This window comes from Phocoena sinus, chromosome 12, assembly GCF_008692025.1.
Source record: "Phocoena sinus isolate mPhoSin1 chromosome 12, mPhoSin1.pri, whole genome shotgun sequence".
NCBI classification, from domain to species: domain Eukaryota; kingdom Metazoa; phylum Chordata; class Mammalia; order Artiodactyla; family Phocoenidae; genus Phocoena; species Phocoena sinus.
Window position 1 is genome coordinate 71,859,865 of NC_045774.1, and position 144,179 is coordinate 72,004,043.

General features: G+C 42.1%; 1 pseudogene; it reads right to left on the reverse strand.

The window, feature by feature from the left end:
- Positions 1-16,189: 16,189 nt before the first annotated feature.
- Positions 16,190-99,343, reverse strand: LOC116763322 (annotated as a pseudogene).
- Between the last annotated feature and the right edge of the window lie 44,836 nt (positions 99,344-144,179).

Consider the following 144,179-nt stretch of genomic DNA (forward strand, 5'->3'; position numbering starts at 1 on the left):
CCCAAGGCCGCAGCTGTGGTTAAGGAGAGGAGCGTGGGCTGAGTCTAAAGACCTGGGTGTGAGTCCTGAATGCTCCACTCACCAGCTTGGTTAGTTATGTAACTTCCCCCAGCACCTCTTCCCCATGTGCAAAGTGAGCATTATTGATACAGTGCAATGTGCAGGGCGCAGGGTTTGGTGAGGAATAGATGAGATGCAGCTCATGAAAATGCTCTGCAACATTTGCTACAGATCTCAGTTATTCCCTTGATTGGGGGTCATCACAGCCCCTCTGCCCTGGAAACACTTTGGATCAGGGACTTACCCCAATTTACCACCCTTTCATGTGGGGTCATGTGGGAGGACAGAGGGAAGGAAAAATGCTCACTGAATTGAGAAGACCTCTTAAGACAGAAAAGCGAGGGGAAGAAAATGATCTGGAAGAATGTGGCATTTGCAGCTGCATTCTGCACCGCCAAGGGGCCATTGGGACAATTTTATAGTTAACCTAGGGTATGGGGGAGCGGGGGTAGGTGCTTAGAAACAGGAAGTACATTCTTAAGTCAAGATTCATGAATGGGTAACAAGTTTCATGGGCGCTGGGAATACGTCACCAAAGCTTTTCATCATTGTTTGGGGACTAACTCAGCATACAGGTTACCTGGTCCTAATGACTATTAAATAATACCTATTAATTACAAAGCTCTTGATGACAGAGAAGTGATTTACTGCACAGTATAGTCCTGGGTAGGGTCAGCAGAAGGACAAGCAAAACAGGAAGGGCCCAAGATAGTGTCAGTTATGTGCATTCCACCCCTAACAACTTGATGGCCCCTACAGTCTTATCTGACATTCTTCCACATAGACCCAAGAGCTGGATATAAAGATTAAGATCTTTATGTCAACTGATGTAAGTGTAAGAAATTCGAACACAATTTTCTTATGTTTCTTATGGCAATAACTTTGAAGTTATTTTTGAAACAGAACATTCTCTAAGAATGTTTAGGTCCCCTATTTGCTGCCCCTTCCCACATGGTGGGGTAAGCCTACTGGTCAACCAGCATGGTCTTCATCCAGCTTTCATGTCCTAAGGCATGGCTTTTACTGCCTGGATCAAGCTGTGCCCCAATTCCTGACCACCCTTGGCTGGCTTAGCTGATACTCTCTTCTAGAAATGACAAGGTAGGAGAAAAGGTCAGCAAGTGGCAGGGTCTAGTCATCTGAGGGCACATGCAGGTGGCAGACCAGCCAGGTGAGATGGGAGCCCATAGCTCAGCCTTGGAGGGGCTCTAGTTGAGTGAGTGGCACCGTCCTCCTTTAGGTGAAACCGGAGAGTTGGTACCCATCTTCTGTGCTGGACAGCACCACCACCGATCCAATAAGAAAGGGATGCTCCACCACTCCCTCCTCCACTCCTCCCTCCTTTCTTATTCCTGGAGCGTTTCAGAAGATGCGACACTGGCTCCTCTGTGGCCTAGCCTCACTGCCTTTATACGGTCCACCAATCCCTTCATCCCTCTGGCCTTAACTGCTCTCACCCCTCCATGCCCATTCTGAAAGGGATTCCACCAGCCTTCCTCCAGGAAACCTGTTATGATTCCTTAAGACTAGGGAAGGATTCTGTCTCTAGCTCTCGTGGTACCCTTTGCATATTTCTAATGCAGCATTTATTGTAACGCACCACAGTTGTTTGTTTACTTATTTGTACCCAATAAATTAGGAGCATCTGGATTTAAAAAAAAATTCTGTTATATTGAGAGATGGAAGTGTCTGCCCAAAGTGGACTCAGAGGACATCAGAAATTCTGAGTTAACAAAGGGACAGGATGGGTGGGTGACAATAATGCTCTAGACGAACAAACTTCCTAACAATTGCGTATCACTTGGGTACTTGCAGATGCTGGGAGTATAGGGAAACTCCTGCCGTTTGTGTGGGCCTTGGTTCCATGTGGGTAGGCATGCATCAGCAAGGCAAAATGCCAGAGCTTAGCCTGGGAACTCTGACTTAGAAATAAATTATATAGATAGTCATCGCTTTCTTATATTCTCCTCCCTTGCCTACCATGCTGTAACATATCATTTATGAGCTCTGCAATGAATCACAACAAGAAAGAAAATAGTGATCCTTTTCAGTTTGCCTCTAAGATTGCATAGAAATTTGTTATGCAATAAAAAGAGCACTAACATTCTCTGAAAATATTCCCCTAGAACATACCTTCTAGGGCTTTCCAAATAGCTCAGAAGAAGGGTTTCAAAACTTTTCCTGTAAAGAACAGCTTGAGGCTAGCACATTTCAGAAGAAATGCCAGCCTCAGTTTTTCTCGGCTTAATTTCATTTCAAGAATAGTACATTTTCTTCTTCCTCCAATTAAGCTCCACTGCCTAGTCCCAGGAAGAAAAGAAGTCATGGTAAAGCAGCCACAGTTAATAGATGAAGAAAGGAAGAGCAAAGCAATGAGACTGACAACAAAAATACATTTGGGAGGATGGACAAAACCAGAAATTCATTATTTAAAAACACTAATAAAATAGCTAAAGCTTTGAAAAGATTGGTGAGAGAGATAACTAGCAAATAACAGGAATGAAGAAAATGCCTTTAACTACAAATGAATATTCAATACCCAAAACAAGAAAATACTATGAACAATTTTCCCCAGTGAATTAGAAAAGTTAGATAAAACAAACCATTTTCTAGATGAATATGTTAGCAAACTGACTGAAAGGGGAAAAAAAGCACAGAATCCCAGCTGTAGTCTAAATGTTTATGTCCCCTCAAACTCATATATTGAAATCCTAACCCCTAAAGGTGATGGTATTAGTAGGTGGGGACTTTGGGGGATGCTTAAGCCATGGGAGTGGAGCCCTCATGAATAACATTAGTGCCCTAAAAGAAAGATCTCTAGCCCCTGGCACTATGTGATGACGTGGAAAGAAAGTGCCAGCTATGAAGCAGGAAGAGGCCTTTCACCAGAACAGCACCATGCTGGCACCTTGATCTTGGGCTTTTCAGTCCCCAAGACTGTGGGAAATAAATTTCTGTTTGTTTGTTTGTTTTTTCTTTTTCTTTTCTTTTTTTTGCCGTACGCGGGCCTCTCACTGTTGTGGCCTCTCCCGTTGCGGAGCACAGGCTCCGGACGCACAGGCTCAGCGGCCATGGCCCACGGGCCCAGCCGCTCCGCGGCATGTGGGATCTTCCCGGACCGGGGCACGAACCCGTGTCCCCTGCATCAGCAGGCGGACTCCCAACCACTGCACCACCAGGGAAGCCCTGGAAGCCCTCTGTTGTTTATAAGCTACCCAGTCTGTGGCATTTTGTTACAGCAACTCAAACTGACTAAGACAACTCCAAATAGACTTTAAAATATTAAAGACGATCAAGAATATAAAAATCTGCCCATGGGATCAGGGGGAAAGTGATGAAACAGTTTTACAAATGAGATCTACCAACTATTGAAGGAACAGATCCCTGCCATGTAGGAATTTTACCATAAAATAGAAAAAGAGGAAGAATTGTCCACCCCAAAACACACATTACATGACCAGTATTACTCCAATATCAAAACCAGGTTAGAATGATTTAAAGAATGAAAATAACAACACTAATCTCACTCACAAACACTGATAAAATCCTCCTTAATAAAATATTAGCAAAGAAGATTCAGTGATTAGAAAACAACAAAAATTATGACTCAAATGGGTAACTGGTTTTATCCCAAGAATATGAGTTAAGTTTAGAAAAACCTATTGTTTTTTAAATCTATATTTTATCTATTATCACATTAGCTGAATAAAAGAGAAAAACAAAATCATCTCAGTAGATGGAGAAAAACTTTTTTTTAATTTATGATTTTAAAAACAGCATATTTGTTTGCAAAATTAGAAGGAAATTTCCTCAACTTAATAAAAATTTTAACACAACAAAAGATTGTACTTAATATAGAAAATAGAATAAGAAAAACATTTGATAAAATTAACACCATTAAAAATTAAAAACACAAATTCACAGATATAGAGAACAAACTAGTGGTTACCAGTGGGGAGAGGGAAGCGGGGAGGGGCAAGAGAGAAGTAGAGGATTAAAAGATACAAACTATTAGGTATAAAATAAGTTACAAGGATATATCATACAACACAGGGAATATAGCCAATATTGTATAATAACTATGAATGGAGTATAACCTTTAAAAGTTGTGAATCACTATATTGTACACCCGTAACTTATATAATATTGTACAGAAACTATACTTCAATTAAAAAAAATTAAAAACAAATGCCATGCACATATATTTGGAGAAAACTGTAATTCGAAAAGATATACACACCCCAGTGTTCACTGCAGCACAGTTCACAATAGCCAAGACATGGAAACAACCTGTGTCCATCAACAGATGAATGGATAAAGAAGATGTGGTGTGTATATATATATATATATATATATATATATATACACACACACACACACACACACACACACACACAATGAAATACTACTCAGCCATAAAAAAGAATGAAATGCCATTTGCAGCAACATGGATGCAATTAGAGATTATCATATTGAAGTAAGTCCAAAAAAGGAAGACAAATACCATATGCTATCACTGACATGTGGAATCTAAAATATGACACAAATGAACTTATCTATGAAACAGAAGCAGAATCACAGACATAGAGAACAGACTTGTGGTTGCCAAGGAGGAGGGTGGGTGGGGGAGAAATGGATTGGGAGGTTGGGGTTAGCAGATGCAAACTATTATATAGAGAATGGATAAACAACAAGGTCCTACCGTAGAGCACAGGGAACTATATTCAATATCCTGTGATAAACCACAATGGAAAAGAATATGAAAAAGAGTGTGTGTATATATATATATATATATATATATATATACACACACACGTATATAACTGAATCACTTTGCTGTACAGCAGAAATTAACACAACATTGTAAATCAACTATAATTCAATAAATTAAAAGAAACAACAAAACAAAAGTGCTGTGCAAACTAGGAATAAAAAGGCACTTCCTTAACCTGGTAAAATTTGTAAAACTATAGCAAATATCCTACTTAATGGTGAAATATTAGTTTTAAATAATTTAAAAATTATTTTAAAGGAAGAAATAAAACAATTGTTCACAGATAGTGTTCATTATCTAACTCAAACTTGAGAAAACTCAAGAGAAAAACAGACCAATTATTAGAATTACAAATTGAGATCAGAATAAGAAAAAAATATATAAATAGATTGCATTCCTACACACAAAAGTATACATATGCATACAATTTTAAAGCATATCGTATATGATAGCAACAAAATGTAAGGTACTAGAAGTAAATCTAATGAAAATGTGCATATCTTTGTGAAGGAAATTATAAACATTTATTGAAAGACATTAAAGAAGTTCTATGTCAGTGGAGATATATCCCCTTCAATGATGAGAGTGAATATGATAAGGTTGTTAATCTCCCGCAAATAAGCTATAAAGCTTCAGTTATAATCCCAACAGTATTGTTCATGGACTTTGACAACTTTGTCTTAAAATTTATGTAGAAGAGCAAAGAACCAAGAACAGACATGACAATTCTGAAGAACTTCAAGGTGGGTGAAGACCCTCATCCTGGCAGCTATGAAGATCTCCCTAAAGCTTGAAGAATGAAGCAACATGGTACAGGGAAGGGCCAAAGAAACCTACGAACAGATGGGAAACTCAGGCATTGACATATTCATAGACAAAAACCTGACACATGACAGAAGTGGCTTTGGAAACCAGAAAGGAAAGGACAGAATAGTCCAGTGTTTTTCACGTTTTGTTTTACCAATTACCCACAGTGAGAAATGCATTTAACACTGCAACCCAAACCATACAGTCATGTAGGTAAATATATACATAAAACGAAAACAGAAGATTCAAGGAAAATAGTTACAATTACTATGTGCAATGCATTCTGGTATTTTTCTATTCAGCCGTGTTTTATTTAAAACACACACACACACACACAAAATTGTTGCAACCCATACAGTTGATTCCATAAGCGCTACAGAGTTGCAACCTTCAATTTGAAAAACTGCACTGTGCAACAGGTTCTTGATAGAGAGTTCTGTGCAGTGGGCATGCTAGTATTGTCCCCCAGGAGTTGGAGAGGGAGTTGATTTGTAGCGTTTGCCCATAACTGTGGTATAAAAATTCCTGCCGTGGCCCATATGAGCTAGCAATGTGTTTAACAACCAGCTAATGCGATGCCTGAGAATTAATAATGAACTTTCATGAGCTGGTACGAGGTAGCTGCAGCACGCTGCTGATTCTAGGATAACTGGTTACCCATATGAAAGAAATAAATAATCAGACCTGTACACCACACCATATATGAACATTAACTTCAGGTGAACTAAATACCTGACACATGAAGAACAAAGATGTGAATGTGAAATGTGAAAAGCAAAAGTTAGAAAAGTGCAAAACAAAACACAGTAGTATGTCTTTTTAACTCCTGGGTAGGAAAGGATTCTTAAATGTTATGAAAATCACAAGCCACAAAGGGAAACTTGATACATCTGATTACATTTAAAATAGACATTCCTGTGCATTAAAATTCATCATTTAAAAAGTGAAAAAACAAGCCACAGCCCAGGATACATTTGCAACTCATATACATTCAGAATTTTATAGGAATTCTTATAAATCAATAAGAAAAAAAACTTATAGAAAAATACACAAAGACACGTGCAAATAATTTACAGCAGAGATGATCTAAATGGCAGAAGAAAAAGGAAGAGAGGGAAAGAGGAATGGAGGGAAAGAAGAAAGAAAAAGAAAAGCTCAACACCATTGTAAAGCAATTATACTCCAATAAACATGTTAAAAAAAATTCTCACTTGGGTTAGATGTATCAGCTGGGTTCAGACTGGAAAACAACATTCACACCCAGTCTTTCAATTCAGAGGAAATTTAATTCAGAGACTTTGGAAACCCAAAAGTTGAGGCAACCAAGAGATATAACTGCAGGAACACCTAGGCTGGGAAGGAAAGACAAGACATGGTGTTTTCAGAATCCAGGACCTGGGGCTGCCCAGCAGGCCCTGAGTGGAGAAGGGGCCATCAAGCTGAGCCATGGCAGGAGCTGGCCAAGGTGAGCTGGGGCCATGGAGACCCCATTGGAGGCAGAGTGGATGGGGAAAAAGACCTTGGCCTCTCCTGTTTAACCTTCCACCAGTGCTTCACATTAGCTGAATGAAAATGGAAGCCAGCAGGCAAGGGACGCTGGGAACTGTCCTTTTAGAGATGGGCTCCCTCCAGGATAGGAGAAAGGAAAGATCTGAGAGAAAACTTGTAAATGCCCAACACATCAGGGGATGCACTGAGACCACTCCGTATCCATCAGATCTGGAATATTTCTAAAGTCAAACAATAAAAAGCATTTTAAGGATATGAATGTATGAGAAATCTAATACACTGGTAATGAACGAGGAAACTGACACAACAATTTTGAAAATAGAGGGTTTTTTCTCTAGTAAAATGGAAGGTACACACATCTGTGACTTAAAAATTCTACTCCTAGATAAAAATTCCAGAGAAAATTCTCACATGTATGTACAAGGTGACATGTACAAGAATATTAACCATTTGGGGATGGTTTAGAAAGTGGAAATAATTTCAATGTCCATCAATAGGATAATTAATTTTTTAATGTTATATATTCATATAATAATGGAATACTATACCACAGTTAAAATGAAGGAACTAGTGCTACATGTTTAACATGGATTTATCCCTCAAACAATGCCATTAAAACAAAGCAAGGAACAGAAGACCATATACAATATCATTCATATAAAGTTTAAAAACATAAAAGACAATTCTGTATTTTGCACGGGGATATTGCTTAGGACCACATACAGAGGATAAAGTATAAGAAACATGCAAGAGAAAGATAAACACAAAATGCAGGACAATGGTAACCCTGGGAGTGATCTTGAGGAAAATGGCATCATGGAAGGGTCCCTAGGAGGCTTCATCAATATATAAGTGCTTTGCTCCTCAGGTTAGGTGGGCAATACTTGCCTGTTCCTGACAGTTTCTCTCCACCTTTTTATATGTCTGAAATATTTGATTTTTATTAAAAAGATATGGAAGGACTGGCATCAAATTACTTTATTACTCACCTATATATATCAATCCTCATATTGGTCAAAACTCTGAAATGTGTTTATAAGAATTCATAACACAAAGCTGGTGTGAGAAATAGAAATGGTTGGTAAATTGCCCATTAATTACTCCCTATGTTTTTGGACTTACAAAGAACTTGTGATCTTTCCTCCAAAAAACTAAGCTCCTTCATTCCATCAAATATATAAAAACCCAGAACATTTGGAGATAGTATCAGTGGCTAATATGTATTAAGTATGTCCTCTGCTTCAGGCACCTATCATCCCCACTGTATGTATGAGAAAAACAGGGCACCAAGAGAGGAAGTTGATTTCCCAAAGCCACCTAGCTAATCGGGGATAGAGCCGTTTCCACACTCACTCTTCTGCCCCACCCAGGTCAGCCCTTGTTTTTCTGTCTTACCTCGGAGTAATTTTTAAACCAGGGTAGATGAAATAAGGGTGCTTCTGGCAATGTCTAGACCTGACCATAACGTGGAGCTTTCTAATGTCACGGAATAGAAAACAAAACTCAGAGGGCTCTCTGGGGAGAAGCAAGCACGCCCTATTGGCACCCCTGGTTCTGAGGCCATGCGACAGCTCCCACCAGCATGTGACTTTGGGCAAGTTAATCAAACCAACTGCATTCCAGTCCTGGTTCTACCACTTTCTGACCCATCACTTAGCTTCTTTAAGCCTCATCCAGAAAACAGAGTATTTAATACCTTCCTCGTTGAGTTTGTCTGAGGATGCTAAGCGAAAGCACGTCAGAAGTTCTTGCACCCTGCCTGCCCCGTAACCTGAGATGGTTACCCACGGGACAGAGCCAACAGTGCCCATCCCTTCCCAACTCCACATTCAGTCACCTCATGTTGACATTGGCCATAGTGAGACAGGCTGGGACCTGGGACCCTTTGCTGCAGTGCTTGCAGCTGGGCAAACATCGCCCCAAGCAACAAAATACAAAGAAACTCTAAGGGACTAAAAACAACTGTGTGCATGTGCGGTTGAGGCACATTATGGACAAGATACCAAAAGACCAAAAAAAAATCAACTGCCACTTCTGAAGAGCCAGGAACAAAAGCAGGACACTGCGCATGCCCCCTGCACACAGCACCACCAAAGAAGTGGGTAAAGCATCTAAGCCGCTCCTCCAGCCAGACCCCTGGACACAGCCCTACCCTCGCCCCATAGAAGGAAGCAGCTCAGCCCCTGCCTCGGGGCTCAAGCCAGCGAAACTGTGGCTTGTTCTCGCTCTTCGCTGCTGCAGCAGCAACCCCAGTAAAACTTTGCCTGAATTTCTCGTCTGGCCTCTTATCAATTTCTATTGATTAAGGAGGCTAAGAGTCCTGGTCGATAACAGCAGCAAAAGGACTTAAACCACAAAAATGGACAAATTCTACAAATCAGGGCTTTATGTATTTATTTTTCTAAGAGCTGGTTGTTAAACGTTTTACCAGCAACCCCTGCAGCACTGTTGGAATTGGTTTGTCAACTATATAAATATTAGCTATTATTGTTTAAGATTTCATGACCAAGAGGACAAAATGGAGAATGTTTAGGGGTGAAAACAGCTCCCACAAGAACATGGTCCTCCATCTCACAGAACATCTGTGCAGCACACACAGGTAAGGCCTTCCTCTGTGCCCAAGCTGGGATGGTGGGGTGCCAGGGAAACAGCAGTTTTTCCACAGCTGGTCCAGCACAAAGGGGCCGAGCTCCGTGGCTTCATTACTGAGTGAGCAGGTGGTATCTTCACGTGTCACTTTCTAATCTGACCAGCATTGTGCTTTTCCTGAAACCCCAGTAAGTACCGGGAACCCTGTATTTGGTTGCCTTTGCCACTTCCTAACTGGGTGACAGGGAGAATGCCCCTTCTTCTAATGGTTTACTGCACAGAACTCCCATCTCACTGAAGGTTTAGAACAATTAATTCAAGATTTTAAAATATGAAAGTATATATATTAAAATACACCAGACAATATGTGAAAGGCAATGAGGAAAATCTAGAGGTATAATGATTCCTGTGATTTTTTTTCTCTAGACTGTGCAAGAATGTGGCTATCCTGAGAATTGCCTTGTGACAATTCTTATATTAGTAAAACATTAACTTGCTCAAAAAGTGAGAAATCCTCAGCATAACAAACACCTGAATGTATTTTACTAAGAATTTCAGTAGCTTCTCCCTTAGACATGTTTACAAGCCAGGGTTATTTGTACCAAACACAAATAACTGCGTTTCTCAGCATGTTCGAAATGAGAGGAAATAAGAATTGTAATGAAGTCAACACAGGCCACCTCAGCAAACACTACAATAAAAACACTTCCCTCACTATTCTGATCACCACAGGTTAGGATGATGGCTAATTAGAAAATCCTGAGTCAGAACATAAGCTCTTCAAATTCAAGGAAGAGAGTTGCCAGCATCATTTTCAGATTTACCTCCAAGTGTCCAGTTGCTAAGAGACATATGGACAAAATGTACTATAACGTGGAAATGGTTGTTCCTCCCAAAGAGCCAAGCTTACACAAAGCCTGTGTGGTTTGTATTTGCTTCCATGGCTACAGTGATGATTTGCATTATTGAATGTGTTTGCCATTGTACCAGAATTAAAGATGTCTCATCATGGCCCTATTTGTCATTAGCTGCCTGCTTCTCAGACCTGTCCCTTCCAGAATGTTCTCCCCACGCTATCACCAGAGTTCTCTTCCTAGAATGTTAGTCATTCATTTATCAACTTCACAGCTGCCTTCTGCACTGTTATTTAGTTTACACTCTTAATTTAAATTGATTTATACCCAAGCTTATTCTTGCCCTAAGCACTCCATATGATTTGCTGTCACACAATGGAAGAAAATATTCGTGAAACATCTGAAAAAGGACTTGTATCTAGATGTATAAAGAATGCTTCCAATTTAACAATAAGAAAAACAATCCAATTAAAAATGGGCAAAAGATTAAAACCCTACAAAAGACAATATACCAGTGGTAGTTAAGCACATGATAAGTTCAACATCAACAGACATCAGACAAATGCAAATTAAAATCACAATAAGATACCACTACACACTAACTTTTAAAAGATTAATAATTCAAGGTTGTTGAGGATGTGGAAGGATTGAAATTCTGATACAGTGCTTGCTGGTAGGAGTGTAAAATGGTGCAACCAATTTGGCAAAAAAAACCAACTTGGCATTTTCTTAAAAGTTTGAAACTGTACATTCAAAAGCATGATTATCTAACTAGTATATGTCTCAGCACTAGACCTAGAAATATACACAGAATAAAGTAGGGTTTAAAAAAAAGTTAAATGTACAGTTACCACATGACTCAGCAATTTCACTTGTAGGTATCCATCCAAGAGAAATGAAAAAATACGTCCACAGAAAGACTCGGGCATGAATGTTCTGGGGACAATAGAAGCTTCTCTCAGGGTGACACCCTTCCTAAGAGCTGAGCACTTGCTGGAGGGCTGGGGGCAGTGGCCTGAAGTCCCCTCGGCTTGCTCTCCGGGTGTGGAACCCATGCCGCATTACCAGGGCCCCGAGCTCAGTGTGCTGCCCCCCAGGATGGAGCCTCCATTCCATGAGTACGGACCCAGCAGCAGAAGAGAACTTTAACCAGGAAATAAAACATGTTTTTTGTATTTTAGATAGGTGACTCTGGCATTCTGGCAGACAGAGAGAACAGAATTGGGATTGCCAAGGGGGAGGGAGGGTGTGGGAGGGAAGGATTGGGAGTTTGGGATTAGCAGACGCAAACTAGTATATATAGAATGGATAAACAACAAGGTCCTACTGTAGAGCACAGGGAACTATATTCAATATCCTGTGATAAACCATAATGGAAAAGAATATGAAAAGGAATGTATATATAACTGAATCACTCTGCTGGACAGCAGAAATTAACACAACACTGTAAATCAACTATACTTCAATTAAAAACACACAAAAAACCCCAAAAAAACCAAAGCAGAAAGACACCAAGAGACTGGGGCTGGCTGAGGTTTCACTTTTCCTTTTTAACCAATTAGCCACCATTCTAAATATCGTAGACCAGAGACTGGGTCATCTGCCCAAAGGTGGGAGTCTGCAGCTATCAACAGACACAGCCCCAAACTAGTTTAGGACAAGTTTATGTGGCAGAGAAGGTAGACCACAGAGGAAGCTGGAGTCAAGCCTTCGCCAGCATGATGGAGTTAAGTATTCTGGAGTGGAAAGCATCTCTCACTCCTCCATCACATTAAGGTGAAAATTGAGGGCCCATAGCGAGCTCTAGACAAAATACAATTATCTTACCTTGGGCAAGTTTCTCTGTCTTCTTCAGACTGTGGTAGGAAGAATGGTCGCCCAAAGACGTCGACACCCTAATGCCTGAAGACTTTGAATATGCTATATTAAATGGCAAAAGGGACTCTGCAGCTGTCGCGCTACAGATTTTTAAGGTCAGAAGGTTATCCAGGACTATCTGGGGGGGCCCTGTCTAATTGCATGAGCCAATAAAAGCAGTGAACTTTCTCCAGCAGGGGGAAGAAAGACTGTAGCAGAAGGGAAATGCAGAGAGATCTAAAGCATGAGACGCGCTGGATCTACCAGTGCTGGGGGGAGCCACATAGATAGCATGAGAAGGGACATGGGCAGCTATACAAACAAAGACTGGCCCCCAGCTGACTGCTAGCAAGGAAATGGGGAACTCCAACCTCAAGGAACTGAATTCTACGAACAACCTGAAGGAGCCTGGAAGCTAAACATTCTCCAGCACCTCCCGAGAAGAGTCCAGCCCAGCTGACAACCAGATTTCAGCCTTAGGAGGTCTTCAGCAGAGGACCCAGCTGAGCCCCATTGGGCCCAGACCCCTGAGCTATGGAATAAATGGGTGTTTTAAGCCTCGAGGTTCACAGTAATTTGTCCTTGCGGAAATAGAAAACTGATACAAAACTGACACATTTTAAAAAAGGAAGTAAGCAAGCAGAATTCTCAAGGAAAAGTGACTTTGAGTATAATTCCAATTTTCTTATTGCAAATACAGGACGTAGGAGCCTTGGAGCTCTTTGCTCAAGAATAATAATTACAATCCATACTCCCTTCTGCGCTCCTCAGTATACGACTGTATTAAATGGGAAACTGAGGCTCTATTTAGGGGAGTTTCTAGGGCCCTCTAGCAACACTGGAGTGGAGAATGGATTTCAATGAGGTCAAGACTGCAATAGGGGGCTTCCCTGGTGGCGCAGTGGTTGGGAGTCCGCCTGCTGATTCAGGGGACACGGGTTCGTGCCCCGGTCCGGGAAGATCCCACATGCTGCGGAACGGCTGGGCCCGTGAGCCATGGCCGCTGAGCCTGCGCGTCCGGAGCAATGGGAGAGGCCCCAACAGTGAGAGACCCGCATACTGCAAAAAAAAAAAAAAAAAAAAAAAAAAAAAAGACTGCAATAGGAATAATAATAATAATAAAAAAAAGCCTGCAATAGGAAGACCAGTTGTTGGGCTATTGTACTGAGGTGATTGAGGGACCACAGGGCAGGACTAGCTGGTATGGAGGAATCAGATTGGAGAGGGAGACACTGATCCCGAAAAATTCTAGAAGGGTTGGCTAGGTGGAAGGTAGCACCAGTAAATCAGAGAATTCAAGAGGAGGAATAGACCTGGGAGAGACTGAAACCATGGGTTTGCTTAAATCCACTTCCGCTGCCTTCACTAATCAAGGTGGTTTTAAGACTTGCATGTCCTCCATGCAGCATGTAGCCTAAACAATAAGGTATCTATCTGCCCGAGTTGTTTTCCAGGAACTTGGAGTCAGCTGTGTCTAGTTGGAGCTCAGCTGGTTAACACTGGATAGGACCACTGACCCTCCAAATGGGCACACATGAGTGGCCACGCAGGGACCTTCTGACGCCAGAAGGTCGAAAATTACACCCTCAGCTAGGGCTAAGCGCCTCCACTCTTGAACATGCAGAAGCCTGTAGCCTTGTTATCCCTGCGCAGAACAACAATCACTCCCACCTTTTCCCGGTCACCTCTCCCCACGCTCCCCACGCCTAAGACGGCCCTGCTTCTTTGTTCATTATCCCATAATTCCCCTGAGCCCCTTGAGGATCTGAGACTTGTTTTCCTGGCTTCTCACCTGGCTGCCTTTTTAAATAAACCCTCTCTTTGCTGCAATCCTTGGCGTCTTAGAGTTTCGGCTTGCTGAGCATCAGCCAAACATTACCCTGGTTTGGTTACAAGATGGTCACGGCAAAAGCTTAGTTTGGGATCTGTTGAATTTGAGGGGCTTGTGGAACACCCAGGTGGTAACTGGATAATGAAAACTGAAGCTCAGCTGATTCTCAAAGATGCCAATTTGGGAATTATTAACATATACGTTCAGAAGATGCTCATGGGTTTTCTTTTGCTTTAAAATACAGTAAGAAGACTGAGGAAGAGAAACAAACAGGGAGTAACCTAGAGGTAATTAGAAAAGGGTTTGGAGGAGAGAGGAAAAAGGAGGGTAGAAAAGATGAGAGAGCTGGCTAAGGTAGAATTAACAGATATATTACTAATAAACTACAAAAAAAGGTGTGCCTGAAAAGTTCATGATCTTAGGGGAGAAAAAAAGAGGTGGTAGGAAGGCAGAGGTAGAAAATGTTCCTGTTAGCCACAGGGAGCATTGCCACCTCCGGCCTGAGTGAATGATGATGCATGGAGGAGGGAGACGCAGGGAAAGAAGAAAGTGTTGATCCAGCCACTTGCACCTGGGGAGCTTCCTGGGCTGGGGGTTTGTAATTTGAGGAATGTTAATATTGTGTTCCTCCTGACTACACCATTCATTCAGTGAAGACTTAGCTATTTACCAAATGTTTACAGGGGAGCTGGAGACTGACTCCCCACACCCCGATTTCTGTAAAAGCAATGCTGCCATCCTGAATACGGCTGTAAAATCTAAGTTAGCTTACGCATAGCCACCTATGCATCCAACACAGTTTCCTCATGAAAAGCTCACAATGGCTTTTCTTTTTTTTTTTTAACATCTTGATTGGAGTATAATTGCTTTACAATGGCGTGTCACTTTCTGCTTTATACCAAAGTGAATCAGTTATACATATACATATGTCCCCATATCCCCTCCCTCTTGCATCTCCCTCCCACCCTCCCTATCCCACCCCTCTAGGTGGTCACAAAGCACCTGTGCCATGCGGCTGCTTCCCACTAGCTATCTGTTTTACATTTGGTAGTATATACAATAGCTTTTCTTGATACCCTTTGCAGAATCCCAATCTGTGAAAGCTTTGGAAGGCTGCACACAGCAGCAGGGAGAGAGAATAAGATGCCCACACAGCAGAGCTTAGGAGGGCTCCCTGCTGAACCGCCAGCTGTGGGGCAAGCAGCCAGCCAGGGAAGGTACCATTTAGGATGGAGTGTCCCTCATTTGCCCAGCTGGTCTAGATGGGCTCAAAAAGAATTTAAATTTAACCTATTCCAAAGCACCAAATGATTATTTTGGACCATGAGACCAGATGCTATACTTTCATTATCTTTCCTGATGCCTCTAGTTTTGGCTAAGAATCAAAATAGTTGTCAAGGCTGTCTTAAACTTTCTAAACACATATAATCCAAAGCTGCGTGTGTGAAGTGTCTCCAGAATCTTTTATTGCTGCTTTTAAAATTCCCCGTAGACACTAACTCATACTGTTACACTCAAACACATTTCTACCACAAAGATTAAAAAGTACTTAAGAATATTTTTTTATTCTACTCTGTATCAAGGCCATAGGCACACAAAATGTTTGGATCACTTAATAAGTTATAACATTCCGTGTTTTCATAGTAAGAACAAGGACATAAATGATCATTTCCTGAGTTTACAGTGCAATGTAAAATTTAATCTGTATTGCTAATCAGACATCTTACAGCATAGAAATGTGATCAAAATGATCATTTGCTTTATCATGTCATAAAACACAAGAGCTTATTGTAGATCAGTGATACAGTTTAAATGGTAAGGAACTTTGTGATTCATAACAAAGAATCCTGTATATACTTGTTGCCATGATTGACCTTTCAGGACAAATATCAGTAGTAAAATAAGTTATGGTACAAAATAAAGTCAACAAGGTATCTATAGTGAAGAAACATTTGATTTCATTTAAGAAACTAAAACCTGGATTCTAGTTAACCTATATACAAAAATGTTCTTTTAAAAAACCCTAAGTAATCACAAATTTAGCTAAAACAGTTGAATGACGGCTCTTCTCTATGCTGTAAAACTATGGATCTCATCTTTGGAAAAGTTCAAATCATGCAGCAACTTGAAAAACAAATAAAAAGCACATGTTTCTTAGGGAAGATGTTTAAAAATAAAGAAGTAAGATCAAAGTTTACCATCGTAACCATAGTATTTCTTCATTTTCCCCATTTAGCATGTGTTTTCTAAAAAACTCCACAATTATCACTTCTAAAAAATTAACAATAATTCCTTAATATCATCTAATATCTAGTAAGTGTTCACATTTTCAATTGTCTCATAAATGCCATAATTTTTTAAAGTTTGTTTGAATCAAGAGCCAATTAAATTCTACTCACTGTGATTGGTTTATATGTCTTTTGGGTATTTTTTGATCTATAACATCCCCTCCATCTCTCTCTCTCCCTCTCACTCTCTCTCTCTCTGTCCTGCAATTTATTTGTTGACAAAATCAGATACTTAAGTGTTGAGTCTCCCACAGTTCTCATTTTGCTGCATCCCTGTGGTTTACTTTAATAATATGTTCCTTCTTCCTTTGATCTCCCCAAATTTAATAATTGGATCGAGAGGCTTAATCAGTTACAGGTTCAATTCTTTTTGACAAGACTACTTCATAGTGCTCTTTCATCACAAGGCACATAATACCGGGTTGCCTCTCTTTTTGGTTGCTAACCACCACTGGTGATCTATGTACAGATCTACTAGTTTCATTAGGGACCGAAGTTGGTGATATTCTACTCCTATCATTCTTTATTCGTTTATCAGCCGAGGAATTCTATAAAGAATAACTTCTGCTCATCTATTATGTGGTTGTCCAGTAGTATAACTCATACAGAAAAGGCAGAATAAATGCTAGTTTTCTTCCTCTTCATTCACCAGTTTTTGAAGTAAGGACTTGATCCCCTAGCATTGTATCATGACTTTCCCCCACTGAACAGGAGAAGCAGAAATACTGCTTAAGTATAATTCAACTTGGAAAATACTGTAAATGGAGACAAATCTTAAAAGTAGCTCTGTTTAAAATACTGCTGAAGGGAACTTCCCTGGAGGTCCAGTGGTTAGGACTCCACTTTTCCACTGCAGGGAGCATGGGTTCGACCCCTGGTTGGGGAACTAAGATCCTGCAAGCCATGTGGCATGGCCAAAAAAAAAGGAGGTAAAAAAAATATAAAATGCTGCTGAATATAATAAACATTTACTTCGTACTCACTCCTTGTAGTCACTATGCTAGGCATTTCACATACATCAATATTATCATTTATTCCCTCGGATAGGTGAGTGCACTAAAGCTTAGAAGGTTTTGGCCCTAGGACACTTAGCTGATGATTGTAGCATGACCTTAAGTGGTGGAGCTGGGATTCCAACCCAAAGTGACAGCTTCCAGAGCTGACACACACATTCAGACAAAGGGCACAGGAGTTACGAGGGCCAACGTGGTGTGGCAGGCAAGCCTCTCACTATCTGAACCCAACTTACCTTTCCGGACATACCGCCTGTCTTTTTCATAATTAAAATTAAAAATAAGATAGCAAGAGAGAAAATTACTTAGCAAATGTTAGGTTCAGTCATATACCAAACAAGGAAATGCAGGGCATTTAAGGCAGTCATATTTTAAAATCATCTAGAAACCCAACAGTGGCTATATCTAACCAAATATTTTAAAGTGTCATTTTAGAGTTAAATAAGATCAAGGTGATTTTTAAATAAGATGGTCACTACCACTGGTTGTTCTTTGTGTGGAGTTCAACTCTTGGTCTTGGCTTATTTATGTTCTAGTCTCTGGTTTTTTTCTTGCTGTTTGGCTTTCTCTCACTGTGTTATTGATTAATGCTCACCCAGTTGCAGAGAATGATGGAAGATCAAAAGCTACAATGAGATGAACACTGCTTATTATGATATATTTTTTAAAAATTATGATATATTATGAAGCTTTGGTGGAAGAGGAGGTTGAATCTAGTGTCCCCAAAACTATCTGGCACCAATCTTGTGAAAGCGTCCACACTACCAGACACTACCAGAGACCATCAAGAGCTGGCTGTGTCTGGCTTTTGTGCTCACGTCTAACTCTGTGCATAATCCGGGCCTCCGACGCTTCACCTGCATGCAGATTAAACACTTTGTTATTATTTTCTTATGCTGTGACATACTACTGAAGTGCAGATTCATATGAATAGGAAGAAATGAGAGCCACGTCAACTGCTCTTTATAGGAGGTCATAATTTCACGGTGCTGGGATTCTCTCTCCTACCACGTTGCTACTCACTTCATTCCTTGTTCTGTAAATGGCATTGGTCCACAAATGCAGATGAGGCTTTGGACGTGTCTAAACTTCTTTCCAAAAATTCAGAAAGCAGAGCTGGTGAAATGTTTCCCCGTTTGTCATTCCATTCAGAAGTAGGTGCTGAGAGAAAAAATTCAAGGTCAAATCTGGAGAAAAGAAACATTTTTAAAAAATCTACTACATTAAATATATTATGAACATGTTTCCAGTTCAATAACTCATCTTTTTCTCCCCTGGAGAACAAATGAATATATGAAGGTTGACACGCTTGCTAGAAAAGCACTAGAACAAAATGTAAACAAACATTTTGCAAAAACATACAGGTAAATCCACATTTACTAAAGATAAACTTTTGCTACAGATAAGAGAATAATTTGACATTTTCTATTGAACTCATTAGAAAGAGAGCTCCAAAGGATCTCAGAGAACTCCACATTTTTATTAATAATTCACTTGTATAAAGCACAGTAAAAAGCGACAACCAGTGACATGTGCATTTTCATCTGACTCAAACCCCTCCAATGAGTCCTTGACCCCGATAACCAACGGCCTATCTGACTTCTTACTGTTACTGTCTTCATGGCTTCAACCTTGACTTACAGTATCCCTGTGCCACACCCGATGTCACTGCTGTGAATGGCACCACAGTCCATTTGGTTGCACAAACCAGAAACCCAGGATTGATCTGCCTCACCCTCCACGTCCAAATTCTTCCCAATCCTAGCTCCTAACTCTGTGCTCTGCTTCTCTCAGCCTTCACTGCCACACCCTGCCTGTTCTCTTTCTCCTTCTGTAATGTTTCTACCATACCCCACTGTTCAGTTTCTTAGCTCAAGCATCATTTCCAGGAAGCCCCACCAGTCTGGAGTCCTTTCATAATTACATGTGTTGTAGAAATGTTTCCCTTTTCCTCTTCTTTATAGCCTTTCTATCAGGCTGTAAATATGTGGCCACCAAGGTGATTATTCTAGTAATGTCTACCTTCCCCATTAGACCAGAAACTCCGTGAGAGCAGGGACCATGTTTGCTTGGGTTATCACTGAACCCCTAGTGGCCATCACACAGGAGGCACTCAAACACTATGGAGTGAAACATTTCAAAGAAAAGAAAGGGTACAGAATTACGATCAGAAAGAAGCACATCAAACCAAGCCTCACAAGGGAACAACAGACCATTTCTTCCCACAGCTCTGCAATCTGTTAAGTGAACTGCTGATGAACAGCCATAGCAAATTCAAAATTCTAAGCTCTACCTGCTCCCCTGCTCCCTTTGCTACATTTCTGCAAACACAATTAGTTCTTATCATTTTCAGTAGCATCAGATCGAATGTGTTTCTACATTTTCCACTTGAGTAATATGTTAATCTCAATCTTAAGAAAACGCTGAAGCGAATAATTTCTCCCGTGAGGTGGCCCTGGGAGCCAAACATCAGAACAGAAGCAAGACATGGCTGGAGCTGTGGTCCTCGCCTGGCTGGGCTGCAGCTGGGTGAATGCTCCCAAGAGCGGACGGCCCAGCACAAGCATACAGACCAGCTCAGGGCGCCAGCCGGGGCTACAGAACCCGTCCCAGCTCTCACCAGACCCAGCCTCTAGGGCTTATAGGTCCATCTGTGGAACAAGGTGGGAAAACTATATGCTCTCTTACAATCCTAATATTCTGATTTTGTATTTAAAAACCCAACAGAGATGTGTTTTATTTCTTGCCTTCAAGGTTCCCATTTCACTTTAGCAGCAATAGGAATCCACCCTATACAAAACAGTACCCCAAATACTATCTTTCACTAGCATTTTCTCCTTCCCAGCACTTATAATTAAGATAGCGTTACGTAATTCTGGAATGTGATGTTTGTTTGCTGCTCCATGAGGCCAGAGTCCTGGCCTGTCTTGTTCATACTGTATCCAGGCCTGGCTTGAGGCAAGTGTGCAAAAAATACTTGATGAATGAATAAAGGAATTTATTTAGCAAGAAGCCATATTGGTTAAAAATAAACACTATACTCAGAAGAACAAAGCCATATGCTGGCATCTATGAAATTACATATAAAAATGTATGTGAATTTGTAAGGGCATTTTTCTGGGAAGAAGGTCTATAATGTTTCATCAGATTATCAAAGGGGATGCAAAAGCAGCTGTGGAACCACTATCTTAAGACATTTCTAATTATACATAGACAACGCAATAAAATATAGCAACTGCCTTGTTAAATTACAAATAAAAGGTAGTCTCCTCTGCCTCTATTTCCAATCAGTCTGTCACTGGAATAAAACTGCTAAGATATATAAATCAATACTGGCGTCCTTTGTCATCTGAATAAAAATCTTAATTTTCCTTTAGTGAGATGCTTTAAAAAGAAAAAAAAGCATAATCAGTGGCATGCTCTCTGCAGGCATCTACTAAAGGGTGAAAAATAACTGTGATCCTTACATAAATGGTATAAATTCCTCATGTATTTTGTATTTATTCACATATTGATCCCCTGGGTATACCTTTGGGTCTCTCGATGGAAAACGTGACCAGGTGGCATGAATGCAATTTTCAGGGGGTTGTAAGGAGGCTGACAACCTGTTTCTCTTCTCCTTCACAGCCCTGGAAAAGAGCTTTCACTGGAGCGGGAGCAATCCCAAGGTAAGACTCAAGAATACATGAATGAAGGACTTCTTATACCATATCAGGATACAGATGGTTACTGTGGATGGTTGCTTCTGAATTTTCCTGAAGGGCAACTTACTGTCTGAAGCATTTATAGCCTTCAGGCATGAGGGGATGCACTGGCAAATGTCCTGAAACTCCTTTCTGCCCTATGATTTCAGAAGTGCCAGAAAGGACTGGGACTTTTGAAAAGGTTACTTGAAAGTAAGTTTCGAGAATCCATAAAGTGCAAACCAACATGAGAGAGAGAGACAGAGAGAGAGAGAGAGAGAGACAGAGAGAGAGACAGAGAGGCCTGCTTCTGATGAATGTCGAAGTCTACATGTCAATGGAAGTAAACAGGCTTGTCCAAAAAACATTACTTTAAAGTAGGCTGATAAATGACCTGAGATGAAAAAAAATCTTGAAATATAAACGTGTGCATTCAGTCTAAACCATACGCAGAACCTGAAGTCATTCAACAACGTATTCCCTCCTCCTCCAGGCAATCAGCTTCCCAGACCCACTCCTTCCTATTTCTTACACATACATAGCCCTGCCTTCCCAATTTTACTGCCACAACTCCAGGTCCGGCCCTTCTATCTCTTGTCTAAGATGCTGCTCTAATAAGCTTACCCTCACCTATCTGGCATATCCTTGTTATACTAGTTCTCCTAAAAACCCAGATCCAATCTCACAACTTCTTTGCTAAAGCTTCAGTGGCTTGTCACTGCCCACAAAGTAGTATTTCAGAGTACTTGGGGTCCCAGCTTTTCCTGGTTTCTCTAGCTAAAGAAAAATACTAGAATCTGCAGAAAAACTTGCTATTTGCTCATGGGAAAAACAGCTCACAAAATAAACAGCTAGGGGTTAAAAATATTTCTCAAAACGAATCTGATTAAACACTTGTGCTCCTCCAAATGTTAGTGGTTGCCCATGAAAACAAGAGACTAACCTGGCAAATAAGTTTGGGACTACTGGGTTAAGAGAAGTTAAATAGATTTGTTTAGAATTTCTCAAAGCCTTGAATATGCTAAGTTTATATTAAACTTCAAGAAGATAACAAAGTATACATTATTTCTCAAACTTATTTAATCATAGAGCCCTTTAGGGGGAACACATGAGTATTTCAAGGAATACACTCCAAGAAACACACCCCTGGCTCTTCCCTGATGGAGCAGTGGTTAAGAATCTGCCTGCCAATGCAGGGACATGGGTTCAATCCCTGGTCCGGGAAGATCCCACATGCCACGGAGCAACTAAGCCCATGCACCACAACTACTGAGCCTGCGCTGTAGAGCCCGCGAACCACAAGTGCTGAAGCCCACGTGCCCTAGGGCCTGTGTGCCGCAACTACTGAGCCTGAGTGCTGCAACTACCGAAGCCCAAGTACCTACAGCCCATGCTCCTCAACAAGAGAAGCCACTGCAATGAGAAGCCCAAGTACCACAATGAAGAGCTGCCTCCGCTCGCCACAACTAGAGAAAGGTCACACGCAGCAACGAAGACCCAATGCAGCCAAAACATAAATATATTAAAAAAAAACCCAAAAAACATTGGGAACTGTATTCAATACCTTGTAATAACCTATAATGGAAAATAATCTAAAAAATATATATCTGAATCAATTTGCTGTTCATCTGAAACTAACACAATATTGTAAATCAACTATACTTCAATAAAAAAACCCCAAAAAACACCACCCCTGGAGGACCATCTGGGAGGAACAGAGAGTGGTATAGGGCCCAGATTAGGGGCCCACATATCTGAGTTGCCTCACAGGCTGGGGAAAAAGAAAGGCGTTCAAGCACCTTGTTTAACTTACTTGTGCTTCTGGAATCACTGGATTTTGCTGTCTTAAATGGGACTTAACACATTGCTGGTCCCCAAACTGACACCAGAATATAGAAAAACATTTACCTTCGAGAGGCTATTGTCAAAATGGATCAATAGGCCTTGGTACACTTTGACTTAGTGATTCTTTTGGCGAATCTTTATCCTGCATAGTTAGAGAGGTACAGAAAAATTTGTACTCACTATGTCAAACAGTAGAGGGTTGGTTAAACAAATTATGGTATGAACTCAATGGCCAAATACAATGCAGCTATTAAAAATCATGGTGTAGTGTGAGTTTTCCCAACTAGCGCTACTGGCAGTTTGGGCAGGATAATTCTTTGCTGTCCTGTGCTGTCTTGTGCACTGGAGGCTCTTAACAGCATTCTTGTAGGCTCTTAACAGTCTCTACCCACTAGGTGCCAGGGAACCCCTTCCATCAGTTGTTACGATCAAAAACGTTTTGAGACATAAATGTCCCCTAGGGTGTCAGGGTGTCGGGAGGGGAGAAACAGAATCACTCCAGGTCGAGAGCCACAGGTTGAAAGTATTCTATACATAGAATACACACAATTCACTAAAAATGTAGTTATAAAAAGTATAGTCTGTATGGCTACATTATTTAAAAATACAAAAAAATAATGTGTGCATTTAAGTGTATAAGTGCGTGCATGTGTGTATGTATGTGTGTATCTGTGAGAGAGAGAGGGAGAGGAAGAGAGAGAAGGAGAATGGAAAGATACAAACCATAATGTTGTTCCTTGGATGGTAAGATTATGGGTGATCTTTTCCCTTATATATTTTTCTATACAAATATGTATTAATTTTATAAACGGGGGAAAATCAGCAAATCATCAAATTCTACTATTTATAGAAAACAATATGCTACTAACTTTACTAAAATAAGGTTATTATCTTCAAACATGACTGCTTTGAAAGGGAAGGAAAATACTTTTTCTATTTATATATTACAAAATGCCATCCAGAAGTTAATCTCACTGTCAAACTGTCCTGCACCTCAAAAAGAATTCTGCAAAAGCAGAGAACTCAGAGCAGGCGCATTCTACTGGGGGAGGGGGGAGTACCAGCGTGTAAGACTAAGTCAACCAGGCCTCATAACACTGCTCAGTAGTCGAGACGGAGATAAGTGAAATTTAATTTGGATTTCCGTTTACATAGTAATTAGCTACACCTGCTGCTGTACATATTTACCTTCTACTGGAGTTAACAGTCAAGTGTAATAAAATATCTGGATAAAATTCAGGCAAGCCAACTTTTTTTTTTCCGTTGAAATTTTAAGCTTAATGACATGAAAAGTGAATTGAAACAGAAACATCCTAAAAGAGTACAAATGCTCTACCTATTTTCAGCAATTCTGTTAAGTTTAGCAACATGGGAAAATGAAGAAATCCATTCCCTGGATTGCATGAGAAGATAAGCCAACACAATATCCTGTTCCCTGTTATACCCCCATACAGGCACCTGGGAGCCGCTCACAGGAAATTGATGAGTAAATGAATGTTACAAATATGCTAATTCTGGGCGAGGCACCCACGTCTGCTATCTCATGGCCCCCACTCCCAAACAACCCTATGATGGAGATATTGATGTCCCTGTTCTACAGATGGAAAAACTGAAACTCCCTCAGATCAAGTGACTTGCCCGAGGTCACAGGTTAATAAGTTTCCATCATACAACAATGTTTCAAAGAATTTCCTTTGGCAACTGTATTATTTGGATAAACTCTGAGGACAAGCACAGCATGCTTGCTGAAAATGAAAATATTATATAATACATCAGTCTCAGTATACATTTTTCCTATCTCTCCTTGTTCCCCAAAGGATTGAATGGAAAGCTGTGTCCTAATCCTACAGAGAGTAAGGTATTTCATTTGTTTTAACTATAGAGCTTATTTTTTTAATAGTCACAATCCAATAATAATTTAACCAAGGAGATATGTTCAAGTTTCACATTCTGCCATCAGAAACTTTATTACTAAAACGAGCAGTGACATAGGAGAGTCAAGATGTAGGAAAGGGTGGTTTAACAGATTAAAAAAATTAAGCCTTAAATGTTAACTAAATGACAGATGTGACAAATTAAAACTACCTTATATTAAATTTGAACTTTCACTTTCCTTCTATGTATGGGACTCAACAATTATGCTCTGAATGAATAGTACTACCGAGAGCCAACAGTAAACCTTTAAGGCTAGGTTTCTCCTCTATCTGCATAAAACCTGAGAATATGGAAGGTTCCTGACAAATGTTCCAAAGCCATGTACATACACAAGGCCTCTGTGTTTCCCACTGAGGGTCTGACCCCAAAGCCTTTGCGTTTTCCAGGGAGGGTCTGACCCTGAGTCTCCAGGGGGGCACAGATTATCTGACGCTGGAAGTCAGTGCCAGTAGAGGGCCCCCAGCAAGGAGAGTGTACCTCCAGAAAGTGGAAGGAAAGGGAGGGAGCAGAGAGCACACAGTAGCAGGAGCAGGCAGGTGAGAGCAGGGAGAGCGCGAGCGAGCAGAAGAGAGAGGATAAAGGCAGGCCAGAGGCAAAACGCTCACTCCTCCCAGCACACTGGAGCGTCTCACTCACTTAGAGCCAGTCATCCAGAAGTGAAAAAGAAGGGGCCTTTCCTCATCCTCAGTCCTGCAGCCTATGCAATTCCAGCAACCCAAATTATGTGGACCAAGCAAGACAAAACAAAACACACAGGGGACGTTGTTAAAGGGCACTTCGTGTTCAGAAGCTGTCAACACGTGCCTTTTTACCAATTCTTTCTTTTTAAAAAATTTTTTTTTAACTTTTTATTTTATATTGGAGTATAGTTGATTAACAACGTTGTGTTAGTTTCAGGTGTAAAACAAAGTGATTCAGTTATACATATACACGTTACTTCTTATGTCAAGTTTAACATCAATGGATAGACTAAGAGTACAATGTCTGTTTGCTGAAATACTAGTAAATGAATTTTTCTTGTACAAGCAAACTATCTTGAAGAATACCATGTCCCAAAACTGTCAGAAATACGTTTTTTAAAAAAACCTAGCTAAAAAAGCGTAGCTATGTCTGCTTAAAGTCTTTTAAATGCTTGTTTAGGAAACAGGAGCTCAAACAGTCAAAAGAACACATGTATACAGAGGTCCTTCATAACAGCAATCCAAATATCTAAGGCAGGGCTTCACAATTTTTAAGCATTTACACTATCTTCTCTAGTCCTCACAACAGGCTTATGAAGTAAATAGGAAAGATGTCATTATTCTATTTTGAAAATAAAGGGACAGGCCCACAGAGCTACGTAATTTTTGAATACAGTTTCAAGCTAGTAAAGGGTAGACTGAAAACCAGAATTTAGGTCTTTAGGCTTTTTGATAAATGCTGCTTCCGATTTTCCACTTTGAAAATTAGTGAAAAAGACACTTGAAAAACCCAGGTATTTGTATTTCTTTAAATTATGCTCTAAATTGCCATGCAACTACTTAAGTATAGTACATATTCTTAGGTTTATGTTTTAAGTATGTAAGAAAACACTTCGATAATTAAATTCAGGTCGTCCTTCATTTGTGCAAATTATTTACTAAAAGAGAAAGAGGGAGGGCTTCCCTGGTGGCGCAGTGGTTGAGAGTCCGCCTGCCTATGCAGCGGACGCGGGTTCGTGCCCCGGTCCGGGAAGATCCCACATGCCGCGGAGCGGCTGGGCCCGTGAGCCACGGCCGCTGAGGCTGCGCGTCCGGAGCCTGAGCTCCGCAACGGGAGAGGCCACAACAGTGAGAGGCCCGCGTACCGCAAAAAAAAAAGAGAAAGAGGGAGAGGTTGGGAGACAACAGAGAGGAAAAGACTAGAAGGAACCACAGCATCACCTTAGTGAGGATGTTCAGAAAATAATCAGAAGAACCTGGAGCCCCTGGGACAGCTGGATTTCTGAGGTCTTTAACTTTTAAAATATCTAGAACTTTATCTCCACCATACTGTCATAAACATAAATACTTACGTCAGATATTTTGTATGACTTATGAAGTTCTGCAATTCTTAGAAATAGTTTTTAATGATTACAAAAATGCTTCAGAAATGTGACAGCTTGTCCAATTCATTCTTCTTCTGAAAATTTTGTTTTGAATTTCCAACTGCTTTCATACCTCTTTAGGGGAGATGGGGTGTATGCATGGTTAAATTATCTCACTTCCTTGGACTGTGCTAGGGCTCTTTTTTCAATGAAACAAATTGCCACCTTGCTGTCCTTGCTGCCTCATTTTACCACTGAATTCAGCCTGACTCAGACTTTTTTCTATTACCTATACCAGCATTTCCCAAAGTGTGTATTGAGGACCACTAATGATATTTAATACGTGTTAATGTAAATGAACAAAAATGAAGAGAATCTTGCTAAACAATGCAGAATGAATCCCCTTATTGGAAAGTCACAATGGACATTGACATAGTAAAGGCTCTAAGAAATCCTGTAGTAAAAAAACATGTTTATTTTTGCTTAACCTATCTCACCAGATTTATTTGATCTGTTCCCACTATAACAAGAAAATCTTGAATTACCAAATTGGCTACACTGGATCATTTTTAATGAAACCTAACTCAGTATAAATAATATAACATAAACATAAAGCCCAGTATTTATTTTATTGATACATATTTGATGTCACATTGACCTTATCAAACTATTTCTTTGGGGGAGGTATACTAATATTACTTAACATTACTTACATTTAGTTTTTTTTTTTTTTTAAAGAATTAGTGATTATTTTTGTTCAAAGGAGTTTCCTGGTCAGTTAAAAACTCCAACCAAAGGAGGCAGGGTATCAACTGACTAAACCTGTATGAATATTTAAAAACAGAGCTAATACCACTTTTATACCTTTTATCCTTAAATGCTAATTTCTCCAATTGGCTTCTCCAAATTATGTCATCCTCTGTTTTATTGAAGAACATCAGCTTCACTTTCCTTAAAAGAAAAAACAACTCAAAAAGTACTATTTCAATTATAGAATTTAAAATATGCATGAATGGAAAGTCTAAAATTGAACTAGCATGAATGCTTTTTAGTGCCAATTAGGTAACCAAAAATATCAAAAATAAAGGAATCAAGTAAACAAAACAGCTTGGAGTGGAGGAAGCAGAGTGAGAAATGACGACTGAGGGATAATATGTCTGTTGAGGTCCACTCAGTATTTAATCGATTTAGAATACCTTCTACTAATCTAGCAGTCTTACAAGGGGTAGTAATTAAAGACAAAATGACATACCTGAGACTGGGTATATTAGTCAAAGCATAACTCAGTACTTTAACCATTGGTGTGAAGCCTGTTCCTGCTGCCAATAAAAAGAGATCTTCCAATTCTCGGAACTGGGATATTTTAAAATTGCCCTCGGGATTGTTTACAGAAACATAATCTCCTAAACAATGAAATATATGTAAAATCAGGAAAAAAAAAACTGAGACCATTAACCTAGCTGAATTAAGAACACGAGGAGAAACAGTTGGCTAATTATCAGACTACATCTCAGTTTTTAAGGAATGTAAGGGGTTTTGAGAATACTCATTAGGCTCCCAAGTATGTCATTATACTCAAATTATCATTATAAGTAAATTAATAATGAGATTTCATTATACTCATTTCCCAATATTATTTTCCCAAATCAACTGGAGTCTCTAACATACAAACCACTGCCAAATATTTAACTACAAATTATCAATAAAGGCTTGATTGCTAAACTAAAAGTAGGCACTTCAAAAGCAGAGTCCGAGTATACCTGTCTTGCACAGTATAAAATGGAAAATACATATTCACTACTTACATACTGATTTTTTTTTTTTTTTTTTTACGGTACACGGGCCTGTCACTGTTGTGACCTCTCCCGCTGCGGAGCCCAGGCTCCGGACGCGCAGGCTCAACAGCCAGGGCTCACGAGCCCAGCCGCTCCGCTGCATGTGGGATCTTCACGGACCGGGGCATGAACCCATGTCCTCTGCACTGGCAGGCGAACTCCCAACCACTGCGCCACCAGGGAAGCCCTACATACTGATTCTTAACCACAGTAATAAGCGTAGTAGGAGAGAAAATTGAAATAGAAATGTATTCTAATATCTTATGTTGTTAGTAAATGTGCTAACTTTGCCTCCATCAAATCTCTGAAAATACCTATCAATTAAAACAAGAGCTGTTCTGCATTTAATTCCCATAAAGACAAAGCACGATCAGAAACCGTACTTGGGGCATGCTACTTCCAAATTTTCAATCAAAACAGTTGAATAAACCCATTTCTGCTATGCAATTGATATAATCGCTATGTACCACTCATATAAGAGAACTGTCTTTAGGACATTTCAGAAATTTTCAATGTAACTTTAAAAATACAAAATAAAGCTGACCATATTTTAAAAACAATTTCAGATGCTCTGGTTTATTTTTAAATGTTTGGATGCTCATAATTTTTCCCTTTTTTGTCCATGGCAGGATAGTAAGAATGTTGTAGTAATTGATGAGTTAAACATTAGAAAGTAACAGAAGCTCCTTGTTTTACTTTGAAAGGGACCATAAGATCAGAACATCCTCAGGAAGAAGTCAGCTGGTTGTTTACTAAAGCAGCCTCACAGAATGATATTAACTTGATAACTTTTGTCCACCGTCCAGTCCTTCCAATGTCATAAAATTGATTAGACTCAGGCAAAGACTTGATTGCTAATGAAGTTCACAAGAGATTAAAGCACACATGCCAGAGTGGCAATGGATTTTCAGCCTGACTACCTGCATCTAGTGACCTGAGCATTACATGCTCCATCCAGGGCATCTCATTCCCAGGATTGGAAGACCAAATATTTGGAACATTTGGAAGGGCAAAATAATCTTTTAAAAGTTACTTGATGAACATGGAATTGAAACAAAGAAGTGGATAATTTTATAGGGTAGCTCACATAGGCCATAATGAGGCTTCATGAGTTATCACTGCTCTAATGAAGGCATCTCATTCCCAGTATTGGAAGACCAAACATTTGGAACATTTGGAAGGGCAAAATCATCGTTTAAAAGTTGCTTGATGAACATGGAATTGAAACAAAGAAGTGGATAATTTTATAGGGTAGCTCACATAGGCCATATTGAGACTTCATGAGTTACCACTGCCATGCCAGTGTACAACCCTCTAGGTGGCACCAGTATCTGTGTCATGACTAGTTCCCCTAGATGAAGTTGAAAAAACACTGATCTTGCTATTTTGGCTTTCCTTTACCATGCTCTATGCTGACTCTCTACCCTGCTCTCTGCTACACAATCTCTATGGACAGGTTATAATACCATCAGTTAAGTTTCTAGCTGCTATATTACAATCATGTTGTCAGTCCTTCACAAGGTGATATCACCTTCACTAGATCTGTAGGTATTCCAAAATTCTTTAGGTTCACATTTATGTTCAATATTTTTATTTATGTAACCAAAGGTGACTCATCACATCTATAATATGTGGACTGCTGAGCTTAACTTTCAGAGAGCAGCAAATTTTCTCTATTTCCAAATTTTCGTGATCTACTTCACTCGATATTACTGCTAATACTGTCTTAAAAGGGGAAGAGCTCTTTTATTGTTAGGCAAAAGGCAGTGAAAAGTTGAAGACACAGAAAAAGGAGTAGAAACAGGAAGGGGGGCAGTCTCTAAATATTAGTAGATTTCCTTATAGTTCCTTTATTAATTCTTTCAAAGTACTTTTATTGAGAGCCTGTTATGCACTAACTGACCTGCTGGGTATGGAAAATACAAAAATAAGACATAACTATCCTTAAACTCAAAGTCCTGTACAGAAGGAATATTATTTATTCTTGTCCTAGATCAATGAACAAAGTGTTAGTTATCGAGGGGTTCAGAAGAGGGGGGAGGCTTCATAAAGTAAGTGATATTTAAAAAAAATATTTTTAAAAAGGTACTTGACAGGTAGAGAGAGGCATTCTAAAAAGCTCAAGCACCTAAGAATGAGGATGACAAACTTCTGCACTAAATGATTAAGTCCTCTTCGTGACCTGCAAAGACTTGGATGCTTTTTCCAGCTTCACCTCTCACCATACAAAATACTTGTGCTACTCAGGTAATGGAGACCCATCCAAGGCGTCAAAGCTGCAGAGCAACATGATTAAATCTATCATCAAGGCAGTATGGAAAAAGAACTGGAAAATGCAGATTAATAGAAAGATACCAGTTAGAGGCAACTGAGAGAGACCAATTACAGATTAAGAGAGAAATGATGAAGGCTTGATCTAAGAAGGTGACAGAAGGGATAGAAAAGAAAGATTAAGAAGTCACTGAGTGGTAGACAATAAAACTTAGTGACTGACTGGATTGAGAGGGAGAAAATGGGAAGATGCAGGGATGACTCGAGTCTCCGGATTGGGTCAAGGATGAACAGTGATGATGCAAATAACAGATGAGGAATGTGGAAGCAAGGATAGGTTGGTTGGACTAAGAGAACACGACTTTGATTGCAGACATGATGAGTTTAAGATATTTGACAGACTCCCACAGGGACATAACTAAAAGAAAGTGGAACATGTGATCCAATCCAGAACACAATCTAGGTTAAAAAAATATATACTAACCAATCTGAAGATGATCAAGCTCTAGTGTGAAGCCCCCAGCAGAGGAGATTTTGATCAAAAAGTAGATGTATGGGTTTCCCTGGTGGCACAGTGGTTGAGGGTCTGCCTGCCGATGCAGGAGATGCGGGTTCGTGCCCCGGTCTGGGAGGATGCCACATGCCGCGGAGCGGCTGGGCCCGTGAGCCATGGCCGCTGAGCCTGCACGTCTGGAGCCCGTGCTCCACAACGGGAGAGGCCACAACAGTGAGAGACCCGCATACTGAAGAAAAAAAAAAAAAGTAGATGTATTTATTGTTGGGAAGAACTGGTTCCTTGAACTCTGAGAATAAGGAATCAGATACAGGTGTATATGGCTTCACAATTTCAGTACCTGGAAAAAGTCACAACAAAGAAATTCAAATCTAAAAATCTAAATGAAGATGAAGCATACAAATTTTATGATGCTATCAGTATATATTTAAAACTGTACACTTAATGTGAACTTAATTCTATGTTCTATATGTATGTAGTACATGTATATATACCCTAAACCTATGTGTGCTGAGATAATTTTAACAAATCAGTAATCTACCCATAATATAAATAATCTGTTTTTATTAAGCATGGCATAAGGTGATGGGGTTTTATGTTAATAAACTTAGACAACCATCTACACCATCAGCATGTAAGCTTTGTAATAGGCCACAACAAAAATGTCATTAAAAGTGTACACAGAGATGCGAGAAGGTACTTACATAATAATTTAAATTATACACCAATATTTAAAAGATTTTATTTTATTTTATTTTATTTTATTTATTTTTGGCCTCACCACACGGCATGCGGGATCTTAGTTCTCTGATCAGGGATCAAACCCGTGCCCCCTGAAGTGGAAGCACGCAGTCTTAACCACTGGACCACCAGGGAAGTCCCCATACACCAAATTTTTAACAATGGATTCTGATGGCCAGTGGGATCATTTGAGCTCCAGGAAGGGAAGAATTTCACTTTTTACTTTATATATTTTGAATTGCTTTAACAATTTAATATTTTATATATTACTTTGGTAACTGAAAAGAATGTTAATCCAACTACTTCTAAGAATATAATAATAAAAAACAGGGTAAAATTAATAAGAAGTCATATTTTAGCTAGCCAAATTCCAAAGAAAGAGGAGTCATCACATATTTGAAAGACCAAAATTTTATAAATGGTTCCATCACATATACAAAAATTAATCTATGTGTAAATTATAATACATTGACAATAACCACACTGGGGAAGATACCAGCTATTGAATGATAACTTGGCATTAGTGATGATGAAGAGAAAAACTGAACAGTGCCATCATAATAAACCATAGTCACCAAATCCTGGCTGGTAGTCTCTGAGGCTGATTGCTGGAAAGGCTAGGAGTGTTATCTTCTGCAGTTTCAAAAGACTAAGAAGATGTTAGACATTGGTAAGAAAGGTATTTAAAACAAGTAAATGAGGTAATTTCAGGATGAAAATGAGGGAAAAAGAATTTACACAGTAAGGAGTATGCTTACAGAGCTTCTTATACTAGTGGCACATGCCAGGAAATCATTTATAATCATCCACTCATTTTCAGTTTCATAAATTCAACTTCATAAATGACAGACCCGTAAGTGGCTAAATAAGAGACGTTAGTGTGTGTTTCTGGCAACTGTCTTCACAGAAGACCATCTGTGCGCTCCCTCACCTCTTTCCTTTAAGGCTTTGTTAGTAATAAATTACAATGCTGGTGGCACTACCTCTGTGACTAGTGGTAAGTTCTTTGTTCATACAATGATGCAGCACAGCTATAGTTCCCACATGTAGGATCACTGCATCCACAAACCTAGAATCTGGCTATCACTAAGTCTAGCTGCCCAGAAACATTTTATTTATAACCTAAATGGGCACTTCCTCGAGAGATTAGTACTGATTCCGAACTGCTTATAAAAGAAGAAAATGTTTCCGCAAAGCCTCTGCTTGCCTTACCTGTAATAGTTAGCTTGAAGTAAACATGTAGCCCAGTTGGCACCTGAAGATGTGTGCTTGGTGGCAGCATCAAGCAGAAAATCTTCGTATCATGAGTCACATCTTCCTTGGAAATTAACTGGCACTTTCTGTAGTACAAACCTAGAAAGTGATTCATTTTCTCTTAGTGAGGAATAAATTAAATAAGAAGTACTCTCAGACCTACCACGCAAAAACACAGGCTCAGCTTTTGCTCTTTAGTGAGCTTGAGTTTCACTAACAGGCCTATGACATTTTAAAAATTCATCAGTATTTTGAAAATCTTATAGTGTTAGTTTTTTCCATTTTGTTTCCTGTGATATCCATTTTCTAAAACCTGTAAGTACTTCTGTAATTTGAAAAATAAGCTCTATAAAATGAGTGTTATTTTCTCATGTCTGTTGTTATAGCATGTTAAAACCATTATAGTCTAAGAAATTAAAGTCTAGTTTATTTATTCTTAAATTTACTTTTTAAAGTAATTCCATCCTTTAAGCCTATAACAGATATATAATTAAATTGTAGATGTGAAAGATATTTGATAATCAACAAAGCTCATTCTAAATTCTTTTCTTACAGAATGGAAAAGTCCTGAAACTCAAATATTTAAGGTTTAACAATACCAGCACTATTCAATAACTTAGAAATATTTCTTTGATAAAGGCAGGAAAAATATACATTCTTGTATCTCTGTATATGTGTATTATATATAAACAAACAAAATTCATATATATATGAATTATAGAACATTTCAATGGTCAAAATATGATTAAAACAAAAAATAAACTTAGGTTTAAGGGTGTAAGTTCTGATTATCTGGAAAATTAATTTAAGTGAAAAACTGAAGATGCCAAGTCTGTGGTACTAAAATACAAATAAACAAAAGGAATCAAGTATTTCTATAAATATGGGAAATATTTGAAATTAATACCTTAAGCTCAGGAAATATTATTTGTATACAGAGCAAAATAATACCACTTGGATTGGAAGATCTTGTTACAGAAGTTCTGAAAGCATGAATATTTTCACTTGTAAATTTTCTTTCAGATGTAAACAGCATGACAGAGTAGACTTTGTTTCATAATTTCCTCTCTTTATAAAATAGCATTTACAGAGATGTCAGGAATTAATCCTAATAAAGCATCCTATTATCCTAATTATGCTTTGTTTTAACCTAAAAATATTTAAGTAGGTGCAGAAAGATTTACTCCAGACCTCAGGATGTGAAGGTCCTACATCGAATAATCAATGGTTAGTGGAAAACTAAAATTCACTTAGAATCCTAAGAAATCATTTTGGCCACAGTTTCATCCAATTCTCTTCTTCCTTGTCGCTTTTGCTCCCAAAGACCCTGGTCACTAAATCTTTCCATCTGTCACCATGGTAGCTCGGTATGCACATAAACTTAAGAGTGCATCGTTGCCAGGGCAAAGCTTAGACCAGATTACAGCTAAGGGTACCGCCCCAGAGTTATCCCGGAAGGCCTAATCCAGTACTGGACCGATGAAGGATCAGAGGACCTAGGCTCACCCCCAAGAAGAAATGAAGTTTCAAACGACCTCCTTATCCCTTCCTCTAGACCTTCCTGGGACCCAGAGTGGTAATACAATATGAGACCCCCATCTATATGTCTAAATACGTGAAAGTTATAAATCAGACAAATAACAACTGCTAAATAAAATATGTTCTATGCTGTACCTTGAAATATACTTTCATAATGTCCTAGAAGGCTAGGTTCGAATTCAGGATTCTTCAACTCCTCAGAGTTCCACGCAGGAAGATGGTGGAGGGGTGACAGCAGCACCCCCTTGACTGCCTATGGCCTGACACCCCTCTCCTCAGCCCCACTGTCTGACCCTGAGTGGAGCCTTGTGCAGGTGTGGGCGCACCAGCCCTTATGTTAAGGCTCATCTACATGCTCTCTCCATAAACAGCCTTGGCCACTTCCTGGATAGAAGCGGATTTGGGGCCATTTGGGCAGGGAATTCTGGGGTTCCAGATACCTGGAGGGCAGTGGTGAAGGAAAGCGCCTGAACTCCAGGTGGATAATTCTTCACCTTGCACACTCCTCATCCTGTGGGAGCCGTGCAGCTGGAGGAGAGCCCTTGTGTTTTCCTCCAAGCACGGAGTCCAGGGCAGGTGCCCCTCCTGACAATTTCACCTCTAGCCTTTACCAGAAAGGATTTGCTAGAGTAAGTATGCACCTCTTTTTTTTTTTTTTTTACATCTTTATTGGAGTATAATTGCTTTACAATGGTGTGTTAGTTTCTGCTTTATAACAAAGTGAATCAGTTATACATATGTTCCCATATCTCCTCCCTCTTGCGTCTCCCTCCCTCCCACCCTCCCTATCCCACCCCTCCAGGTGGTCACAAAGCACCGAGCTGATCTCCCTGTGCTGTGTGGCTGCTTCCCACTAGCTATCTATTTTACGTTTGGTAGATATGTCCATGCCACTCTCTCACTTTGTCACAGCTTCCCCTTTCCCCTCCCCATATCCTCAAGTCCATTCTCTAGTAGGTCTGTGTCTTTATTTCCATCTTACCCCTAGGTTCTTCATGACATTTTTTTGTCTTAGATTCCATGCACCTCTTTGACTATACTTAAAACACAAGGAAACTCTGGGTTCCAGTGATTGACTGGCTTTCCTTGATAGAGAATTAACACAGTATTCCTGCTATTTAACACCACTGAGATAATTTCAACATCTTACCGATAAAATAATAAAACTGCCATAATTTCACAAGGCCGTGCTAACAATAGGTTCTAAAAGCCTTAAGAAAAATGTAAGAATGTTTTCGTCTTTCAGTTGCACTAAGGAGAGAAGTATCACAGGCATGGACCTGAAAAATGGGGGAAAAGGAGTATAAAGCAGATGCACTGATGACTTCAGTCTGGATAATGCCTGTATTGAAGTGTCAGGTTTTTGGTTTTATAAGCATAATTATACAAGAAAATGAGAAACTGAAAATAAATATGAGATGGTGAAACAAAAACATAAGACAGAAAACTGTCTGCCCAGGAACCTCACTTCTTTTTTTTCATCTTTATTTTATATTGAAGTATAGTTGATCTTCAATGTTTCAGGTGTACAGCAAAGTGATTCAGTTATATATATATATATATATATATATATATATATATATACATATATACATACATACACACACACACACACAAAACACACATTCTTTTTCAGGTTCTTTTCCATTATAGGTTATTACAAGATATTGAATATATTTCCCTATGCTATGCAGTAGAGGTCCTTGTTGTTTACCTATTTTATGTACAGTAGTGTGTATCTGTTAATCCCACATTAACTTCTTTTAATAACATACATATAATATTGAGACATTCAGCATAACACTGAAATGCTGAGGATGATATGATAATTTGGGTATCCTTTTTTCTTCTTGTTGAAAAGAAACTATAGCTTTCCTTCTAAAGAGTAGACTTTCACAGGCTAAAATAAAGACAAAGCTCAGTGGGAGAGAGACGTGAAAGAGAGCACTGGACTGGGAGTCCATACTGCCTTCAACCTGTCCTTCAGCTCCTTCCTGCTCCTAGTACACTTTCTGTTTTTCTGGCCATGCTACATGGCATACGGGACCTCAGTTCCCACACCAGGGATGGAACCTGTGCCCACTGCAGTGGAAGTGCAGAGTCCTAACCACTGGAATTCCCCCTAGTACACGTTTAAAGCACCTATCCACTCTCATTTTCCCTGCTGGAAGCAGGGGCTTACAGAAGTTAAACGGCTTGCCCAAGATCAGAGTTGCTTGAGAAGATGTGGATAGGGCAACAAGTTATGAGAGTTTCTCGCCCCAACTCATAGGCCTTGTTCAAAAAGTTTGAGAATCATCGTTCTAGAACAGTACATTGTTCTTTAGCTTCTTCCTCCTTATTTCGACCACATCAGTTCAAGCATAAATATTTATAGATTATCCCTCCACCCTTTACAAATCCCTACTAACTATTTAATGTCCAAATTAAGGAATCAGTTCAGCAAGTCACCATCCCTCCCAGGTACATCTCTTCTTCAACATCCCCAATTCCTACCGTTCTGATCAACCACAGGTTTTCTTAGCACTCTTTACTACTTTCAATTACGTAAATACAGGTGTCCCCCGCTTTTCGAAATTTCCCTTTACGCCACTTGTCTTTTATGAAAAATCAATGTTAGTACCTGTTTTTCCTAACTGAAAGAAATCCAAAGAGAATTTTCACTTTTATGAAAAAAGGTGAAAAGAGAAAATAGCATTCAGCATTTGTTATGCAGTGAGCTGTTACGGAGGCAGCGTGCACCCCGAGCAGAGAGAGTAGCACCCCAAGCTCCTTTCCCGGGAACTACACTGAGTATCTCGGCATCAAGCCACCATAACTTTGAACTGTGCCCGTGAACATCTGCACTTTGTCTCAGTTTACCTTGTGCATCCGTGAGCTAGATGTGTCCTAGGGTAACTGCTTCTTCCATTTACAACATTTCCACTTATGAAAGATTCCATAGGAAGGCTCTACTTTTGGATAGTGGGGAAACCTGTATGATTTACTTACCTCCTAATTTGCAATCTACCTCTACTCATGTCTTCCTCTAAAATCTTCTTGAACCAACAGAGGGAAAGCAGTTAGTGGAACTACACACTTAAAAAATGCTCCAATGGAAAATAAATAAGCCCAAACATCAATACTAACATCTACAATACTTCAAAATACATTGATATATATACCTAGATATGTCCACGCAGAAAACCCCACAACCTACAGCCATTCAATTCAATAGACATTCCATTTAGAATCTGGGTTATGTAAGGAGGGAAATCCAATATTACATTAACACCTTGGAAGAGGCTCAGAGCAAGACATGATATTGTCTCTTAACTCAATTTTATCAGATGCCTGAAAGGGTGAAGCCATATGTTGCTGAGACCACTCTGGTTTCTGGAACCTATTAAGGTTGAATAGAAAGCCTGCACACTTGAGGGGCCTTGCCCTGTGAGACATTTTTCCTATGATGTGGTGATGGACTGGAGAGTTATTAATGACTGAATGAGATTCTAGTAAAGCGCCAGTTTCTTCTTAGCTGTGTATCATTTGATATAAATGGTTCACAGCCAGAGACCAGGGGCTGGGCTGTGAGATAAGAGAAAATCTATATATTGGCCTCTGCTCCCGGTTCCTGCACAGAGTTCCTAAAACTCTTATAATATCCTAAGTGATAAGAACAGTAGGAGCATCTCTTGTCTTTTACACAGTAGTTCCCCCTTATCCATGGGGGATACATCCCAAGGCCCCCAGTGGACGCCTGAAACTTCTGGGTTTTTCCTATATATATGTACATATTATACAGTTGTAATTTATAAATTAGGCACAGTAAGAGATTAACAACAATAACTGATAATAAAATACAACAATTATAACAATATGCCATAATAAAAGTTATGTGAATGTGGTCTGTCTCCCTCAAAATACCTTACTGTACAAACTTAATGCCGTTTTCACCTTAACTAAGTACTTATAATGAACTGTGGCAGTAACTTTTGCAGTTTAAAGTACAACAGCAAAACTAGCACAGATTCCTTTTTCCTTCTTCACAATTTCACAGAGAAGATTTGTTCTCATGGTAGATCTTAGCAACCTCATATTTTGATTTTTTTTTTCCTTTCCATGTTAAGACAAGAACTTTCACCCTTTCACTTAAAGGAAGCACTTTATGGCTTCTCTTTGGCATACTGGAATTGCCAGCATCACTTCCCTTGCACTTTGGGGCTATGACTAAGTAAAATAAAGGTGACCTGAACACAAGCACTGTGATCCTGCGAGAGCTGATCTGATAACCCAGAAGGTTACCAAGTGACTAACGGGTGGGATGCGCTGGACAAAGGGATGATTCACGTCCCCAGCGGGACGCCTTGAGATTTCATCACACTACTGAGAACGGTGCACAATTTAAAACTTATGAATTGTTTATTTCTGGAATTTTTCATTTAATATTTCTGGACCACGATTGACTGCGGTAAGTGCAACCTCAGAAAGCAACACCACAAATAAGGGAGAAACCACTGTATTTGTCTTTGACCCTCATCTCTAACACGGGATTCCTAATACCCTTGTAAATTCCTACATAGTAAGAGAACCAGGAACATTTTTGTTCCCATAAGGTGACTCTGGGTGGGCTCCTGGATGAGCACCGGTCACCAGAAAGACTCAGCTATGATAGAAGTTTGGAATTTCCAGCCCCACGTCCCACCCTCTGGAGAGGGGAGAGGGGCTGGAACTGAAGTTAATAACTGATCATGCCTACGTGAGGAACCTCCATAAAATCCCAATAGCAGGGGATTTAAAGAGCTTCCAGGTGGGCAAACACATCAACACTGGGAGGGTGACAGACCTCAACTCCCCACGGACAGACGTTCCTGTGCTCAGGACCCTCCCAGACCTTCTCTCACCTTCTGCATCTCTTCCGTCTGGATAGTCATCTGTATCCTTTATCATATGTGATCTACTCTAGCAAATTAATCAAGCCCAGGGAAGGGGTCTTTGGAACCTCCCATCTATAGCCAGTTGGTCAGAAGGACAGATGGTAACCTGGGATTGCCACTGGCATCTGCAGTGTGTGTGTGTTGGGGGACGGGGGGAGGGATCATGTGGGAGCCCTTAACCTGTGGGATCCGATGGTGTCTCCAGGTAGACAGTGTCAGAAATGAGTTAACTTGTAAGACACCAGCTGGTACTGCAAAGAACTGCTTGCTGTGGAGGAAAATCTCCATGTATTTGGGACCAGAAGTGTCAGAAGTGAAGTGTTCTGTGTGAACAGTAAAGGAGACACATAGGAGAGAAAGACAGTAGGGAGGAAGTGAGTTTTTTTCCTACACAGGAAAGAAAAATCTGAGTTTTTCCTTTACAGAATCTGTCACAGTTCATACAGCAGGGGTCAGCCTGATTTAGCCTTGCTGGCTGTCTGTTTCTGCCAAGACAGTGACCTTGATGAGCAATGAACTTGTGTGCAGGGATGATGTTCAGAACCCCTGAGAACAAGCGGAGCCTTCCATAGCTCAGCTGGTAGAGCAGAGGTCTGCAAAACACTTGAGAACAAACTATTTTCAAGAACTGTACAAATATCTAACATTTTTGACTATGGATAAAATAACTCAAACCCATGAAGTCACTAGAATACCTTCCTATGCTGAAGAAACAACAAAGTTTTAGTTATTATATACTTTTAAAAGTATTATATAATTGCATTTATTTTGCTGTTTTTAAAAATTATTCAGCCTTTTCACTAACTCTGGTAAGACTTCCACTTAACCTCTAGTAGTATAGTTTTATCATCCTCACCCAAACCACTCTTGAATATATGAAGAAGAATACATTCATAACACAGCTTCAAACACTAGGATGATAAACGTGTATGGGCACACATTTTTCCATATACTGGGGTAAAATCTAATGAAGCAGTATTAGTAAATTGACAATAAAGCACAGATTCCTTTCTGTTTTAACTATTACTGTTAAAAATATACCGAAAGTGGGCTTCCCTACTGGCACAGTGGTTAGTAATCCGCCTGCCAATGAAGGGGACACGGGTTTGACCCCTGGTGTGGGAAGATCCCACATGCCGTGGAGAAACTAAGCCCGTGCGCCACAACTACTGAGCCCGCGTGCCACAACTACTGAAGCCCACGTGCCTAGAGCCCATGCTCCACAACAAGAGAAGCCACCGAAATGAGAACCCTGTGCACCTCAACGAAGAGTGACCCCCGCTCGCCGCAACTAGAGAAAGCCTGCACGCAGCAACGAAGACCCAACGCAGCCAAAAATAAATAAATTAAATAAATAAATTTATTAAAAAAGACATAAAAATTATTTTATATATATATATATATATATATATATATATATATATATATATACCTAAAGTGTATTCAGGTATTTTACTACCTCACCTAGACTGATGTGAGCTGAATCCTTCTTTCAAAGTGAGGATTTTATAGACTTAAATATTAGCATTAAGTTAGGAGAAAGGAAGCTCTTTCTCCAAGACTAGATTCAATGTAACCCTTAGACAATGGGGTCCACATCATTTAGCAAGGTTGTCACTAGATTTGAACATTTCAGTGCTTATCACTTTTCCTCAGTTCCATAACTAATAATTCAGCCAACATTATACACTGAAGTGCCTGAACTGCCTGAATTCTAAGTTTTTAAACTTCTTCTATTCTACCTTTTAATATAGTAAATAATTTCTTACTCATTTACAGCCTGCCCCATCTATTCTGTGTTTCTTCATATTCAGGCCATTCCACTAGAAATAAGAAGAAGACAGCAAAATGCCAAAACATCTTATAGTTACTGTGCAAGCAACAACTTTACACCTGCTGGGCTGAGCAGACAATTTAAGAGAACAAAGCACAATGAAGTTTCTATTTGCTATCTACAATATTTTCTTCTTTTCCAGTAATTCTGAATGCTTGTTTTAGGCTGCAAAGAAACACGGATGCGCAGGCAAGGAAGGGGAGGGGAGGGGTGAGGGCGGTTCTTTCTACCCCTGCAACAAGAGCTGTGGTTCACTGTGGCAGCGAACAGCTTGCCTACAGAATCACAGGCTCCACAGAAAGCCTCCATTAAGTGACTGCTCACAGAGTGCTGACAAGCACATTTACACCTACAGACAGTACTTCAGTGTGTGTGCACACGCACGCGTGTGGTGTGAACAGTTAGGAAGCCCTGATGAAAGTATAGTTTAAATAATGAGAAACTGCCATTATTTTAGGTTAAAAAATAAATATCAGTGATTTCATACAGTTCAAACTGAATTATAAAGACAGTTATAGATTCTATATATATTTAACCTAGAGGTTTATAAACAGCTGCTGACATATCACAATTATGACACAATTTTTTAAAATCTTGTTTATAATTTTGGATCCCAATATTCATTTACTGAGTTGTTTGTTGGCAAATCTGTATAACTGCCTTTGTCTGGTGATCTAAGTTCCCATATTAAAGGCAATCACAATTAAAATAAACTTTAGGTTGGATACAGAAATAGTAATCCAATTAGCTATTAGCTTCTGACTCTTAATAGACACAAGTTTGTTAGTCATCACACACACACACACACACACACAACTACTCACTCATAATCTTCATCTATTCATCTTTGGGAAGAAGAAAATAATTGGAAGCACCCGAGTTACAAATGGTAGTTTGGTTCTAGTCATATAATTTAATTTACTAACAATTACAGCTGGATTAAAGGTAAAAACAAAGTAGTTTCCCTTCTCTGATTATCTTCTTTGCTATATTTGCATCTTTTGTGTAAGTAAATTCTAGATTTGACATGAGAAGGTAGTGCACTGAGTCTTCAACTTGCATGCTTATTTTCAAACTTAAATTTTTAAACTAAGAAATTTCAGTAAGAGGAAGCCAGCATGAAAACCTCCTTGAAGACCAAGGAGACACGTGATAGACTGAACATTTGAAGCTACTGACAGCAAGTTAATCATAATACTCTGATCATGTAAGTATTCAGTTTTGTTAGTGCGGAAAATAACCTATAGTTTTTGTCATGATTTAAGGAAGAGAAAGGACAAAGAAGAAATTATCTATGCTAATTCTGTCAAACAATTTTTTAAAAAAATCTCCTAAACTCTGAGTCATTTTCCAAAGTGGAAAATTTAATTCACTGAAAAATACATGCATGGCTCTAATTTCAGGCAAGAAAGCTAAAGCGAACTACGGTGGTTCATGACTCAAGCCAAAATTTATGGCAGGGATGAAAGAGTTCATGGAAAGCCTCAGGAAATAATAGAAAAGTAATGTTCATTCTATTTCCAAATGGAGGTCAGCCTGAGTTCTCAGTATCATATATTTCTAGGACTTAGCTTTTATCTGGTTTGCTATGATTTTCCAATCACTAGAGAGTCGGATAATTTCAGGGCAACAGATTTTACTTTAATAATATCTCTTTTTATTTTCACTATCTTTTACCTATTCTCTTCTGATCTGCTACATCACTCAGTTATTCCTCTATGTTCTCTCTCCCTACCTTATACCACACAATTGAGACCTCCTGCTCTGGGAAAATGACTCTATTTGAACTTTCCCACATATGGCTTATATTTCCTTTCTCTACCACCTGCAAAAGGTCTGGCACAATAAGTACCCAGTAATGATACCTGGAAAGCCCTTCATAGTTTTTTGGGGGTTTTTTTTAAAGCCACTTTCAAAATATTGCTTGATATTCACCTCCTTCATTCATGGAGAGTCATTTAAGGTCAAATTCATCTGCATCTGTTTGTTCACCTAAGGTAGCCTTAGAATACATTCAAGTTTGCACTCTGTAACTTGCTTTTACTGCCCTATTTCTTGATACAAGTATTCTTCAGTCTCATGTTTGTGTATGTTCTTTCTTCCTCCTGGGAATATAATTTCTGATGCCTTTTATTTGTTTCATACCACAATACCTAAAATAGCCTTCTACACACAGTATGTACTCAAAATACAGCTACGTGATACTTCTCTGAAAATTAAAATACTATCCACAAATATATTTTTATAATTTTAAATATTTAAAGATGTTAAACTGAATATATGCAGTTAGTTTCTTCTAACCCCTCCCTAAAATAACAGCAAAGATGGTTTTTTTTTCTGTGTGTGTTGTTGTTTTTTTTAAGGCCTGGCTTGCAAGGACAATAAGAACTGAAATAAAAAAGCAACAGAAGTTTGGGAGCTGACAAAGCAAAGAGACGACTGGTAACTGACTCTGTAGACTCTGTAAAGCTAAATCCTAAGCTAGACAAACAAAAAGCCAAAAGTCAACACATCTGTAATATGAGATCCTTTTGAGGCTCAGAAAATGGCAGGACCAAGTATCTCTAGAATCAGAGTGAAGGCAGAGCTAAAACCACTTTCTGGAAGAAAGTTCATTGAAGAAGCCTAGATGCTGCCTCCCCCGCTTTCTGAAGTCCTCCCCTACTTCACACGGCCACATGACTGATTCTGTCCTATTCTGGCAAAGTATCAGAATTTTGCTCTCTCCGTAGAGGGCAAAACAAAGGGTCTCTAGATTGGGTATATGTTATAGGCTGAACTGTGTCCCCCTCAATTTTCAACGTTAAAGTCATAACCCTCAGTACCCCAGAAAGTGACTATATTTGGAGACAGTATATTTTAAAAAGTAAGTTAAAATGAGGTCATTAGGGTGGTCCCTAATCCGATGTGACTGGCGTCCTTATAAGAAGAGGCAATAGGGACACAGACACACGCAGACAGAAGACCATGTGAACACAGCCATCTGTAAGCCAAGGAGGGGCCTCAGGAGAAGTCAACCCTGCCAGCACCTTAGTCTCAGACTTTTAGCCTTCAGATTGTGAGAAAATAATTTTCTGTTGTTAGGCCACCAAGTCTGTGGTACTTTCTCACAGCAGGCTTAGTAGACTAATATAGTATACTAGGCCAAAAAAAAAAAAATTAAGTTTACAGATATCCGAGCCTTATTTTCCCATATAACTTCTGAAATGCTGGATACGAGGTAGAAGACTGTTTACCCTAGAGACTCTGACAAAATACTGGCATCAGACTTTTCCCGAAGAAACCATCCAGCCACATAGTAAATATTACTGTCAACAAGCTACACCCACATGCACAGAGTTTCCAATCAGCTTTTAGAGTTCCACCCTGAAGTACGAGCAGATGGTCAAGGATCAGCAGACATTCAAAGAAAGCATCTAATATGAAAGACGGACCAAAATAAGCAAACTGTAGGAATAGAGGCTACACAGGGAGACAAAAACTCTCAAACACTATAATTCTAAAAAAGAGAAGATAGAAAATAGGATGCTAGAACAAAGGAACAAAAATCAAAAGAGTTCTCCAAAGTTAAAAATATGAGAGTAGAAATGAGTAACACAACAGCAGAGCTGGAAGACACAGCTGAAGAAATCTCCCAAAAAGTAGAAGAAAAGGACAAAATTGAAAATGAGAGAGAAAAGACAAGCTAATTAGAGAACTGGTTAAGAAGGCTTAAAGTAAGACTATTTCTAGAAACTAAGCACAGACCATGGAGGGAAGAAATATCAGTATTCCCCAGGTCCAAGGGTCTTAAATTTCCATAATGGAAATATTAACAAAGAGGATGAATATTTGGCACAGAAGTTGAAAGCAGACCCCCCATTAAGGTATATCAAACCGTGAAATTTCAAAACACCTGGAAGAGGCAAATACTACCAGTTTCCAAAGAGAAAATATGGAGTGCATTCACTTTGTGAAAATTCATCAAGTAGAACACTTGTAATATGCACCTTTGCCTATAAATGTTATAGTTACATAAAAAGCTTTAAAAAATAAAGAAAGGAAGGAAATGAATGGTATCATCCTTTAGGAATAAACTCAGAAACTGGTTTAGGTAAGCAGAGAGACAGTTAATATGCCTTCTCTAACAGAAAAATACTAGATGTGCCGACAAGACATAAACTTAACTTGTTTTTGCACCTTTTATATAAAAAAAAAATACCTCAAGGAGTGAATGGTTGGACAAGAGTTTGAGTGGGTTTCTCCATTTAGATATCATTACCTAATGATCTTTGTTATGTCTAAACATTAGATAGCAGAGTCAGAAATTTAATTTCTGCTTTAAAAAAAAAAAGGAGGATAACAGACACAATGTCCCTTTTCAACTCCTTAGAGAGAGATACAAGGACCCTTTGGCTCACTGCAAGTGGCCATCCAAACTCTGATACAACTGAGCCACTGACACAACATTTTCATTAACCCAGGACTCAAAATAATAGCACAACCTACCTGTATCTTTCTTTGGAATAAGTGAATTATGATTCTCCAGGGGATGATCAAGGCATTTCCAAGAAGTATTCTCTTTTTTCTTCAGGACAATCTCTATTTTTCCCACATTCTCAACAACTCACACTGAAAAGAAGATAAATTCCATTTGTATTCATTGATATTAAATATAAGGTTTTACTTTTAAACCAATCTTTCTCAAACAACCCACATGTCCCAATCAGATATGAATGACACTGAGCATTTGTGAGATAAGTAAAATTTTGTGTACATGTTCAATTTTGTTCATAAACAAAATTGTTTATGCCTTATATGGTGTTAAATCCAGTTTACGTTAGATTCAGATTAACTTCTTTCAAATTAATTTATCAAGGGCCAAACTAATACATAATGCTAGTTTTCATACAAGCTCAAATAGAGCCATGGCAACTAATTAACACATAGCTTAAAAAAAACCCTTAAATATACAAATTTGCCATTGAATGGATCCACAAAAGCAAATGTAATTTATACTCTTTAAACAGTTCTTGGGATCTGAGGGGTTCTTACGAGTGAATTCAGTAAACCAATATTGAGCCTAATAAACATAGAAAAAGCTTCAGGAGAATGAATCCCAATAAAGTGCATGTCAATCTTTGATAATTAAAAATCTTTTAGATTCTCTTTTTATTTTTGGAGTTTAAAATAGTTTAGAATACATGAGTACAATAATAAAATAAACTTTTAAAATTGATTAAATTTTATGAATTGAATGTGCTTTTAAAGATCTAAAGTATATTTCTTTTTGTCTTTAGAAACAATCTGTCCTTCCTCACTGTAAACACATAATTCAGTAGCAATTTTACAACTTTTAAACACAGATTAATCAAATAAATTCAATTCAATGAGCACTGATTTGAAGCTTAACAAACATAAGAAGTCCTTGACTTTAAAGAGCTTAAATTATACAATTTATAGAACTTACTATGGTATAAAGAAAAGGGAAGGTATAGAACTGGTGTAAGGTACTCTGACAGTACTTTAAAACAAGAAACCACATGTATATATGAATATAGAATGGAATATTATTCAGCCTTAAAAAAGGAAGGAAATTCTGCCACTTGCAATGACATATGATAAATCTAGAGGGCATTATATTAAGTTAAATAAATGAGACAGAGAAGACAAATAGTGCATGGTATCATTTATATGTGGAATTAAAAAAAAAAGTCACACTCATAGAAACAGAGAGTAGCAAAATAGTGCCATGACTTGGGGCAGAGGGAGGGGAGAATAGAGAGAGCTTGATAAAAGGGTACAAACTTTTAGCTACAAGATAATTAAGGTCTGAGGATCTAATGTATAACATGGTGATAACAGTTGATGACACTGTCTTGTATAATTGAAATTTGCTAAGACAACAGAACTTGTGTTCATATGCATACACACACACACACACACACACACACACACAAAGGTAAATATGTGAGGTGATGGATGTGTTAATTAATTAGATTGTGTGAATCTTTTCACAGCATATACCTTTATCAAATCATAACGTTGTACACTTTAAATCTTTAAATATATTGTAATTTTGTCAATTATATTTCAATAAAGCTAAAGAGAAACAAAAAAACAAGAAGCCACCATTCTCTGATGTCTTCTATTGCTAAACAGCTGTGTAAAATCCACATTGTGTATTTGCATGCAGAAATATTCATAATTTTATGTGCTCTGTCAATATCAAATATTTGAATATATACACCTAAGAAAAATTTGTCTGGTCTGGTCAAGTATATTTCTACAAGCTGCATGTCAGGAGTAGGGCCGGAAGGAAGAATGGGGACAGGATTTTTTTTGCTAAGGAGAGGAAAAGGAAAGGGCAAAGAGATGAGATGAAAAAGGGGAAAGAAAAAAGGCGTGAGAGGAACTGAAACCAGAGGGAAAAGAGTACATTTAAAAATTAATGTGTTTGCTTGTATAGAAAACATCATGTCCTTGTCTGCAACATGAAAATATACAAATGAATAATAAGACAAATGCTGTCCCCCCCATGTGTGTGTGTATGTATATGTGTGTGTGTATATGTACATAGATAAATTATTTTTGGTAGCTTACCAGAAAAATCTTCCTGAATTTCATGACTTAGGGCTGGAGAAAAAAAAAAAAATTCAGTTAAGATCCAACTTCAGTTCCTATAGTCTACAAACACCATATAAGATCACTTAAATGGTTCTTTCATGCACCATTTCAAATCTCTCAAACATATCCTGAGAAATCAAAAGAAAGAAACTGAACACAACCAAAACACTGTATACAATATTTTGAGACAAATTACTTAAATATGTATCATCAATTTTTCCATTTCTCTCCCTATTAATTAAGGAGTAACTACTCAATTGCCCACAGGTGGATAACCCACACTGGTGCAAGGACAGTCCCAGATTGACAATGCTACAAACCAAGACAGGAGCAAGGCAGGGAGAGATAGCATGTGAAACACACATACTCCAGGGTGTGCATGTGCGTGTGTGAATACAGGCCAGGACTGGGTCTAGCTCAGTGTTTCCTTTCTTACTGTTCTCTAAGTTGAATATTCATTCAGTTATTGAAAAAGAAAATTATTGGGCATTTTCCAATAATTTGGAAAATTATGTGTTATGCACTTTCCAGGTGTTACAGTTATCACAGTTAGTAAAAGAGAAAAATCCCTGCTATTATGGAACTTCATTCCAGAAGGGGGTGATGCAAGAAGTATTTTTACAAACATCTGCTCTAAAGTTCACTGTGTTAATGTAGGTATGTGGAACTTAAGATTCTGCATTATTTTAGTCCTTCTGATCTAATATTAGCAACCAGGAGTATCACATTTTTGACTGTGGAATTTTTGTTTGTTTTTTATATATGTGTAAGATACAGTTAGCTACAGTGTGAACAGAACTAGCCATAAAGTATTTGAAACATAGTAAATGCTGACACATAGGTCTTAAAGAAAAATCATGACAGAGCTAATGAATAATGTATATTTTTCTAGACATCTGAGTTTTTGATTAAAATTCTCCCTAAGAGACAATATATATTAGATCTTATGCTAGCAAAAAATAGGGTAGCATGTATTTCTAGAAGAAATGTTTAAGATTTGAGGTTGATTAGTGAATGGGGGGGAAATAAGAAAGAAAAAGCATTTAACAACTCCAATCAAATTCAGGACTGAAGGTCCTTCATTAATATGGTAAAGCCATGAGCTGAATCACGAGTCATCTGAGGCCTGGAGAATTTCAGTCTCTGTTTTGCAAAAGTAAATGAAACGTTCTTTACATAAGAATGTGTGCTTAAAATACAGTATTCTTCTTGCTGTTTTGGTTTGTTTCATTTCTACTTTCTAACTAGAATAACATTACCTTCTTTAAAGGAGAAAAGGATGAACTCCTAGAGTCATTACGAGTGAGAAATGGATTAAGAATCTGCTACCTTGATTCTAGAGTTTAGTCCTGATTTCTTTCTGATAGATCTGTAACCTCTTAAAACAGACAGAAGTGAACTGTATGGTAGGTCTTTGCCCATGAAGGGACAGGCAGGTGAGGGGTACAGTATAACCTTGCGGCTGGCAAGAGACAGGTTGATAGAACAGCGCCTGGTGATGCCTACTTAGCGGGAGCACATGACAGGCAGGCCTCCGGAGATTTATTTGTAGGTATTAAGTTACAGAGTCTTACAAAGCTGGGCCAACAAGTATTTCATATGATTATTGATTTTGATCGCACCTAATTGTTTAAACTTGGGAAAAGTGAGGTTGTACTGCCATTTGCTAGCACTTTCCTTAGTATAAAGAAATATCAAAAAAAAAATCAGAAATGACAAACCAAAATGACAATGGCACATAAAATATTATAGGTACCGAGACTCTACACCAGTAACTACTATACCTAAAGGAAACAAAATTTGTTTCCATTAATACAGAATAAGGTACTTACAATATGTATAAGATATGAATAATCCTTGATAACTGTTTCTGCTCTAAAGGAATCATCCCGGTGATCACCTATTACGGAGTCTAAATTGATATCCTTAAATGGAAATCGAAAAGAGAAAGATTAAAAAGTAAACTTGTCACCAAACTCCTATTATTCTACTTTTAAGCTGATCGGTGGAAGTTCATATGGTACTTATTTACAGAACCCACCAGCTAAATACACATTATTCCTGTTTTTTGCTCTCTCATACAACCCAGTTCTTCTCCTTCAAAGCATATATCACAATTTTAACTATGCATTTGTCTATGCTTAATGTCTACCTTACACGCTCGTCTTTAAGTTCTAAGTGTAGGGGCAGAATATTGTTTTCAGAATATTGCTCAGCACCAAGTAGGTGCTCAAATATTTGTTGGATAAATAATTTGGAAAAAACAGTTAGAATCAGACAAGAAGCCAAGATAGGTGGGAGGGAGGGAGACACAAGAGGGAAGAGATATGGGAACATATGTATATGTATAACTGATTCACTTTGTTATAAATCAGAAACTAACACATAATTGTAAAGCAATTATACTCCAATACAGATGTAATAAAAAAAATTCCTCTTCCAAAAAAAAAAAAGAAGCCAAGATATTTGTGTTCATTTTTATCTTCCCACTATTATGTGACACTGTGCAAATAACACCTCAAGCTCAGCTTATCAAAATAATAATAATAATAATAAATTCACTAACAAATTTTTAGTTGTCTCTAGTTTCTACGTAGTTTTGGTGCAAGTTATTTTGATGTCTATCATTTACGCCATACTCTGAATACATTATTCCACGTAGAAACCTTCCCCTTTCCCTTAATCATCCATCCTCTGCGCTTCACTGATATCACCAATGAGAGCACACAGACCCCAACCTCGCCAGGCCCTGTCCTCTTGGTTCAGGACTGCCTGGTTAGGAGACAATACCGAGAGGCAGTGGAAGGCGGGACAAGCAGTGCCTCTCTGGGCCTCTTGACTCTTTCAGGCAGAGGCTGGTCACTTCTGCGGAGCCATCAAATCCTGCTGCAGGAGTAGGAGGCACTCACCAGCTCAGATGTGGTTCTGCTACTACAGAAGTAGCATGAGTTCTCAGAAATTCCCAGCTGCCAGAACTTGTCTTTAAATCTCCACTGTTCCTTAAGTGTGGGAACCTTGCCAGTTGCTGGAGGATGTGTCTGGAGATGTTGTAAGTTGCCTGCTTATTTATCTGATTTCCCAGCTGGACTGTAAGCCTGGTGAGAGTTCAGTCTCTATGAATCTGGCCCATCATTAGATTCCTGAATTCTACGATGGTGTTGAAAATGAAGCAGGGATTCAATAAACACTTAGTGAATGAATTAACTCCTTAATTTTAGTTTTCAGAGGGCATTAACTGAACCCCGTTAGTGGCTTAAGCATACTAAGCTCCAGCAGTACAGCCTCTCCTGGCTCTTGAATTCCAATTTAAGTGCAGGAAATTAGTTTGTATGGTGAAGTTAAACTGGGACTCTCACTGCTGTTATCCATGCTTAAACACAAACAAAAAAAATCACAGAAGAGCACATAAAATATGCTTCTTCCTAGGCTATTTTTTCCCTAAGATGCTATGGCATGGTTATTAAGGGCATATACTATGGAGCCAGCCTGCCTGGGTTCAAAACGCTAGATCTGCCACTTACCATGTGACTTTGGGTAAATTACTTAATTTCTGTTTCCTCATCTGTAAAATAGGGGTAACAAAAGGATCTAGTTCATAGAGTTGCTGTAAGTTAATACAAGAAGAGCTCTTAGAAAAGTACACCTGCACATAGCTAACATTTATTATTTACTTTTTTGTTTTTTCTGATCTTAAAAATGTGTTTACCTTCTGTTTAACAATGGTGACTAAAGCGTCTGTTTGGAACCAGTCGTAGCTGTAAAATATTTTAAAAAGAATAAATAATCATGTGCAGTAACATATTAAATCATTAAATATATAATTTAAAAATATAAAATATGACACAATAAATACATGATTTAAAACATATAGTTCAAAATCTACAGTGAGAGATATATTTCTCTAGGTAAAGTTTTTTTCGAAATAATCAGTGGTGTTACCATGAAATAAATAATAAAGCAATTATTTCTCAATTTAAAATACTTATACTTCCATATATTCCGACTTGGATAAAAACAAACAACATCCTTGACAAGGCACTTTTTAAAAAGTTTACACATCTAAAATTCCTTTTATCAGAGCAGTAACACAACATGTTTTCTGAAGGAGCATGACAAAATCTACATGCTTATTACCTTCACTCCTCCCTATCACAAATATATTATTACTCCTCAAGAAATTAACTCACCAAGGATGCTTAATGGTCAACAGTAAAAGCTTAAGGAAAAACTAAGTCTTTGGTTTTGTAATAGCTATTGATCAAATTGATTCTGTTTTTGCACTTACTACCTGTATACAGGCCCCCAATGTGAATGCTAGGAGGTATCCTGAGGCCCTTAACTTAAAATTAAGTATGAAATAATTTAACAGGTATAACAAGTAGAGCCGGAAGCTGCTGTTATAGACTCACAATAGGGGGAGAGGTGGTAAGAGAAAGACTACAAATAACACACATAACCCTAAGGGCATCTGAAATATCATTAACAAAAATATACATGAATTGCTTAATTTACTAAGACAGGGTACAATACATTCTGAAGGATTTCCATTAAAAACTGATAAAGCAAACTAGACACACAAAAAATAGAATAGTTGAATAAATTATGGATATTCTATGATCAATTTCCATCATATGATAGAATACAGACAAAAAATGCTTTTGCAGAATCTTTCATGACATAGGAAATTGATCATAGAATATACTGTAACACCATATTAACAAAATAAGATAGTATGGAAATAGGTATGACATGAATAAACTGTGTGGAATAAACCAAATATTAAGAGTCTATATCCAGGGTTGATGGGATTACAACTGATTTTATCACTTTCTTTTGTATTTCTTTGTATTTTCTAAGTTTTCTACCATGAATGTATATTTTATAATCAGAAAAAATAGTTCTTTTTTAAAGTTGTGGTGTTTAAAATGGGTTAAACTTCAGTTATGTTAAAAATTCATATTTATGGAACAGCTCATTCTCCAGCAATGCCTGATAAATTAGGCACTACAGTTGTTGTGTCAAAGGTGCTTTGTGACCGCCTGGAGGGGTGGGATAGGGAGGGTGAGAGGGAGGGAGACACAAGAGGGAAGAGATATGGGAACATATGTATATGTGTAACTGATTCACTTTGTTGTAAAGCAGAAACTAACACACCATTGTAAAGCAATTATACCCCAATAAAGATGTTAAAAAAAAGAAGCATAATTAATATAATAAGCAATAAATCAAACTTAGAGCCATATTTTTAACGTGTATATTTTGGTGTAGAACTGATTACGCTTTAAAAAAGTAAAACAAGAACGCATACCTTGGAGAACTAGGCCCTTCTTTGGCAAGTGGATCTGTCACTTGGCTCTTGGGAAACATGTCTTCACAAAGAAAAACAAACAAAATAGCTACAGTTCATCCATGTAGCATTTTTCGTTTTTTCCCCCATCTTTTCAGTAAACTTCTTATTGAAATATTATGAAAGGACACAAGTCATAAATGTACTACTCAATGGATTTTCATAAGTAAAACATACTCTTGTAGCCAGCACCTCCCTGTGCCCACTTCCACTCAGCACCCCTCCCCCAAGGGTAACCACTATTCTTTTAACATCATGATTAGTTTTTGCCTACATTTGGCCTTTATAAAAAATAGAATCATAAAATATGTTCTCTTTTGGTCTGGCTTTTTTGGTCCAGCTCTATAGACGTTTCAGTTAATGTCAAATCAGCATGATTAATAGTAAACAATAAATCAGGTCTGGAGCTTTCTGAGATTTTATCCAGGATGCTGAATGTACCAGTAGTTTGTTCCTTTTTATTACTGTGTATTACTACACTGTACGAACATACCATATACCGGAATCTTTCATTCTCCTGTTGATGGACATTTGGGCAGTTTTTAGCTATGATGTATAGTGCTGTTATAAATGTTCTTGTACATGTACATATACATTCTTAAAGAACATCCATCTACACTTCTGGTAGGTATATAGGACATGTATATGTTTAGCCTTAGTAAATACTGCTACACAGTTTTCCAAAGTGGTCATACCAATTTACACTTTCTACCAGAAGTGTATGGGAGCCCTGTTGTTCCACCACCTTGCTGACACGTGGTATTCTGTCTTTTTTCATTTTAGACATTCTTGTGGATGTGCCCCAGCATCAAGTTTTATATTTTTATTTTTTTAAAGCTTTAATTTTAAATTTATTTTTGGCTGCATTGGGTCTTCGTTGCTACACGCGGGCTTTCTCTAGTTGTGGCGAGCGGGGGCTACTCTTCATTGTGGTGCACGGGGTTCTCATTGCGATGGCTTCTCTTGTTGCGGAGCACGGGCTTTAGGCACACAGGCTTCAGTAGCTGTGGCTCATGAGCTCTAGAGCACAGGCTCAGTAGTTGTGGCTCACAGGCTTAGTTGCTCCGCAGCATGTGGGATCTCCCCGGACCAGGGCTTGAACCAGTGTTCCCTGTATTGGCAGGCAGATTCTTAACTACTGAGCCACCAGCGAAGTCCTCTACATCGCATTTTCAAGGCTCTGGTTTTCTCATTGTTTTCGGAAACTCTGAGAACACAGAAGAGCTCCAAAGATACTATCAGTGATACTGTCAGACAAACAACTTCAGGTGTTACATCACAAATTGCATAAAGTAGTCTACAATAAGACAATCTTTTCTAGTTAAAAAAGAAAGGTAATTCATCTGGCAATCCAGCTTATTAGCTGAATTTCTATAACTTTCTTGTGCAAACAGGGAGGGAAAAAAACCCAATTTTTAAACATACATTAGTAATACGGTTCAGTCAGAGTAGCCCCGTACATTTTGTAAGTGTCATACCAAATTTTTTTGGGGGTTAATGGCAGTGTCAGTCATAATTCCAAGTCATACTGAACGGCTGAGGAAGCCAGAGCTGCCGAGCCCAGAGGAGGGGAGATTAATAGGCTAGCTGCTCAGCATCTGTGTAGACACTGGAAGAGCACCCCGTGCCTGAGGGAGGGACACGTTCAGCCTGGCCTCTGAGGGTGGAACTCCTAGTCACCATGAGTATTCAAGCTGAGGGCAGATGAACACATGTTCAGGGATGTTATAGAAGGGATTATGGTAAGAGTCAGGGCTGTTCGATGCTTTCTGACCCCCTGGAGGGGTGGGAAAGGGAGGGTGGGAGGGAGGCTCAAGAGGGAGGGCATATGGGGAGATATATGTATGCATATGGCTGATTCACTTTGTTGTACAGCAGAAACTAACAACGTTGTAAAGCAATTATACTCCGATAAAGATTATATAAAAAAGAATGTAAACAGTAATTACACTCCTGAAAAAAATCTATCCTATAAAATAAAAACATCAATATATAAAGATAAAAAAAGGAGGGCTGCAATAAGGGTCTACAAAGTTCTCTGCCAAATCCTCTAAGCTTAGGCAAGTAAACACATCCTTTGTATAAAAAAATATCTAAATACCCCAAATAATTCTGTGAGGCAATATTGTACACAGTTATGTGAATATGATTCATTTTTTACTATAAATGTATATGACTTACCGTTTAAGAGTCTCTTTTCCTCATGATAGTCTGTACAGTGGTTTAGAAAAAAAATTAGGTAAGAATATTGTAACATCAGAGAGAAGATCGGTTAATATTATTGAGTTAAAGGTAACAGCCCTCTTCTTGAAGGGCTTTCTTCTGAGGCCTGAGGAGAGCAATAAGGCTGGTAAACAGATGGCCCATGCTTTAAGTAAGAAATTTCATCTCTGAAGACTGCAGGCCACTTCTGCAGGCGTTTGTCTCCCATTTCACTGGTGTTTTTCCTCCTTCTTTGGACATTTTTGCTCTAATACCTTGGTTAATTTCTTTAGAAAGCACATAAAGACCCAAGTTTTGTCCTGGACATCATATTCTAAATTAGTCAAAACTAACCAAAGTTTATTAGATTACACTTTATATATGAAACATACATATTAACCCAAAGAAAGACACCTTATTATCTTTCCTATCTAGGTGAGCAGTTAAAATGATTATTATTACTCCAAATTTAAATGGCCAAAATGCTGAAAATATGTTAAGACTTTCACTTGTATATCAGTGCAATCAATCATTAGGGGTACAAGCCAGAAAAAAGTTTAATGGGTGTTTCCTTTCAGGATGGCAGCCAGCCCACAAATCTATATTATATTTTGATCACCACAAGTTTTATAACCATATGTCAAAATAAAGCGCTCAGCAAGTTGCCAGAGTTTAAAAAAAAAAAGAATGCCAAGCTAACACAAAATATTCAAGTAGTAAACTAAATTGATAGACATTACTTGTTAAGGTGATATCATCTTGTTTTGTAGAAAAAGAAACCAAAGTACGTATGTCAAAGCTTTCAAATTTTTTATGTCCTGATTTTGAATCAACCAGAGATCCCATAATTACTACCACTTCACTCACATGCCATAAAATACCCATGATTAAGGAGGTCAGATAACCATTCTTTTTATTTTCCCCTTTTTACTGAAATAAGTTCATAGCTGAAAGGGATCTTAACAACATACACCAAATTATCATCCGCTCCCCTCATTTAAGGCTGAAAATCAGCGGTCAGGACTTGAATGAACCCCGCAGCTCTTTAGCAGCAAAGCCAAGATTAAACTTCATCTCCCTTGAAACTAAGCACCATTTTTCTTAACATGCCATTGTGAGAGATAATACTTTCTGAAAAGACACAGGACCTGAAAACCATTTAAATTATGCCTCAAAATGAGCTTTGTTTTTCAACTGCCAGATGAAAATCTAGTCATTAGTTTGCAAGGGATCACTGATGTCCCTGCTTGCTGAGTTATTTTCATACAATTTCATCTGTCTTTGCTACTGCAGTTGTGATCATTTGTTTTATCAATATCTTAGAACAAATAGCAAACTCACAGTAACATAAGTAAATTAAACTTAGTTTCAGTGTACAACATAGTTGGCAGTTTGATGTATCTCATTTATCATGTAAAACAACTTGTTTTTATCTAAGAGGCTCACAGATTTTGAAAACTTGTCCCCAGGGAATTTGTTTCTAGGGAAAATATATGTCATCTCATATGCTTACTTCCTGTCTGATGTGAATTGATTTGAACCTGTCAGAACTTTATGGATCCTGCTAAGTTATTCATTTTTTTCTGAGTCTTTTTTCCTTTAATACAAGAAGTATCAATAGGAAGAGAACATCTACCTAAATGATCTAAAATATCTTTAAAACTCCACTATTGTACTTTTGCAACTCTTTTTGAAAACTGAGTCACAGAAATAAGAGAGGTTATAACTTTTACTGTTAAGCACATTTACATCAGAGTTACTCTAGGCACATGAGATACTTTCCTCTCTAACAAGAAATCTAACATTCTGTCTTGATAACTAATTCCATCATTTGGTTAGCTCCATGGTCAAGAAAATTTACATCTTCTTATAATATTGGTTAGACTGCATTACTCTGATCAGAGCCTCTGCTTTCTGGAAAGGTCAGAGTCCTTTAGAAGGCTGGAGCTGTGATCTATCAGCACTCAACTCTTCTTTGGTAAGAGGACTGGAGACAATTTTTAATTGTGACCCCAATCTAGTTTACCTCTTCTAAGGCCACAGAAGGATCCCCTGGGATAAGGAAAGTTAAAAAACAAGCAAACAAACAAAACCCTGTCTTACTAGTATACTCATTCATTTAACAAATACCTGCTGACCATCAGCTTAATAGGGATAGTGACACAATATGAAATCCTTTGGATAAAAAGGAAAATACGACTGCATGTTCACTTTGCTTATACATGCGTAAAGATGATTTGGAAGGATACACAATAACCCGGTTACCTGCATCTGTGCACAGGAGGGAAAAGGGTAGGTGGGAGACAAATATATGACCATGGCACTTCTCATTCTGGAATCATGTGAATGTATTACTGAAAAAATTAAATAAACTAAATTGAAAACTTCACTATGGTCTTTTCAATATGATATGATAAATGTTTTAAAAGAGATATATAGAAGGTGGTATGGAAGCACAGGGATGAGGGAGGGAATTGCTACTTGGAATTTGAAAGGACTTCATTGGGGAAATAGTATTTTAGCTACATTTTGAAAATATGTGTGCATTTGTCAGGAGGCCCTGAACAAAAACATTCTAGGAAGACAAACGCTGCACTTTTATATCTGAATGTCATATTTATCCGTAGCTACATACCCCATCTTCCTTTCTCACTCCAAAAGGCCGATGTCAAGTAACCATCAGATAGGAGCTCCATCTTATTACCAGGGATCCTAGTCACAAAATCCAAAGTGTGCCATTCCATGTTCCCTTTACTGCTTTACCTGGCCAGAAGACTCCCTGGTTCTCTACAATGTGTTTAATAACCATTTTTCTCTAGAAATTCTTCCTCATCTTTAAAGAGAACTAACTCTTCATAACACAACTGAAGCCTAATTCTTGGTTTTATTGCTGAAGTCATAAACTCATTTCTCAAATTCTATAAAATTTAATAATTTATGTATTTTAAACTATCCTTCTCTTTTACTCTCCTTAATTTACCTTTGTAAGTATCTTCTGAATCATCTTCAAATTTTGTACATCTCTCAAACTTCAAGGCCCAGAAGTTTACTCCTTATCCTAGAAGTAGTCTACTAGCAGAATTAAAATAAAGGTTTAATAGTTCAAACACATACTCTGAAAAATTCCAGGATTAAAAAGTTCTAAAAGTACAAGAGTGTATCCTGTGCCTTGTAGGGTATTTAGCAGCACCCCTGACCTCTCCTTTACCCATGGAAATGCCAGTAGCATCTAGTTCAGCTGTGACAACCAAATCATCTCCAGACATTGCCAAATGTCCACTGGGGAGCAAACTCAACCCAGGTTAAGAACCACTGGTATATACCAAAGAGAAATAAATTATTTGAAAGAGGATAACTTTAATGAGGTAATTTTCTGCCTTACAAAAGGAAGCACCCAGGATTTCTCTCAATGGTGGGCTTCTCCTATTAAATAACTGTAGCCTTTAAGGAAGGTACATATACCTACAAGCCTCAGGATCTTCCCTTTTAAACTGAGAGTGTTAGAACAGCTCTAAATCCCTCTTCCACCTCAAAAGTATTCTACTGGTCTATGGTTCTAAGTGCTTTACAGTCAGCAAGTGCTTTTGAAAACTAAAAACATAAAGTATTAGAAACCATGATAAAACAATGAGAAATTAAGAAGAAACATTCCTGACACTGGGCTATGCCATTAGAAAATGTGACTATTTTACAGAATGGCCATCATTAAAAACTCTACAAATAACGAATGCTGGAGAGGAGATGATGTGGAGAAAAGGGAACCCTCCTACACTGTGGGTAGGAATGTAAACTGGTGCAGCCACTATGGAAAACAGTATGGAGGTTCCTCAGAAAACTAACAGTAGAGCTACCATATGATCCAGCAATCCCACTCCTGGGCATATACCTGGATATCATCTCACACCAGTCAGAATGGCCATCATCAAAAAATCTAGAAACAACGCTGGAGAGGGTGTGGAGAAAAGGGAACACTCTTGCACTGCTGGTGAGAATGTAAATTGATACAGCCACTATGGAAAACAGTATGGAGGTTCCTTTAAAAACTACAAATAGAACTACCATACGACCCAGCAATCCCACTACTGGGCATATACTCTGAGAAAACCATAATTCAAAAAGAGTCATGTACCAAAATGTTCATTGCAGCTCTATTAACAATAGCCAGGAGATGGAAGCAACCTAAGTGTCCATCATCGGATGAATGGATAAAGAAGATGTGGCACATATATACAATGGAATATTAATCAGCCATAAAAAGAAACGAAGTTGAGTTATTTGTAGTGAGGTGGATGGACCTAGAGTCTGTCATACAGAGTGAAGTAAGTCAGAAAGAGAAAAAAAATACTGTATGCTAACACATATATATGGAATCTAAGGGAAAAAAAGGTCATGAAGAACTTGGGGTAAGGCGGGAATAAAGATACAGACCTACTAGAGAATGGACTTGAGGATATGGGGAGGGGGAAGGGTAAGCTGTGACAAAGTGAGAGAGTGGCATGGACATATATACACTACTGTATATATGTAAAATATGTAAATGTAAAATAGATAGCTAGTGAGAAGCAGCCACATGGCACAGGGAGATCAGCTCGGTGCTTTGTGACCACCTAGAGGGGTGGGATAGGGAGGGTGGGAGGGAGGGAGACACAAGAGGGAAGAGATATGGGAACATATGTATAGGTATAACTGATTCACTTTGTTATAAAGCAGAAACTAACACACCATAGTAAAGCAATTACACTCCAATAAAGATGTTAAAAAAAAAAGATGCATGCACCCCTATGTTCACAGCAGCACTATTCACAATAGCCAAGGCATGGAAACAACCTAAATATCCATCGAGAGATGACTGGATAAAGAAGATGTGGTACATATACACAATGGAATATTACTCAGCCATAAAAAAGAATGAAATAATACCATTTGCAGCAACATGGATGGACCTAGAGATTATCATACTAAGTGACGTAAGCCAGAACAAGAAAGACAAATACCATATGATATCACTTATATGTGGAATCTAAAATATGACACAAATGAACCTATCTATGAAACACAAAAAGTCTCATAGAGAACAGACTGGTGGTTGCCAAGAGGGAGGGGGTGGGAGAGGGATGGAGTGGGAGGTTGGGTTTAGCAGATGGAAGCTTTTATATATAGAACTGGATAAATCACAAGGTCCTACTGTACAGCACAGAGAACTATATTCAATATCCTATGATAAATCATAATGGAAAAGAATATTAAAAAAAGAATGTGTGTGTGTGTATATATATATATATATATATATATATAACTAAATCACTTTTCTGTACAGCAGAAATTAACACAATATTGTAAATCAACTATATTTCAATAAAAATATATATATAAAGAAAATGTGACTATTTAAAAAATATAATATATTAAAAATTTAAGAGTACATTTATAATCTGGAACAGTGCTGTCCAGAAGAAATATAATGCAATACACAAGTATAATTTAAAATTTCTAATAACCACATTAACAATGTACAAAGAAACAGGTCAAATTAATTTTAATAATACATTTTTACTTAATGCAACATATCCAGAATCTTGTCATTTCAACATACAATCAATGTAAAGTTATGAGATATTTTACATTCTTTTTTTCATCCTAAGTCTTGAAATGCAGTATTTTACGCTTGTAGCACATCCCAACTTGGAGAGTATTTCCATACTCAATAGCAGCCACATGTGGCCAGTGGCTATAATAATGACAGCAAAGGCCTCAAAAAAGGGCAAAAAGAACATTTGCCACCTTTGCCAAAGAATGAAGTGTTCCACATAAATAATCAATAACTGAAGCTCATCTTTTCAAACAAAGTTTCTCCCTTTATTCATTATTGATATCTTTCTAAAGCACAATACAAACCACAATACTTTTTAAACAAAGGATTATAAAAAACCCACTGACTCTTCTCTTGATAAGGACCCACTAGTATTATGTGTTTTATATTCTAACACTGTTAGCTCTCCTGTCTTCTTCTCAGATACCACTCCTACCCTAGAAGCCAGTAGATAAATGGAAAACTGTCCTCCCAGGACAGCTGTGGGGATGCCTACAAAATGCTACTTCTGGCTCCTCCCTGCACTGGGGTCTGGCAGGTCACCCCACCTAAAAGATGGTGTCAAGGATCTCGTATTGAAAGAAGCCCATATATAACATTTCTCTTCAGTATATCCATCACCCCCACAACTCCCTATAAATCCTCATGTCAGCAAGTCTCCACCTACTGTTTCCACTTCGTCTCTGTTTTCATCCTCTATTCCTACTTAATCTGTTTTCATCCTCTATTCCCACTTCATCTCTGTTTACACCTCTGTTCCCATTTCATCTAGAGAAGCTCTAGTTGTAGAGGGAACATAGTCTCTAATTTGATACAGTTAACAGTTTACTGCCTGCCCCTTGTTGTCTCAGTGTAACTACTAATAGAGGCTCCATTCATTCTCCAATCTGCCCCAGTTTGGACAATTACATGGTCACCCCATCTAATAGTCTCTATCCTTAAGTCTCAAGCCAGCAGACTTCAAGGATCAATCTCTGCCTATAGACGAAAGGCATAGGAGGTACTGTTAAAACAATATTCACTTTAATTATCATGAACATTCTTGACACATTAAACCTTTCTCTTTAGTGTCTTTGTCCCTTTTATATGATCTACTAGTTCTGGTTAGCTTGGAGTTCAGACTGTATCTTGCTGGATCTTAAATCTCTACTGTTCCAAAAACCCGATCCATTTACTTGCAGTCAACAACTTTCCTGATTTGTAAAATTCTTGTCTTTGCTTCCTAATGCCTTGCAAGTTCTCTCACATCACTACCTGCTACTGGCCTCATCCTAGCAAAACACTTATAATCCAAAAAGGCTTTATAGTGAAACAGAGATCCATAAACATATTCTCACATGCCCTGTCAATAATAATGATAATACTTAATTTTTCCCAGAAGCAGAGCCATGGTAAGACACATGGTGATAATTATAGGGATACAAAGGAATAGAAAATGTAAGCGGCCTCAGTATTGCAGGAGCAGAGGGGCAAAAGTAGCCACCACAGCAATAACCACTTCTAATATTCCCACCACCTGTTTCTTCTAATGCATCAGGTGGTTAGCAAACATCGTTTAATCCTCACAATGACTTTGGGATGTTTCATTCTTGGACCCCATTTCACTGCTGAGCAGAAACACTCACATCTGTTAACTGATGCTGAAAATCCACAGCTTATGAGTGTGATTTGAGGCAGAGAAGAGATCTGAAGCCATGTTAGTTTCTATGAAACTTGTGCTCTTTCTACAGATCATGAAGCCTCAGGAACCAATCCCAGGGTCAGAGACAGTGTGAAAAAGGAAACTTTTAATTTATGAATACACAGTATCTCAGAGTCCGTTTCTCATTCTGGATAAGAAATATGTTTGCACTTCCCTGAACCAGGTGGTGAGAAGGAGAAGGAATATTCATTATGGTTTAGTTCTTCACCATTAGAATTTAGTCAGAAATCCCAGTTTCCTCAGCTCTTCTGATTTTGGTTTCATAAATCTGTTTGTTTGTTTTTGTTAGTCTTAACTACCTTTATTTCATCCTTGTTACTGAATGACTTTAGGCTGTCAGTTGTTTTCCATCAGAACTTCCAAGATACTGCTCTCTTTGTCTCCTATTGATGTTCTAGTAAATTAGCAGTAACAGCTAGTAAATTATACTAGTAAATTAGCTGTCAATTTACTAATCAATGGTTTGTTAGTAAACCTATCTCTCTCTGGCTGTTGTCTTTGGTGTTCTGCAGTTTTACCATGAATAGTCTATGTGTGGATTTCTTTTTATTTATCTTGATTGAGGATTTGCTGAACTTGCTAAATCTGAGATTTGTGATTTACAATTCTGGAAAAGTCTCAGCCATTCAGATGTTGCCTCCTCCTCATTCTCACTACTACTTCCTTCTGGAAATCTGATGACAAGTGTTAGATCTTATTGCTCTGTCCTTCGCATCTCTTACATATTTTTCTATCATTTTGTTTCTATGCACCATGTTCTGTTCAACATCTGCTGCTCAGTCTGGCAGTTGACTCAACTCTTCTACTACGTCTAAACTCTAACTATTCATGCTATGCACTTTTTAATCTCACCAGCTCCATTTTTCATTTCTAGGAGTTCTATATTTTTTTTCAGTTTTACATGATTATTTTAGCAGTCTCTTGCTTTACTCATGTTACCAATTCATTCTTATTTTCCTAATCACTTCAAACATAATTATTTTTATTCATAATTATTTTTATAATTACTTGTATACAAATAATAAAGTCCAAGTGGTGAAATTCTGCTTTTGTTTCTGCTGACTTTCTTCCTCAAGTGTTGTTTAATTTTTCTACTGTACACTAATAACTGGTGATGTGTCCCTGTGGGAGTTTTAAGGGTTTTAGTTTGAAAGCTTGTTCCACCATTAAAAATGTGTACATAAATCTGCCAAGCAGGCAGGGAAACCAGTAATGGGAGACCATTGTACTTCTTGGTTTGAGGTTTCTAAGACCACATAGGTGGTATATATATTTGAATTCCCAACTCTTACGTGGGCAAGACTGTGGTTACAAATTCTCAAAGGAGATTTCTCTTTCCTCCATCACCTCATAAACAAGGTCAAGGCAGACTATCCTGACATCTCCCTTTGTTGTTGCACAGATTTCTTTTCAAGCCTTCCCATTTCACTGATCATATAGACTTCAAGAGTCAAGCCATAGGCAGGGATCTCAGCTCCAACTCCCTGCCTTTACAGACCCAAGATCCGGTCTCCCATTTCCTATGTGACCATTAAAATTCCCATGTGGCTCTACATTCCAAGTATCTGATGAGTGCTTTGGGGAAATGGAGGCATCAGAACTAGCTTATCATCCTGGACTGCCACTTCTAGCACCCTCCCTTTTTTTTAAATTAAATATCTGGGGACTTCCTTGCGGAATCTGCTCATTTTAAATGGTGTTTGCCGTATTTGATGAAACATTTTGAAGATTATCTGTCTTTCATTTCTAGGGAGGAAGGAAAGAAACCAGAAAAGTTCTTTTATTAATTTCATGTCTCCTATGACACAGAAGCCTAAGGAGCTGGCACACTTTCTGACCACACTGAACGGTATTACAGAGAAGCACATGACCTTTAGTACCGGACTGTGTAAACAAGATATGTAATGTTCAGGATGAGGTAAAATTAGTCAGTTAGAAGTTTTCGTTAAGAACATGGCCCCTGCTGGCAGTCAATAGGTGAACTCAGGAGTAATTAAGAGAAGAAAGGGATTTGTTTACAAAAGTAAACTGGTTTGGAAGAACTGCCAGACACTAAACTTAAAACTAGTTTGCCTTTGGTATACACTCAGACCTCGTTTTATTGTGCTTTGCTTTACTGCACTTCACGGCTACTGCGTTTTTAAAAATTGAAGGTTTGGGGCAACCCTGCATTAAGCAAGTCTATTGGTGCCATTTTTCCAACCACATTTGCTCGTTTCATGATTCTAGGGCATGTTTTGGTAATTCTGGTAATATTTCAAAGTTTTTCATCATTATTGTATTTGTTATGGTGATCTGTGAGCAGTGATCTGATGTTACCATTGTAATTATTTTGTTACCACAAACTGCATCCACATAAGACTGAAAATTCAATCTATAAATATGTGTGATCTGACTCCTCCATCAACTGGCCATTTCTTGATCTCTCTTCCTCTCCTTGGGCCTCCCTATTCCCTAAGACACAACAATCTGAAATTAGGCCCATTAATATAATCCTACAATGGCCTCTAAGTGTTCAAGTGAATGGAAGAGTCCCATGACTCTCCCTTTAAATCAAAAACTAGAAATGATTAGGCTTATTGAGGAAGGCATGTCAAAAGCCAAGACAGTCTGAAAGCTAGGCCTCTTATACCAGACAGTCGGCCAAAGTGTAAATGCAAAGGGAAAATTCTTGAAGGAAATCAAAAGTGCTATTCCAGGAAAGCAAAACAGCCTTACTGATGACATGGAGAAAGTTTTAGTGATCTGGATAGAAGATTAATCCAGCCACGACATTCCCTTCAGCCAAAGCCTAACTCAGAGCAAGACCCTAATCTCTTCAATTCTATGAAGGCCGAGAGAGGAGAGGAAGGTACAGAAGAAAAGTATGAAGCTAACAGAGGTTGGTTCATGAAGTTTAAGGAGAGAAGCCATCTCTATAACATAAAAGTTCAGAGTGAAGCAGCAAGAGCTGATGTAGAAGCTGTAGCATGTTATCTAGAAGATCTAGGAAGATAATTAATGAAGGTGGCTACACCAAACAACAGATTTTCAGTGTAGATGAAACAGCCTTCTACTGGAAGAAGATGCCATCTAGGACCTTCATGGCTAGAGAGGAGAAGTCAATGCCTTACTTCAATGCTTCAAAGGACAGGCTGACTCTCTTATTAGGGGCTGATGCAGCTGGTGACTTGAAGTTGAAGCCAGGGCTCACTTAACCATTCTGAAAATCTTAGGGCCCTTAAGAACTATGCTAAATCTACCCAGCCTGTGCTCTATAAATGGAATAATAAAGCACATCTGTTTATAATATGGTTTACTGAATATTTTAACCCCACTGTTGAAAACTACTGCTCATAAAAGAAAGATTCCTTTCAAAATATTACTGCTCACTGACATTGCACCTGGTCACCCAGGATGTCTGATGGAGAAGTTCAATGAGATTCATGTTGTTTTCAGGCGTGCTGACACAACATCCAGTCTGCGGCCTGTGGATCAAGGAGTCGTTTAGATTTTCAAGTCTTATTATTTAAAAAATACATTTTGTAAGGCTATAGCTGCCACAGATAGTGACTTCTCTGATGGATCTGGGCAAAGTCAATTGAAAACCTTCTGGAAAAGAGTCACTATTCTAGATGCCATCAAGAACATTCCTGATTCATGGGAACAGGTCAAAATATCAACATTAACAGGAGATTGGAAGAAGTTGATTCTAACCCTCCTGGATGACTTTGAGGGGTTTAAGACTTCAGTGGAGGAAGTAATTGCAGTCATGGTAGAAACAGCAAGAGAACTGGAATTAGAGGTGGAGCCTGAAGATGTGACTGACTTGCTACAATTTCATGATAAAACTTGAATAGATGAGGAGTTGCTTCTTATGGATGAGAAAAGAAAGTGGTTCCTGAGATGGAATCTACTCTTGGGCAGATGCTGTTAAGATTGTTGAAATGACAACGAAGAATTTAGAATAGTATAGAAACTTAGTTGATAAAGCAGCAGCAGCGTTTGAGAGGACTGACTGATTTTGAAAGAAGTTCTACTGTGGGTAAAATGCTACCAAACATGTCTGCATTCTACAGAAAAATCGTCATGAAAGGAAGAATCAATCAACGTGGCAAACTTCACTGTTGTCTTATCTTAAGAAGTTGCCACGGCTACCCCAATTTCAGCAGCCACCACCCTGCTCAGTCAGCAGCCATCAGCATCAAGGCAAGATCCTCCACCAGCAGAAAGATTACAACTCTCTGAAGGCTCAGATGATGGTTAGCTTTTCTCAGTAACAAAATGTCTTTAAATTAAGGTATGTACATTGTTTTTTCAGACATACTACTATTGCACATTTAATAGACTGGAGTAGAGTGTAAACATAACTTTTATGTGCACTGGGAAACCAAAAAATTCATGTGACTTGCTTTACTGCAATATTTGCTTTATAGCAGTGGTCTGGAACTGAACCTGCAATACTTCTGAAGTATGCCTGTATACATGTAGTGCTTATTTGTTTTAGAGCAAGAGAAAGAAAAAATCCTTTTTGAACCTCTGCTACATTCATGCTAATTTACTTACACTAATTCTTAGCCCTATGAATCTGTGTACAGATGAAAAAACTTGAGGCTCAGAGACAGAAACTGCCATCTTTATGGCACAGCCAATAGGCCATGGAGCTAGGGTTCAAATCTAGGTACGCCTGTGCTATTTCTATACAGCTGACACAGGCCTCTAACAGTAAGGCCTTGAAGTACAAAACTCACTGAACTAAATAAATAGTAGCAGAGTCAGGTTAAACAAGCCAGTGTATTCCTAATTTGGATGTCAAAATCAGGAGTTGTTCAAAAGAAACGACTCTGTTCCATCCACAGTAAAAGATTTAAGCAAAGTACACCTGCTACTCCAATTGCCTGTCTAAACTTTTCAAAGGGCGCTCTTCCAAAAGAAGCTTAGGAGGAAAGAGATGATCTCCAACACCATGCCAACTGTAGAGTGGCAGTTTGGAAGGTAAGGAAAATAAATCGGGTTCTTTTGTATTGTTTTTTTTTTTTTTTTAACATTTATTTGGCTACACCAGGTCTTAGTTGCAGCATATGGTAGCTTCGTTCCAGTGTATGGGATCTTTAGTTGCGTCATGTGAGATCTCAGTTGCGGCATGCATGCAGGATCTAGTTCCCTGACCAGGGATCGAACCCAGGCCCCCTGCATTGGGAGCACAGAGTCTTAACTGCTGGAGCTAGTCTATCATTGGTTCTCCCTCTTACCGTTCATCCTCCGGACACATTGCAAACTGTACGAAACAGGAGGTTAAAGGTGCTGATTCTCCAAGTGGGGAGATTTTTAGTAAAGCGGCTTGAATGGCAAACCTGAGCACAAGGAGATGAAAAACGAGGTGGGTTTTAGGAACCTTTCCCGGTCACACGGTGTACCATCCTCTGGGTTCCCATGCATGTTTTATCTCTAGGAAGATTCCCTTGAAGCTGGAGATTTGGGACCCATGGAATGGGTGCCATGAAGTATTACTTTAAAGGGTCTGCATTTACTCACCCAACCTCACCAATCCTCTCAGCCTCAAAGAGTGTCCAGCCTTATGTCTCATCCAGCTGTGGGTCTAGATGTGGTCAATCCAGGTTGCATCACAGCCACTGAACGAATTTTGTAAGAATTTCTCTCTCTTTCACTGTCTGTTTTTTTTTTTTTTTGTAATTTACCTTTCTAATGGGGTTTAGCTGATTTTCACTGCTGTGTTTATGCTGCTTTACACCCACTTGATTCACTTACAAAGAGATATCAATAAATAGTTTTTAAAATTCTTTCTAGTCAGATATATTCTTCTGCGGTGAATAGAGTGTGTTGGGTCCAGTTTATTGAGCTAGGAGTAGGTCTTGTCTATTACATATATGGTTTATGGAACGGTATCTGTGCTAATTTCAAACTCTTGTTTTATGCCTCACTCCACTCACCTTTCCCTTTAAGCAGCCATAAGTGTGTTTTCTAAATGTGTGACTCTGTTCTGTTTTGTATTTCAGTTCATGTGTAGCGATTTTTACATTCCCTCTATAAGTGATATCTTATGATAAGTTTCTTTTTCTGTCTGACTTATTTCACTTAGAATCACCGTACCTAAATCGACTCATTATGCTGTTACTAGCCTTATGACATTGATTTCATGGCTGAGTGATATTCCATTGTACGTAAGTACCACAACTTCTTTATCCATTTTTCTCTTTCTGGGATTTTTAAGTTGTGCCGTAGACGAGGTTCTTGTAAACAGAGCAGCCCCAAACTTTGGTTTGCCTGTGTCCTGTCGATTTTTGGTTTTCTCAAGATATACTCCCATGAGCGGAAGTGTGGTTTGCTCTGTAGCTCTGTTTTTTAGATGTTTTAGGAAACACCATACACTTCTCCAGAGTGGCCTTTGGCAATTTACATCTCCCCCATCAGTGTAACAAGGATCCATTTTTTCCATGGCCTGTCCTGCATTTGTGGCTTTTACACTTTTCCAGGATGGCCCTTTTGATGGATGCGAAGTGAGACTTCTTTGTAGTGCTGATTTACATTGCCCACTTGTTTGGTTGGCCAGAAAGGGCGTATGCGTTTTTCCCGAATATATTCAGGAAAAACGCATACGCCCTTTTTGGCCAACTGCATCACTGGCGAAGTTCTGCCGCTTTTCATGTGCTTTAAATGTGAGTTCAATCTACCTCTTGAAAACTGTTTCCTGCAATTCTACCTTGCTTTCAAAGCCTTTTCATTGCCTTACCTCAATATATTTTTGGAAGATAGTTATCATTTATAACCCTGAAGGTTTGTGAATTGCAGTGCCCCTGAGCTCCATTTTTCAACTTGCTTTTTTGGGAACTGCCCATGAAACCTCAGGATTGCTTCAGGCCCTAGTCTGGTTCCTGGGGCAAGCTGAGCCTTTGGTTAATTCTTCTTCCTGGTTGGAAATTAGAGTGACATGTGCCTGTCCAAAGAGAGCTAGTCTCTCATTGGTTCCCCCTCTTCCCGTTCATACTCCAGACAAATTGCAAACTGTGCGAAACAGGGTGTTAAAGGTGCTGATTCTCCAAGTGGGGAGATTGTTAGTAAAGCAGTTGGAGTGGCGAACCTGAGCACCAGGAGATGAATAGATGAGGTGCCTTTTAGAAACCTTTCCTGATCAGAAGGTGTACCATCTTCTGGGATTCCCATGCATGTTTTAGCTGTAGGAAGATTCCCCTGAACCTGGAGATTTGGGACCCATGGAATGGGTACCATGCAGGATTACTTTAAAAGGTCTGCATTTGCGCACCCAACATCACCAATCCTCTCAGCCCAAACAGTGTCTAGCCTTATGTCTCATCCAGCTGTGGGTCTAGCTTTGTTCAATCTTGTTGCATCACAGCCCTTGAGCAAAAGTTGTAAGAATTTCTCTCTCACTGTCATTTTTTTAGTTTATTATTAATTGGTTACAGCTGATTTTCAAAGCTCTGTTTCTTGCTGTTGTACATCCACTTGATTCACTTACAGAGAGACATCAATAAATTCTTTTTCAAATTCTTACCAGTCGTATATATTCTTTTCTGGTGACTAGAGTGTGCTGAGTGCAGTTCTTTGAGGTATAGTGTAGGCCTTGTTGATTATCAATTTGGTATTTGGAATGGTATCTTTGCTAATTTCAACCTCCTGGATAATGCCTCACCCCTCCCCACCTTTCCCGTTTAGCAGCCTTATGTGTGTTTTCTACATATTTGACTATGTTCCTGTTTTGTAATTTAGTTCATGTGTAGCCATTTTTTATTCCACCTGTAAGTGATATCTTATGATATGTGTCTTTTTCTTTCTGACTTATGTCACTTGGAATGAGCGTACGTAACTCCTCTGGAGTTGTTGCAACTGGCTTTATTTCATTGATTTCCTGGCTGAGTAATATTCCACTCCACATAAGTACCACATCTTCTTTATTCATTTTTTTCTTCCAAGGACATTTAGGTTGTATCCAAGTCGAGGCTTTTTTAAAAAGAAAGGCGGTAAACACTGGGGTGCCTGTGTCCTGTCGATTTTTGTTTTTCCCAAGATATACGCCCATGAGTGGAAGTGCCCTATGCTCTGTAGCTCATTTGGTAAGATATTTTAGTAAACGCAATACACTTCTCCAGAGTGGCTGCTGGCAATTTACATTTCCACCATCAGCCTCACAGGGCTCCCTTTTCTCCTCGCCCTGTCCTGTATTTCTGGTTTTTACACTTTATGAGGATGGCCATTCCGACTGATGCAAAGTGATACTTCTTTGTAGTGTAGATTTGCAATGCCCACCTCTTTGGTTGGCTAAAAAGGGCCTATGCCCTTTTCTTGAATATATTCAGCAAAAACGCATACGCCGTTTTTGGCCAGCAGCATCGTTGGCGATATTCAGCCCCTTTTCATGTGCTTAATGGCGAGTCCTTTCTACCTCTTCCAATCCCTTTCCTGCCATTCTCCCTTTCTTACAAGTCCTTTTCTCTGACTTTCCTCAAGACATTTTTCAGTGATAGATATTTTCAACTCTGCAGTTTCGTGAATTTTAGTGCCCCTGAGTTCCATTTTTCCACTTGTGTTTATGGGAACTGGCCACAAAGCAGCGGGATTTCCTCAAGCCCTATTCTGTTTCCATGGTCAGAATGGTCCTGATTGGTCAATTCGTCTTCCTGATTGGAAATTAGAGTGACATGTGCCTGTCCGAACACCTAGGACTTGTCTCTCATTGTTCCTCCTCCTTCCATTTCATCCTCTGGACAAATTCCAAACTGTACGCAACAGGATGTTGACAGTGCTTACATCTCCAAGTGGGGAGATTGTTAGAAAAGACGCTGGAGGGGTGAACCCGAGCACCAGGAGATGAGGAGATGAGATGCCTTTTCCAAACACTTCCCGATCAGATGGTGTACCATCCTCTGGGTGTGACAGGCATGTTTTAGCCGTAGGAAGGGTCCCGTGCATGTAAGGAGAACAGGGATTTTTTCCGAATCAGTGTCTCCCCGAACCCCAAACTGGGGAATTTTTTAAGCTACGGCTACACGTATGTTCATTAAGGGCCTTGGGAAGTAGGCAGAGTCCGAACTGAGGTGATTGAAGTCTTCAGGGTCAGAAGCGCTCACCGTCGGCTTCCCTTAGGTTACATTTTATCTGTCGTTGGTAGATGATGTCGATAAAAATACCTATTCTTTTTCAGATTATTTCCCCTTATAGGTTATTGCAAAATATTGAGTGTAGTTCCCCGTGCTATACAGTAGTTCCTTGTTGATGATCTATTTTATACATAGCAGTGTGTATGTGTTAATCCCAAACTGTTAATTTATCCCTCCTCCCACCTTTCCCCTTTGGTAATAATAAATTATAAGATTTTATACTTCTCAGAAATGGGGGAGCTGAAAGAGAGGTATCATTGTCAATGGAAAAGCATTCAAAACAAGATTGAAACTTCAGCCAAGATTATTAGATGTACATCCTGGAGAGAAATCACTTCATTTCTCTAATGTTGACCTGACAAATAAGACAAACCTCTTCACTGAACTTGCTTATAATAAAGTGATGGAAATATCAAATGGAAGTGTTAGAAACATCTTATTTTACCTGAGCCTTATACACTGTCCTATGTTAATTACAGTTTGGCTCACACATCTGTTCATTGAAGTTACAATGTTCTCAAGTTCTGTTACTGATCCTCCAGAGTGGGCCCCAACAAGTGTCCCCCTGCCCAGTGTCATTGGAGCCAACAGATCGAGACTGAGTTTGGTTCAGAAGCAAAGGAAACTTTATATTTTAATCAGAGAATGGAGAGGTGAGAGCATGCGCTACCCCGTGGGCTGTGGGCTGGGCTGCTGTGTAGGGATCCTGTCAGAGTCAGTGGGAGGGAGGGGGCGGAGCTCTCGAGTGCCGGGTTGGCTGCAGCTCAGGCTCTATATCTGTACTGGGCCCTGCGAGCTGAGGTGTCGACCCAGCCATTCTGCACTAGGAAATCGGGTCTGAAGTGCCGGGTGTGGGACCTCTGCGTGCGGGACACTAGGAGCACGTGAAATTAGACAGAGCACAAAGGAAGAAGAATGGCTAGACTTTATTTTATTGCCCAGATTCTACTTTTATCTCCCAGGAATTTTTAACGGGCTTTGCCCGTGACAAACCCCTCCTCTGCCTTTTGTCCCGTTCCTCATTCTTGGGGTGCTGAGGGTGCAGACCCCTCTTCTGTAACTGCTTAGTGCTGAGTTGGGAGCCCTCATACCCGGGGGTGAGGGTCAGAATTTCTCCCCAGCAGCCTCCAGGTGAGGTTGATTGTCCCCAGGCCTCCTGCCTCCCTGCTGGTCCGGCTGAGCACCAGCATTGGAAGTGTTATAGATTCTAATGACCTTTAAGGGTCCAGGAAAGAGATGCGCAGAGACGCTGTGGGGGCTGGCTTTACCCCACCCCACATTTGTCCGGCCACCTTAGGCTGACGGTTTCTGCCAGCCTAGATGCTCTGACCAGTTGTCTGCACTTTCTTCGATTAGGCCCCTGAATTAACGTAAAAAGAGCACCGGGTGTCAGAGCCCTGCCCACTCAACTCCCAGACAGTCCAGGGTCGGTGGTGATCCAGGACCATGACGGCCACTGAGTCAACAGCCTTTTGAAGTAGCCAGGAGTCCAGCCGGTCCTATTGGCCACCGTCACCGTGGTGTCTGTAGGCTTTTCTACGGTGACGGCGTGATATATGGCTCCCCCACCAAGCTTATTATCTCCCCTCTGGGTGCAGTGAGTCCTGCAAGCAGTAGTCTACTCTTTTGGGGCACACTCTTGTTGTTTTCTGAGAGAGACTCGAGGTCAAGTGATGGTCACACGAGTCGTCATGGGGGCCCGTTTCCCCCGGTTGTGTCTCTGGAGGTTGGAGTCGGAGGGCCTCCTCGCTCGACGTCAGTGTGCCCACGGAGCGAACCCTGAAACTTCAGGGCATGGTTGGTGGTTAGGGTCACCACGTGGGGTCCTTTTCCCTTAGGAGGGAAGTGGCCTTTCGGGCTGCTGATTTCCAGGTTTTTAGATACACCAGTATCCTGGCCAGATGTGGCGGTGGGCCAAGCCCCTCGGTGACCGTAGTCGATCCTACCTGGATGGCATTCTTGCGTCGTTCCATTTCAGGTGGTCCCTGTATTTTGCACTAATTCTCCGATGGCGATTCACCTTTCACCGGGAATGTAGAGGTCAAAGGGTTTATCTAAATGAGGGAGTTCCAGGGCAAGGGTCTGAATTGACTGCTCTTTCCATTCTTGAAAGGCCACTTCTGGATTCTATTCAAAAGGATCATCATCTTTTCCTTTCAGTGTTTCATATAGAGGCCGAGCTAGTAGACTGTAGTTAGGGATCCAGATGCAGCAAACCCCGGCCTCCCCAGGAACCCCTAAGCTGTCTTCTAGTTTTAGAAGGGGTAAGGCTGAAAATGGTTTCTTCCCTTTCCGGGGACGGGCTTCTCCGACCTCCTGTGAGAACGAAGCGCAGGCAGGTCACCTTAGTCCGTGGTATTTGAGCTCTTTCTTGGACAACTTTTATCCTTTATTGGCTTGGTAGTTCAGAGGCCTCCTTAGTAGGGCTGGCGATCAGAATGTCGTCTGCATATTGAAGGAGGGTTCCCTTTTCCAGAGGTAGAAATGTTAGGTCTTTAGCTAACCTTTCCTCAAAGATGGTGTGGGAATTTTTGAACCCTTGGGGCGAGACGGCCCAGCAGTATTGTTTTTGTTGTATGTTGAGGCCTGCCACTCACGAGCCAAAATTTCTTGTGACTCTGGGACAAATGGAATACAGAAGAAGGCATCATTGAAGACTAATACAGAATACCATGTCCTGGTGGATGGTAGAATGACCAGCAGGGGGTAGGAATTAGGAACTACTGGAGGTATATCCTCGGTGGCTTCGCTGACTGTCCTGACATCCTTTACCAGGTTCCCAGCAGCCCATGGGGCTCTCGTGGTCAGGCCCCTCCCAGGATATGGAGCTCAACTGGGAAGGTACCCCACGTCCACCCCAGCCCTTGGGGCTCTCGTGGTCAGGCCCCTCCCGGGATATGGGGCTCACCTGAGCAGGTCCCCAGCAGCCAACGGGGCTCTCGTGGTCACGCCCCTCCCAGGATATGGGGCTCATCTGGGCAGGTCGCCAGGAGCCCACGGGGCTCTCGTGGTCAAGCCCCTCCCAGGATACAGAGCTCCCCTGGGCAGGTACTTTGGTACCTGGGCTGGGCACACAGGAACCTTGCATATAGCCCTCATTGCAGAGCAGCCCCAGCTCACCTGTCGTTCAGGGCTGACACAGAGCACCTCAGAGCAGGACTTGAACTAACAAACAGCAGCTCTGAATGGTCTGTGACCCTGGGCATCACTCTGTGCAGCCTCCCTCCGCCTGGACTTCTAGAGACTACCACTGCAGCCGGGCCACCAGGTCTCTGTCTCTATCCACTACCCACCCCTCCTCTCCCTGACTCCTGGGTTCCTCTCATTAGGAGAGGGTTTTCTTGAAGTTGTCTCCCACTCATGGGCCAGATAAAATGATTAGAAAACAAGCCCGAGCTGCAGCCCCTTGTCTATCCTGACTCTCAGGAGCCCACACCAGTTCCTTAGACCTGGCCGGTTCAGCAAGGTCTATTTTCTGCAACTGTGAGCCCCTGAAGGGTGATGATTGGCTGACCTGGGCAGCCTGACTGTGCCGGCCAGCCCTCCCCAGGTGTGCCTGGGTTGAGGTGAATATAAAGAACGCTCCAGGCAGCAAGATCCCCTGCAGCTGCGCCTGACGCCATATTCTCTGCCCTGTGAGCCGTCTCGGGGCTGGGCTGGTGGGAGGGAGTGAGGGGCCAGGGCTTTGTGGGTGGCCCAGTGTGAGTGGGGCTCTGCTGGAGTTTCTGCAGCAGTTGCCGGGCTGCCACCTGCTAAAGAAGAGGATGTGTCACCCATACCTGCTGCTGGAATTTCTCCCCGGGCAGAGGTGAGGAAGGAGAAAAGCAGTGGGGGCCGGGACAGGAGGGGTATCTCAGGCAGGGAAATGGAAAGACTCCAGAAGAGCGCCCGGGGCCAGGACCATCCTGGCTGGCCTGCAGGCACCAAGTCGGCCGGCATGCTGTTACTCGTGTGGCTCCATGGCCCTTCCTGTAGGATTTCAAGTCCTTGTACGTAATCAGGTGTTTTACCTGGGAAGGGTGGGAACAGTTCAGCAGAAGATGGCCTGGGGCTCAGCTCACGTTTACTCACAGATGCCTCGGCACTGTCCCCCAGCTTTGCAATGAGGACGCTTCTTGCGGGGTGGGGTGGGGTGGGAAGTGGGGCGGGGGGGCGGGCTGCTGGCTGAATGAGAGACGATTCCCCACCTCTGACCAACTTCAGAATTGTTTACAGCTGGAGCAAGTGCCCCGATAGGGTTTTCCTCTGTATAACTGGTGGGTTATGTTTTTTTCTCTTTTTTTCTTTTCTGGTTCAGGGTAGATTTTTTTCCTCTTTTTTGTATTTATAGATATAAACATGGAAATAATTCATTCCTATAAATACATGTATGTGAAGGGAAGAACTTCTTTTTCTGTTTTTTTTTAATTTTATTATTTTTAAAATTTTTAATTTAATTTAATTTATTGTTTTATAGCAGGTTCTTATTGGTTATCTATTTTATACATATAAATGTATACATGCCAATCCCAATCTCCCAACTACTGCCACCACCACCACCACCCCCCCCCCCCCCACGGCTTTCCCCCCTTGGTGTCCATAGGTTTGTTTTCTACATCTGTGTCTCTGTGTCTGCCCTGCAAACCGGTTCATCTGTACCATTTTTCTAGGTTCCACATATATGAATTAATAAACAATATTTGTTTTTCTCTTTCTGACTTACTGCATTCTGTATGACAGTCTCTAGATCCATCGACGTCTCTACAAATGACCCAATTTCATTCCTTCTTATGGCTGAGTAATATTCCATTTTATATATGTACCACATCTTTATCCTTTCGTCTGTCCGTGGGCATTTAGGTTGCTTCCAGTAGCTGGCTATTGTAAATAGTGCTGCAATGAACATTGTGGTGAATGTCTCTTTTTGATTTATGGTTTTCTCTGGGTATATCCCCAGTAGTGGGATTGCTGGATCATATGGTAGTTCTGTTATGAGAATTTCAAGGAACCTCCATACTCTTCTCCATAGTGACTGTATCAATTTACGTTCCCACCAATAGTGGAAGAGGGTTCCTTTTCTCCACACCCTTTCCAGCATTTGTTGTTTGTAGATTTTCTGATGATGCCCATTCTAACAGGTGTGAGGTGATACGTCATTGTAGTTTTGATTTGCATTTCTCTAATAATTAGTGATGGTGAGCAGCTGTTCATGTGCGTCTTGGCCACCTCTATGTCTTCTTGGAAGAAATGTCTATTTAGATCTTGTGCCCATTTTTGTGTTGGGTTGTTTGTTCTTTTAATATTGAGCTGCATATGTATATTGGAGATTACTCCTTTGTCCATTGATTCGTTTGCAAATAGTTTCCCCCATTCTGAGGGTTGTCTTTTCATCTTGTTTGCAGTTTCCATTGCTTTGCAAAAGCTTTTACATTTCATGAGGTCCCATTTGTTTAGTTTTCTTTTTTATTGCATTACTCTAGGAGGAGGACCAAAAAAGATCTTGCTGTGATTTATGTCAGAGTATTCTTCCTCTGTTTTCCTCTAAGTGTTTGATACTGTCCAGTCTTACATTAAGGTGTGTAATCCGTTTTGAATTTATATTTGTGTATGGTGTTAGGGAGTGTTCTAATTTCATTCTTTTACATGTAGCTGTCCATTTTCCCCAGCACCACTGATTTCTCCATTGTGTAGTCTTGCCTCCTTTGTCATAGAGAAGTTGACCGTAGGTGTGTAGGTTTACCTCTGGGCTTTCTTTCTTTATTATTTTTCCTTTTACACCTTTATTGGAGTATAATAGCTTTACAATGGAGTGTTAGTTTCTGCTGTAGAACAAAATGAATCAGCTATACATATACATATACATATATCACCATATCCCCTCCCTCTTGCATCTCCCTCCCACCCTCCATGTCCCACCCCTTTAGGTGGTCACAAAGCACCGAGCTGATCTCCCTGTGCTATGTAGTTGCTTCCCAGTAGCTATCGATGTTACATTTGGTAATGCATATATGTCCATGCCACTCTCTCACTTCGTCCCAGCTTACCCTTCCCCCTCCCCGTGTCCTCGAGTCCTTTCTCTATGTCTGTGTCCTTAATCCTGTCCTGCCCCTAGGTTCTTCATGAACTTTTTTTTCCCTTTAGATTCCATGTATCTCTGTTATCATACAGTATTGGTGTTTTCTCTTTCTGACTTACTTCACTGTGTAGGACAGACTCTAAGTCCATCCACCTCACTACAAATAACTCAGTTTTGTTTCTTTTTATGGCTGAGGAATATTTCATTGTATATATATATATATATATATATATATATATATATATATATATGCCAGATCTTCTTTATCCATTCATCTGTCGATGGACACTTAGGTTGCTTCCGTGTCCTGGCTATTGTAAATAGAGTTGCAATGAATATTGTTGTATGCAACTCTCTTAGAATTATGGTTTTCTCACGGTAAATGCCCAGTAGTTGGATTGCTGGGTCGTATGGTACTTCTATTTACAGTTTTTTTTTTTAAAGAACCTCTATACTGTTCTCCCTAGGGGCTATATCACTTTACATTCCCATCAACAGTGCAAGAGCGTTCCCTTTTCTCCAATAAATGCCTCTCCAGCATTTATTGTTTGTAGATTTTTGATGATTGCCTTTCTGACTGTTGGGAGGTGATACCTCGCTGTAGTTTTGATTTGCATTTCTGTAATGATTAGTGACGTTCAGCATCCTTTCATGTGTTTGTTGGCAATCTGTATATCTTCTTTGGAGATATGTCTATTTAGGTCTTCTGCCCATTTTTGGATTGGGTTGTTTGTTTCTGTGATATTGAGCTACACGAGCCGCTTGTAAATTTTAGAGATTAATCCTTTGTCATTTGCTTCATTTGAAAACATTTTCTCCCATTCTGAGGGTTGTCTTTTCGTCTTGTTTATGTTTTCCTTTGCTGTGCAAAAGCTGTGAAGTTTCATTAGGTCCCATTTGTTTATTTTTGTTTTTATTTCCTCTTCTCTAGGAGGTGGATCAAAAAGGATCTTGCTGTGATTTATGTCATAGAGTGTTCTGCCTATGTTTTCCTCTCAGAGTTTTATAGTGTCTGGTCTTACATTCAGATCTCTAATCCATTTTGAGTTTATTTTTGTGTATGGTGTTATGGCGTGTTCTAATTTCATTCTTTTACGTGTAGTTGTTCAGTTTTCCCAGCACCGCTTACTGAAGAGATTGTCTTTTCTCCGTTGTATATCCTTGCCTCCATTGTCATAGATGAGTTAGCCATAGGTACGTAGGTTTATCTCTGGGCTTTCTATCCTGTTCCATTGATCTATATTTCTGTTTTTGTGCCAGTATCATATAGTCTTGATTACTGTAGCTTTGTAGTGTAGTCTGAAGTCAGGAAGTCTGATTCCTCCAGCTCTTTTAATTTCCCTCAAGACTGCTAATTTCCCTCAAGATAGCCAATATTCGGGGTCTTTTGTGTCTCCATACAAATTTTAAGATTTTTTTCCTTCTAGTTCTGTAGAAAATGCCACTGGTAATTTGATAGGGATTGCAGTGAATCTGTAGATTGCTTTCGGTAGTATAGTCATTTTCACAATATTGGTTCTTCTAATCCACGAACGTGGTTTATACCTCCATCTGTTTATATCATCTTTGATTTCTTTCGGCAGTGTCTTATAGTTTTCTGAGTACAGGTCTTTTACCTCCTTAGGTAGGTTCATTCTTACGTATTTTATTCTTTTTGTTGCCATGGTGAATGGGATTGTTTCCTTAATGTCTCTTTCGGACCTTTCATTGTTAGTGTATAGGAATCCAAGAGATTTCTGTGCATTAATCTTGTATCCTGAAACTTTACCAAATTCATTGATTAGCTCTTGTAGTTTTCTGGTGGCATCTCTAGGATTCACTATGTGTAGTGATGTGCCATTTGCAAGCAGTGACAATTTTACTTCTTCTTTTCCCATTTGTATTCCTTTTATTTCTTTTTCTTCTCTGACTGCTCTGTCTAGAACTTCCTAAACTATGTTGAGTAATAGTGGTGAGAGTGTACATCCTTGTCTTGTTCCTGATCTTAGAGGAAATGCTTTTAGTTTTTCACCATTGAGAATGACGTTTGCTGTGGGTTTGTCGTATACGGTCTTTATTATGTTGAGATAGATTCCCTCTATGCCCACTTTTTGGAGACTGTTTATCATAAATGGGTGTTGAATTTTGTCAAAAGATTTTCCTGCATGTATTGGGATGATCATATTTTTATTCTACAATTTGTTAATGTGGTGTATCACATTGATTGATTTGTGTATATTGAAGAATCCTTGCATGCCTGGGATAAACCCCACCTGATCATGGTGTATGAGCCTTTCAATGTGTTGTTCAATTCTGTTTCTTAGTATTTTGTTGAGGATTTTCACATGTATATTCATCAGTGATATTGGTCTCTACTTTTGTTTTTCTGTAGTATCTTTGTCTGGTTTTGGTATCAGGGTGATGGTGGCCTCATAGAATGAGTTTGGGAGTGTTCCTTCCGCTGAATATTTCTGAAGAGTTTGAGAAGGTTGGGTGTTAGCTCTTGTCTAAATGTTTCATAGAATTCACTTCCGATGCCATCTGGTTCTGGACTTTTGTTTGTTGCAAGGTTTTTAATCACAGTTTCAATTTCATTACTTGTGATTGGTCTGTTCATAGTTTCTATTTCTTTCTGGTTCAGTCTTGGAAGGTTATACCTTTCTAAGAATTTGTCCATTTTATTGGCATAGAGTTGCTTGTAGTAGTCCCTTTGGATGCTTTGTATTTCTGTGGTGTCTGTTAGAACTTCTCCTTTTTCATTTCTCATTTTATTGATTTGAGTCCTCTCCCTCTTTTCCTTGAGTCTGGCTAAAGGTTTATCATTTTTGTTTATCTTCTCAAAGAACCAGCTTTTAATTTTATTGATCTTTGCTATTGCTTTTATTGCATTTATTCCTGCTCTGATCTTTATGATTTCTTTCCTTCTACTGACTTTGGGTTTTGTCCTTCTTTCTCTAGTTCCTTCAGGTGTAAGGTTAGATTGTTTATTTGAGATTTTTTTCTGGTTTCTTGAGGTAGGCTTGTATTGCTATAAACTTCCCTCTTAGAACTGCTTTTGCTGCATCCCATAGGTTTTGGATCATCGTGTTTTTTTTTTTTTTTTTTTTTTTTACTTTGCACGTCATGAGTGCATTTTATTTTGATCATCGTGTTTTTGTTGTCACTTGTCTCTAGGTAGTTTTCGATTTCCTCTTTGACTTCTTCAATGCTCTCTTGGTTTTTTAGTAACGTATGGTTTAGCCTCCATGTGTTTGCGTTTTTTACGTTTTTTTTTTTTCCCCCTGTAATTCATTTCTAATCTCATAGCATTGTGGTCGGAACAGCTGCTTGATATGATTTCAGTTTTCTTAAATTTACTCAGGCTGTATTTGTGACCCAAGATGTGATCTCTCCCGGAGAATGTTCCGTGTGCCGTTGAGAAGAACGTGTAATGTGCTGTTTTTGGATGGAATGTCCTATAGATATCCGTTAAATCTATCTGGTCTATTGTGTCATTTAAAGCTTGTGTTTCCTTATTAATTTTCTGTCTGGATGATCTCCATTGGTGTGAGTGAGGTCCCCCTCTATTATTGTGGTACTGTCGATTTCCTCTTTTATAGCTGTTAGCAGTTGCCTTACATATTGAGGTGCTCCTATGTTGGGTACGTGTGTATTTATAATTGTTGTATCTTGTTGGATTGATCCCTTGATCATTATGCAGTGTCCTTCCTTGTCTCTTGTAACGTTCTTTATTTTAAAATCTATTTTATCTGATATGAGTATTGCTACTCCAGCTTTCTTTTGATTTTCACTTGCATGGAATATATTTTTCCATCCCCTCGCTTTCAGTCTGTATGTGTCCCTAGGTCTGCAATGGGTCTCTTGTAGACAGCATATATATGGGTCTTGTTCTTGTATCCACTCGGCGAGCCTGTGTCTTTTGGCTGGAGCATTCAATCCATTCACGTTTAAGGTAATTATCGATATGTATGTTCCTACTAGTATTTTCTTAATTGTTATGGGTTTGTCTTGGTGGGTCCTTTCCTTCTCTTGTGTTTCCCACTTAGAGAAGTTCCTTTAGCATTTGTTGTAGAGCTGCTTTCGTGGTGCTGAATTCTCTTAGCTTTGGCTTGTCTGTAAAGCTTTTGATTTCTCCGACAAATCTGAGTGAGATGCTTGCTGGGGGGAGTACTCTTGGTGGTAGGTTCTTCCCTTTCATCAGTTTAACTTTATCATGCCACTCCCTTCTGGCTTGTAGATTTTCTGCTGAGAAACCAGCTGTTAACCTTATGGGAGTTCCGTTGTATGTTATTTGTCATTTTTTCCTTGTTGCTTTCAATAATTTTTCTTTGTCTTTAATTTTTGTCAATTTGATTACTTTGTGTCTCGGCATTTTTCTCCTTTGGTTTATCCTGCGTGGGACTCTGCGCTTCGTCGACGTCGGTGGCTATTTCTTTTCCCATGCTAGGGAAGTTTTCGACTATAATCACTTCAAATATTTTCTCGGGCCCTCTCTCTGTCTCTTCTCCATCTGGGACCCTTGTAATGCGAATGTTGCTGCATTTAATATTGTCCCAGAGGTCTCTTAGGGTGTCTTCATTTATTTTCATTCTTTCCCTTTATTCTGTTCCACGGCAGTGATTTCCACCTTTCTGTCTTCCGGGTCACTTATCTGTTCTTCTGTCACAGTTATTCTGCTACTGATTCCTTTTAGTGTATTTTTCATTTCAGTTATTGTATTGTTCATCTCTGTTTGTTCTTTAAATCTCCTAGGTGTTTGTTCCTTAATTCTTCTAGGTCTTTGTTAAGCATTTCTTGCATCTTCTCGATCTTTGCGTCCACTCTTTTTCCACCGTCTTGGATCATCTTCACTATCATTATTCCGAATTCTTTTACTGGAAGGTTGCCTATCTCCACCTCATTTCGTTGTTTTTCTGGGGATTTTTTATCTTGTTCCTTGATGTGGTATAAAGTCCTCTGCCTTTTCATTTTCTCTCTTTCAGTGAATGTGGTTTTCCTTCCCCAGGCTGCAGAATTGTAGTTCTTCTTGCTTCTGCCGTCTGCTCTCCGGTGATTGAGTCTATCTTAGAGGCTTGTGCAAGCTTCCTTATGGGAGAGACTGGTGGTGGGTAGAGCTGGGTGTTGCTGTGGTGGGCCGAGCTTTAACCTGCTTGTCTATGAATTAAATAAAGGTTTAATAAAAAGTTTAATCTGCGTGTCTGCTGATGCATGGGGCTGGGTTCCCTCCCTGTTAGTTGTTTGGCCTGAGGCGACACATCATTGGAGTCTACCTTGCTCTTGGTGGGGCTAATGGCTGACTCTGGGGGCCTCACGCCAAGGAGTATTTCCCAGAACGTCTGCTGCCAGTGTCGTTGTCCCCATGGTGAGCCACAGCCACTCCCCACCACTGCAGGCGACCCTCTAAAACTAGCAGGTAGGTAGGGCCATTCGCCTACGGGGAGACTGCTCTTTCCCCTGGGTCCTGATGTGCACGCTACTTTGTGTGTGCCCTCCAAGAGTGGAATCTCTGTTGAGACTCTGAGTCTCTGAGTGCAGTTGAGACTCTGAGACTCGGAGTGGTGTCGCACAGACTCTGGGTCCTGTGAAGCTTTGATGCTTTGTGGTTCTAGAAATCCTATAGGAGACGGCCCACAGCAGGTGAAGCTAATGCTGTCGGTAGAGGTGGTGAAGCCAAAGATCTGCAGTTCCGACTAGAGGTGCTGATGTACATACAGGACAAAATCATCTCGTGTGAATATAGTTCAGGCACGTTTAAGATGAATGCAGTCATGTTAATGCCTAACATATTCTATCTTGTGCCTCTCCTCAGGGACCCACTCCTCAGTTCCTGAGGCACCTGTGAGTCATGTACAAGGGAATGGAGAGTGGGCTCTGTCCAGTCTGAGCCTTGAGTTACCCTGTGTGTATCTTAGGATACTTTGTATTTCTGTGGTGGCTGTTGTGGCATCATCTCTTTCATTTCGATTCATTTGGGCCCTCTCTTTTTAAAAAAACATACTACTGTTGTCTTTTGTTATTCACAGAAGTTTAATAGTGTTTGATCCACTGCCCTTACTCTATGTATACTTTTTGCAGTGAGATTTTTACTTTTGGTTGTTTTCTTGTTACTATCGATAATTAGTGAGACTTCTTTTAAGCTACCTTCGACATTGCTTATAAAGCTGCTTTATTAGTGATGACAGAGCTTTAATGGAAGTTGTGTTCTGCTTGTAAATTAGAATGCAATGCGCCAGCAAAAATCCCCTTTAGTTTATGTCTCATTACTTGTTGTTCTCTTTTTAATTTAATTTTTATGTTTTATCGGAGCAAATTTGATTCAGATGTTTTCTTTGTTCTCGGTGTGCAAGATGTGGTTCTTTTACACAGCTACATGTGTCTATAATTCTTCAGATGATTTTCTCATGTAGGTTATGACACAATGTTGAGTAGTCTTCTCTTGGTATTCCGTAGGTCTTTGGTGATTATCTATTTCACATGTGTTTCTCTATCTCTGTTAACCCCAATATCGTAATGTATCCGATCCTCACACCTTTCCATTTGGTGAACCATATCTTTGTTTAATGAACCTGTGATTGCCTTTCTCTGTGGAAATATCTTCATTGGTATCAATTTTTAGCTAACCCCTGTATGTGATATTACAGAGTATGTGTCTTCTGCTGTCTGACTTAGTACAATTTGCCTGATTACCTCTAGAATCATCTACAGTGCTGCAAATGGCATTGTTTCCTTTTTTTCCCTAGCTAATATTCCATCTGTACATGTACCAGTTCTTCTTTGTCCACTCACGTCTTGATGGACTTTTGGGTTGCCTCCATGTCTTGGCTATTGTAATACTGCTTTACTGCACATTTGCCTGCCTGTGTCTTGCCAATTCTGTCTTCTTATGTTATAGGCCCAGGAGTGGGCCTCCTGTATCATATGGCATCTCAGGGTTTACCTTTTAATTGCACCACGATTCTGTTCTCATTAGTGGCTCTTTCCAGGTTACATCCCACTTAAAGTTGAGGGTATGCATTTCTCCACAACAGCTTCAGCATTTATTGTTTGTAGTTTTCTTGCTGATGGATATTCTGACTGGTGTGAGCTCATACCTCTTTGTGGTTGAGTTTGCATGTGAGTCATAATCCGTTGAAATTGAGCTTTAAGGCATGTCCTTTTTAGTTTTCAAACTGTGATTACAGCTTATTTCTTCAAAGTGTTTTCTTAAAGTGTGTGTCACATCTTGAAATCTATTGGCCATTACTCCCCTCAAGACATTTTGAGGGGAGGTTTCATTTACAGCCCCGCAGTACTTGTTCACATGAAGTGACCATTAGCACAGGCTTTAAAGCTGCTTTTGCAGGTAACGGCCAGAGCGTGGCAGCCGTTCTTCGCTCCTCGCGCTGGTACTAGGGAAACAGACCTTCCAGCCAGTGGTCTTCCTCGGTTATATATTAGAGTGAAATGTGCCCGGACAAACCCCCCAAAACTGATATCTCCTTACTTTTGTTTGTTTGTTAAAATTTAACTTACATTTTTATTGGAGTAATATTCCATTGTGTATATGGACCACTTCTTGGTGCATTCCTCTGTTGATGGACATTTTCGTTGCTTCCAAGTGTTGGCTATATTAAATACTGCTGGAGTGCAAGATTGCCAGCCTGTGACTTTCTGATTCTCAGGTGCTAGGCTCAGCAGTGGGTGTGCCTGATTGACTAGTAGCTCAATGTTTACCTTTTCAAAGCACCTCCATTGTGTTTTCATTAGTGGCTCTTGCCTCGTCCCCCTTAGAAGCGAGGGTACGAATTTCTCCACAGTCCCTTCGGCATTTATAGTTTGCAGCATTTTTGCTAATGGCCATTCTGAGTGCTGCGACCTGATAGGTTTTTGTAATTTGGGTTTGCGTGTCTTTAAAAATTCCTAAAATTCATCATTTTCCATGCCTTTTTCTTTTCTGTTAAAAATAAAGTGCGAGTACAATATATCTCTTGAAATTGTCTTCTTGGAAGGTTGCCCTCTTTTGAATTTTTGGCCAATATTCGAGCCCAGGATTGTTTTGGAGGGCAGGTGTCATTACAGAGCTGCAAGTTTGGTGAATATTTAGTGACCATTAGCACTGGCTTTAAAGCTGCTGTTGTGGGAAACGGCCACAAGGCGGCAGCATTTCTCCATTCCCAAATCTGAGTAATAGGGCAGCAGAGCCTTTCTGGAAGTCTTGTTCCTAGGTTTTAAGTTAGAATGGAATGTGCCAGGAGGAACGCCCATACGTTTATATCTCATTACTTCTTCTTGGCTGTTAAAATTTATTTAATCGAGGAAATGATTAGATAGTGTTTGTCCAGGTGTGCACAATCGGGTTCATTTGTACCATATATATGTCTGCGCGTGTTCAGCTCCTCTTCTGACGTAAAATATTACAGAGTGTTCCGTAGAGCTCCCTTGCTATATGGTCCGTCTTTTTGATATATGTTTATAATATGTATCTGTATACGTACGGTAAAGCTAATCTTAATTTATCCATTCCGCCCACCTTTCCTTTTAGATAAGCATACTGAATTTCTAAGTCTGTGAGTGTCTTTCTCTGTGGAAATATGTTCATTTGTGTTAGTTATTAGGTAACGCTTGTAAGTGATATCGTAGGATATAGGTCTTTTGCTTTCTGACTTACCTCATGTTCTGTGATTATCTCCAAGCTTATATATGGTGCCTCAAATAGCAGTGTTTCATTGTTTTCCATGGCTCATATTCTATTGTGTACGTGGACCACATCTTCTTTATCCATACATCGGTCGATGGACATTTTGGTGGCTTCACTGCCTTCGGTATTGTGAATAAGGCTGCAGTGCAGCATTTGCAGCCCAGGTCTTCTCGAATCTGGTCTTCTCAGGTGAGAGACCCAGTGGTGTGACTGCTGGATTGAATGGTACCTCAAGTTTTACTTTTAATCGCAGCTCCTTTCTGTTCTCATTATTGGCTCTTACCACTTTCCGCCTCACCAGCAGCTAGAGGGTACACAGTTCTCTAACACCCCTTCAGAAGTTATTGTTTGTAGACATTTTGCTGATGGTCAGTCGACTGGTGTGAGTTGAACCCTTTCTGTAGATTAGAGTTGCGTGAGTCTAATACTTCCTGAGGTTGTGCTTTTACCCACTTTCCTTTTTCTTTTTTTAAAAAGAGAGCGAGTCAAACTTACCTCTTCGTACTATCGTCCTGAAAAATTTGCCAGGTTTGAATTTTATTGTCCATTCCCTGCCTCGGCACAGTTGTTTAGGGCAGGTGTCCTTCACAGCCCTGAATCCTTGTGAATGTTAAGAGACCATTAGCTGTGGGCCTAAAGCCGCTCTTCAGGAAAACGCCCACAAGGTGGCAGAATTTCTACGTTTCCAGCTCTGGGTTTTTGGGCAGCAGAGCCTTCCTGGAAATCGTGTTAGTAGGCTGCAAATTAGAGTGGAATGTGGCAGGGCACATCCCCGAGAGCTTATATCTCCTTAATTCTTGTTTGTTTTTTGAAGTTATGTTTTATTAATTATCAGAAGAAATTTGATAAAAATCTTTTGTTTCTCCTAGGTGTACAGAATCTGGTTCATTATACCAATGTATCTGTCTATTTATCTTTGCATTCTTTACCATGTAGGTTATTAGAGTGTTGAGTGCACCTCTCTTGGTATTCCATAGGTATTTTGTGATTATATATTTCATGTGTCTTAGTACGTGTCTGTTAACCCCCATATCCTAATTCACACATTCCTTACGCTTTTCCATTTGGTTAAACATAATTTCTTTTTTCGTAATCTATGCTTTTCCTTCTCTTGGAAATAAGTTCAAGAGTATCGAATTTTAGGTAACACCTATAAGTGATGTCATAGGATACCTGTCTTTCACTTTCTTTCTTACTTCAAGTTGGGTGATTATCTCTAGGTCCTTATATGGTGGTGCAAAGGACAGTGTTTCATAGATTTCCATGGCTAATATTCCATTGTTTTCATGGACCACTTCCTCTTTGTGCATTTGTCTGTTGATGGACAATTTGGTTTCTTCCAACATGTTAAATGTTCCTGCAGTGCAGGATTGCCAGCCTGTGTCTTTTCCATTCTGCTCTGCTCAGGTGATAGGCGCATCAAAGGACCTACGAGATCCCATGGTAGCTCGAGTTTTACCCTTGAACGCACCTCCATTATGTTCTCACTACAGCCTGTTAGCAGTTTATATCCCCCCAGCAGCTAGAAGGTACACAGTTCTCGGAAACCCCTTCAGCATTTATTCTTTGTAGACTTTTTGCTGAAGAACATTCTGACGGCTGTGAGGTGACCATTTCTGTAATTAGATTTGCGTGGCTTTGTTAATTGCCGATGTTGCGCATTTTTAATTCCCTTTTATTTTAAAGAGAAAAAAAAGAAGAGAGAAAATTTGCGTAAAATATGCCTCTTGGAACTGCCTGTTTGAAATGTTGACGTCTTTTGAATTTTCTGGTCGATTTACCTACCGCCCCGGGATTTTTTTTCTTTTCTTTTCTTTTTTCTTTGGATGGCAGGTGTCATTTACGGGCCTGCAATTATTTTGAATATTAAGTGACCATTACCGCTGTTGTGTGAGACGACCAGAAGGCGGCAGCACTTCTCCTTACCAAATCTGCTTACTAGGGCAACAGAACCATAATGGAAGTTGTGTGGTAGGTTGTAAATTAGAACGGAATGTGCCAGGAGAAGCCCCTTAAGATTATGTCTCATTACTTCTTGTTCGTTTCTTTAATTTAATTTTTATTCTTTATCACAGCAAATTAGATTACAATGTTTGGTTTGTTGTAGGTGTGCAAGATGTGGTTCTTTTACACATATACATATATGTATTCTTCTTCAGATCCTTTTCCCATGTAGGTTATGACACAAGGTTGAGTAGTCTTCTCTTGGTATGCCGTAGGATTTTGGTGATTATATATTTCACGTGTGTTTGTATATTTGTATACCTCTGTTAACCCCAGTATCGTAATGTATCCGATCCTCACACCTTTCCGTTTGGTGAACCATACGTTGGTTTAATGAATCTGTGATTGCCTTTCTCTCTGGAAATATCTTCATTGGTATCAATGTTTAGGTAACACCCATAAGTGGTATGATAGGATATGTGTCTTTCACTTTCTTATTTACTACCAGTTCGTTGCATGATTACCTCTAGATTCCTCCATGGTCCTGCAAATGGCATTGTTTCATTTTCTTTCCTTGGCTAATATTCCATCTGTGCATGTAGCAGGTTTCTCTTTGTCCACTCATCTCTCGATGGACGTTTTGGGTGCGTCCATGTCTTGGCTATTGTAATACTTCTACGGTGCAGATTTGCCTGCCTGTGTCTTTCCAATTCTGTCTTCTTAGGATATAGTCCGAGAAGTGGGCCTGCTGGATCATATGGTAGTTCAAAGTTTACCTTTTAAAGGCACCTCCATTCTGTTCCCATTAGTGGCTCTTACCAGGTTACGGCCCACTTCAAATGGAAGGTATGCATTTCTCCAAAACGTCTTCAGCATTGATCGTTTGTAGGTTTTTTTTTTTTTTGGCTGATGGTTATTCTGAGTGGTGTGAGCTGACACTTCTTTGTGGTTGGATATGCCTGTGTCTCATACTCCCTTGAAATTGAGCTTTCAGGCATGTCCTTTGAGTTTTCAAGCTGTTATTGCGGCTGAATTCTTCAAATTGTTTTCTTGAAGTATGTGCCACATTTTGAAACTTTCTGGCCTTTACCTACATCAAGACATTTGAAGGGCAGGTTTCATTTGCAGCCCTGCAGTACTTGTGCATATGATGTGCCCATTAGCACAGATTTCAAAGCTGCTGTTGCAGGTATCGGCCAGAGGATGGCAGCATTTCTACGTTCCCCACTCTGGTACTGGGGGAAACAGACCTTCGTGCCACTGGTGTTCCTCAGTTATAAATTAGAGTGGAATGTGCCCGGATAAACCCACCAAAGCTGATGTCTCCTTATTTTGTTTGTTTTTGGAATTTAATTTATATATTTTATTGGAGTAATATTCCATTCTGTACATGGACCACTTCTTCTTTGTGCACTCCTCTGTGGATGGACATTTTCGTTGCTTCCAAGTGTTGCCTGTGGTAAATATTGCTGGAGTGCAGTATTGCCAGCCTGTGACTTTTGATTCTCATTTTCTCAGATGATAGGCCCAACGGTGGGTATGATTCATTGACTGATAACTCAGTGTTTACCTTTTCAAAGCACCTGCATTGTGTTTTCATTAGTGGCTCTTACCGCGTCCCAATCAACACCGAGGGTACGCATTTTCCCACAACCCCTTCAGCATTTATTGTTTTTAGAAGGTTTGCTCATGGCCATTCTGACTGGTGTGAGCTGATAGGCTTTTGTTATTTGGATGTGCGTGTCTTTAATAATTCCTAATATTCAGCATTTTCCCACACCTTTCTCTTTTATTTAGAGAAAAAAATTGTGAGTACAATATACCTCTTGAAATCGTCTTCTTGGAAGGTTGCCCTCTTTTGAATTTTGTGGTCGATTTCCGACCCCAGGAATTTTTTTTTTGAGGGCAGGTGTCATTTACAGGCCTGCAAGGAGTGTGAATATTTGGTGACCACTAATTAGCCCTGGGTTTAAAGCTGCTGTTGTGGGAAACGGCCACAAGGCGGCAGCTTTTCTCCATTGCCAAATCTGAGTAATAGGGCAGCAGAGCCTTTCTGTAAGTAGTGTTCCCAGGTTGTAAATTAGAAAGGAATGTGCCAGGGAAAAGCCCCTGAAGTTTATGTTTCATTACTTCTTGTTCATTAATTTAACTGTTTTCATCGGGGCAATGATTAGAATAGAGTTTGTCTTAGGTGTACACAATCTGGTTCATTAGTACATCATATGTATCTATTCACGTACAGATCCTTTTCCCATGTAAAGGATTACAGAGTGTTCTGTACACCTCCCTTGCCGTGTGCTCGGGCTTTTTGATATATGTACTTAATCTGTATTTGTACAGGTATGGTAAACCTAATCTTAATTTATCCATTGCCACCACCTTTCCTTTTAGACAAGCATATCTTTTTTCTAAGTCTGTGTGTGTCTTTCTCTGTGGAAATATGTCCATTTTTTTCAGTTGTGAGTTAACACTCATAAGTGATATCATAGGATATATGTCTTTTGCTTTCCAGCTTACCTCATGTTCTGTGATTGATTATCTCTAGGCTCATCTATGGTACCTCAAAGAGCAGTGTTTCATTGTTTTCCATGGCTAATATTCCATTGTGTACGTGGACCACTTCTTCTTTATCCATCCGTCTGTTGATGGACATTTATGTTGCTTCTGTGTCTTGGCTATTGTGAATAAGGCTGCAGTGCAGCTCTTGCAGCGTCTGTCTTCTGGATTCTGGTCTTCTCGGGTGTGAGGCCCAGCGGAGGGCCTGCTGCATCGAATGGTAGCTCAATTTTTACTTTTAAACGCAGCTCCTTTGTGTTCTCATTATTGGCTCTTACCACTTTCCATCTCACCAGCAGCCGGAGGGTACAGAGTTCTCAAAAAGCACTTCAGCATTTATTGTTTGCAGACTTTTTGTTGATGGTCAGTCGACCTGTGTGAGTTGAAACCTTTTTGCAGATTACATTTGCATGAGTGTAATAATTCCTGAGGTTGAGCTTTTATCCATTTTCCTCTTTTTTAAAAGACAGTGAGTAAAACTTACATCTTCATAGTACCTTCTTGAAAATTTTTCCTGTTTTGAATTTTGTTGGCCATTCCCTACCTCAGGACAGTTTTTGAGGGCAGGTGTTGTTTACAGCCCTGAGTCCTTGTGAATGTTCAGTGACCATTAGCTGTGGGTTTAAAGCCACTCTTGCGGGAAACGACCACGAGGCGGCAGCGTTTCTACATTTCCAACTCTAGGTTTTGGGGCAACAGAGCCTTCCTGGAAATAGTGTTAGTAGGCTACGAATTAGAGTGGAATGTGTCAGGGCACACCCCCAAGAGCTTATATCTCCTTACCTCTTGTTTGTTTTTTAAATTTAATATTTATTATCAGAGCAAATTTGATAAAAATGTCGTGTTTGTTCTAGTTGTACAGAATCTGGTTCATTACATCTATGCGTCTATCTATTCATCTTTGGTTCCTTTCCCGTGTAGGTTATTACAGAGTGATGAGCTCAGTTTTTAACTTTAAACGCACCGCCGTTCTCTTCTCACTACTGGCTGTTGTTCCCAGTTCACGTCCCAGCAGCAGCTAGAGGGTACACAGTTCCTAAAACCATTTCAGCATTCGTGTTTTGTAGCCAATTTTGCTGGTGATCATTCTGACGGTGGTAAGGTGAACGTGTTTGTAGATTGCGTTTTCCTGGCTATATTAGTTCCTGATATTGAGCATTATTCCATGCATTTTTTAAAACAAAATAAAAAGAAAGAAAAGACAAAATGTGTGCAAAATATGCCTCTTGACATTGTCTTTTTGATATGTTGATGTCTTTTGAATTTTCTCGTCGATTTACGACCCCAGAAATTTTTTGAGGCCTGGTGTCCTTTACAGTCCTGCACATATTTTGAATATTAAGTGACCGTTAGCTCTTGGTTTAAAGCTGCTGTTGTGTGAAACAGCCACAAGGCGGCAGCATTTCTCCTTTACCAAATCTGGTTACCAGGGCAGCAGAGCCTTAATGGAAGTCCTGTTCTAAGTTGAAAATTAGAATGGAATGTGCCAGGGAAAATTCCTTTAAGTTCATGTCTCATTATTTCTTGTTCATATTTTTAATTTAATTTTTATTTTGTATTGCAGCAAATTTGATTACAATGTTTGTTTGTTTGTTTTTGTTCTAGGTGTGCAAGATGTGGCTCTTTCACACATATACATATGTCTATTCTTCTTCGGATCCTCTTCCCAGGTAGGTTATGACACAATGTTGTGTAGTCTTCTCTTGGTATGCTGTAGGTCTTTGGTGATTATATATTTCGCATGCGTTTGTATATCTCTGTTAACCCCAATATCGTAATGTATCCGATCCTCACGCCTTTCGATTTGGGGAACCATAAGTTTGCTTAACGAATCTGTGATTGCCTTTCTCTGTGGAGATATCTTCACTGGTATCAATGTTTAGGTAACACCTATAAGTGATACACGTTAGGTGTCTTTTGCTTTCTCACTTACTACAAGTTGCATGATTACCTCTAGGCTCATCTATGGTGCTGCGAGTGGCATTGTTTCATTTTCTCCCGAGCTAATATTCCATCTCCACGTGTAGCAGTTCTTCTTTGTCCGCCCATCTGTTGATGGACTTTTGGTTGTTTCCGTGTCTTGGCTATTGTAATACTGCTGCAGTGCAGATTTGCCTGCCTGTGCCTTTCCGATTCTGTCTTCTTAGGTTATAGGCCCAGGAGTGGGCCTGCTGGATCATATAGTAGCTCAATGTTTACCTTTTAAAGGCACCTCCATCCTGTCCCCATTAGCGGCTCTTAGCAGGTTATGTCCCACTTCAAATTAAGGGTATGCATTTCTCCACAACCTCTTCAGCATTGATCGTTTGTAGTTTCTTTCCTGATGGTTATTCTCAATGGTGAGAACTGATACCTCTGTGTGGTTGGATTTGCATGTGTCTCATAATCCCTTGAAATTGAGCTTTCAGGCGTGTCCTTTTATTGTTCAAACTGTTATGACAGCTTAGTTCTTCAAATGGTTTTCTTGAAATATGTGCCACATTTTGAAATATTGTGGCCTTCACCTCCCTCAAGGCATGATGAGGGCAGGTTTCCTTTACAACCCTGCAGTACTTGTTCAAATGAAGTGACAACTGGCATAGGTTTTACAGCTGGTTTTGCAGGTAACGGACAGAGGGTGGCAGCATTTCATAATTCTATGAAATGTAATTGAACCCACAATATATATTTTTTTCTTTTAAATTTCCATTGTTACGTTTCGTGTGTGTGTGTGTGTGTGTGTGTGTGTGTGTGTGTGTGTGTGTGTGTGTGTGGTACGCAGGCGTCTCACTGTTGTGGCGTCTCCCGTTGCGGAGTACAGGCTCCGGATGTGCGGGCCCAGCGGCCGTGGCTGACGGGCCTAGCTGCTCCGCGGCGTGAGGGATCCTCCCGCACCGCGGCACGAACCCGTGTCCCCTGCGTCGGCAGGCGGACTGTCAGCCACTGCGCCACCGGGGAAGCCCCGTGGTTACTTTTTTAAAGTGCAATTATAATTCAAGTTCTTTGTAAAAAGTGAAATTTAAAAAGATGAAAGATGAAATTTAAAAAGATAATATTTTACCACTTGCCATCCTTTCCCATTTACTGAAACGACCAGCATAATGTGTAGATTTCTCATTTTATCCAGGTTTTCTATACATCTGGAATACCATGCTTCTCACTGTAGAAAAACAGATTTAGCTCTCACACGTTTTATAGGCTACATAACAGTCCATAGAACAGAAGTACCAACTATTTCAGACTTGGCTTTTTGAGGGACACTCAGGTTACGTTCTGTTTTATTTTGTTGTTCTCTTTTGTCGGGGGTGGGTAGGAGTTTATTAATTGATTTATTTTTTATTGCTGTGTTGGGTCTGAGTTTCTGTGCGAGGGCTTTCTCTAGTTGTGGCAAGCGGGGGGCCACTCTTCAGCTCAGCGCATGGGCCTCTCACTATCGTGGCCTCTCTTGTTCCAGATGCGTGGGCTCAGTGGTTGTGGCTTAATCGCCTAGTTGCTCCACGGCATGTGGGATCCTCCCAGGGCAGGGCTTGAACCTGTGTCCCCTGCGTTAGCAGGCAGATTCTCAACCACTGCACCACCAGGGAAGCCCCCTATTTTGTTGTTCTGCTGATTTGTTTTAACCCAAGAAAATATTTTTTTAAACACAAAATTAAGCTGGGGTAAGGATTAGGGTTTAGGGTAAGGGTTAGGATACGGGTTAGGATTATTGTACGGTTTAGAGTATGGTTCAGGGTTAGGGTTAGGGTTATGGTATGGGTTAGTGTTAGGGTACAGTTTAGGGTATGGCTATGGTTTAGTGTTAGGGTACGGGTTAGGGTATGGCTTGGTGTTAGGGTATGGCTTAGGATTACGGTATGGTTTATGTTCAGGGTTAACGTTAGGTTTAGTGTACGGGTTAGCCTTTGGTACGGGTTAGGGTTAGGTATAGTGTTAAGGGACGGGTACAGGATAGGGAACGACAATGGGTTAGGGTTAGGGTACGTGTTAGGGTAAGGTTTAGTGTTAGTGTACGGGTTAGGATTAGGGTAAGGGTTCAGATAAAATTTAGGCTTAGGGAATGGGTATGGTTTAGGGTACAGGTTAGGGTACATGTTAGGGTATGGGTTCGTGTTAGTCTATGGGTTAGGAATAGGGTATGGGTTACGGCATGGATTAGTCTTAGGGCTTGGGTTAGGGTTTGGGTTAGGGAATGGGTACGGTTTAGGGCATGACAACTGGTTAGGGATAGGGTACGTGTTAGGGTACTGGTTATTGTTAGCATACGGGTTAGGATTAGGGTACGGTTTAGGGTAAGTGTTAGGATCAGGGGACGTGGATGGCATAGGGTACAGGTTAGGGTACTATGACGGTTTAGGGTTAGCGTACGTGTCAGGGTATGTGTTAGTGTTAGTGTGTGGGTTAGCGTTAGGGTACAGGTTAGGGTAAGGCTTCGGGTAAGGTTTAGGGTTATGGTTAGGGAATGGGTACGATATAGGGTACGTGTTAGGGTATGGGTTAGTGTTAGGGAACGGGGACGGTTTAGGGTATGATGACGGCTTAGGGTAAGGCTTAGGGAGCGGGGATGGTTTAGGTTACAGGTTAGGGCACGGCAATGGTTTACGGTTAGCGTAGGTGTCGGGGCACGGGTTAGTGTTAGTGTATGGGTCAGGATCGGGGTACGGGTTCGGGTAAGGTTTGGGTTAGGGTTAGCGTCGGGGAACAGGGACGGTTTAGGGTTAGCGTGTGTGTTAGGGTATGGTTTAGTGCTAGCGTACTGGTTAGGATTAGGGTACTGCTTAGGGTAAGGCCTCGGGTAACTGTTAGGGTTCGTGTTAGGGAACGGGGAAGGTGTAGGGTACAGATTAGGGTACCATAAAGGTTTACTGTTAGTGGACGTGTTAGGGTATGTGTTAGTGTTCGTGTACGGGTGAGGGAACGGGGACGGTTTAGGGTAGAGGTTAGGGTACGACAACATTTAGGGCTAGCGTACGTGTCAGGGTAATGGTTAGTGTTAGCGTTCGGGTTAGGATTAGTGTACGGGTTTGGGTAAAGCTTCGGGTAAGGGTTAGGGTTAGGCTTAGGGTTAGGGGACGGTTTAGGGTAGAGGTTAGGGTGCGACGACGGTTTAGGTTTAGCGTACGTGTCAGGGTACGGGTTAGTGTTGGCGTACGGGTTAGGATTAGGGTACGCATTAGGTTAAGGCTTCGGGTTATGGTTAGGGTCGGGACGGGGCCGGTTTAGGGTACAGGCTAGGGTACGACAATGGTTTAGGGTTAGCGTACGTGTTAGTGTTAGTGTACGGGTTAGGATTAGGGTACCGGTTACGATAAGGCTTTGGGTAAGGTTTAGGTTTAGGATTAGTTTTAGGAATAGGGAACAGGGACGGTTCAGAGTACAGGTTAGGGTATGACAACAGTTTAGGTTTAGTGTACGTGTTAGGGTACGGGTTAGGGTAAGGCTTCGGGTAAGTGTTAGGGTTAGGCTTAGGGTTTGTGTTAGGGATAGGGGATGGTTTAGGGTACAGGTTAGGGTACGACAGTGGTTTAGGGTTAGCGTACGTGGTAGGGTACGTGTTAGTGTATGGGTTAGGATTAGGGTACCGGTTAGGATAAGGCTTTAGGTGAGGTTTAGGGTTAGGTTTAGGATTAGGCAATGGGGATGGTTTAGGGTACAGGTTATAGGGTATGACAGTGGTTCAGGGTGAGCGTACGTGTTAGGGTATGTGTTTGCGTTGGCGTATGGGTTAGGATTACGGTACGGGTTAGTTTTAGGGTATGGGTTAGGGTAAGGCTTCGGGTAAGGGTTAGGTTTAGTGTTACGGTTAGGGAACAGGGACGGTTTAGGGTACAGGTGAGGGTAGGACAATGGTTTAGGGTTAAGGTACTTGTTAGGATATGGGTTAGTGTTAGCGTACGGGTTAGGATTAGGGTATACGTTAGGTTAAGGCTTTGGGTAAGGGTTAGGGTTAGGATTAGAGTCAGGGAACGGGGAGGGTTTAGGGTACAGGTGAGGGTAGGACAATGGTTTAGGGTTAGCGTACATGTTAGTGTTAGTGTACGGGTTAGGATTAGGGTAAGGCTTCGGGTAAGGTTTAGGGTTAGGGTTAGGTTTAGGATTAGGGAACGGGGACGGTTTAGGGTAGAGGTTAGGGTACGACGACGGTTTAGGGCTAGCGTACGTGTTAGGGTAATGGTTAGTGTCAGTGTACGGGTTAGGATTAGTGTACCGGTTACGATAAGGCTTTGGGTAAGGTTTAGGTTTAGGATTAGGGGACGGTTCAATGTACAGGTTAGGGTAAGGCTTCGGGTAAGTGTTAGGGTTAGGCTTAGGGTTTGTGTTAGGGATAGGGGACAGTTTAGGGTACGACAACGGTTTAGGGTTGGCGTACGTGGTAGGGTACGTGTTAGTGTACGGGTTAGGATTAGGGTACCGGTTAGGATAAGGCTTTGGGTGAGGTTTAGGGTTAGGTTTAGGATTAGGCAATGGGGACGGTTTAGGGTACAGGTTAGGGTATGACAACGGTTCAGGGTGAGCGTACGTGTTAGGGTACGGGTTAGTTTTAGTGTATGGGTTAGGATTAGGGTATGGGTTAGGGTAAGGCTTCGGGTTAGGGTTAGGGTACGGCAATGGTTTTGAGTTAGGAGACGGGTTAGGGTAAGGCTTTGGGTAACGGTTAGCATGAGGCTTAGGCTTAGGGTTAGGGAACGGGTACGGTTTAGGTACACGTTAGGGTACGACAACGGTTTAGGTTTAGCGTACGTGTTAGGCTACGAGTTAGTGTTAGCATACGGGTTCGGAATAGGGTATGGGTTAGGGTAAGGCTTCGGGTAAGGGGTAGGGGTAGGCTTAGGGAACGGTTTAGGCTACGGGTTAGGGTACGACAACGGTTTAGTGTTAGCGTATGGGTCAGGATTAGGTTACGGGTTAGGGTAAGGCTTCGGGTAAGGGGTAGGGTTATGGTTAAGGGACGGGGGTGCTTTAGGGTACAGGTGAGGGTACGACGACGGTTTGGGGTTAACGTACTCGTTAGGGTATGGGTTAGTGTTAGCGTACGGGTTAGGATTAGGGTATGCGTTAGGTTAAGGCTTCGGGTAAGTGTTAGGGGACGCTTTAGGGCGAGCGTACGTGTCAGGGGACGGGTTAGTGTTAGCGTACCGGTTAGGGAATGGGGAAGGTTTAGGCTACAGGTTAGCGTACGTATCAGGTTACGGGTAAGGCTTAGGGAACGGGGACGATTTAGGTGACAGGTTAGGGCACGGCAATGGTTTACGGTCAGCGTAGGTGTCGGGGTACGGGTTAGTGTATGGGTCAGGATCGGGGTAAGATTTGGGTCGGGGAACGGGGACGGTTTAGGGTTAGCGTGCGTGTTAGGGTATGGGTTAGTGCTAGCGTACTGGTTAGGATAAGGGTACTGCTTAGGGTAAGGCTTCGGGTAACTGTTAGCGTTCGTGTTAGGGAATGGGGAAGGTGTAGGGTACCGGTTAGGGTAGCCTAAAGGTTTACTGTTAGCGGACGTGTCAGGGGACGGGTTTGGGTAAGGCTTAGGCTTAGGGTTAGGGAACGGGGACGGTTCAGGGTACCGGTTAGGGTACGACGACGGTTTAGGGTGAGCGTACATGTTAGTTACATGTTAGCGTTAGCGTACTGGTTAGACGTAGGGTACGAGTAAGGGTTAGGGTACATATTAGTGTATGGCTTAGTGTTATTGTACAGGTTAGGGAACTTGTCAGGTTTATTTAGAGTACCGCTTAGGGTACCTGTTAACTTACGTGTCAGTGTACGGATCAGGATGAGGGTACGGGTTAGGATTAGGTATAAGATGAGGGAACGGGTACGGCTTAGGGTACGAAAACAGATTACGGTTAGGGTACCGTTAGGCTACGGGTTAGGGTAACGGTTAGGGAATGGGTACGGTCTAAGGTACAGATTAGGGTATGGGTCAGTGTACCGGTTACGACTAGGATACAAGTTAGGGTGAGGGTTAGGTTTAGTGTTAGGGAATGGCTATCGTTTAGGGTTAGGGTTATTATTTTTCTCTTAAGGGTTGGCGTTCGGGTAAGGGTTAAGGTTAGGATTAGGGAATGGGCAGAGTTTAGGATACAGGTGAGTGTACGGGTTGCTTTCGGTGTACAGATTAGGATGAGTGCACGGGCAAGGGTTAGGAATCGGGTACGGGTTAGGATTAGGGTATGGTTCGGGTAAGGGTCAGGGTTCTCGTTAGGGTTAGTGCACAGGTTAGTATTAGGTTACGGGTTAGTGATCAGGCTCGGTTTAGGGTACATGCTAGTGTTTGTGTAGGAACGAGTATTAGGGTACAGGTTGTGGTAAGGGTTGGGGCTAGGGTACGGGTTAGGTTACAACAACCGTTTAGGGTTAGGGTATGGATTAGGCTGAGGGAACGGGTATGGCGTAGGGTAGGGTTCAGGGTACGACGACGGGTTAGTGTCAGCGTACAGGTTAGGGATCGGGTAGGGTTTAGGGTACAGGTCAGGGTATGACGACGGTGTAGGGTTAGGGTACGCGTTAGGCTACGGGTTGGGGTAAGGGTTCGGGAACAGGTTAGGGATAGGGAATGACGACGGATCAGGGTACAGGTTAGCGTTCGTGTACAGGTTAGGATAAGTTTAGGCTAGGGCCTAGTGTCAGTGTACGGGTTAGGATGAGAGTAGGGGTCAGCGTAAGGTTTGGGCGGGGGGGCGGCCCTTTGCCGAACGTGCAAAGAGCACATTGAAATAACAGTTTGGGCCTCACGTTCTGTGAAAGGTGTTTGACCGGAGTGCACTTTCAACTGAAGCTAATGAAGAAATGTACAAACTCTATCCTAATGCCCGGAGGGCTCACCTGAAAACAGGAGGCAATTTCCCTTACCTGTGCAGAAGTGCAGAGGTGAATCTCTGTGTACAGGTAGGTCCTAGGTTGGATCCCAGAGCACTTTGAACACACAATCTGGGGGGAAACATAAAGGGTTTTTTTTTTCATTTTCTGGTCGTCGACTAAGAGAACTACAGAACTCTCTGCAGGAATGAAGCACTGACTTGATAAACTGGTCCACATTAGTAACTTCCTTACAGGAGAATTCAAGCATACTAGAGCCAGCTGAGGGACTCCAGGCCCACTATCCCTTTTCTAAGAACCACAGGCCTGACCTCACACACACACTGAAGCAGCCGTTGGGTACAATGGGACCTTGGCTCCTGGACACAATGAATTCAGCCAGAGCAGGACACCAGACTTCAATGGAGTCAAGCTGAACGCCACGAAGGGACTTCTCGGTCTAATTTTACTGTGTCGAAACATGCGCACACAAACAAACTCTACTTCTTCTACTACCCGCCTAAACGGCTATTGGAATAGTGGTGAGAAATGGTTGCTTTGCAATTTGGCAAGTAGGATCGGGAGCCTGAGAAAACCAGTATGGGTTAGTGTCGTCAGCGTAGGTGTTAGGATTAACGGACGGCTTAGGGTCCGGGTTAGGGTACGACGGCGGTTTAGGGTGAGCCTACGTGGTAGGGTACGTGTCAGAGTTAGCTTACGGGTCAGGATTAGGGTACCGGTTAGGGTAAGGCTTTGGGTGAGGGCTTGTGTTAGGGACCGGGGACGGTTTAGGTTACAGCTTAGGGCACGTGTCAGGGTACGGGTTAGCGTATGCTTCAGGATCAGGGTACGGGTTAGGGTCAGGGAACGGGGACGGTTTAGGGTTAGCATGCGTGTTAGGGTACGGGTTAGTGTTAGCGTAGGGTCAGGGAACGGGGACGGTGTAGGGTACGGTTTAGTGTTAGAGTACGGGTTAGGATAAGGCCTCGGAGGAAGGTTAGGGGACGGGGACGGTTTAGGGTACAGGTTAGGGTGAGCGTACCTGTTAGGGTAAGGCTTCGGGTAAATGTTAGGCTTAGGCTTAGGGTTTGTGTTAGGGATAGGGGATGGTTTACGGTACGACAACGGTTTAGGGTTGGTGTACGTGGTAGGGTACGTGTTAGTGTATGGGTTAGGATTAGGGTACCGGTTAGGATAAGGCTTTGGATGAGGTTTAGGGTTAGGTTTAGGATTAGGCAATGGGGACTGTTTAGGGTACAGGTTAGGGTATGACAACGGTTCAGGGTGAGCGTACGTGTTAGGGTATGTGTTAGCGTTCACGTACGGGTTAGGATTACGGTACGGGTTAGTTTTAGTGTATGGGTTAGGATTAGGGTATGGGTTAGGGTAAGGCTTCGGGTAAGGGTTAGGCTTCGGGTAAGGGTTAGGTTTCGGGTTAGGGAACAGGGACGGTTTAGGGTACAGGTTAGGGTACGGCTATGGTTTTGAGTTAGGGGACGGGTTAGGGTAAGGCTTTGGGTAACGGTTAGCGTGAGGCTTAGGCTTAGGGTTAGGGAACGGGTACGACAACGGTTTAGCGTGAGTGTACGTGTTTGTTAGGTTACGGATTAGGATTAGGGGCTGGGTTAGGGTAAGGCTTTGGGTAACAGTTAGCGTGAGGCTTAGGGTTAGGATTAGGGAACGGGTACGGTTTAGGTACAGGTTAGGGTATGACAACGGTTTAGGGTGAGCGTACGTGTTATGGTATGGCTTAGTGTTAGTGCACCGCTCGGGATTAGGGGACGGGTTAGGGTAAGGCTTCCGGTAAGGGCTAGGGTTAGGGAACGGGGACGATTTAGGGTACAGGTTAGGGTACGACAACGGTTTAGGGTGAGCGTATGTGTTAGGGTATTATTTAGTGTTAGCGTATGGTTTATGATTCGGGTACGAGTTAGGGAACGGGGACAGTTCAGGGTACGTGTCAGGGTATGGGTTAGGGTTAGTCTTCAGGTAAGGCTTAGGGAGTGGGGATGATTTAGGTTACAGGTTAGGGCACGACAACGGTTTACGGTTAACGTAGGTGTTAGGGTACAGGTTAGTGTTAGTGTATGATTCAGGATCAGGGTACGGGTTCGGGTAAGGTTTGGGTTAGAGTCAGGGAACGGGGACGGTTTAGGTTACAGCTTAGGGCACGACAACGGTTTAGGGTTAGCGTAGGTGTTAGGGTACGGGTTAGTGTTAGCGTATGCTTCAGGATCAGGGAACGGGGACGGTTTAGGGTTACCATGCGTGTTAGGGTATGGGTTAGTGTTAGCGTAGGGTCAGGGTCAGGGAATGGGGACGGTGTAGGGTACGGTTTAGTGTTAGAGTACGGGTTAGGATAAGGCTTCGGAGGAGGGTTAGGGGATGGGGACGGTTTAGGGTACAGGTTAGGGTGAGCATACCTGTTAGGGTAAGGCTTCGGATAAGTGTTAGGCTTAGGGTTTGTGTTAGGGGACGGGGACGCTTTAGGGTGAGCGTAGGTGTTAGTGCCCGGTTTAGGGAACGCGGACGATTCAGGGTACAGGTTAGAGTACGACAACAGCTTAGGGTACGTGTTAGGCTACGAGTTAGTGTTAGTGTATGGGTTCGGAATAGGGTACGGGTTCGGGTAAGGCTTTGGGTAAGGGTTAGGGAACGGGGAAGGTTTCGAGTACAGTTTAGGGTATGGGTTCGTGTAAGGGTCAGGGAGCGTGGACGGTTTAGGGTAAGTGTACGTGTTAGTGTACAGTTTAGGATTAGGGTAAGTGCCAGAGTCAGGAAACGGGGACTGTTTATGTTACAACAACGGTTTAGCATACGTGTTAGCGTGCGGGCTAGTGTATGGGTTAAGATTAGAGTACGGGTTAGGGTTAGTCTTCGGGTAAGGCTTAGGGAGTGGGGACGATTTAGGTTACAGGTTAGGGCATGCCAACGGTTTACGATTAGCGTAGGTCTCAGGGTACGGGTTAGGGTAAGGCTTCCTGTAAGGGCTCGTGTTAGGGAACGGGGGTGGTTTAGGGTTAACGTACAGGTTAGCGTACGTGGTAGGGTACGTGTTAGTGTACGGGTTAGGATTAGGGTACTGGTTAGGATAAGGCTTCGGGTGAGGTTTAGGGTTAGGTTTAGGAGTAGGCAATGGGGATGGTTTAGGTTTAGCCTACGTGTTAAGGTACGGGTTAGTGTTATTGTACTGGTTAGGATTAGGTTACAGGTAAGGGTAAGGCTTCGGGCGAGGGTTAGGCTTAGGGTTAGAGAACGGGGACGGCTTAGGGTAGAGGTTAGGGTATGACAACGGTTTACAGTTAGCGTAGGTGTTAGTGTATGATTCAAGATCAGGGGACGGGTTCGGGTAAGGTTTGGGTTAGGGTCAGGGAACGGGGACGGTTTAGGGTTAGCATGCGGGTTAGTATTAGGGAACGGGGACGGCGTAGGGTACGGGTTAGGGTGCGACGACGGTTTAGGGTGAGCGTACGTGTTAGGGTACGGGTTAGTGTTAGCATATGGGTTAGGATTAGGGGACGGGTTAGGGTAAGGCTTCAGGTAAGGGGTAGGGTTAGAGTTATGGTTAAGGAACGGGGACGCTTTAGGGTACAGGTGAGGTTACGACAATAGTTTAGGGTTAACTTACTTGTTTGTCAGGGTACGGGTTAGGGTCAGGGGACGGGTTAAGGTAAGGCTTCGGGTAAGGGTCAGGGGACGCTTTAGGGCGAGCGTACATGTCAGGGGACGGGTTAGTGTGAGCGCACGTGTTAGGGAATGGGGAAGGCTTAGGCTACAGGTTAGGGTTAGCGTACGTGTCAGGTTACGGGTAAGGCTTAGGGAGCGGGGACGATTTAGGTTACAGGTTAGGGCACGACAATGGTTTAGCGTACATGTTGGGGTACGGGTTAGTGTACGTGTTAGGATTAGGTTATGGGTTAGGGTAAGGGGTAGGGGTAGGGTTATGGTTAAGGAACGGGGACGCTTTAGGGTACAGGTGAGCGTACGACGACGGTTTACGGTGAGTGTACGTGGTAGGGTACGTGTCAGGGTTAGCTTATGGGTCAGGATTACGGTACCGGTTAGGGTAAGGCTTCGGGTGAGGGCTTGTCTTAGGGACCGGGGACGGTTTAGGGTAGAGTTTAGGTTACGACAACGGTTTAGGGTTAGCGTACGGGTTAGGGTACGGGTTAGCCTTCAGGTAAGGTTTAGGGAGCTTGGACGATTTAGGTTACAGGTTAGGGCACGCCAACGGTTTACGGTTAGCGTAGGTCTCAGGGTACGGATTAGTGTTAGTGTATGCTTCAGGATCAGGGTACGGGTTCGGGTAAGGTTCGGATTAGGGTCAGGGAACGGGGACGGTGTAGGGTACGGTTTAGTGTTAGAGTACAGGTTAGGATTAGGGTAAGTGTTAGGGTTAGGCTTAGGGTTTGTGTTAGGGAATGGGGATGGCTTAGAGTACAGGTTAGGGTACGACAACGGTTTAGTGTACGTGTTAGGCTACGAGTTAGTGTTAGTGTATGGGTCAGGATTAGGGTACGGGTTAGGATTAGGGTACAGGTTCAGGTAATGCTTTGGGTAAGTTTTAGAGTTAGGATTAGGGCACGATGATGGTTTAGGGTGAGCGTACGTGTTAGGATCAGTTTACAGCTTAGGGTAAGGGGTGGGGTTAGGGTCAGGGAACATGGACAGTTTAGGGTACAAGTTAGTTTAAGGCTTACACGTACACACAAGCTACAACCTGGGCACACCCTTACCTATACCCTAAGCCATCCGCTAATCGTAAACATACACTAACAATGACATTTTCCCTAACACGTCCCGGAGAGCGAAAAATGCTTAAAGAAGTAGTGGTACATACGTATGATGGAATATCACTCAGCAATGAAATCTATGTCATCAGGTCCGTAGCAGCATAATGAGTGGATTCAGTTATGATGATTCTAAGTGAAATTAGTCACACAGAAAAAGAAACATCAGAAAATATCACTAATACATGGTATGTAAACTTGGCTACACATAAACAGAATTACAAATCAGAACAGGGTCTCAAATTTAGAAAACCAACTAATGCTTGCTTAAGGGGAAAGGTGAGTTGGGGTGCTGCATAAAACCAGAGATTGAAATTAGCACAGATACCGTTCCATAAGCCAAATATGTAACAGACAAGACCTACACCTGGCTCAATGAAATGGATTCAACACAACTTATTCAAAGCCTAGGAATATACCTGACAAGTAAGAATGTTAAAACCTATGGATTTATATGTCTCCGTAAGAGAATCATGTGTGTGTAGAGCAGCATATATGCAGCACTGAAAATCAGCTAAATCCCATTATCAAAATATATTTCAAAAACAAAACACAATGACAGTGAAATAGAGAGCAATTCTTAAATAATTCATTCAGGTCTTGAGATGCAACCTGGATTTACCACATCTACTCCCAGAGCTGGGTGAGACATAATGATGGACACTTTGGGCTGATAGGATCGGTGAGGTTCGGTGAGCAAATGCAGACCGTTTGAAGATACACTGCATGGTACCCATTCCTTGGGTTCCAACTCTCCAGGTTTAAGGGATTCTTCCTTCAGCTAAATCATGCATGGGACCCCCAGAGTATGGTCCACCATGTGATTGGGAACCGTTTTTAAATGCATCTCAGTTTTTGTCCCCTGGTACTCGGGTTCACCATCCGAAACCCTTTACTAACACTCTCCTCACTTGGAGAGTCAGTGCCTTTAACCTCCTATTTGGCACAGTTTGCAATTTCTGCGGAAGATGAACAGGAATAAGGAGAACCAATGAGAGACTAGATGTAGATTTCTGCAGAGGCAAATTTATCTCTCATTTCCCTCCAGGAAGAGGAATTAACCAAAGGCTCAGCATGCCATGCGGGAAACAGATTAGGGCCTGAAGGAATCCTGCAGTTTTGTGCCCAGCTCACAAGAAAGTGAGTTGAAGAAAGGAGCTCAGGGGCACTGTAATTCACTAAGCTGCAGAGTTATAAATGACAGTTATTACCCAAAAGTATACTTAAGTAAGGCTGACAAGAGGACTTGAAAGGGAGGCAGAATTGCAGGAATCACATTGCAGGAAGTAGATTGGAACTGCATTTAAAACATATGAAAAGCGACAGATCTTTAACAGTGATGCACTTGGCCAAAAAGGGCATATGCATTTGTTCTTGAATATATTCAGGAAAAAACCCATACACACTTTTTGGCCAACCAAGGACTCGAGCAATGGAAATCTGCATTACAATGAAGTCTCATTTCCCATTGGTCAAAAGTGCCATTGAAAAAAATGTAAAATCTAGAAATGCAGAACAGGCCATGGAGAACAGGGAGCCTTTTTATGCTGACGGGCGTGATGTAAATTGCCAACAGCCACTCTGGAGAAGTGTATGGTGTTTCCTGAAACTTCTAAAAAACAAAGCAACAGAGCCTAGGTCACTTCCACTTATGGTCATATAGCTTAGGGAAATTAAAATCAACAAGACACAGCTACCACAAAATTTAGGGCTGCTGTGTTTACAAGAACCTCGATTCCAGTACAACTTAAATATCCCAGAAAGAAAAAAATGGATAAAGAATCTGTGCTACTTATGTACAACAGAATATGACTCAGTGATGATATCAATGTCATTAGGCCTGTAGCAGCAAATTGAGTGGATTTATGTACGATGATTTTAAGAGAAATATGTCACACAGAGAAAGATAATTATCATTAGATATCACTAATTGAGGGAGTGTAAACTTGGCTACACATGAACTGAATTACAAAACGGAACAGAGTCTCACATTTAGATAAAAATCTTATGCTTACTTAAGCGGAAAGTTGAGTTGAGGTGCTGCATAAAACCAGAGACTGAAATTAGCACAGATACCCTTCCATCAGCCAAATATGTAATAGACAAGACCTACTCCTTGCTCAAAGAAATAGACTCAGCCATGAGGTATCACCTCACACCTGTTTGTTAGAATGGGCATCATCAGAAATTCTACAAACAACAAATGCTGAAAAGGGTGCGGAGAAAAGGAACCCTTTTCCACTCTTGTTGGGAATGTAAATTGATACAGTCACTGTGGAAAACATTATGGAGTTTCTTAGAAAACTAGCAACAGAATTACCATATGATACAGGAATCCTACTACTGGGCATATACCCAGACAAAACCATAAATCAAAAAGAGACATTCACCGCAATGTTCATTGCAGCACTATTTACAATACCCAGGTAATGGAAGCAAACTAAATTCCCTCAGACAGATGAATGCATAAAGAAGTGGTACATATATAAAATGCAATATTACTCAGCCATAAAAAATGAATGAAATTGGGTCATTTGTAGAGACGTCGATGGATCTAGAGACTGGCATACAGAGTGAAGTAAGAAAGAGAAAACCAAATCTTGTATATTAATGCATATATATGGAACCTAGAAAAATTGTACAGATGAACCATTTTGCAAGGCAGAAATAGAGCAACAGATGTAGACAACAAACATATGGACACCAAGGGGGGAAAGCTGTTGGGGGGGTGGTGGTGGGAGGAGTTGAGAGATTGGGATTGACATGTATACATTTATATGTATAAAGTAGATAACCAGTAAGAACCTGCTGTATAAAAAAATAAAATTAAATTAAAAATTAAAAAAAAGTAAAACAGAAAAAGTATTCTTCCCTTCCCATACATGTATTTATATGAATAAATTATTTCCATGCTTATATCTGTAAATACAAAAAAGAGGAATAAAATCTACCCTGGACCAAAGCCAAAAAAAGAAATAAAACACAACCCACCAGGTACACAGAGGAAAACCGTATCAGGGCACTTGCTCCAGTTGTAAACAATTCTGAAGTTGGTCACTGGTGGTGAATCATCTCCCATTCAGCCAGCAGCCCCCACACAACAAGCGTCCTTATTGCAAAGATGGGGGACCGTGCCGAGGCATCTGTGAGTAAACGTGAGCTGAGCCCCAGGCCAGCTGCTGCTGAACTGTTCCCACCCTTCCCAGGTAAAACACCTGATTACGTACAAGGACTTGAAATCCTACAGGAAGGGCCATGGAGCCACACGAGCAACAGCATGCCAGCCGACTTGGTGCCTGCATGCCAGCCAGGATGGTCCTGGCCCTGGGTGCTCTTCTGGAAGCTTTCCATTTCCCTGCCTGAGATACCCCTGCTGTCCTGGCCCCCACTGCTTTCTTCCTTCCTCACCTCTGCCCAGGGAGAAATTCCAGCGACAGGTATGGCTGACACATCCTCTTCTTTAGCAGGTGACAGCCCGGCAACTGCTGCAGAAAGTCCAGCAGAGCCCCACTCACACTGGGCCACCCACAAAGCCCTGGCCTCTCACTCCCTCCCACCAGCCCAGTCCCGAGACTGCTGACAGGGCAGAGAAAATGGCATCAGACACAGCTGCAGGGGCTCTTGCTGCCTGGAGCCGTGTTTATATTGATCTCAACCCAGGCACACATGGGGAGTGCTGGCCGGCACAGTCAGGCTGCCCATGTCAGCCAATCATCACCACTCAGGGTTTCACGCTTTCAGAAAATTGAACTTGCTGAATCAGCCAGGTCCAAGGAACAGGTGTGGGCTCCTGAGAGTCTGGATAGACAAGGGGCTGCAGTTCGGGCTTGTTTTCTAATCATTTTATCTGGCTCATGAGTGGGAGACAACTTCAAGAAAACCCTCTCCTAATGAGAGGAACCCAGGAGTCAGGGAGAGAAGGGGTGGGTGGTGGGTGGAGACAGAGGCCTGGTACCCAGGGGGCAGTGGAAGTCTCTGGAAGACCAGGTGGAGGAAGGCCACACGGAGTGATGCCCAGGGTCACAGACCTGTGGGAGCTGCTGTTTGTTAGTTCAAGTCCTGCTCTGAGGTGCTCTGTGTCAGCTCTGAGCGACAGGTGAGCTGGGGGTGCTCTGCAATGAGGGCTATGTGCACGGTTCCTGTGTGCCCAGCCCTGCTATGGTACCTGCAAGGGTAGCTCTGTATCCTGGAAGGGGCCTGACCACGAGAGCCCCATGGGCTGCAGGGGACCTGCCCAGGGAACACCATATCCTGGGATGGGCCTGACCACGAGAGACCCGTGGGCTTGGGTGGGGGTGGGGTACATGCCCAGGTGAGCTCCATATACTGGGATTGGCCCGAACACGAGAGCCCTATGGGCTGCTGGGGACCTGGTAAAGGATTTCAGGACAGTCAGTGAAGCCACCGAGGATATACCTCGAGTAATTCCTAATTCCTACACCCTGCTGGTCATTCTACCAAACACCAGGACACGGTATTCTGTATTAGTCTTAAGTTATACCTTCTTTCATATTCCATTATTCCTAGAGTCACAAGAAATTTTGGCTTGTGAGTGGCAGGGCTGAACATACAACTAAAACAATGCTTCTGGACCCTCTTGCCCCAAGGGTTCAAAAGTTCCCACACCATCTTTGGGGAAAGCTTATCTAAAGAACTAAAAGTTCTAGCTCTGGAAAAGGAAACCCTCCTTCAACACGCAGACAACATTCTGATTGCCAGCCCTACTAAGGAGGCCTCTGAAAAACCAAGCCAATAAAGGATAGAAGTTGTCTAAGAAAAAGCTCAAATAGCACAGACTACAGTGACCTGCCTGGGCTTCATTCTCACAGAAGTTCGGAGAAGCCCATCCCAGGAAAGGGAAGAAACCATTTTCAGCCTTACCCCTTCTAAAACTAGAAGACAGCTTAGGGGTTCCTGGGGAGGCCAGGGTTTGCTGCTTCTGCATCCCTAACTACAGTCTACTAGCTGGGCCTCTATATAAAACACTGAAAGGAAAAGATGATGATCCTTTTGAATAGAATCCAGAAGTGGCCTTTCAAGAATGGAAAGAGCAGTCAATTCAGACCCTTGACCTGGAACTCCCTAATTTAGCTAAACCCTTTGACCTTTACATTCCTGGTGAAAGTTGAATCACTATTGGAGTATTAGTGTAAAAACTGGGACCACTTGAAATGGAACAATGCAAGAATGCCATCCAGGTAGTATAAACTACAGTCACCAAGGGGCTTGGCCCACCACCACATCTGGCCAAGATACTGGCGGTATCTGAAAACCTGGAAATCAGCAGCCCAAAAGGCCACCTCCCTCCTAAGGTAAAAGGATCCCACGAGGTGATCCTAACCCCCAACCATGCCCTGAAGTTGCAGGGTTTGCTCCGTGGGCACACTGACCTCGAGTGAGGAGGCCCCCCAACTCCAACCTCCAGAGAGATAACCAGGGGCAACGGGGCACCATGAAGACTCGTGTGACCATCACTTGACCTGGAGTTTCTCTCATAAAACAACAAGAATGTGTCACAGAAGAGTAGACTACTGCTTGCAAGACTTACTGCACCCAGAGGGGAGCTAATAATCTTGGCAGGGGAACCGTATATCACGCTGTCACCATAGAAAAGCCTACAGACACCGTGATGATGGTGGCCAATAACACCGGCTGGACTCCTGTTTACTTCAACATGCTGTTGACTCAGTGGCCATCATGGTCCTTGATTACCACTGACCCTGGACTGCCTGGGAGTTGAGCCGGCAGGGTCCTGACACCTGGTGCTGTTTTTACGTTAATTCAGGGACCTAAATGAAGAAAGTGCAGACTACTGGGCAGAGCATCTAGGCTGGCAGAAACGGTCAGCATAAGGTGGCTGAACAAATGTGGGGCAGGTTGAAACTGGACCCCACAGCGTCACTGCACATCTCCTTCCTGGACCCTTAAATGTCATTAGAATCTATAACACTTCCAATACTGGTGCTCAGGCGGATGAGCAGGCAGGCAGGAGGGCTGGGGACAATCAACGTCACCTGGAGGCTGCTGGGGAGACGTTCTGACCCTCGCCCACGGGTATGAGGGCTCCTAACTCAGCACTCAGCAGTTACAGAAGAAGGGTCTGCACCCTCAGCACTCCAAGAATAAGGAATGGAACAAAAGGCAGAAGAGGGCTTTGCCCCAGGCAAAGCCCATTAAAATTCCCTGGGAGATAAAAATAGAATCTGGGCAATAAAATAAAGTCTAACTTTTTTGTCCTTTGTGCTTTGTTTAATTTCACGTGCTTCTAGGGTCCCGCATGCAGAGGTTCCACACCCGGCACTTCAGACCAGATTTCCTAGTGCAGAATGGCTGGTTCAACACCTCAGCTCCTGGGGCTCAGTGCAGACTCTGCGATATAGAGCCTGAGCTGCAGCCAACCGGGCCCTCGAGGCCTCCGCCCCCTCCCTCCCACTGACTCTGACAGGATCCCTATACAGCAGCCCAGCCCATAGCCCACGGGGTAGCACATGCTCTCACCTCTCCATTCTCTGATCAAAATATAAAGTTTCCTTTGCTTCTGAACCAAACTCAGTCTCGATCTGTTGGCTCCAATGACACTGGGCAGGGGGACAATTGTTGTGGTCCACTCTGGAGGATCAGTAACAGAACTTGAGAACATTGTAACTTCAATGAACAGATGTGTGAGCCAAACTGTAATTAACATAGAACAGTGTATAAGGCTCGGGTAAAATAAGATGTTTCTATCATTTCCATTTGATATTTCCATCACTTTATTATAAGCAAGTTCAGTGAAAAGGTTTGTCTTATTTGTCAGATCAATATTAGAGAAACGAAGTGATTTCTTTCCAAGGATGTACATCTAATAATCTTGGTTAAAGCTTCAATCTTGTTTTAAATGCTTTTGCATTGAAAATGATACCTCTCTTTCAGATCCCCCGTTTCTGAGAAGTATAAAATCTTATAATTTATTATTACCAAAGGGGAAAGTTGGGAGGAAGGATAAATTAACAGTTTGGGATTAACACATACACACTGCTATGTATAAAATCGATCATCAACAAGGAACTACTGTATAGCACAGGGAACTACACTCAATATTTTGCAATAACCTATAAGGGGAAATAATCTGAAAAAGAATAGATATTTTCATTGACATCATCTATCAATGACCGTTAAAATGGAATCTAAGGGAAGCCGGTGGTGAGTGTTTCTGACCCTGAAGACTTCAATCATCTAAAGTTTGGACTCTGCCTACTTCCCAAGGCCCTTAATGAACATATGTGTAGCCGTAGCTTAAAATATTCCCCAGTTTGGGTTGCGGAGAGACACTGCTATTGAAAATCCCCTGGTGTTCTCCTCACATGAATGGGACCCTTCCTACACCTAAAACATGCCTGTCACACCCAGAGGATGGTATACCGTCTGATCGGGAAAAGTTTGGAAAAGGCATCTCATCTCCTCATCTCTTGGTGCTAGGGTTCACCACTCCAGCGTCTTTACTATCAGTCTCCCCACTTGGAGATGTCAGCACTGTCAATATCCTGTTGAATACAGTTTGGAATTTGTCCAGAGGATGAAGCGGAAGGATGAGGAACAATGAGAGACAAGTCCTAGGTGTTCGGACAGGCACATGTCACTCTAATTTCCAAACAGGAAGACGAATTGACCAAAGGCTAGGGTTGCCCATGGAAACAGAATAGGGCTTGAGGAAATCCTGCTGCTTTGTGGCCAGTTCCCGTAAACACAAGTTGAAAAATGGAACTCAGGGGCACTAAAATTCATGAAACTGCAGAGTTGAAAATATGTATCACTGAAAAATGTCTTGAGGAAAGTCAGAGAAAAGGACTTGTAAGCAACAGAGAATGGCAGGAAAGGGATTGGAAGAGGTAGAAAGGACTCGCCATTCAGCACAAGAAAAGGGGCTGAACATTGCGAACATTGCAGTTGGGTAAAAAGGGTGTATGCGTTTTTTCTGTATATATTCAACAAAAAGGCATACACTATTTTAGCCTACCAAACATGTGGGCACTGGAAATCAATACTACAAAAGATATCACTTCGCGTCAGTCACAAGAGCCATCCTCAGAAAGTGTAAAAACCAGAAATGCAGGACAGGGCAAGGAGAAAATAGAGCCCTGTGAGGCTTATAGTGGAAATATATATTGCCAACGGCCACTCTGGAGAAGTGTATTGTGTTTACTAAAGTATCTAAAAAATGAGCTACAGAGCATAGGGCACTTGCACTCATGGGCGTATATCTTGGGAAAAACAAATATCGAGAGGACACAGGCACGCCAATGTTCACCGCCTCTCTGTTTGAAAGATCCTCGACTAGGATATAACATAAATGTCTCTGGAGGGAAAAAATGGATAGAGATTTGGTACTTATGTAGAGTGGAATATTACTCAGCCTGGAAATCAATGAAATATGGCCAGTTGTAACAACTCAGGAGGAGTTACGTATGATCATTCTAAGTCACATAATTTAAAAAGAAAAATATCATAAGATATCATAAGATATCACTTAAAGGTGGAATCCAAAATGGCTACACATGAAATAAATTACAAAACAAAAACCTAGTCAAATATGTAGGAAACACACATAAGGCTGCTAAACGGGAAAGGTGGGGAGGGTTGAGGCATTATCCAGGAGGTTGAAATTAGCAAAGATACCATTCCAAATACCAAATTGATAATCAACAAGGCCTACACGGTAGCTAAAAGAACTGCACTCAACACACTCAAGTCACCGGAAAAAAATATATACGACTAGTAAGAATCTGAAAAAGAATTTATTGATGTCTCTCTGTCCCTGAATCAAGTAGATGTACAGCAGCAAGAAACAGAGCTTTGAAAATCAGCTGTAACCAATATAATAATGAATTGAAAAAATAAACGACAGAGAGACAGAGAAAACCTCTTACAACTTTTCCTCAGGAATGGTGATGCAACATGGATTGAACACATCTAGACCCACAGCAGGATGAGACATAAGGCTGGAAACTGTTCACGCTAAGAGAAATGTGACGTTGGATGAGGAAATGCACACCCTTTAAAGTAATACTACCTGGTACCCATTCAGTGGGTACCAAATCTGCAGGTTCAAGGGATCTTCCTACAGCTAAAACATGCATGGAAAACCCAGAGGACTGTACACCATGTGATTGGGAGATGTGTCTAAAATGCACCTCATTTATCCTGTCCTGGTGCTCCTGTTCACCATTCCAGCCATGTTACTTAGAATCTCCCCACTTGGAGAATGAGCACATTTAAAATTCTGTTTCGCACATTCTGCAAATTGTGAGGAGGATGAACAGGAAGAGGGGGAACCAATGAGAGAATAGTTGTAGGGGTTTGGACCAGCAAATGTCACTCTAATTTCCCATTAGGAATAAGATTTTAAAAAAGGCTCAGCCCGCCTTGCCGGAGCCAAAATAGGGCTTGAAGAAATCCTGCGGTTTTGAGGCCAGCTCACAAAACAGCAACTTAAAAAATGGAGCTCAGGGTCACTGCAATTCACAAACCTGCAGAGTTATAAATGAAAACTAACGTCCAAAACTATGTTGAGGTAAGGCAAAGAAGAGGATCTGAATGCAAGACAGTATTGCAAGAAGCAGATTTCAAGAGATAGATTGGACTTGTCTTTAAAGCACATGAAAAGCGGCAGAATTTTGAAAATGATGCAGTTGGCCAAAAAGGGCGTATGCATTGTCTCCTGAATATATTCAGGAAAAAACGCATACACACTTTATGGGCAACCAAGCAAGCAAGCAATGCAAATGCGCACAGCAAAGAAGTCTCATTTCCCACCGGTCAAAAGAGCCATCTGAAAAAATTGTAAAAACCAGAAATGCAGGACAGGCCATGGAGAACAGGGAGCCTTTATACGCTGATGGGTGGTGTGTGAACTACTGAGAGCCACTGTGGAGAAGTGTATGATGTTTCCTAAATCATCTAAAAAACAGAGCTACAGAGCATAGGGCACTTCCAATCACGGGAGTATATCTAGGGAAGTCTAAAAATCAACAAGACACAAACACACCACAGTTTAGCGCTGCTCTGTTTACAAGAACCTCGACTTCAGTACACCTTAAATATCCCAGGAAAGAGAACAATGGATAAAGAAGATGTGGTACTTATGTACAATGGAATATCTCTTCACCATGAAAGCAATGTAATAAGGCTACTAGAAGCATAAAGAGTGGATTTAGGTCCGATAATACTACTTGAAATAAGTCAAACAGAAAAAGAAACATATCATAAGATATCACTTATAGAGGGAATGTAAATATGGCTGCACAACAAATGAATTACAAAACAGAACAGTGTCTCACATTTACAAAACACACTTATGTCAGCTTAAGGGGAAAGGAGAGGTGGAGTGATGCATAAAACCAGAGTTTGAAATTAACACAGATACCGTTCAATAAACCAAATAGGTATTAGCCAAGATCTACATCTTGCTCAATGAACTGGCCTCAACAACCCCTATACACCGCAGAGGAATATATCTGAGTAATAAGAATCTTAAAACTTATGTATTGATATATCTCCATAAGGGAATCAAGTCTGTGCAGAGAGGCACAAACACAACAGTGAAAATGAGCTAAACCCCATTACAGAAATAAATTTAAAAAACAAAACACAGAAACAACGAAAGAGAGAAAAATTCTTACCAAATTCGTTCAGGGGCTGTGATGCAACCTGGATTGACCACATATAAACCCACAGCTGGATAAGACATAAGGCTAGACACTTGGGGCTGAGAGGATTGGTGAGCATTGGTGAGCAACTGACGAACCTTTAGTGCAATACATCATGCTACTCATTCCAAGGGTCCCAACACTCCAGTATGAAGGGAATCTTCCTACAGCTAAACCATGCATGGGAAACCCAGCCGATGGTATACCATGTGATCAGGAAAGGTTTCTAAAACACACCTCATTTTTCCTCTCCTGGGGTTCCGGATGGACATTCCAGCTGCTTTACTAACAATATCCCCACCTGGAGAGACAATGCCTTTAAGGTCCTGTATAGCACAGTCGGCAATTAGTGCGGAGGATGAATGGGAAGATGGGGAACCAGTGAGAAACAAGCGGTAGGGGTTTTGATGGGCACAGGTCACTCTAAATTCACATCAGGAAGAAGAAGTAACCAAAGGCACAGCAAGGAAACCCAGAACAAGAATAGGGCCTGAAGCAATCCTGTGGTTATGAGGCCAGATCACAAAAATAAGAACTGAAAAATGGAGCTCAGGGGCACAGTAATTAACAAGCCTGCAGAGTTATAAAGGCCAACTATTTTCCAAAAGTATATGGATGAAAAGCTATGAACAGGCCTAGAAAGAAAGGCAGAATTGCAGGAAACTGATTTCAAGAAGTAGATGGCAATTTCATTTAAAGTATATGAAAAGAGGAAGAACTTCGACAATGATGCACTTGGCCAAAAACTGCCTATGCGTTTTTTCCTGAATATATTCAGGAAAAAACGCATAGACAGTTTTTGCCCAACCAAGCAAATGTGCAATGGAAATACACGCTACAATGAAGTCTCATTTTGCCCCGGCCAAAAGGGCAATCAGAAAAATGTGTAAAATCCAGAAAGGCAGGACAGGCCATGGAGAACAGGGAGCCTTGTTATGCTGATGAGCGGGATGAAAATTGCCAACAGCCACTCTGGAGAAGTGTATGGTGTTTCCTGAAACTTCTATAAAACAAAGCAACAGAGCCTAGGGCAATTCCACTTATGGTCCAACACTTTAGGGACAGTAAAATCAAAAAGACAGAGCCACCCCAAAGTTTGGGATGGCTCTGTTTACAAGAACCTCGTATATGGTTCAACTTAAATATCCCAGAAAGCGAAAAATGGATAAAGAAGTTGTGGTACTTATGTACAATGGAATATCACTCAGCAATGAAATCTATGTCATCAGACCCATAGCAGCATAATGAATGCATACAGGTTCGATGATTCTAAGTGAAATAAGTCACACAGAAAAAGAAATATCGTAAGGTATCACTAATACACAGAATGCAAACTTGGCTACACATGAACTGAATTACAAAAAAGAACATGGCCTTAAATTTAGAAAACCAACTTATGCTTGCGTCAGAGGAAAGATGAGTTGGGGTGCTGCATAAAACCAGAGATTGAAATTAGCACAGATACCGTTCCATAAGCCAACTATATAATAGAAAAGACGTACTCTTTGCTCAACGAAATGGACTCCACACGCCATATTCAACGCCTGGGAATATACCTGACTAGTAAGAATCTTAAAATCTATGGATTTATATGTCTCCATAAGAGAATCAAGCGTGTGAACAGTGGCATAAATGCAGCAGTGAAAATCAGCTAAATCCCATTATAAAAATAAATTTCAAAAACAAAACACAATGACAGTGAAATAGAGAGCAATTCTTAAATAATACATTCAGACCTTGTGATGCTACCTGGATTTACCACATCTACACCCAGAGCTGCGTGAGATATAAGGCTGGACACGAGTGGCTGATAGCATTGGTGAGGTTTGGTGAGCAAATGCAGACCCTTTGAAGTCATACTGCATGGTACCCATTCCAAGGATCCCAACTCTCCACGTTTAAGGGATTCTTCCTTCAGCTAAAACATGCATGGGAAACGCAGAGTATGGTCCACTGTGTGATTGGGAAACGATTTAAAATGCATCTCAGTGCTCGTCCCTTGGTACTCAGGTTTGCCATTGCAGATGCTTTACTAACACTCTCCCCCACTTGGAGAGTCAGTGCCTTTAACCTCCTGTTTGGCACAGTTTGCAATATCTGGGCAAAATGAACAGGAATAGGGAGACCCAATGAGACACTAGAGGTGTGTGGACAGGCACATTTCACTCTCATTTCCCACCAGGAAGAGGAATTAAACATAGGGGTAGCAAGCCATGCCTGACACACATTACGGCCTGAAGCCATCCTGCAGTTTTACGGGCATCTCACGAGAAAGCAAGTTGAAGAAAGGACCTCAGGGATAGTGTAATTCACAAACCTCCAGAGTTATAAATGACAGCTATGTTTCAAGAATATATTGAAGTAAGGCTGCGAAGAGGACTTGAAAGCAGGGCAGAATTGCAGGAAACCGATTTCAGGAGGTAGACTGGAATTGCATTTAAAGCATAGGAAAAGAGGCTGAAAGTCGACAATGATGCACTTGGCCAAAAAGTGCGTATGCCTTTTCCTCAGGCCCTTGTAAGTGAGGGGAGGCGGCTCCCAGCACGTTCCAACTGCCACAAGGTGGCTCACGTCACCAAGGCGATGTGTGCCAGGCAGGCAGGTGTGACCTCACAGCCGAGTGCCAACTCACAGAAGGGTGAGGAACCCAACCAGGATAAGACCCTCTCCAGATGGTCCACATCACCAAGGGAATGGGAACCAGACAGGAGTGTCCTCATACCAGTAGGGCCACATCATCTAAAGGTGAGGAACCCAGCACATGTGGCCTCAAACCACAGGACACACATCACGAAGGCGCTGGGAGTGAGGCAGGGAGGAGGAGCCTCAAAACAGAGGGCCCAAATAATAAAAAAGATGAGGAATTCAGCAGTTGGAATGTCCGAGAAGGCGGCCCAGAGTACAGAATCTATGGGATCCAGGCCTGAGTGAACTAACACCAGAGTGCCCACATCATGAAACCATGAGCAACCCAGCCGTGGGCACCACAGAGCAGAAGGCCCACAACCCCATAGGGATGGGAACGTGATAGGAGTATCATTGCATAACTGGGCTCACATCAGAAAACACGGGGAGCCCAGTAGTTAGGGCCTGATGCCAGAGGGCCCTCATCACGGAGGGGAAGAGTCTCCCAGCAGGATCCAACTGCAACCATAGGACCAACATCACCAAGGCAATGGGAGCAAGCCAGGCAGGAGTGACCTCACAGCAGAAGGCTCAGCTCACAGAAGGGTGAGGAACCCAGCCAGGATCAGACTCTCACCAGAGGGCCCACATCACCAAGGGGATGGGAACCAGGCAGGAGTGTCCTCCCACCAGTGGGGCAACATCATAGAAAGGTGAGGATCCCAGCACATGTGGCCTCAAAACAGAGGACCCCCATCACTAAGGGGCTCAGAGTGAAAAAGGCAGGAGTAGCCTCACAACACAGGGCCCATAGAATAAAAAAGGTGAGGTATCAAGCAGTTGGAATCTCCCAGCAGGCGGCCGAGAGTACCAAGGCTATGGGATCCAGGCTGGAATGAACTCACAACAGAAGGCCCACATCATGAAACTGTGAGCTACCCAGCCGTTGGGAACTCAGAGCAGAAGGCCCACAACCCCATGGGGATGGGAAACTGGCAGGACTGTACTCGCACCACTGAGCGCACATCAGAAAATGTGGGGAGCCCAGCAGTTAGGGTCTGATGTAGAGGGCGCTCATCACGGAGGGGAGGAGGATCCCAGCATGCTCCAACTGCAACCAGAGGGCCGATGTCACCAAGGCAATGGGAGCAAGCCAGGCACGAGTGACCTCAGAGCAGAGGGATCACGTCAAAGAAGGGTGAGGAACCCAGCCAGTATAAGACTCTCACCAGAGTTCCCACATCACCAAGGAGATGGGATCATGCAGGAGTGTCCTTACACCAGTGGGGTCACATCATCGAAAGGCGAGGAACCCAGCACATGTGGCCTCAAACGAGAGGACCCACATCACCAAGAGACTGGGATTGAGGTAGGTGCCTGGACGAACACATTTAACTCTAATTTCCACCAGGAAGAGGAATTAACCAAAGGCTCAGCATGCTGTGCCGGAAACAGATTAGGGCCTGAAGCAATCCTGCGGTTTTGCGGCCAGCTCACAAGAAAGCGAGTTGAAGAAAGGAGCTCAGGGGCACTGTAATTCACAAACCTGCAGAGTTATAAATGACAGATATCGTCCATATATACATTGATGTAAGCATGCAAAGAGGACTTGAAAGTGGGACAGAATTGCAGGAAACGGATTTCAGGAGGTAGACTGGAATTGCATTTAAAGCATAGGAAAAGAGGCAGAACTTCGACAATGATGCACTTGACCAAAAAGTGCGTATGCGTTTTTTCCTGAATATATTCAGGAAAAAACGCATACGCACTTTTTGGCCAACCATGCAAGCCAGCAAAGGAAATCTGCACTAAAATGAAGTCTCACTTCCCCATGCTCAAAAAGACCATCTGAAAAATGTGTAAAATCCAGAAAGGCAGGACAGGCCATGGAGAACAGGGAGCCTTCTTATGCTGATGGGCAAGATGTAAGTTGGCAAAAGCCACTCTGGAGAAGTATATGGTGCTTCCTGAAACTTTTAAAAAACAAAGCAACAGAGCCTAGTGCACTTCCACTTATGGTCCCATAGCTTAGGGAAATTAAAATAAAAAAGACACAGCCACACCAAATTTTGGGATGGCTCTGTTTGCAAGAACCTCGTCTGCAGTACAAGTTAAATATCCCAGAAAGCAAAAAATGGATAAAGAAGTTGTGGTACGTACGTACAATGGAATATCACTCAGCAATGAAATCTATGTCATCAGGCCTGTAGCAGCATAATGAGTGGATTCATGTACGATGATTCAAAGTGAAATAACTCACAGAAAAACAAACATCATAAGATATCACTAATACACGGAATGTAAAGTTGTCTACACATGAACTGAATTACAAAACAGAACAGGGTCTCAAATTTAGAAAACCAACTTATGCTTGCTTAAGGCGAAAGGTGAGTTGGGGTGCTGCATGAAACCAGAGATTGAAATTAGCACAGATACCGTTCCATAAGCCAAATATATAATAGACAAGACCTACTCCTTTCTCAACGTAATGAGCTCAACACCCCATATTCAACTCCTAGGAATATACCTGACTAGTAAGAATCTTAAAACCTATGGATTTATATGTCTCCATAAGAGAATCAAGCGTGTGTACAGCGGCATAAACGCAGCAGTGAAAATCAACTAAATCCCATCATAAAAATAAATTTCAAAAACAAAACAATGACAGAGAGATAGAGAGCAATTCTTAAATAATTAATTCAGGGCTTGTGATGCAATCTGGATTTACCACATCTACACCCAGAGCTGCGTGAGACATAAGGCTGGACACTTCGGGCTGATAGCATTGGTGAGGTTCGGTGAGCAAATGCAGACCCTTTGAAGTCATACTGCATGGTACCCATTCCATGGGTCCGAACTCTCCATGTTTAAGGGATTTTTCCTTCAGCTAAAACATGCATGGGAAACCCAGAGTATGGTCCACGGTGTGATTGGGAAACGTTCTTAAATGCATCTCAGTGTTCGTCCCCTGGTACTCGGGTTCACCATTCCAGACCCTTTACTAACACTCTCCCCACTTGGAGAATCAGTGCCTTTAACCTCCTGTTTGGCACAGTTTGCAATTTCTGTGCAAGATGAACAGGAATAAGGAGAACCAATGAGAGACTAGATGTAGGTGTCTGCACGGGCAAATTTTACTCTCATTTCCCACTAGGAAGAGGAATTAACCAAAGGCTCAGTGTGCCGTACCAGAACAAGACTAGGGGCTGAGGTAATCCTGCGGCTTTGCGGCCATCTCACATGAAAGCGAGTTGAAGAAAGGGGATCAGGGGCATTGTAATTCACGAACTTGCAGAGTTATAAATGACAGCTATCGTCCAATAATATTTTAAGTAAGGCTGCGAAGAGGACTTGAAAGCGGGGCAGAATTGCAAGAAACTGATTTCAAGAGGTAGACTGGAATTGCACTTAAAGCATTGGAAAAGAGGCGGAACGTCGACAGTGATGCCCTAGGCCAAGAAGGGCATATGCGTTTTATCCAGTGTCCTCATTAACGAGGGGAGGAGGCTCCTAGCACACTGTAATGGCCAACAGAGGGCCCATGTCACCAAGGCGACGTGTGCCAGCCAGGCAGGAGTGACCTCATATCACAGGCCCCACCCCACAGAAGTGTGAGGAACCCAGCGAGGATCAGACTCACACCAGAGGGCCCACGTCACCAAGGGAATGGGAACCAGGCAGGAGTGTCCTCACACCAGTGGGGCCACATCATCAAAAGTTGAGGAACACAGCACATGTGGCCTCAAACCAGAGGACACACATCACCAAGGGGCTGGGAGTGAGGCAGGCAGGAGGATCCTCAAAACAGAGGGCCCATAGAATAAAAAAGGTGAGGAATCCCGCAGTTGGAACCTCCCAGCAGGCGGCCAGGTGCAGCGAGGCTATGGGATCCAGGCCAGAATGAACTCACACCAGAGGGCCCTCATCATTAAACTGTGAGCAACACAGCCGTTGGGTCCTCAGAGCAGAAGGCGCACATCCACATGGGGATGGGAACCTGGGAGGAGTGTTATCGCACCAGTGGGCAAATATCAGAAAATGTGCGGAGCCCAGCAATTAGTGACTGACGCCACAGGCCCCTCATCACCGAGGGGAGGAGGCTCCCAGTAGGTGCCAACTGCCACCAGAGGGCCGACGTCACCAAGGCAATGGGAAGCCAGGCAGGAGTTACCTCACAGCAGAGGGCCCACCTCACAGAAGTGTGAGTAACCCAGCTGGGATCAGACTCTCACCAGAGGGCCCATATCACCAAGGGGATGGGAACCAGGCACAAGTATCCTCACACCAGTGGGGTCACATCATTGAAAGGAGAGGGACCTAGCACACGTGGCCTCTAATCAGAGGACACACATCAACAAGGGTTTGGGAGTGAGGAAGGCAGGTGGAGCCTCAAAACAGAGGGCCCATAGAATAAAAAAGGTGAGGAATCCAGTAATTGGAACCTCCCAGCAGACAGCCCAGTGCACCGAAGCTATGGGATCTATGCCGCAGTGAACTCACAGCAGAGGGCCCACATCATGATATTGTGATCAACCCAGCCATTGGTACCTCAGAGCAGAAGGCCCGTATCCCCATGAGGATGGAAACCTGGCAGGAGTGTTATCGCACCTGTGAACAAATATCAGAAAATGTGTGGAGCCATCAGTTAGAACCTGATGCCAGAGGGCACTCATCACCGAGGAGAGGAGGCAACCAGGAGGCTCCAACTGCCACCAGAGGGCCTACGTCTCCAAGGCAATGCGAGCAAGCCAGGCAGGAGTCACCACACAGCAGAGGGCACACCCCACAGAAGGGTGAGGGAGCCAGCCAGGATCAGACACTCACCAGAGGGCCCACATCACCAAGAGGAAGGGAACCAGTCAGGAGTTTCCTCACACCATTGGGGCCACATCACTGAAAGGTGAGGAACCCAGCACATGTGGTCTCAAACCAGAGGACACACATCACCAAGGGGTATGGAGTGTGGCAGAGGTCTGGATGGACACATTTAACGCTCAATCTCCAGCAGGAAGAGGAATTAACCAAAGGCTCAGTGTGCCCTGCCGGAACAAGACTGGGGCCTGAAGCAATCCTGCGGTTTTGCGGCCAGCTCACAAGAAAGCGAGTTAAAGAAAGGAGTTCAGGGGCACTGTAATTCACAAACCTGCAGAGTTGTAAATGACAGCTACCGTCCCAAAATATATTGAAGTATGTCTGCGAAGAGGACTTGAAAGTGGGGCAGAATTTAAGGAAAACGATTTCAGTGGGTAGACTGGAATTGCATTTAAAGCATAGGAAAGAGGCAGAACGTCGACAATGATGCCCTTGGCCAAAAAGGGCCTATGCGTTTTTTCCTGAAATTATTCAGGAAAAAATGCATATGCCCTTTTTGGCCAACCAAGCAAGCTTGCAAAAAAATCTGCACTACAAAGAAGATTCACTCCCCCCCCCCCCCCCCCCCCCCCCCCCCGGTCAAAAGGGCCATCTGAAAAAGGTGTAAAATCCAGAAAGGAAGCACAGGCAATGGAGAACAGGAAGCATTGTTATGCTAATGGGCGGGATATAAATTGACAACAGCCATTCTGGAGAAGTGTATGCTGTTTCCTGAAACAGCTAAAAAACAAAGCAACACAGCCTATGGCACTTCCACATATGGTCCAATAGCTTAGGGAAATTAAAATCAAAAACACACAGCCAGCCCAAAGTTTGGGATGGCTCTGTTTACAAGAACCTTGTCTACAGTACCAGGTAGATATCCCAGAAAGCGAAAAATGGATAAAGAAGTTGTGGTACGTACTTAAAATGGAATATCAATCAGCAATGAAATCTATGTCATCAGGCCCGTAGCGGCAAAAGGAGTGGAATCTGGTATGATGATTCTATGTGAAATAAGTCACACAGAAAAAGAAACATCATATCACTAATACACGGAATGTATACTTGGCTACACATGAACTGAATTACACAACAGAACAGGTTCTCAAATTTACAAAACCAACTTATGCTTGCTTATGGGGAAAGGTGAGTTGGGCTGCTGCATAAAACCAGAGATTGAAATTAGCACACATACCGTTCCCTAAGCCAAATATGTAATAGACAAGACCTACTCTTTGCCCAACGAAATAGACTCATCCATGGTGTATCACCTCACACCTGTTAGAATGGGCATCATCAGAAAATCTACAAACAACAAATGCTGGAAAGGGTGTGGAGATAAGGAACCCTCTTCCACTGTTGTTGGGAATGTAAATTGATACAGTCACTGTGGAGAACATTATGGAGTTCCTTATAAAACTAAAGATACAATTACCATATGATACAGCATTCCCACTACTGGGCATATACCCAGACGAAACCATAAATCAAAAAGAGACATCCACTGCAAAGTTCATTGCATCACTATTTACAATATCCAGGTAATGGAAGCAAGCTAAATGCCCACAGACACACGAATGTATGAAGTGGTACATATATAAAATGGAATATTACTAAGCCATAAATAGGAATGAAATTGAGTCATTTGTAAGGACGTTGATGGATCTAGAGACTGTCATACAGAGTGAAGTAAGTCAGAAAGAGAAAAACAAATCTTGTATATTAATGCATATATGTGGAATCTAGAAAAATTGTACAGATGAACCGTTTTGCAAGGCAGAAATAGAGCAACAGATGTATACAACAAACGTATGGACACCAAGGGGTAAAGCTGTTGGGGGGGTGGTGGTGGGAGGAGTTGAGAGATTGGAATTGGCATGTATACATTTATATGTATAAAATAGAGAACAAGTAAGAACCTGCTGTATAAAAAAATAAAATTAAATTGAAAAAATAAAATTTAAAAAGTAAAACAGAGAAAATATTTTTCCCTTCACATACATGTATTTATATGAATAATTTATTTCCATGCTTATATCTGTAAATACAAAAAAGAGGAATAAAATCTACCTTGAACCAAAAACGAAAAAAAGAAAAACAAACAGAACCCACCAATTACACAGAGGAAAACCGTATCAGGGCACTTGCTCCAGTTGTAAACAATTCTGAAGTTGGTCAGTGGTGGGGAATCATCTCCCATTCAGCCAGCAGGCCCCACACAACAAGCGTCCTCATTGCAAAGCTGGGGGACCGTGCCGAAGCATTTGTGAGTAAATGTGGGCCGAGCCCCAGGCCAGCTGCTGCTGATCTGTTCCCACCCTTCCCAGGTAAAACACCTGAATATGTACAAGGACTTGAAAGCCTAGAGGAAGGGCCATGGAACCACATGAGTGACAGCATGCCAGCCGACTTGGTGCCTGCAGGCCAGCCAGGATGGTCCTGGCCCTGGGTGCTCTTCTGGAAGCTTTCCATTTCCCTGCCTGAGATACCCATGCTCTCCCGGCCCCCACTGCTTTCTTCCTTCCTCACCTCTGCCCAGGGAGAAATTCCCGTGGCAGGTATGGGTGACACATCCTCTTCTTTAGCAGGTGGCATCTTGCTAACTGCTGCAGAAAGTCCAGCAGAGCCCCACTCACACTGGGCCACTCACAAAGCCATGGCCTCTCACTCCCTCCCACCAGCCCAGCCCCGAGACTGCTGACAGGGCAGAGAAAATGGCGTCAGGCACAGCTGCAAGGGCTCTTGCTGCCTGGAGAAGTGTTTATATTGATATGAACCCAGGCACACCTGGGGAGGGCTGGCCGGCACGCTCAGGCTTCCCAGGCCAGCCAATAATCACCGCTCAGTGTCTCACAGTTGCAGAAAATGGAAATTGCTGAATCGGCCAGGTCGAAAGAACAAGTGTGGGCTCCTGAGAGTCAGGATAGACAAGGGGCTGCAGCTCTGGCTTGTTTTCTAATCATATTATCTGGCCTATGAGTGGGAAACAACTTCAAGAAAACCGTCTCCTAATGAGAGGAACCCAGGAGTCAGGGAGAGGAGGGGTGGGTGGTTGGTGGAGACAGAGGCCTGGTGCCCCGGGTGCAGTGGAAGTCTCTGGAAGACCAGGTGGAGGGAGGCCGAACAGTGATGCCCAGGGTCACAGACCTGTTGGAGCTGCTGTTTTTTAGTTCAAGTCCTGCTCTGAGGTGCTCTGTATCAGATCTGTGTGACAGGTGAGCTGGGAGTGCTCTGCAATGAGGGCTATGTGCACAGTTCCAGTGTGACCAGCCCTGCCAAGGTACCTGCAAGGGTAGCTCTGTATCCTGGGAGGGGCCTGAACACGAGAGCCCCGTGGCCTTGGGTGGAGGTGGGGTACTTGCCCAGGTGAGCTCCATATCCTGGGATTGGCCTGACTTCGAGAGTCCCATAGGCTGCTGGAGTCCTGGTAAAAGATGTCAGGACAGTCAGTGAAGCCATCGAGGATATATCTCCAGTAGTTCTTAAATGCTACACCCTGCTGGTCATTCTACCAACCACCAGGACTTGGTATTCTGTATTAGTCTTCAATGATGCCTTCTTTTGTATTCCATTAGTCCCAGAGTCACAAGAAATTTTGGCTTGTGAGTGGCAGGACTCAACATACAACTAAAACAATACTTCTGGGCCGCCTTGCCTCGAAGGTTCAAAAATTCCCACACCATCTTTGGAGAAAGCTCAGCTAAAGACATAAAAGTTGTACCTCCGGAAAAGGAAACACTCCTTCAATATGCAGACGACATTCTGATCGCCAGCCCTACTAAGGAGGCCTCTGAACTATCAAGCCAATAAAGGATAGAAATTATCCAAGAAAAAGCTCAAATATCACAGACTATGGTGAACTGCCTGGGCTTCATTCTCACAGAAGGTCGGAGAAGACCATCCCCGGAAAGGGAAGAAACAATTTACCGCCTTACCCCTTTCTAAAACTAGAAAACAGCTTAGGGGTTCCTGGGGAGGCCAAGGTTTGCTGCTTCTGCATCCCTAACTACAGTCTACTAGCTGGGACTCTATATGAAACACTGAAAGGAAAAGATGATGATCCTTTTGAATAGAATCCAGAAGTGGCCTTTCAAGAATGGAAAGAGCAGTCAATTCAGACCCTTGCCCTGGAACTCCCTAATTTAGATAAACACTTTGACCTTTACATTCCTGGTGAAAGGTGAATCGCCATTGGAGTATTAGTGTAAAAACTGGGACCACGTGAAATGGAACAATGCAAGAATGCCATCCAGGTAGGATAAACTACGGTCACCAAGGGGCTTGGCCCACTGCCACATCTGGCCAAGATACTGGTGGTATCTGAAAACCTGGAAATCAGCAGCCCAATAGGCCACCTCCCTACTAAGGGAAAAGGACCCACGTGGTGATCCTAACCTCCAACCATGCCCTGAAGTTGCAGGGTTTGCTCCGTGGGCACACTGACCTCGAGTGAGGAGGCCCTCCAACTCCAACCTCCAGAGAGATAACCGGGGGCAATGGGGCACCACGATGACTCGTGTGACCATCACTTGACCTGGAGTTTCTCTCATAAAACAAGAGTGTGTCTCAAAGAGTAGACTACTGCTTGCAGGACTTACTGCACCCAGAGGGGAGCTAATAATCTTGGCGCGGGAACCATATATCATGCTGTCACCATAGAAAAGCCTACAGACACCATGATGATGGTGGCCTATAAGACCAGCCCGACTCCTGTTTACTTCAAAAGGCTGTTGACTCAGTGGCCATCATGATCCTTCATCACCACTGACCCTGGACTGTCTGGGATTTGAGCGGGCAGGGTCCTGACACCTGGTGCTGTTTTTACGTTAATTCAGGGGCCTAACTGAAGAAAGCGCAGACTACTGGTCAGAGCATCTAGGCTGGCAGAAAAGGTCAGCCTAAGGTGGCCCAACAAATGTGGGGCGGGGTGAAACCGGACCTCACAGCATCACTGCACATCTCATTCCTGGACCCTTAAAGGTCATTAGAATCTATAACACTTCCAATGCTGGTGCTCAGGCAGACAAGCAGGGAGGCAGGAGTCCTGGGGACAATCAACGTCACCTGGAGGCTGCTGGGGAGAAGTTCTGACCCTCACCCACGGGTATGAGGGCTCCTAACTCAGCACTCAACAGTTACAGAAGAAGGGTCTGCACGCTCAGCACTCCCAGTATGAGGAAGGGGACAAAAGGCAGAGGAGGGGTTTGTCCCAGGTAAAGCCCCTTAAAAATGCACAGGAGATAAAAATAGAATCTGGGCAATAAAATAAAGTCTAACCTTTTTTATCCTTTGTGCTTTGTCTAATTTCACGTGCCCCTAGGGTCCCACATACAGAGGTTCAACACCCGGCAGTTCAGACCAGATTTTCTAGTGCAGAATGGCTGGATCAACACCTCAGCTCCTGGGGCCCAGTGCAGACTCTGCGATATAGAGCCTGAGCTGCAGCCAACCGGACCCTCGAGTGCTCTGCTCCCACCCTCCCACTGACTCTGACAGGATCTCTACACAGCAGCCCAGCCCACAGCCCACAGGGTAGCACCTGCTCTCACCTCTCCATTCTCTCATCAAAATGTAAAGTTTCCTTTGCTTGTGCATAAAACTCAGTCTCGATCTGTTAGTTGCAATGACAATGGGCATGGGGACAGTTGTTGGGGTCCACTCTGGAGGATCAGTAACTGAAATTGAGCACATTGTAACTTCAATGAACAGATGTGTGAGCCAAACTCTAATTAACATTAGAAGAGTGTATAAGGCTCGGGTAAAATAAGATGTTTCTAACACTTCCATTTGATATTTCCATCACTTTATTATAAGCAAGATCAGTGAAAAGGTTTGTCTTATTTGAGGTCAATATTAGAGAAACGAAGTGATTTCTTTCCAAGGATGTACATCTAATAATCTTGGTTAAAGCTTCAATCTTGTTTTAAATGCTTTTCCATTGAAAATGGTACCTGTCTTTCAGCTCACCCATTTCTGAGACGTATAAAACCTTATAATTTATTATTACCAAAGGTGAAAGGTGGGAGGAGGGATAAATTAACAGTTTGGGATTAACACATACACACTGCTATGTATAAAATAGATCATCAACAAGGAACTACTGTATAGCACAGGGAACTACACTCAATATTTTGCAATAACCTATAAGGGGAAATAATCTGAAAAAGAATACATATATTTATTGACATCGTCTAACAATGACAGTTAAAATGGAACCCAAGGGAAGCTGGTGGTGAGTGCTTCTGACCCTGAAGACTTCAATCATCTAAAGTTTGGACTCTGCCTACTTCCCAAGGCCCTTAATGAACATATGTGTAGCCATGGCTTAAAAAATCCCCCAGTTTGCGTTTCGGGGAGACACTGATTTTGAAAAAGCCCTGGTGTTCTCCTCACATGAATGGGACCCTTCCTACAGCTAAAACATGCCTGTCACACCCAGAGGATGGTATACCGTCTGATTGGGAAGAGTTTGGAAAACGCATCTCATCTCCTCATCTCCTGGTGCTCGGGTTCACCCCTCCAGCGTCTTTACTAACAGTCTCCCCACTTGGAGATGTCAGCACTGTCAACATCCTGTTGCATACAGTTTGGAATTTGTCCAGAGGATGAAGCGGAAGGATGAGGAACAATGAGAGACAAGTCCTAGGTGTTCGGACAGGCACATGTCACTCTAATTTCCAATCAGGAAGACGAATTGACCAAAGGCTAGTGTTGCCCATGGAAACAGAATAGGGCTTCAGGAAATCCCGCTGCTTTGTGGCCAGTTCCCGTAAACAGAAGTTGAAAAATGGAACTCAGGGGCACTAAAATTCACGAAACTTCAGAGTTGAAAATATGTATCACTGAAAAATGTCTTGAGGAAAGTCAGAGAAAAGGACTTGTAAGCAACAGAGAATGGCAGGAAAGGGATTGGAAGAGGTAGAAAGGACTCGCCATTAAGCACAAGAAAAGGGGTTGAACATTGCCAACATTGCAGTTGGCCAAAAATGTTGTATGCGTTATTTTCTGTATCTATTCAAGAAAAGGACATTAACATTTTAGACAACCAAACAGGTAGGCACTGGAAATAAATACTACAAAACATATCACTTCGCATCAGTCAGAAGAGCTGTCCTCATAAAGTGTAAACACCAGAAATGCAGGACAGGGCAAGGAGAAAAGGGAGCCTTGTGAGCTTATACTGGAAATGTGTATTTCCAATGGTCACTCTGTAGAAGTGTCTTGTGTTTACTAAAGCATCTAGAAAATGGGCTACAGAGCATAGGGCACTTGCACTCATGGGCGTATAACTTGGGCAAAACAAAAATCGAGAGGACACAGGCACCCTAATATTTACCGCTTCTGTTTAAAAGATCCTCGACTAGGATATAACTTAAATGTCTCTGGACTAAAAAAATGGATACAGATATGCCACTTATGTAGAGTGGAATATTACTCAAACTGGAAATCAAGGAAATATGGCAGGTTGTAACAACTTCGGAGGAGTTACGTATGATAATTCTAAGTCAAATTTTCAAAAAGAAAAAGACACATATCATAATATATCACTTAAAGCATCGTAAGATATCACTAATACACGGAATGTAAACTTGGCTACACAGGAAATGATATACAAACAGAACAGGGTCTCAAATTTGGAAAAGCAACTTATGCTTGCTTAAGGGGCAAGGTGAGTTGGGGTGCTGCATATAACCAGAGATTGAAATTAGCAAGGATACCTTTCCATAAGCCAAATATGTAATAGAGAAGACCTACTCCTTGCTCAACGAAATGGACTCAACACCCCATATTCAACGCCTAGGGATACACCTGACTGGTAAGAATCTTAAAACGCATAGATTTAAATGTCTCCATAAGAGAATCAAGTGTGTGTACAGTGGAATAAATGCAGCAGTGAAAATCAGATAACTCCCATTATAAAAATAAATTTCAAGAACAAAACACAATGACAGTGAAATAGAGAGCAATTCTTCAATAATTCATTCATGGCTGGTGATGCAACCCGGATTTAATACATCTACACCCACAGCTGGGTGAGACATAAGGCTGGACACTTGGGCCTGATTTGATTGGTGAGGTTTGGTGAGCAATTGCAGACCCTTTGAAGTCATACTGCATGGTACCCGTTCCATGGATCCCAACACTCCAGGTATAAGGGATTTTTCCTTCAGCTAAAACATACATTGAAAACCCAGAGTATGGTCCACCGTGAGATCGGGAAACGTTGTTAAATGCATCTCAGTTTTCGTTCCCTGGAATTCGGGTTCACCATTTCAGATGATTTACTAACAATCTCACCACCTGAAGAGTCATTGCCTTTAAACTCCTGTTTGGCACAGTTTGCAATTTCTGCGCAATATAACCAGGAAGAGGGAGAACCAATGAGAGACTTGCTGTAGGTGTCTGCACGGGCAAATGTAACTCTCATTTCCCACCAGGAAGAGGGATTAACCAAAGGCACCGCATGCCCTGCTGGAACCAGATTAGGGCCTGAAGCAATCCTGCGGATTTCTGCCCAGCTCACAAGAAAGCGAGTGGAAGAAAGGAGCTCAGGGGCACTGTAATTCACAAACCTGCAGAGGTATAAATGACAGCTATCTTTCAAAAGTATATTGAAGTAAGCTTGCGAAGAGAATTTGAAAGCTTGGCAGAATTTCAGGAAAACGATTTCAGGGGGTAGACTGGAATTGCACTTAAAGCATAGGAAAAGAGGGAGAACGTCGACAATGACGCACTTGGCCAAAAAGGGCGTATGCGTTTTTTCCTGAATATATTCAGTAAAAAACGCATACTCCCTTTTTGGCCAACCAGGCAAGTGTGTAAAGAAAATCTGCACTATAATGAAGTCTCACTGCTCCCATGTCAAAAGGGCCATCTGAAAATAGTGTAAAATCCAGAAAGGCAGGATAGGCCATGGAGAAAAGGGAGCCTTGTTATGCTGCTGTTCGGGATGTAAATTGCCAACAGCCACTCTGGAGAAGTGTATGGTGATTCATGAAACACGTAAGAAACAAATTAACACAGCCTATGCACTTAGACTTATAGTCCTATAGCTAAGGGAAATTAAAATCAAAACACAGAGTCACCCTAAAGTTTGGGACGGCTCTGTTTACAAGAACCTCGTCTATGGTACAAGTTAAATATCCCAGAAACCGAAAAATGGATAAAGAAGTTCTGATACGTACGTACAATGTAATATCACTCAGCAATGAAATCTATGTCATCAGGCCTCTAGCGGCATAGTGAGTGGATTCAGTTATGGTGATTCTATGTGAAATAAGTCACACAGAAAAAGAAACATCATAAGATATCACTAATACTCGGGATGTACACTTGACTACACATGAACTGAATTACAATAGAGAACAGGGTCTCAAATTTAGAAAAAAAATTTGTGCTTGCTTATGGGGAAAGGTGAGTTGGGGTGTTGCATAAAGCCAGAGACTGATATTAGCACAGATACCGTTCCATAAGACAAATATTTAATAGACAACACCTACATCTTTCTCAAAGAAATGGACTCAACACCCCATACTCAATGCCTAGGAATACACCTGACTATGAAGAATCTTAAAACCCATGGATTTATATGTCTCCGTAAGATAATCAAGCGTGTGTATAGTGGAATAAACGCAGCAGTGAATATCCGATAAATCCCATTATCAAAATAAATTTCAAAAACAAAACACAATGACAGTGAAATAGAGAGCAATTCTTAAATAATACACTCAGGGCTTGTGATGCAACCTGGATTTACCACATCTACACCCAGAGCTGGGTGAGACATAAGGCTGGACACTTCAGTCTGATAGCATTGGTGAGGTTCAGTGAGCAAATGCAGAACCTTTGAGGTCATACTGCATGGTACCCATGCAAATGGTCCCAACTCTCCAAGTTCAAGGGATTCTTCCTTCAGCTAAAACATGCATGGAAAATGCAGAGTATAGTCCAAACTGTGATTGGGAAAGCTTTTTAAATGCATCTCAGTTTTCGTCCCCTGGTATTCGGGTTCACCATTCCAGACGTTTTACTAACACTCTCCCCACTTGGAGAGTCAGTGCCTTTAACCTCCTGTTTGGCACTGTTTGCAATTTCTGCACAAGATGAACAGGAATAGGGAGAACCAATGAGAGACTTGCTCTAGGTGTCTGCACGGGCAAATGTAATGCTCATTTCCCACCAGGAAGAGGAATTAACCAAAGGCTCAGCATGTCCTGCCGGAACCAGATTAGGGTTTGAAGCAATCCTGCGGTTTTGTGCCCAGCTCACAAGAAAGCGAGTTGAAGAAAGGAGTTCAGGGGCACTGTAATTCACAAACCTGCAGAGTTATAAATGACAGCTATCGTCCAAATATATATTGCAGTAAGCCTGCGAAGAGGACTTGAAAACGGGGCAGAATTTCAGGAAAACGATTGCAGGGGGTAGACTGGAATTGCACTTAAAGCACAGGAAAAGAGGCAGAACGTCGACAATGATGCACTTGGCCAAAAAGGGCGTATGCGTTTTTTCCTGAAAATATTCAGGAAAAAACGCATACGCAATTTTTGGCCAACCAAGCAAGCTTGTAAAGGAAATCAGCACTACAATGAAGTCTCACTGCCCCCCGGTCAAAAGGGCCATCTGAAAAAAGTGTAAAATCCAGAAAGGCTGGACAGACCATGGAGAACAGGGAGCCTTGTTATGCTGATGGGCGGGATGCCCATTGCCAACAGCCACTCTGGAGAAGTGTATGGTGATTCCCGAAACACATAAGAAACAAAGCAACACAGCTTATTGCACTTCTACTTATGGTCTTATAACTCAGGGATATTAAAATAAAAAACACACAGCCATCCCAAAATTTTGGATGACTCTGTTTACAAGAACGGCATCTACGGTACAAGTTAAATATCCCAGAAAGCGAAAAACGGATAAAGAATTTGTGGTACGTAAATACGTACAATGGAATATCACTCAGCAATGAAATCTATGTCATCAGGCCCATAGCAGCATAGTGCGTGGAATCATGTACGGTGATTCTACGTGAAATAAGTCACATAGAAAAAGAAACATCATAAGATATCACTAATACACGGAATGTAAACTTGACTACACATGAACTGAATTACAAAACAGAACAGGGTCTCAAATTTAGAAAACCAACTTGTGCTTGCTTATGGAGAAAGGTGCGTTGGAGTGCTGCATAAAACCAGAGACTGAAATTAGCACAGATACCGTTCCATAAGCCAAATATGTAATAGAAAAGACCTACTCCTTGCTCAACGAAATGGACTCAACACCCCATATTCAACGCCTAGGAATATAGCTGACTAGTAAAAATCTTAAAACCCATGTATTTATATGTCTCCATAAGAGAATCATGAATGTGTACAGCAGCATAAACGCATCCGTGAAAATCCGATAAATCCCATTGTCAAAATAAATTTCTAAAACAAAACGCAATGACAGTGAAATAGAGAGCAATTCTTCAATAATTCATTCAGGGCTTGTTATGCAACCTGGATTTACCACATCTGCACCCACAGCTGGGTGAGACATAAGGCTGGACACTTGGGCCTGCTTGGACTGGTGAGGTTCGGTGAGGAAATGCAGACCCTTTGAAGTCATACTGCATGGTACACATTCCATGGGTCCCAAATCTCCAGGTTTAAGGGATTCTTCCTTCAGCTAAAACATGCATGGGTAACCGAGAGTATGGTCCACCGTGTGATCGGGAAACGTTTTTAAATGCATCTCAGTTTTGTTCCCCTGGTCCTCGGGTTCACCATTCCAGACGCTTTACTAACACTCTCCCCACTTGGAGAGTCAGTGCCTTTAACCTCCTGTTTGGCACAGTTTGCAATTTCTGCGCAAGATGGACAGGAATAGGGAGAACCAATGAGAGACTAGCTGTTGGTGTCTCCACGGGCAAATTTAAGGCTCATTTCCCACCAGGAAGAGGAATTAACCAAAGGCTCAGCATGCCCTGCCGGAACCAGATTAGGGCCTCAAGCAATTCTGTGGTTTTGCGGCCACCTCACAAGAATGCGAGTTGAAGGAAGGAGCTCAGGGGCACTGTAATTCACAAACCTGCAGAGTTATAAATGACAGATGTCGTCCAAAAATATATTGAAGTAAGTCTCCGAAGAGGACTTGAAAGTGGGGCAGAATTTCAGGAAAACGATATCAGGGGTAGACAGGAATTGCATTTACAGCCTAGGAAAAGAGGAAGAATGTTGGCAATGATGCACTTGGCCAAAAAGCACATATGCGTTTTTTCTAGGGCCGTCATTAAGGAAGGGAGGAGGTTCCCAGCATACTCCAGTGGACAAAAGAGGGCCCACATCGCCAAGGGAAAGGGAACCAGGTCGGAATGTCCTCATAGTAGTGGGGCCACATCATCGAAAGGTGAGGGACCCAGAGCACGTGGCCTCAAACCAGAGGACACACATCACCAAGGGGCTGGGTGTGAGGCTGGCAGGAGGAGCCACAAAACAGAGGGCCAATAGAATAAAAAAGGTGAGGAATCCCGCAGGAGGAACCTGCCAGCAGGCGGCCAGGAACAGCGAGGCTATGAGATCCATTCCACAATGAACTCACACCAGAGGGCTGTCATCATGAAACTGTGCAACCCAGCCTTTGCGGTCTCAGAGCAGAAGGCCCACATTCCCATGGTTTTGGGAACATAGCAGGAGTGTACTCGCACCACAGAGTGCACATCAGAAAATTTTGGGAGCCCAAGAGTTAGGGCCTGACGCCAGAGGGCCCTCATTACCGATGGGAGGAGACTCCCAACAGGCAACATCTCCGAACTGAGAACCCACATCACCAAGGTGACGTGTGCCAGCCAAGCAGGAATGACCACACATCAGAGGACCCACGTCACAGAAGGGTAAGTAATGCAGCAAGGATCAGACTCTCAACAGAGGGCCCACATCAGCAAGGGGATGGGAAAAAGGCAGGAGTGTCCTCACACCAGTGGGGTGACCTCATGGAAAGTTGAGAAACGCAGCACATATGGCCTCAAACAAGAGGAACCACATCACCAAGGGGCTCGGAGTGAGGCAGGGAGGATTAGCCTCACAAAACAGAGCCCATAGAATAAAAAGTGTGAGGAATCCAGCAGATGGAACTTCCCAGCAGGTGGCCCACAGCACCTAGGCTATGCGATCCAGGTGAGAAATAACTCACACCAGAGTGCCCTCATTATGATACTGTGAGCAACCCAGGCGTTGGGACCACAGAACAGAAGGCCCATATCCCCATGTGTATGGGAACCTGGCAGGAGTGTCATCGCACCTGTGGGCACACATCAGAAAATATGGGGAGCCCAGAAGTTAGGCCCTGACGCAAGAGGGCCCTCATCACTGATTGGAGGAGGCACCCAGCATGCTCCAACTGCAACCAGAGGGCCCATGTGGCCAAGGCGACTTGTGCCAACCAGGCAGGAGTGACCTCACAGCAGAGGACACACCACACAGAAGTGTGAGGAACCCAGCCAAGATCAGACTCTTACCAGAGGGCCCACATCACCAAGTAGATGGGAACCAGGCAGGAGTGTCCTCACACCAGTGGGGCCACATCATGAAAAGTTGAGGAAACCAGCATATGTGGCCACAAACCAGACGTCCCACATCACCAAGGGGCTGGGAGTGAAGCAGGCAGGAGGGAACTCACAACACAGGGCCCCAAGAATAAAAAAGGTGACGAATCCAGCAGTTGGAACTTCCCAGCAGGAGGCCCAGAGCACAGTGGATATGGGATCTAGGCTTGAGTGAATGAACACCAGAGAGCAAATATCATGAAACTCTGAGCAATCCAGGCGCTTGGACCACAGAGCAGAAGAACCACATCCCCATGGGGATTCGAACCTAACAGAAGTGTCCTGTTATCACATGGCTCACACCAGAAAACGTGGGGAGCACAGCAGTTACGGCCTGAGGCCAGAGGACCCTCATCAACGAGGAGAGGAGGCTCCCTGTAGGCTCCAAATGCCACCAGAAATACAACGTCACCAAGGCAATGGGAAGCCAGGCAGGAGTTACGTCACAGTAGAGGGCCCACCTCACAGAAGGGTGAGGAACCCAGCCAGGATAAGACTCTCACCAGAGGGTTCATATCACCAAGAGGACGGGAACCACGGAGGAGTGTCCTCACACCAGTGGGGCCACATAATTGAAAGTTGAGGGACCCATAACACGTGGCCTCAAACCAGAGGACACACATCACCAAGGGGCTGGGAGTGAGGCAGGCAGGAGGAGCCTCAAAACAGAGGGCCCATAGAATAAAAAAGTTGAGGAATCCCGCAGTTGGAACCTCCCAGCAGGTGGCCAGGAGCAGCGAGTCTATGGGATCCAGACCTCAGTGAACTCACACCCGATGGCCCTCATCATGAAACTGTGAGCACCCCAGGCGATGGGACCTCAGAGCAGAAGGCCCAAATTCCCATGAGGTTGGAACCTGGCAGGAGTTTACTCGCACCACAGGGTGCACATCAGAAAATACTGGGAGCCCAGGAGTTAGGGGCTGACAACATAGGGCCCTCATTACCGAGGGGTGGAGACTCCCAGCACGCAGCAACTCCCAACTGAGGGCCAACTTCGCCAAGGTGACGTGTGCCAGCCAGGCAGGATTGAATTCACAGCAGAGGGCTTACCTCACAATAGGGTGAGGATCCCAGCCAGGATAAGACTCTCACCAGAGGACCCACATGCCCAAGGGAAAGGGAACCAGGCCGGAGTGTCCTCACACTAGTGGGGCCACATCATAGAAAGGTGAGGAACCCAGCACATGTGGTCTAAACCAGAGGACCCACATCTCCAAAGGGCTCAGAGTGAGGCAGGAAGGAGTAGCCACACAATACAGGGCCCACATAATAAAAAGGTGAGTAAACCAGAAGTTGGAACCTGCCAGCAGGTGGCACAGAGCACTGAGTCTATGGGATCCAGGTCGCAGTGAACTCACAGCAGAGGGCCCATATCATGAAACTGTGAGCAACCTAGATGTTGGGACCTCAGAGCAGAAGGCCCACATCCCCATGGGGATGGGAACCTGGCAGGAGTGTCCTCACACCACTTAGCACATATCTGAAAATGTTGGTACCCAGCAGTTAGGGCCTGACGCCAGAGGGCCCTCATCACCGAGGGGAGGAGGCTCCCACCAGGCTCCAACTGCCACCAGAGGGCCGACTTCACGAACGCAGCATGTGCCAGCCAGGCAGAAGGGACATCAGAGCAGAGGACACACCTCACAGAAGTGTGAAGAACCAATACAGGATCAGACTCTCACCAGAGGGCCCACATCACCCAGGAGATTGGAACCAGGCATGAGAGTCCTCACAACTGTGAGGTCACCTCAGCAAAATGTGAGGATCCCAGCACATGTGACCCCAAACAACAGGACACACATCACAAAGGGGCTAGAAGTGAGGCATGCAGGAACAGACTCACAACAGAGGGCCCATGGAATAAAAAATGTGAGGAATCCAGCAGTAGAAAGTACCCAGCAGGCGGCCCAGAGCACCGAGTCTATGTGATCCAGGCCACAGTGAACTCACAGCAGAGGGCCCACGTAATAAAGCTGTGAGCAACCCATGCGTTGGGACTTCAGAGCAGAGGGCGCACATCCCCATGGGGATGGGAACCTGACAGGAGTGTCCTCGCACCACTTAGCACGTATCAGAAAATGTGGGTAACAAGCAGTTAGGGCCTGAAGCCAGAGGGCCATCCTTACTGAGGGGAGGAGGCTCCCAGCAGGCTCCAACTTCCACCAGAAGGCCCACTTCGCCAAGACAACGTGTGCAAGCCAGGCAGGATTGACCTCACAGCAAAGGGCTTACCTCACAGAAGGCTGAGGAACCCAGCCAGGATCAGACTCTCACCAGAGGGCCCACATCACCAAGGTGATGAGAACCAGGCAGGAGTGTCCTCACACCAGTGGGGCCACATCATTGAAAGGTGAGGAACCCAGTGCATGCGGCCTCAAACCAGAGGGCCCACATCACCAAGGGAATCGGAACCATGCAGGAGTGTCCTCACACCAAGGTGGTCACATCATAGAAAGGTGAGGAACCCAGCACATGTTGCCTAAACCAGAGGACCCACATCTCCAAAGGGCTCAGAGTGAGGCAGGCAGGAGTAACCACACAACACAGGGCCCATAGAATAAAAAAGGTGAGTAAACCAGCAGTTGGAACCTCCCAGCAGGTGGCACAGAGCACCGAGTCTATGGGATCCAGGCCGCAGTGAACTCACAGCAGAGGGCCCATATCATGAAACTGTGAGCAACCAAGACGTTGGGACCTCAGAGCAGAACGCCCGCATCCCCATGGGGATGGGAACCTGACAGGAGTGTCATCGCACCAGTGGGCGCACATCAGAAAATGTTGGGAGCCCAGCAGTTAGGGCCTGATGCCAGAGGGTCCTCATAACCAATGGGAGATGGCTCCCAGCAGGCTCCAACTGCTACCAGAGGGCCGACGTCTCCGAGGCAGGGTGTGCCTGCCAGGCTGGCGAGACCTCAGAGCAGAGGACCCACCTCAAAGAAGTATGAGGAACCCAACCAGGATCAGACTCTCACCAGAGGGTCCACATGCCCAAGGCAAAGGCTACCAGGCCGGAGTGTCTTCACACTAGTGGGGCCACATCATCGAAAGGTGAGGGACCCAGAACACGTGGCCTCAAACCAGAATACCCACATCACCAAGGGGCTGGGTGTGAAGCAGGCAGGAGGAGTCACAAAACAGAGGGCCAATAGAATAAGAAATGTGAGGAATCCCGCAGTTGGAACCTCCCAGCAGGCGGCCAGGAGCAGCGAGGCTAATGGATGCAGTCCGGAATGAACTCGCACCAGAGGGCCCTCATCATGAAACTGTGAGCAACCCAGGCTTTCTGTTCTCAGAGCAGAAGGCCCACATTCCCATGGGTTTGGGAACTTGGCAGGCGTGTACTCGCACCACAGGGTGCACATCAGTAAATTTTGGGAGCCCAAGAGTTAGGGCCTGACGCAAGAGGGCCCTCATTATGGAGAGAGGAGACTCCCAGCAGGCAACAACTCCAAACTGAGAGCCCACATCACAAAGGTGACCCGTGCCAGCCAGGCAGGAGTGACCTCACAGTAGAGGGCCTACCTCACAGAAGGTTGAGGAACTCAGCCAGGATCAGACTCTCATCAGAGGGCCAACATCACCAAGGGGATTGGAACCAGGCAGGAGTGTCCTCACACCAGTGGGGACACAGCATCAAAAGATGACAAACGCAGCACATGTGGCCTCAAACCAGAGGACACACATCACCAAGGGGCTGGGAGTGAGGTAGGTTTCTAGACGGGCACATTTAACTCTAATTTCCCACCAGGAAGAGGAATTAACCAAAGGCTCAGCGTGCGATTCCAGAAAGAGATTACGGGCCTGAAGCAAACCTGCAGTTTTTTGGCCAGCTTATAAGGAAGCGAGTTAAGAAAGGAAATCAGGGGCACTGTTATTCACAAACCTGCAGAGTTAAAAATGACAGCGATTGGCAAAAATATACTGAAGTAAGGCTGCAAAGAAGACTTGAAAACGAGGCAGAATTGCAGGAATCAGATTTCAGGAGGTAGACTGGAATTGCATTTAAAGCATATGAAAAGCGGCATATCTTTGACAGTGATGCACTTGGACAAAAAGTGCGTATACATTTTTTCCTTTATATATTCAGGAAAAAACTCATATGCCCTTTTTGGCCAACCAAGCACTGAAGCAATGGAAATCCGCACTACAATGAAGTCTCAATTCCCATTCGTCAAAAGGGGCATCTGAAAAAAGTGTAAAAACCAGAAACACAGGACATGCCATGGAGAACAGGAAGCCATGTTATGCTGATGGTACAGATGTATATTGCCAACAGACACTCTGGAGATGTTCATGGTGTATCCTGAAACATCTAGAAAACAAAGCTACAGAGCCTAGGGCACTTCCACATATGGCCCTACAGCTTAGGAAAATTAAAATCTACAAGACACAGCCAACACAAAATTTAGGACTGCTATGTTTACAAGAACCTCAAGTCCAGTACAAATTAAATATCCTGGAGAGAAAAAATTGATAAAGAAGTTGTGCTACTTACGTACAATGGAATATCACTCAGCAATGAAATCAATGTCATCAGGCCTGTAGCAGCAAATTGAGTGGATTTAAGTATGATGATTCTAAGAGAAATATGTAACACAGAGAAAGATAATTATAAGATATCACTAATAGAGGGAGTGTAAACTTGGCTACACATGAACTGAATTACAAAACCGAACAGAGTCTCACATTTAGATAAATTACTTATGCTTGCTTAAGGGGAAAGTTGAGTTGGGGTGCTGTATAAAACCAGAGATTGAAATTAGCACAGACACCGTTCCATAAGCCGAATATGTAATAGAGAAGACCTACTCCTTGCTCAATGAAATAGACTCAACCATGGGGTATCTCCTCACACCTGTTAGAATGGGCATCATCAGAAAATCTACAAACAACAAATGCTGGAAAGGGTGTGGAGATAAGGAACCCTCTTCCAATACTGTTGGAATGTAAATTGATACAGTCACTGTGAAGAACATTATGGAGTTTCTTATAAAACAAACAATAGAATTACCATATGATATAGCTATCCCACTACTGGGCATATATCCAGACAAAACCATAAATCAAAAAGAGACATTCAGCGCAATGTTCATTGCATCACTATTTACAATATCCAGGTAATGGAAGCAACCTAAATGCCCACACAGACAAATGCATAAAGATGTGGTACATATATAAAATGGAATATTACTAAGCCATAAAAGGAATGAAATTAGGTCATTTGTAGAGATGTTGATGGATCTAGAGACTGTCATACAGAGTGAAGTAAGTCAGAAAGAGAAAAACAAATCTTGTATATTAATGCATATATGTGGAACCAAGAAAAATTGTACAGATGAACCGTTTTGCAAGGCAGAAATAGAGCAACAGATGAAGACAACAAACGTATGGGCACCAAGGCGGGAAAGCTGTTGGGGGGATGGTCATGGGAGGAGTTGAGAGATTGGGATTGACATGTATACATTTATATGTATAAAATAGATAACCAATAAGAACCTGCTGTATAAAAATATAAAATTAATTTAAAAATTAAAAAAAGTAAAACAGAAAAAGTATTCTTCCCTTCCCATACATGTATTTATATGAATAAATTATTTCCCTGCTTATATCTGTAAATACAAAAAACAGGAATAAAATCTACCTTGAACCAAAAACGAAAAAATGTAAAAAAAACAGAACCCACCAGTTATACAGAGGAAAACCGTTTCAGGGCACTTGCTCCAGTTGTAAACAATTCTGAAGTTGGTCAGTGGTGGGGAATCATCTCCCATTCAGCCAGCAGGCCCCACGCAACAAGCGTCCTCATTGCAAAGCGGGGGAACCGTGCCGAGGCATCTGTGAGTAAATGTGGGCTGAGGCCCAGGCCAGCTGCTGCTGAACTGTTCCCACCCATCCCAGGTAAAACACCTGAATATGTACAAGGACTTGAAAGCCTAGAGGAAGGGCCATGGAACCACACGAGCAACAGCATGCCAGCCGACTTGGTGCCTGCAGGCCAGTCAGGATGGTCCTGGCCCTGGGTGCTCTTCTGGAAGCTTTCCATTGCCCTGCCTGAGATACCCCTCGTGTCCCGGCCCCCACTGCTTTCTTCCTTCCTCACCTCTGCCCAGGGAGAAATTCCAGTGGCAAGTATGGGTGACACATCCTCTTCTTTAGCAGGTGGCATCTTGGCAACTGCTGCAGAAAGTCCAGCAGAGCCCCACTCACACTGGGCCACTCACAAAGCCGTGGCATCTCACTCCCTCACACCAGCCCAACCCAGAGACTGCTGACAGGGCAGAGAAAATGGCGTCAGGCACAGCTGCAGGGGCTCTTGCTGCCTGGAGCTGTGTTTATAATGATATCAACCTAGGCACAACTGTGGAAGGCTGGCCGACATGGTCAGGCTTCCCAGGTCAGCCAATAGTCACCCCTCAGGGGCTCACAGTTGCAGAAAATGGAACTTGCTGAATCGGCTAGGTCCAAGGAACAGGTGTGGGATCCTGAGAGTCAGGATAGACAAGGGGCTACAGCTCTTGCTTGTTTTCTAATCATATTATCTGGCCCATGAGTGAGAGACAACTTGAAGAAAACCCTCTCCTAATGAGAAGAACCCAGGGGTCAGGGAGAGGAGGGGTGGGTGGTGGGTGGAGACAGAGGCCTGTTTGCCCCATGTGCAGTAGAAGTCTCTGGAAGACCAGGTAGAGGGAGTCTGCACAGAGTGATTCCCAGGGTCACAGACCTGTCGGGGCTGCTGTTTTTTAGTTCAAGTCCTGCTCTGAGGTGCTCTGTCAGATCTGAGCGACAGGTGAGCTGGGAGTGCTCTGCAATGTGGGCTATGTGCACGGTTCCTGTGTGCCCAGCCCTGCCACGGTTCCTGCAAGGGTAGCTCTGTATCCTGGGAGGGGCCTGACCACGAGAGCCCCATGGGCTGCAGGGTACCTGCCCAGGGAAACCCATACCCTGGTAGGGGCCTGACCACGTGAGCCCCGTGGGCTGGGGTGGGGGTGGGGTACCTGCCCAGGTGAGCTCCATATCCTGGGATTGGCCTGAACTCGGGAGCCCTATGGGCTGCTGGAGACATGGTAAATGATGTCAGGACAGTCAGTGAAGCCACTGAGG